Here is a 144179-nt window from a genome sequence, read left to right on the forward strand (position 1 = left end):
AATGGTTCTATAGTCTTCAAATCTAGGATCTCTTTTCCAAGAAGACACAGAAGATCAAACTCTAATATACATCAAGCAAACTATTTAACAAAATGGTTATAAATTTGTTACCTTTAATTTCTATATCAATTCCTAATAACTCATTCTTCAATTGTTGTAATCTCTAAATATCATTTGTTCTTGAATACGATGCTAACATCTTAAAACTTATTAGTTTGTTTTGCAATGAATTTTTTTTAACTCATTTTGTGGTTTTATATAGTTTTTTAGCTTCCTCGACACATTAATAGAATTATATTGGTCTCAAATAAGAAGAAGAATGCCAAATTTGAGAACAAAAGTAAGAAGCAATGCACTTTTATTTTCTTGCTTGTAGTCATCAAGGATGGGTCTAGTTTTGGAATAATTTCAATGCTATTTATCAAAGACCTTCATATGACAAAATTTGTTTGGTTCTCTATTTCTAAGCTAGGTAAGTTTTTCGATTTAGTTTTTGGGATTCCAACATCATGAAGTAGTCTATATCTCAAAAGTAGTCTTATAACTCCAAAAAAACCTATATTATTCCGATGTAAAACAAAAAATGATATTACTCCTTTAAAATAAATTAAACTTATCAATCTTAGAAAAAGATTTAACTATACAAGGGTTGTCTAATTTATAAGTTGCAAAGAATTTGAAAGTAGAAGTTACAATTTGAAAGATTTTCAAACGTGGATATTATTTCATGTCACTCTAAAAACACAAGATTCAAATTACTAATATTTCTTAATTCTCCAAAATTTTGTGCTTTATATTGCAAAAATTATGACATACCTTTACCTTCAATTTCCAACATTGCTAGGTGAAATTGATCTTTAAAATCACTACACCTAAAATCACCACAACCTTCACCTTTTTAACTATCAACTAATTCAACCTCCATAAAATGACTTTAAGGTTGGGTCCTGTTCCTCCTACAACAAGAAAACTTAGATTGGTAGCCACTAATATGTATCACCAATCACAACCACCTAATTTGTAGAGAAATTTGATCATGTAATTGCCAATTTTTTTAATAACAAAAAAATATGAATTTGGTAGAAGGCTTGAATGGTTTATACAATCAATTAATAAATGTTTCACTCCTTTGATTCCATTAAAAAATTCAATCCACCTCGTTTCAATCCTAAACAAAGTAAGTTTGTATTTTCTTTGCATAGGTCTTTTCCCATTATGTCGAACTTTGACTGGGGACAATTACCGATAAATGCCCATCACAATCAAGGTGGTTCTAATGCCATGTTAAATTAAAAGGAAAAGTAGCATTAAAAATATAATCTTACCTATTAGAACAATCGCACGTAAGTTCACTATCTTGATTGGTTGCCACCAATGTTTAATTCTCGACCATGTTTGCAATTCATTTTTCCCTTCTCCATACTCAAGTTAGTGTACCATTATCTTTCAAGTCAACCCTCAATAAATGACTTAAGGATGGGCCTTGCTTCTCGTACAAGAGGAAAACTTTGGTTGATAACCGCTGATATATAACACCATTTATTGACTTAAGGATGGGCCTTGCTTCTCGTACAAGAGGAAAACTTTGGTTGATAACCGCTGATATATAACACCAGGGACAACAATCTAATTCAATCTAATTCCATGAGTGATTCATTGCAATTTTTTTAATAACAAAATATACGAGTTTGATAGAATGTTTCAATGGCGTGTACAATCAAATTAATAAATGTTCAACTCCAATTCCATTAAAAAAAATTAATCCACCTCTTACTTTTCTGTGTGAAACAAAACAAATTTGCAATTTCTCTTTGTACCTGGCTTTCTCCGAATTGGCCAAACTTTCACTTGCTACACTTCTTTATAAATTCTAAACATCACATCAACATGGTTTTGGTACCATATTAAGTTAAAATCAGGGATTGCACTAAAATCAAATCTTATCTATTAGAGCGATTGTATGTCACCACAATCACCACCTTTCTACCTATCAACTAGTTCAAACATCTTGATTGGTTAGCCACTTGTATTTAATTCTTGACCATGTTTACCAAGTCACCTTTTTCCTTTTTATATTCAAGTTAGGGTACCATTATCTTTCATTTCAACCCCCCAAGAAATGATACAACAGAAAAACATTGATTGGTAGCTCACTAATATATATCACCAATCCCGACGATCTAATTCCAAAGTGTGATTCAATGAAGTCTTTACCCTTTTTTAATAACAAAATATATGAATTTAATAGAATGCTTGAATGGCTTGTACAATCAATTAGTAAATGTTTTGACTACCTTAATTCCATTACAAAAAAATTCAATCCACCTCTTACTTTTCTATGTTAAACAAATTAATTTTGCATTTTTGTATGGGTCTATCTCTACAAATGCCCAACATCGCAATCAAAGTGTCTATAATGTCATGTTAAATTAAAATACGGAGAACATGTAGAGAGAGAAATAAGACAATGAAAAAATAATATGTATTATTATTAAGATATTTCGACACATAGGAAATAGTTAAGTATAATTTGGTCTAGTGTAGAGTTAGGTAAAGTGTGTTTCTTTATCATGTACTTTTGTAACTTACAATCTGACGGTTACGATATGTAGTGATCCAATGGTTCATTCTCTCCTCGGTATTACCGACACTTGGTCTGTGGCTTAACACCTTATTGGTCCATGATCTTTGTTTAAAGAGCATGGAGGGTCATTTGTAGGGTAACCGTTCATAAGAGAAGCTTATGTAAATTTTCATTCTTTTATTAATAAATTGCCTGAAGTGACCGCATTGGCTCAGGCCGTGGACTGTTTCCCTCTTTGAGGGTTTTAACCACGTCAACAATACTGGTGTATTGATATGTGATCTGTTTGTGAGCAGTGTCCTTTGGTGTTCTATCTGAGGAACTGTTGTACCCTACAACAACCCCCCATTTCATATCATTCTTATTTTTCAAAAAATTAACATATGGAATGGGTCCCTTTTAAAATTTTGGCATCAATGCTTGCATGATTCAAAAAGGCTGCATAATCAAATGAGTTTTCATATTTTTAAGCCTTTTTGGGACATTAATGTTTCAAATAATAAACAATCTTTTATTATTGCGATAAAGCGATCGCAAGATCGCATATCGCAACAACATGAGAGATGCATTCAAATGGCATTTTGGTTTCCGCCGATGCGATATCGCTATCGGCGATCGGCAATGTTACATACACACCAAGTAAAGGCACATAACTCATGCCCCGACGCGACGCTATATCGGCGATAAGCTATCGGCGATACCTCATGTGAAACCGCTTTGTGATTTAAATCCCGACCCGATGCGATATCGCTATCGGCCGTCGCGCACTTCGGTAAGGCACTCGGTTCCTACCCCCGATGCGATGCGATATCGCAATCGGTAACCCCAAACCATTGTATATGCGCCTACTTCTGTTTCCATGCGCTAGCCCGATGCGATATCGCTTATCGGCTGTCGGCACGATCTTTTGGTAATAATTGTGCAGCACCTAATCCCCGAAGCGATGCGATATCGCTCATCGGTGGTCGGCAGTCTTAAAAGCCATCACTTAAAAGCTTTAATTTTATATTCATATCCGGTTGACAAAGCGCGAATCCCAAAATGCCGTTAATACAAGGGATAAGGTAATGAGTGTGTATTTAAAAGATTTTGCCCCTTCGATTAATGAACACCTGCGTTTAACCGCCAGAATATCAGTTGCACGCTTAAGTGAGTCATTCACCCGGATAACGGTATAATTATCACATTTAATGGGTAGTAGGCCTCAAATCACCATTAATGCATCTGCAATATACTCTTAGCGATTGGATCAGCAGCCACTTTTGAAAATTAATCTTGGCACGCTTCAAATGATATATCTATCTCACTGTGTAGCGTCATTGTTATTATGTTGTTACGATTTCTCTTGCAATTGTGTAGAATTCGTCTTTTGAGAGAAGCTTAACCATGATGGGGAAAAGATCCAAGAGGGCTACGGGCTCTGCTGTTACACCTGTAGCAGGTCAAGCTGCTGTAAATAGCAAGAAAGACCTCGTTTCAGACACTACATGCACTGGTCTTAACAAGACTACATGGCAGGGCACATATAATTTACTAGAGGCCGAACAACCGCAAGTTTCAGTGACAGTGGCTACTGCGGACCCACTCAAAAAGTCCGACGCAACTCTTAAGGAGTTGGCCGATTCCTTTTTTCACAGAATAGCTGCTAGAGAGCAAGTCCTTCCCTACACTGATGTAGTGCGATGGGCAATTGAGGAAATTCCAATCACTGACAGAACGTTCCACACAAGAGACGGACGGATTTTCGGGTCGTTCAAGCAAGAGCACCTGAGGGAAATGTATCATTTGCCTGAGCCAGAGAAAATCTACAACAAAGACTTCGTGGAGAAGTTTGCAGCTGAAAATGATGTACCATCTAACCCCATTCGGGATTGGAGGCAGAACCCGGCCAAACACAAGCACGAAAGCTCGGGTAAGTACTCTGTCGATTCCTTGGCTTCTCCCTATTGCTATGCGGGAATTATGATGTGTAGGCTATGGGGATTACATGATTCTTCCAATTTCGATATAGAAATGGTTCCCCTAATGGAAGCAGCTGTTAATAGTTTTATCATGGATTGGGCCACCATCCTTTCTGATAAATTGACTATAGCTGTTCGGGATTTTAGAGCTAAATCTGTAGTCACCGAAAGGAAAATCCCTCCATTTTATTATAGCGCCTACATTATGGACACATTGTGTTTTAACTCTGAGTTTCCCATCCTCGGTTGGAGATGGACCACCCAAGATCCTTCGCCCATTCATTTGTATCATCGGAAATTATGGAAGTCCTCTTACAAGGACCATTTGTATCAAATTTGCAATGGTTTTATGGTTCCTATTCATTATTCCATTTTTGATCAGCCTATTCCCAAAATCTCCTATCTCGCTTTCTTCGACTTACCAGCTATAGCAGGATGGTTTGGAGAAGAGCACTTTACCTATATTAGGGTTTATGGAAGCCAAGCCAAACCGCATGTTCTCCCTCTATATGTTCCAGACAAACTGTTAGCCCGAGAGATATCCTACCAAATTATGGCCGAGAGTGTAACCCAAACACTCAAGAAAGAGAAGAAGAGGGGTTGGCCCTCTTTTCCCTTAAGGATGGGTGTTTTTACTCTGCATAATCTTCAGCATGCAGAAAAGGAGGCTATAAAGATGCAAGCTTTATCCCTGCCCACTATGCCAGCCAGACTCTATGATCCACATAAAACTGCTTACAATGCCCTAGAACAGGCCAAACTGACTAAGATTGACCATCAAGAGGATGAGTTTGATGACCTGTTCAGAGCTACCGATTCAATAGGCCAAACCAAGCAGCTTGCCAAGATGAGATACAATGATGAGAGTTTAACTGAGTTCAATAAACTTAGAGAGCAGAGGTTGCAAACTCTGCCTCTAGATTTATTGTCATTAACCTCAGCGTCCTCCTCAAGCGAGCCTGGTCAGAAGCAGACAACCCAATCTCCTGTTGTAAATAAAGAACAAAATAAACAACAGGAGGAAAGGCAAGAGAAGCAGCAGGCAGAGAAGCAGAAAAAGGAGCAAATGGCTAAGTAGCAAAAAGAACAGAAGGAACAAGAGCAGAGAAAGCAGAAGCAGATAGAGGAACAGCGGAAGAAGGAAGAAGAAGAAAAACAAAGGAAAGAACTGGCAGATAGACAGAGAAAGGAGTTAGAAGAACAGCAGCAGAAAGAGTTGGAGGAGCAAAAGAGGTTGGAACAAGAAAAGGAGAAGAGTAAATCACAGACCTCCATAGATCCTGAATTGCTGAAACAATGGAATCAATTCGATTCCATTATCAGTGGAAAGGAAGGCTCCAAAGACGCACCAGACACCACTTCTTCTCAGGTTCTAAGCGGAACCAGCGGCCCACCCATTTCAAAGGATCTCGAGGTAATCACCAAAGACCCTTCCGATCAGATTGTGCTCCAGGTGGAAGATATTCCTCCCCTGGACGTTTTCTACAGCCCGAGGCTGAAAGCAGTTGTTAAGCGCTCAAGGAAGAGACGAAGGCTTGATCAACCTTCCATCTTTCCTGAGCAAACAGTCACAGGGAATGTACTCTGGAAGGAAGAATTGGACCCCTCTGATGATCTAACCAAGCTATCGCAGTATGCGGGAGCTTATTCTGCAGCAACTATTGATAAAGCATCAGAGGTAAGTCTTTTGTTAAAGACTAAGGACCAGGAAATTTGTGCATTGCAAGCAGAAGTAGCCGAAGCACGAAACAAGACAGCACAGTTAGAAGAGCAGTTGCTGGCGCAACAGCAAGCAAACAATGTATTAACCCAGCAACTGCAAACTGAAAACCAGAGGATTGATCAGAGTGCAATCCAGAAGCAGAAAGAATTAACGGAGGCATTGGCACAATTGAGAGAGGCAAACGAGCTAATGACGAAGTCAAAGGATAAGCAAATCGCTCAATTATTAGCACAGCTCGAAGATATCAAGGGCACTAAGAAAGTCGAGGATTTCAGAGCAGAGGCAGCTCAAATAAATAATGCATTAATCTCTCAGGTTAGACTCTTGTGCCAACAATTAACTGAGGCTGAGCCATTATGTGAAGTATCTACAGCAGTATGTTAGCAAATTGAAAAAGCCAGAAATGAGCTAGATCAGACCGAAGAAACCATAACTTCATATCTTGATTGGCAAGATACTGATATGGGGAAAGAAGCATAATTGCCTAGGATCTATGATCCATTCAAAGACATACTCTTCACGGAATGGAACACTCAGATGATGAAAGCGGAAAGGGCAGCTTCAAGGTGTAAACTGATTGCCAACAATATGATTGATTTGGTCAACAATACACTCTATTGGGCCAACATGATCTCTCAGTGTACACCTGGAAGCATAACTACGGCGAACATAATTGAACAAACAAATTATCATGGACTGGAGGAAAGGAGAAAGTTAATCGCTGGAGTAAATACTTTAACCTCCGACGCATATTGGCACTTTCTAATCAAGCCGCACACTCAAAGGTCGGCTCTTAAGTGTTTAACAGATGCTCTCAAGTGCCTAATCCCCGACATTCAGGATGCCACATATGATGCCCAGCTCACGTCGCGTCTCAACACTCCACCGGAAGTACAGCCAATGCTTACGATATGTCAGTTGAGGTTTAAAGGCAAAGAGCCCACCGAATGAAGCATTGCTGCCGACTGCCAGATCACCAAGAAAGATGGAAAAACATTTATTGATGCCAATTTCATAGTTGTTCAGTTTTTCTTAGATATTTAGATTAGATTAGTATTTATAGACCCTTTCATTGTTTTGGAAAGGGTCGTAAAATTTTGTAATAGACTTAAAGGCTGAAGTTTGCACTATTGTGCTTCAGCCTATATTCTTTTGTGAAACTCGACCAATAGTCCTTTATTTGACGAGAAGGTTGTTTTATGCATTTGTGCACTATTGTCTCTTGTTTGGAATGCTTTCTGGTTTGAAGGAAGGACTGCGACATAGCGATTTATATAATGGATTGTTGAGCAGCTTACATGGTACTTTTATCTGCATCTGTCCTCTTTCCTTTCATATGAATTGTTGTGTTATTATCTTTTGCTATTATTGAATACATGTATGCGCTGTAACAGCAAATCTTCATTTCATTCCACTATTGGATGTTTTGTGATATGCCTTTCTTTTAATCATGCATGTAGCAATGATATGAATGACAATGTGTAGTAATTCGCTATTATCGCTCTGCGTAACTAATTATGTAGAGCAATCTTAAATGGTTTAAACATCTATGCTTTAGTGTTAGAGTCATCTATATGCCTGCCTTAAAGCACAGATTATCAAACGCTACGCTTTGAAAGATTGATAAGTCCCGGGATTAGATTATAGTTAATATATATTTCGTTGATAGTTTTAGTTGTTTACTCATCACTATCATACCTCATAAGTTACTCGTCCATCCCACTTTCATCTATTATTGGGAAACTGGTCCCATTATCCCCAGTCGGAGCCACTATCCCAAACGGAAAAGGAACTGCTTTCAAGGTCCGGACCGGGTGGTTTCCCCTTTGTTGTGGCAGCGATTTTCGAGGCCTCAACAGGAACTTACCCTGTAAATTCCTACATCATATCAGAGCCAAGTTGAGGGTCGCATCCGTTGGTGATCCAAAACTGAAGCCGCTAGAACTGCATCCGACTGTCGTTTTCTAGATCTACTATTTTTTACTGCTTTCGGGCCAAGAAGACTGCTTTATTGTGTTGAGAGCATATGTTTCATTGAGGAACCCCTTTCGTTTCACGCGAAAAGGTTTCTGATAGCCCTAGCTACGTCATTTTTAAGATATGGAGGTATATAGTGTTTATTTGCAGTTTTTATTTATTTTCTCTCTGTGTATTTCGATTTATTTAACTCCTTGTTTTTTTATTACCAGATCTTACCTTTCATTTTTTAGTATGCTCTTTGCCCCATGACTGTGCGATCTGGGCAAATTAGAAACAGAAAGGAGAGATTTTTCTCATGCGTATGCTCTTTTCCGTCGCGCCTTAGTGTGATTTCGGAAAATCAAAAACATTAAGGAAAATATTTAGTTTTCGGCTAAAGCTAACTTCAAGCTGTAAGTTTTTTTGTTTTTTTTTTTGTATGTCCGTGTTGGGTTTTGTGTTTGTTGTTTTGTAGGCAAAAAGAGCTTTCTCAAGTAAGCACACACGCCAAAGCTTCAGTGACTAAAAAAGAACCTTCCTCTTTTCCAAAAATTACTAACTTTTTAATCTAGCTCACTTGGTCCAAAGCTACTTTATGAGAATAGAGGTTTTGAGTTCAAGTCTTTCTTTTTTTTGAGCTAATTAGATTAAGTTTGGAAACGGGGCAGTTTTTTTTAAATATAACATTATCATTTATTTCCGCACATTCCCGCACTTCGTCGACATCTTCAACAACTTTTCTTCAAAAAGCCATAACTTCTTTATCCGGAAGTTGTTTTTAGAGCCGTTTTTTTTTAATCAGCGTATTTTTTTGAGATATTTCCATTGGAATACTTATTTTCAGCATCTACAGCTTCAGTTTTTGTTAAAACGGAAAGTCAATGCCAAGTTATTCTTGACAGCACCAACTGCTTCCAATGGTGGTCCTACATTGTGGATTTACTTAAAAGTAAAGGTCTTTACAGAATAGCCTTAGGGCAAGAAACCAAACTGAAAGATGAAGATAAAGCAGCCAAATGGGAAAATAGGCAAGATCAAACATGTGGGTTGATAGGGATGTCTATTTCTCCAGACAATGGACCCCAATAAATTTTTTTCCCTTGAAAATTTTCTGTCCAAGTTCAAGACCCTTAAACTTCTCTAGGAAAGTGTTAAGGGTAAGAAAGAAGATGGTAACCTTATCTATTCCATTCTTACAAAGTTGGGACCAGCCTACTCTGTGTTTGTTTCCACCTTTTTTACAAGAGAAGCCTTCATTTTTCAAGGACAGAACTACAAGTCCCCTTCCTTTGATGCCTTTTGTGATTCTTTAATAAGAGAACAAGAAAAACTCTTACACCTTGGTATTCTTAATCTTGGAAACTCTTCAAAGAAAACCTTAGCCGCCCAACAGCAACCAAATTCAAAGAATCTTAAGAAGTTGTACTCTAAAAAGAATGGTCCTAAACCAAACAAGTGTCTTAAGCAATTTCAGCCTCAAAATGAAAAATCATTTCAACAAAATGATAAGGCAAATAAAAACAAAGGGAAGAAGACTGATAGACATTCCCACTTTTGTAATCAAGATGGCCACTTAGAATCCAAATGCTTTAAGAAGATGGAAGCCTTAGAAGCAACAATGAAGAAGCATAACATCCATTTGGAGCACTCTTCAACTTCAACTTCATCTTCAGGAATAACACTTTCTGCATGTGGTTGTCAAACATCTCGGTCTGGATATGCACTAAATGTATCTTCTTCTTCTAATTCTCATGAGTGGCTCATTGATTCTGGAGCTTCTTATCACATGGCCAAAAACAAAGCCATGTTTTCTTTTTTAAATGATTGTAACACCAAAAATATATATGTTGGTGATAATAGATCTCTTAGTGTTGTAGGGACTGAAACTGTTCATATAGACAATGGACAATTTAATCATGTATTATGTGTTCCAACTTTATCCTGCAGCGTTCTATATGTATATCAGATAACTCATTCAGGTGAAGGTAAAATCCTTGAATTTTCACCTCATGATATTGTAATTAAGGACCTAAGAGATCCTAGACAGATTTTAGCTACTGGCATTGCTGATGATTCTACAAGGTTGTATAAGTTTAACAACTATGGGTCATCAAATCTTCCCTCAGTATTTGTCACTCATAATGATGAAGTGACCAAACTTTGGCATGAGCCATTTGGTCACTTACACTATCGCTCCCTTCAGAATCTATGTAAATAAAATATGGTGACATGTCTTCCAATGGTATTCTGCAGAGATGGTGTTTGTTCTGGATGTGTACTCGGAAAACATCATCAGGATATTTTTTAAAAACGTGCCTCTTGGCACGCCTTAGCCCCTTTATAGTTTGTGCATAGTGATTTATGTGGTCCACTTCTAGTTGTTTCATTCTCTGGCTACAAGTATTTTTTAATTTTCATTGATGATTTCTCCAGACGCACGTGGGTATACTTCTTAAAACTCAAGAGTGAAGTATTTAACATGTTCTTGGCCTTTAAGGCCTTTGTTGAAAAACAATCTGGACATCAAATTCTTAAGCTAATGTATGATAATGGCGGAGAATATGTTAACAACAAATTCATCAAATTTTGCACTGTGAATGGAATTCAAATGTAACATATTGTTCCATATACTCCACAACAAAATGGTGTAGCTAAAAGGAAGAATCGCACCTTAAAGGAAATGGCTAATTGTATGCTTCAATCTAAAGGACTTAGTCTTAATTTTTGGGCAGAAGCAATTAACTGTGCAAATTACATAATAAATCGCACTCCAACTACGGTTTTAAAGAATATCACTCCAGAAGAAGCATGGAGCTCAATTAAACCAGATGTAAGTCACTTTCGTGTTTTTGGAAGTGAAGCATGGACCCATATTTTAGATGAAAAACATAAAGCTTTATACCCTAAGAGTGAAAAATGTATTTTTGTTGGATATTCTGAAGATGTCAAAGGATATAGACTTATTCATTCAAGTCCAAAAATGTTATCATTAGAAGAGATGTAAAGTTTTCTGAAAATATATCGATCGGCGAATGTGCCACCTCTCTCTATCTCTTCTACTTTTGAAAATATTTCTTCTTCAAATGATGAAAGCGAGGATGGCAATCCTCCCCCACCTCAAGATCCTCCTTTAGCTCCCGAGCTTCCAAAATGGGTCCATGCTACTTGGGATGCAGTAGGCGCTCTTGTCGGTGATCCTAAAGATCGACGACGTACACGTTCTCAGTTTGGTAGAGCCTCTTCTTTACTGGGTCAAGCTTCAGTGAATTATGATCTTGACACCTTTGCAGAAGCTGCAGGCCATCTAAATTGGGACGCAGCTATGAATGAAGAATATCGTTCACTATTGGCAAATGATACATGGGATCTTGTTCCTCTACCAAAGGGATGGAAACTTGTTAGATGCAAATGGGTTTATAGAACCAAGTATGGACCAGATGGAAAAGTTGATAAACATAAAGCTCGTCTTGTTGCTAAGGGTTTTCCCAAGTTGAAGGCATTGACTATACTGAAACCTTCTCCCCTGTTGCCAAAATGAACTCTATCCACCTTGTTCTTTCCGTTGCTGCCTCTTTCAAATGGGAAATCCATCAAATGGATGTTAAATCTATTTTCTTGCATGGGGACTTGCATGAAGAAATCTATATGGAACAACCTACTGGCTTTATACAAACAAACTCCAGTGTTGTATGTCGGATTAAGAAATCCTTTTATGGTCTCAAGCAAGCTCCTCGGGCTTGGTATGCCAAAATTGATAGCTTTGTTTTAGAAACTGGCTTTTCTAGGTGTCATTCTGACAATACTGTCTACACCAAGAAAGTAGGCAAGTCTCTTATTATTCTTGTTCTTTATGTTGATATCTTATCCTTACTGGTAGTGATCCCAACCTTATAAACCATGTGAAGTCCAGCCTTAAAAAGAAGTTTGAAATGACAAACTTAGAACACTTGCATTATTTTCTTAGTCTTCAAGTCTTGCAATCCAAAGAAGGTATTTCCCTTTCCCAGTCCAAGTATGCATGTGATCTTCTACGCCATTTTCACATGGAAAACTGTAAGCCAGCCCCTTCTCCCTTTCAGTCTGGAGCCAAACTTCCAATCGCTTGTACTTCCCCTGAAGTTGATGCTACCTTATATCGTCAACTTGTAGGAAAAAATTTGTATCTGACCCATACTCGTCCTGACATTTTCTTTGTTGTTGGCCTTATTGCTCGGTTTATGCAAAACCCACATGAAAGTCATTGGAAAGCAGTTAAAAGAATACATCATTATGTTTAAGGTACAGTTCAGTTTGGGATTCATTACAGTGCAGAAGCATCTCCTCTATTGGTTGGTTTCACTGATTCTAATTGCGCTGGTTACCCTGATGATCGGAAGTCTACTATAGGTTATGTGTTCACTCTTGGTTCATGACCTATTACATGGCCTTGCAAGAAACAAAGTTCCATTTCTCTTTCTTTAGCAGAAGCAGAGTATCATGGTGCCGTAGAAGCTAGTAAGGAAGCCCTGTGGCTTCGTCAGATCCTGTCAGAGTTTGGTTTTCAGCAGCAGCATCCGACTACACTTTGGTGTGATAATCAAAGTGCCATTCAACTATGCAAATATTTAGTCCAACATCAGCGCAACAAACACATTGAAATGCACATGCACTTCATCAGAAAGCTCATTCACGACCATGTTCTTGAAGTGCAATATTATTCAAGAGATGATCAAGTTGCAGACATTTTTACAAAGGCTCTCACAGAGGCAAAAATTACTAAACTTCGATTTATGGTTGGAGTTCAGGAAGTTGTCACTTAGGGGGGATAGACTCTAATGCATCCTTCCTTCTATTGTGTCATATTTGTACAGCCTTCAATCCTATCCCAAGTTGTTCTTAAGGGAGGATGTTAGGATATTCCGACACAGGAAATAGTTAAGTATAACTTGGTCTAGTGTGGAGTTAGGTAAAGTGTGTTTCTTTACTATGTACTTTTGTAACTTACAATCTGACGGTTACGATATGTAGTGATCTGACGATTCATTCTCTCCTCGGTATTACCGACACTTGATCCGTGGCTTGACACTCAATTGGTCCATGATCTCTATTTAAAGAGCATGGAGGGTCATTTGTAGGGTAAACATTCATGAGAGAAGCTTATGTAAATTTTCATTCTTTTATTAATAAATTCACTGAAGTGGCCGCGTTGGCTCAAGCTGTGGATTGTTTCCCTCTTTGAGGGTTTTAACCACGTCAACAATATTGGTGTATTGATCTGTGATCTATTTGTGAGCAATGTCCTTTGGTGTTCTGTTTGAGAAACTTACCCTGTAAATTCCTACAATTATAGCATTCTGCTCATAAATAACATGTAAGGATGTTGTATATATATCAAGAACTATTATCTTGATGTCATAGAGAACGTTAACTAAAATATCATTTATTATTTCTTACTTTATTACATTACAATAATCCTCTTATACACATAAAATGAAAATCACAATGATGACCACACTTTTTCCCAGTTGAAATAAAGATTTCACTAGATTTTATGATTTGCCAATCAAACTCTGAGCTTATTAGGTTACAAATTCCAATCTTTAAAATTTCAAGTCCATTTTCTACAAAGTGATCAACTTAATGGACGCAAACCCTTGCCCTTTTAATGTCAAATAAAGATTATTCATCAAAATATCATGTGCAATGCAGAAGATAAGAATGGAAGACTTGAAGTTCCAAGAATGTACATTGAAACATGGAGTTCCTACCTATATTGCACAAAATGAATTAAATCCCTCCCCCTAAGCACTTATCCATATTGCATAGTCTACATGGTAGACGAGCATTGTTTTGAAACATTATAACTGAATGCATACACTCTGGTTAATACTCCAATTCTTAGATTTAAAAGGGGATGGGAACTAAGCAGGGGATTCCAGAATGATAAAGTTTTGTACATCGTTCAAAATCTTCTTACAGCTCCAAAACAAACACACACAGATACCTATTACTCCAATATAGAACAAAGCCACATATTACTATTTAAAGATAATTTAAACTTATCACCCTTGAAAAAATATCTGCTTATGGAAGAATTTTACAATTTATAAGTTGTGAAGAGATCGACAGCAGATTTTGCAGTTTGGATTTTTGTTACTTAATATCACTTCAAAACAAAAACAAAATGCAAACAGCTGATAATTCTTATAACTTCAGAATTTTATCGCAAAAATTATGGTATACCTTTACCTTCAATTTTCAATGCTGCTAGGTCAATTGATATTTGAAATCACTACACCTGAGTCCTATCTTCCATAGCCACAAACCAGACTTACTTCTATACCACTATAAACCACAGCTTCATGGGTCAGGTGTTGCAATAAGATAAAATCTTATCGGTTAGGGCCATTACATGTCACCACAGTCACCACCTTTCTGACTATCAACTGGTTAAATCATCTTGATTGATTAACTGCCAGAGTTTAATTCTTGAGCCAATTTGCCAATTCCTCTTTCCCATTCTGAATACTCAAGCTAGTGTACCATTGTCTTTCAAATCAGCCCTCAAGAAATGACTTAAAGGTCTGGTCAACTTCTCCTAAAATAGGGAAACCTTGATTAGCCATGGATCTACAACACCCGTCACAGCAGCTCTTTCCCATTCTGAATACTCAAGCTAGTGTACCATTGTCTTTCAAATCAGCCCTCAAGAAATGACTTAAAGGTCTGGTCAACTTCTCCTAGAATAAGGAAACTTCGATTAGCCATGGATCTACAACACCCGTCACAGCAGCTAATTCTCCAAAGAGATTCAATGGAGTCTTTTCCCTTTTTGAATACCAAAATATATGAATTTCGTATATACTCTCTTACTTTTCTTTGTATGTCTTTTCTCCACATCCAAGGTATAGCTTTGATACCACGTTAAACTAAAACAAGGAGAATATGTAAAAAGACTAAAGAGGCAGAAAAAGAGATGTATTATATCTTTATGTTTAGAAATGAAATACAAGAATGTTGTAAATATATTAAGCATTTCCATTATTCTCATTAAAAACCACTTCCCGTGTCATTGATAACATTTTTTTTGTAAGCTCCATAAATATATTTATATTACGGAACAACTAATATTACATTGATAGCTTCTGTTTCCCAAAAACTCTCTGGGATCCCATATTCCAGTAGTATGGACAAAGCATATTCCCGGATTCCCAGGTTGAGCAAAAACCAAACAAAACTTACTGAAGTGCAAACTAACTGGACAGTGCATAGCCCATAAGTAATTACGTGCATCGGTGTCTTCAGGGCAATCAAACAAAACCAGTCATTGATAACATTTATTTAAGTGTCATTCTTAAATATAAATTATTTCACATTGTTACACTACTACATTACTGTTAGATACATAAAATAAACATTACGATCTAACACAATGCTGACAGCACTTTTTACCAATTTGAAATAAGATTTTACTTGATTTTATACTTAGCCTGATAAAAACCCTTGAGTATTACGATATAAATTCCACTCTTTAAAAATTCAAGTTTCTCCCCTTCTTAATGGAAGCCAACAAAATAATATATTAAATATTGAAAAGACCCTTGAAAAGACCCTTGCACGATAAGAACTGAAGACTTGTTCCAGGAATGTATATTGAAATATTGAGTTCCCTATCGATTATGCACGGACTAGATGTCTGTCTAGGGGGGGGGTAATTTATTGCATCTTATGCATGCATTATAGATGGGCGCTGCCTTGAAACAACATTATTACTGAATGCATACACACTTTGGTTGATATTCAAATCCCTGGACCCTAAAAGGGGATTGGAACAAGGCTGGGAAGGCACAGACCAGAGCAAGTAACTCTGGCATATCAATTCCTTCTGCTTTTCTTGTAACAGAGGCACTATAATAACATAGATGCAATCAATTTCCATTTGTTACAGAACATAGATCCTCTTTCTAAAATTTTATATGCCATATAACTTACTACTAACTTTTAACAAGTTTTGGAAGCTACAAAAAGGTTCAAGTATGAAATTCCTCATATTCCAGAAAACCATGTTTCCTTGCTTCAAAAGTAATCCATTAAACTGAAGGAGACAACAGACCAAAAGTAATGTCACAAGAACGCATAAACCTTTGGAAACAATCACAATAAAAGGAAAGAAATTCGTTATCAGAGGCAATTACAATAATAAGAGCCCTGATTGTGAAGTTACATTAATGTAAATGACATTATTGTTAAGATAGGAACTTTCTCTGATACATTCATTATTAGTAAGAAGCCACAGAACTATTCAGATTTTAGTTGGCTGCCATGGTTCATAGCGTGTCCAGCCTCTTTGGCTGGGATTTAATGAATGGCCCTTTGAGTGGTAAATAAATTCCTCCCCCTCCCCACTTAAATTTGGCCGGTGCTCTTCTCCATATCTTTTGGGTTTGAGCATTTGCAGCTGCAGAAGGAGAAACAGAATTATAAGGCACAGGAAAAATTTCGCTTGTTAGTGATGACATTCAATCCATCCATTTGGATCTTTAGCTCATAATAAATTCAGAAAATATATAGAAATTAGTATGAAGTTTGATTATCTGCTTAATGCTAGATTTAAATATGCTATCACAAAATTAACAATCCAGTTTAGCACCAATGTTTTCTGTGCACTTCACAACTTCAAACTCCAATGCTTTTAGAAGGGTCGGGATTTTAAATTTGCACATCTACAATATGCATGTATGTTATTTAATTACAAACTCTTAAATATTTGAAACAAATTTAAGTAGCATTTGATCTTTCATAATAGAAATGAAATGCATACAAAAGATTGATCACCACAGAAACCATTTAAACATGTCCAACAAGTACACAAGAAATTCTCAGCCACCCTCTTTAGCCAAATTCCCAGCATCTCTTGATTCAGCCATATACAATCAAATTTAATTCCTTAATTGCTTCAGTCAATATAGTTTGGTTCAAAATGTGCACCTTATTTATCTGGAATGTCATTGAATTCTTGCACAAGAAATGAAATGTTAAAATTGTAGTCAATAACTAGTGCATTGTTATCACTCGCACTCATCCATTGAAAACAATCTCAAATAATATTGTTGATATATTATACATCAAATTAATGCCCTCTAAAATTAACAGAGCAAGGTGAAAAGATCCACTAAATCCACCATTGTTTTAAAACTAGGCCAGTCCGAAACGGATTCGGCCTGGTAGACTGAGCAAGACCCCTGCCCGGGTCAGCTAGGTAGAAAAACCAGTCTGGTGGCCGGTCTGTTACCAAACCGGTCAAGCTGGACACTGATTAGGCCAGTTCAGCCGAGACCGTCTTAAACTGGCGGAGCTTGTCCACGGGAAAAAAAGGCGGCAACTCATACTTCAAACTCTTTTTTTTTTGTTAATGCCTCTACCCCTCTCCCAAGCCTAGAAAAGTGACCCAACCCCCTCACGTTTACTCACAACTATCTCATTGCATTTGTGTGAGCATTTGTGAGGAGTTTGTGAAGAGTACTCGCACATGAAAATCCTCTTGGTGAAAATCCTCTTTGTGAAAAAGCAGCACCATCTAATGAGTTGGTTCCCAGCATGTATTTATCATCCTTATTCTATAATTTCAATTTGTATGGTCCACACTAGGTTCATAATCTCAATGACCCAAGAGATTATATTGTTACCTCTTCTGATGAAGAAGCATGATGGACCCTCCATTGTACATGAAAAACTATGTTGCATGAGTTTCTGGAACGTGGGAACGTTGGAAACTTGGGTATGGGTGTTTGGAACGGCTAGAGGTTTCCCAAAAATTTCTAGGGAACGGCTAATTGGGAGCAGTAATATTATATAATAAAAAAACAAAAAAAGTTTTTTTAATTATATAAGTTATATAATAATCAAAATATTCAAATATTAAAATCAATTTAAAATCTTAATCTATTATATGAATATCAAATTCAAAAATGAAAATTTGAAAATGTAAATGATTCAAGAGACACTCTTGAATTTAAGAAACATAGTGAAAATCAAAGAACTCATCATATTAATATTCATATCGCTAGCATGCCCAATGTAGTACATTGTAAAAAAAATTGACAAAAGCCCAAAGTGGCAAAGTAATGCATGGTCCAAAAACGCTCAAAGGCCAAAACATAACATTAATGACTAAAGTTGAACATGATCGTAAAGTGCAATCTTCAACATCAAGATTATCCATATAACCTTGAGCTTCGCTAGGCACTCCAAATTCATCATCATCATCAATATCAAGATCACTTGCAATGCTACCCAAAGGTATGCCAACTAAACCTGCATCTGGTGAAGAATTATCCTCATCATCACCAATATCAAGATCACTTGCAATGCTACCCAAAGGTATGCCAACTAAACCTGCATCTGGTGAAGGATTATCCTCATCATCATCAATCTGAGAAGCCTCCTCAGCATCAACATCCCATCTTGTTGCAGGGCCCTCTAAATACTCAGGTAGCTTCCTTGAGCGAAGTCGAAGACTACTATGCATATAAACCAATTTCTCTGCTCTCTTAGAGGTAAGCCTATTCCTCTTAACAGAGTGAATGAAACTATAAGTAGACCAATTCCTTTCAGTTGTCGATGAACTAGAAACTTGAGATAGCAAGCGTGAGGCAAGATTTCGAAGATCTTGGGCTTCCCCCCATACATTCTCCACCATCCAATGGGATTCCTTTGTGCATAAATGTTGATGTCCACCCTCACATCTTGAGAGAATTTGGAAGGGTTTAAGGTAGCAAAATCAATAAATTGTTCCCACATTACAGTTGCTTCATTAGGTGTATAGATTTTGCATATGGCATCAAGAAAGCCTTGTTTCACTTCTTCATCATCAATGGGTAGAACTATGATTGGTCTCTACCACTTTGAATTAAGGGCATAAGCAGCCATGTGAAGAGAGGTATTGAGTTTGATCCATCTCTTCCCTATTATTTTATCAATTTCATTGAAGAACTCCAAAGAGGGGTTTCTATCCTGAATAATGTATCTTATCTTGCCTACCATGCTATCAATACATTCATAAAATTCTCCAATGGTGGGGGAATCAGAATTTGCATATCTACTCAACTCCACAATTGGAGTTGTGAAAGAAACAACATATTTACAATCAGACCACCAATCATCATTGAGAAGTTTCTCTCTTATCTTCTTTGCCTGCACTGATTTAGATTCAGACCATGCATTCCACTCTTGGGAAACAACAGTGGCTTGTAAGGATGCATGCACCCCAACCATATGTTGAAGAATGAAGTATGTAGCATATCTTGTTTCTACAGGTTTCAAAAACGTCTTCCTTGAATACATCCTATAGATTGCTAAAGAGGCATGGTGGTTGCAAATGTACATTTGTGCATCTCTTGCATCTAAAATGAGTTTTGCAATCCAAGATATTTTGCCAATGTCTTTGAGGACATTATTCAAGGCATGTACACAACAAGGAGTCCAAAAGATATGCATATATCAACTTTGAACCATCAAACCCGCTGCTTTGCAAACAGGGGATGCATTTGTGATTACATGTACTACATCTGAAAGACCAAGCTCATCAATTGGTTCTTTCAATACTTCAAACATGAAGGTAGCATCCTTTAGTTTCCCAGTACAATCAACTGCTCTTAAAAAATAGGGCCTAGCTGGAGATGTAACAATAATATTCAACAATGGCCTTTGTTGAATGTCTGTCCAACCATCCATAACCTAAGTCACCTGACACAGGGATTCGGGACACGTAGGATTCGAGATTCGTGGTGTCGGATTCGGACACGTTGACCCCCCGGAACAGGACACGTAGGATTCGTTATATATTATTTTATTAAAAAAAAAATATATATATATATATATATATATTAATAATTAGATATTCCTTGCACAAATTTTAATTAATGATACAAATTTATTGATTTCAAATATAGATCTTCATCTATAGCTATTAGCATGCATAGTACATACAAAATTCAAATACATGTCAATCTATTATCTATTTCTTATGCTTGGCCCTCTTGCCACCACGAGAAATGTCTAATTTTTTAGTCTTGTTGGAAAATCAAGATCTTTGTCATTAATATCACCCTCTAAGCATTAATATCCAGAGGTATCTTTGTCATTACCTCTGTATCTGTATAGGGATCTTTGTCATTAATATCACCCTTTAAGCATTAACATAAGATAGAACAAGCATAACATGTCAAGTCAAGATTTTGTTTAAGTGATGCATACATTTTTAGGAGGGTCATGATACAGGAGTTCGACAACCAATGTCACTAACATCAAGGTACATAGAGGGATTGGCGCTCTTGATTAAATACGAGTTCCATACCCTAATACATGACAAAATTCAATGGAAACATTGCAATCCCCCAATCCTAAAATCCTGAAAAAACTGATAAGTCTACTGGATTTTGAATGAAATCTTAAATTCTACTTTCTCCATATGAAATCCAATGAGGTCGGAACCACTCTCAAACATCCTGAGTCATTTCATGGTAATGTTAAAAATTTAAGTAAAAGTGACATTCTCCTTAATCTTCATTTTCATCAATACTAGGGCTTAGACTTGATCATTAAGCTGCCAAAACGCTTGCCAAATGAAAATATGCGTGGCTGTAATGACCAAATGCGGCCTTTTCATACCCGTGCAGGTCACTTTTGCCGCCTAACGAGTCCTGGAAAACAGGACACACTGCCAAAATTGTGACACGACCTCGGATTCGACAAGTCAGGAAAGGACACGACGTGTCATGGTTTTTGGACACGAATCAGGGCAGAATCGTGTCGAACACGCTGGATTCGGGATTCGAGGGCCTATAGGACGAATCCGGTTATCTAGTCCATAACTATTGAACATCCCGAATAAATCCAAGATTGTTTAAGGGGGCCATAAGCCCCTACATTCTTGTCACCCCCTTATCTAACAATGATGTTCTCATTTTGTTGTAATTTGGAGGTGTATATCCTGGCCCAGCAGCTATGATTTTTCGCACAATTTCTTTGTAATGTGGAGAATGGGTAGCATTAAATGAAATTCCATTTGCCATAAAAAAAATCAGCAATAGAATCATCAGCGTCATCCCTATGTACTACATTGTAGATTTTAGAAATTTGTTCCTGAGAAAAACTAGTGGGCCTCTTACTCCTCCCAGAAGTAGACCCCCCCCCCCCCACAGACTCAAATTGGTTTGATGCATTTTGAATAACTGAATCTTCCATATCATGGGAAGAAGATCTAGGTACTTTAAAATTACAATCATTGTCCAAGTTCATTACATTGGATCCTAGGGAAGCCATATGAAGCTTTGTGAACTCCATCCTTTTCTCAATAGTACATGTACAACCCTTTACACCATCACCAGATAGGGATAGAAGATGATGCCACACCCTAGTGTAGCTTCCTTTAAACACATGGTTACATAATGTGCACATCCATTCTTCACAACCACCACTATTCTTTTTCTTGTTTTTAGTAATTTTATTCACAAGCTTTAACAAGGATTTCTTGGGGTTTGTGCTTTGTTGGACTTGACCACTTGGAATTGGAGGAAGAGAAGAATTTTCATATCCACATGGTATTGAACTACCACTTTCCATGATTTCCCTGATTAATACAAGAGACAAAAAACAAATTATAAGCAAAATGTACAATGAAAAATAAACTTGAATACTTTCTTAACATCTATCACTCAAATTATATTTTATAAATAAAATTACAAACTAAATAAAAGTTAAAAAGCATATAAAAAATTATATTTTATAAATAAAATTACAAACTAAATAAAGTTAAAAAGCATATAAAAATATTGAAGTTAATTAAATTAACCATGGTCAATCTAAAGAATATATAGGCTTATACAATTAATAAAGTCAAAATTAAGACACAAGTCAAACCATTTGAAAGATTTCCAAAGTGATTAGAAACCTCCTAAGCTTATATGGCCAAGAAATAAATAAACCTTACTCTATTCCTAAGATAAATGATGTCAGCAAAGCTTTTATAATCAGTCCCAAAGTTTATCACAAACAAAAATAAAACATATTTTATTATTTGACACTATTGAAAGCCCAATGAGCAGCCAAATGACCAAATTCATTACGCTCAACACAATTTCATTAGTAAGAATAAAGAATTTATTGTTACCTGAAGGAAAGAGGAAAGTTTGGTTTCAATGCAGAGTAGAATCATCAATCAAATAAAACTTCTAACATAATAGTAAGCACATAAACAAACCTTACTCTATTCCTAAGATAAATGATGCCAGCAAAGCTTTTATAATCAGTCCCAAAGTGTATCACAAACAAAAATAAAACATATTTTATTATTCGACACTACTGAAGAGCCCAATGAGCAGCCAAACGACCAAATTCATTACGCTCAACACAAATTCGTTAGTAAGAATAAAGATTGTCTTGTTACGTGAAGGAAAGAGGAAAGTTTGGTTTCAATGCAGAGTAGGATCATTAATCAAATAAAACTTCTAACATAATAGTAAGCACATAAATAAACCTTACTCTATTCCTAAGATAAATGATGCCAGCAAAGATTTTAGAATCCGTCCCAAAGTGTATCACAAACAAAAATAAAACATATTTTATTATTTGACATTATTGAAGAGCCCAATGAGCAGCCAAATGACCAATTTCATTTCGCTCAACACAATTTCATTAGTAAGAATAAAGATTGTCTTGTTACGTGAAGGAAAGAGGAAAGTTTGGTTTCAATGCAAAGTAGAATCATTAATCAAATAAAACTTCTAACATAATAGTAAGCACTTTCCCCACCTCTGAGGCGGGTAAACGCGGACCTATAACACGATAGCCAGAATTGCCAGTCAGTGAGAGCAGGCACGAAACAAAGAATGGACACAATAATAAGCACGGTTGTGGTAACGAAGTTCCCCTCTGGAAATGGTATAGGTTTTATTGACAGCAACTCCTCGCAATGAGAAAGAAGGGAAACACCCGACAACAGACACGTTGAGATATAATATTGAGACGCATATATGAGCTTTTCTCTTCGTGAATGAACGTGTCCTTATAATATTAAACTTCACGCATGAATGAACGTGTCTCTATAAAGGAAGGGCCAGCATCTGAACCCCAGCTCATTTATCAGATTGAATTACAGTTTCATCCGCAGGGGCATAAGAAGAGCAGAGCAGATGGACGGATGCCATGATGTGAACAGGGCAGGAAGGGTTGGTTATAGCGAAGGATGGATGTGCTTTGGAAGTGTTGTGTTCTCAGGACAGTCACTGTGTCATTATTTCTGCAGAGCAAATCATTTGCATAACCATGATATATCCATGGAAAATTGCAGAACAATGATTAAACAATACTACAGAACAAGTAAATGGTATAAAAAATGCAGAACAACCATTAAACAATACTACAATAGTCAGAACAGAAATGAGAACAGCGATAGGGCAAAGGTTATACCAGAACAACTACGCTCTCCAACAGCGACAGCAAACTACAGTGAATGACAGTGAACAACAAACTACAGTGATGGAGTGAAAAGGAGGCGAGGAAGAGCATTTATGGAAGACTATGAGATATTTTGGCGGGAAATATAGATCTTTTGGCGGGAATTGGAGTTATTTTGGCACCAAAATAACTCCAATTCTCACCAAAAGAACTCTATTTCCCGCCAAAAAGACAATTACATGGGAACGCGAAAATGCAAAAAAATTTAGGGGCAAAGCTTCTGGAACAATCTGCAGCTCCCGCCTAAAAGGGAAAGATCCCATACTGTTCCTAAGCTCCCGGGAGTGCAAGAATGATCGGAACGGGTTTCCCACCTCCCGGGAACCGTTCTGGTGTAACAAAGATGAAAAATCTTTTCAATATTTTGTTGCACACATAAATCTTGTAAGTATTCTATTACATGGTTTCGTGGGTGACCAATACCATTCCACTATGTATTATTCAGTATCTGTGGGTTGTCTGGTCTAACAACATCCACTGTGTAACTTTTTGGTACAATATTCTCTTATGGATATGATCTGATGTACTACCATATTGTTCCACCAACAAAGAGAATCTTAAATAGTAATTGGAGAGGCTTCCTCAACCGCCTCACCTCTTGTATAAATAAGGAATGAGCCTTAGCATTTGGGCATCACATCCCAATGAATCTTCAAGAGTCTGTGTGTTTCTAGTGTGTCCAAGCTTTGTATACCTCATGTTGTCGCGCAGATTGACACGACAACGCTCAGACCGGGGGCTGTCACTCTCATCCCCGATCCCTCCGTTTAAGCCTGTCTCCCGTGGCTAAGGGGGGTAGTCCCTGTGAGATGATGAGACCAACTGTCGACCAGTTGGTTGGGAGACACGAGATACGATATAAAAAGGACTCCATGGATTTGATTAATTTAGCAGACCAATGCCTTAAGAGATTTTTATTAAAACGATTACTTGTTAGATGATGTAGAAAAATAAACCGTGAACAGCAATCATTTGTCATCAAAGGCATCAGCTAAAACACAATGCTTTAAGAATAACCAAAACAATATCCAGCAACTGAAAGTTTCGAAAAGATAAATGCTTTAAACCACCACGAGAATCATAAACCATTAACTAGATATCATATTCGCATCTCGACTTGAAAAAATTCAGATCTCAGCATGAAAGATATAACATGAAAAACCACTGAAACTGGCAAAACTAATTTTCCACAAAATTTTAATATTTTTTCAAATTTTTTAAATCTTTTTTCAAATTTTTTATTTTTCAATATTATAAAAATGAAAATTTAAAATCTAAAAATTTAAAATTTAAAATCTATTCTAAAACTAAATTATATAAACAAAAAAATAAAACTAAGCCTAAACAATTTTCCATAAATAAATCCTTTTTCATTTTTTATTTGAAATAATAAAATTTAACCAAAATTAAATCTAATTAAAAAACTAATTAAAATTAAAACAAAACAACATTAAAACCAAACCTGACATCTAACCAAAACATAAATATAAAACATAAAATTTAAATCTCTTAAAACAAAAAAGAACTATACGAAATTTAAACCTATCGAAAATAGAAATGAAACTATGATAAACCCCTTTGCAAAACCTACGACTACGCTATGAAATCGGAACAAGACCTTTCACCCGACTGCAAAAGGGAAACCGCAGACTTACGATGACGGCGCTGTGCTAAGGAATAATCAACGAGCCATCAAAAACCGACGCAGAACCTCGAATATGCGTAATGGAAGCTAGATTTACCTGTTACTCCGATTACCTGCTGTGCGTAGAAAGCAATTTTGCTGAAGAATACTTGGCCGCCGAGGATTTAACGCGCTGAGGAGACTGGAATCACGCATACGCTCAGAAATCTTGAAAGATAATATAACCAGAGCCAAATCGTGATCCTGAGTGCTTTGAACTGAGATTCGGGATCTGCCACTTAATAAAATTTTGTGCCACTGTTTGAACGTATGCGGCCTTCAAACGGCGGTGAGGAGAAACGTGTTGGTTGAAGACTGCGAAAGGCGAATTCGGCTGCGGCACAACACCAGCCAGTTTGCAGATGAACCGAGGCTTGAGAACAGTGTACTTAAGTCGATTCTTTTGAAAGCCTAGACGGATGCTCAGTTTTCAATCGCACTTCCTCCTTTTTATAGGTTTTAAACCGATGAGCTACCTGCACAGACTTCTGATTTTTGCTTGTTTGAGATGGCTTTGGTGACTGGATGGGTGGACGTGATGAGGACATAGGTGACAGCCAGGATAAATTTGCAGAATTTGAGCGTGCCTGTCAGAAAGATTACAACCCAATGCAGAATGCTTACAATTGTAATGGTCACTGAAACCTGAAATAAAACCCAAAAATTTGTAAACAACCAAAATCAAAACCCTAAATAAACCTGACCTAAGCAAAACTAAAATTGAAACCCTAGATCAGAAAATTCTGAAACCCTAAGACAGCTGATTAATTTACAAATTTGGCCCCTTAGCAGCCAGATTCATCAATAAGCACAGAAAATATTTAAAGAACAGAAATTTCAGATTGTCACTGTGAAAAACTTCAGAAAATCTCTCATGCAGATCAGAAAAATAAAACTGAATGATAGACCCAGGATCAAATCCAACTGGGCTCAGCAAAAAATGCTTGCGGGAGTTGGCTGGTTCAGCCGAGAACTTCCCCGAACGCCCACAAAATTCCTTCAGAAAATGCTTTCTGCACAGCTCAAAACAACCATCAGTAAAGAGGGCAAAAATGCTGCTAGATCTCAGAGAGTAATGGAGATACCTGCCATTACTTCAGAAACCCTAACAGCACCCAAACCCTAGCAAGTGAACAAGATACCTGTGCTCACAATACTCTTAAAAAATCTATTATCAATGACTGAAAATAAAATATGCAGAAACTAAAACAATCTCACAGCGTTTTAAGAGAGTAACACCAGCAAGATATGGACCCCAAAGTCTTCTTTTATTAACCAAAAACAGATTTACAAGAGAGATTCTTCAGTCTTAGACTCACATATCCCATGATCTCAAAATGACCCCTAGCACCCTATTTAAAGGAAATGATCCCAAAAGCTAGTTCGAGTGATCCATGTAGAAATGATCTCGACCGTTGATGAGGGTCAAGACATCTCTTGATCTCATCCGTCGATTTATTCACTTAAAATATTATTATTTTATTAGTTAGGGTTTTTGCTTTATTTTTTTAAATTTTTTTTTATTATTTTTTATTTATTTCATTTTTTTAATTTTTATTTATTTTATTATTTTATTATTTTTATTTATTTTTTAATTTCTTAATTCATTTTAAAATGGATCATCGAACTAAGCCTTCGAAAACATCACCTAGGACCTAGGACTTAGGACTCATGAGGGGATTTAAAACATTTTTCGACCCTCAGGACACATTACATCATGACTTTTACAATTTACATCTTAAGGGAGAAAACCCCTTTAACATAGACCCTCACAAATCACCCAGTTCTGCGACACAACTATAATCTAGCAGATCATCACACTAGGATTCTCCTAAAATTCCAATGACAAAATCTATCCCGGCTTTGGGGTCAAGTTTGAAGAAAAACTCTGCCGGTCCATGGATCGGTAAGACGAAAAACCTTCCGGGACATAGATTACCACTAGAAAGTTAGGTCCACCTAGGCAATTCACATACACGACTCATATCTGCTAAGATTATTTACAATTAATACATGCAGACTGGGTTTACAATTAGATTGATCAAGCTGCTGATGACTGCTGGATGGCACGGACACGCTGATCAGGTGCTGCCCCTTTCTTGCAAAGAAAAAGGGGGTGTACTGCATGGGTAGTTGACCGGTAGAGGTCAACACCTCATGTCCTAAAGTCTTGTATGTTACGAAGTGTATGCCCTCCTCTTGCCTCATCAAAGTATCCCGAGGAACAAAAGCTTTATGAACTTCTAAAGTTTTGAATCTAAGATTGTTGTACCCATATTTGCTAATTTCTATTGTGTCTAAGTCTTTGCTTTCTTCGACAATTCACAACCTACCCTCCGTAATTGATTCGTTGCTAGAATTAGGGTTTGAGGCCCTCGGCCTTGTGGTCCCCTAACAAAATCGTCAAATAAATCTTGCCACCTAGAACATTGTAGTGACCAAACACTCCACAAAATATCTTCGCTGCCCTTGAAAGAAACTCATTGACCAATTAAATACCACAAAGAGTTGCTTTGTGGCTAGAACAGGTCCGAGATTGCTTCAAGAGAATATGTTGTAATAGGATAGAGAGAAAACATCACCTAGACCTTGTATGGAGAGTCACTGAATCCTATGGAACTCATCTAAGACTCGTCTGGGTATTGACTCGGCGGCTCGTATAAGACTCGAGAACGACCAATATAAGACTCGTATAAGACTCAGGAACGACCCATATAAGACTCGGCAAAAAAAACATTAGAAAAATCGATGAAAAAAAATTTAACAAAAAAAAATGAGGGTCTCCATGGGTCTTATGTAGGTTATATGTGGTTCTTCATGGGTTCAATGTGGGTAGCCGAGTTTTATGCGGGTTTTTGCGGGCTAGGTAGAAGCCGCGTGTTCTATCCGAGTGACCCGTCTTACTATAAGACCCGTCAAGACCTGCGGGTATTCGTAGGGCTTATAAGGGTCGTGCTACACTTGAGTTCACACTAATCAGATGTGCCAAATCACAGTCAAAGTTTCCCCTAGGTGATTGATAACAAATAATTGATGAAGAGAAGATGGTTGACTAGGGTGGAATCTTTCACCACCAAAATCAGTGGAGACTAGCTAGGGTGGGATCACCTTCACCAAGACTAGGCAAAAGAAAGGGGGTCTTAAAACCCACAAAGTCTCATCTCAAGAAAATAGAGATAATTCAATCATTTCATCTCTCCTTTATTTATAGAATCCTTATGGGGCTCTCTCTTCCTTAATCAAATGTGAGGGGTTACTAGTGTAGCCCCCAATTTGGACTTTTTGCCCCAACTACCCCAAATTTACCCAATGTTGCCCCAAAACATTGGATAATGGGTTTTCCTCTTTATAGACTATAGCCTACAAGGTCGGAAGTTCTTAGGCCTTTATATTAGTAAGTTAGTAACAAATCTACCATCTAAAACGCTTTCTTCTTAATTCTCTTTCATCATTAAAGTTAATGTTGAAGGAAATTCCACCACTATATATAAAACATTTTTATAACACCTTTGGCACCTTGGTTGCATGCCAAGGAAACTTTTGTTTGCTTTTTATGTGTCTGTCTTACAGATCTAATGGGAAAAGCAATGCATGCAAGTCTAGGGACACCCCCCGAGGTTGGCAAGCACTAGCTTGGATGGAGAGACGAATTTGCAAGTGTCAGTATTGGGCAAATTCTTCTAAATGTTACACTATTTATGTGCTAACACTTCCTCTACCATCATATTTAATTATTGATCGATTGCACAACTCAGCATCATGTTGCAAACATCTTATATGACATGCTTGATCTAGATATGTTTGTAATGTGGGAAAGGTGGGGGATAAAATTAAATTGGTCTTAATGGTCATCATATATTTATTAGGAAATTAGATAATAAAGTGACTTAAGTTATCGATTGATCACATATCATATTAATAAATTAATGTTAGAACATAGAGGTATTGATTAAGTTATGTCTTAACACAATAGTAGGTAGTTGTCTGGGCAATTATCTCTTTCATTAGACATCATTGTTGGATACTCTCAAATATTGCTTTTGTTCTCTGCAAGTATTATGTTATGTGGATGTCTATGTGCAACTTTAATGCTTAAAAATTAGAGTGGATTTCATAGTTTTAAAACTCTGACTCAGATTTGAAACTGACCAAGGGTCGACTCTGACTTGGTATTGACTCGGCCTAGTTGATTTCAATGACTCGGTCGTTGTAAGAAATACATTAAATATTTATTTTTTATAAAAAAAACATATTTTTAAAGATTTTCATTCATGTTTCCAAACAAAGCATTAGAATATAGATAGAAGACAACATATGATCAAAGTATGCTCATGAATATATCTAGTATATCAAAATGGCACCCAATGCACTGTCCAATACATGTAATATATAGAGATCAGAACAAAAACACATAACCAAGGAGGCTCTAAATGGCCTCTACAACAAAACATCACTAGTCACTATTGCTAAACAAGTTAAGATCATCTGGCTCAGACTCTGAATCAAAGTCAGACAAGGAAACCCCTCCAAAAAAGCCAACTCCAACCTATGAAACCGGATTCGTCCCCCAGGCCCATCATGTCCCGAATTGGGTGAATCAGACACGATTCGGGCAGATTCAAATCCGAAAATCAGGACATGATCGAATCCAAATTGTGTCCCGATTTTCGATTTCGAACCCGGAAATTAGGAACTCGCGCGACGTTATAAAGGCAATTTTATCCATTCTATTTTCACATTGAGTTGTTTAGTTTGTTGTGGAAATTTGTATAGTGTCAAGAAGAGCAGGCTTGAGCAGTCTGGGGCAGAGACAATGGTGTATGTGCACACCAACCTTCGTCTTATTTACAGGCAGAGGGATGATTGGTTGAAGGGAAAGGCAAAGATGTGGGATGTCTTTCCAGATGATATGGGTCGAGACAACAATGTTGAGTTGGCATTGGCCAACTTGGATCTCAATGACCCAATGCTAGAGCCTGTCACATTTGATGATAGTGATACTGTAGAGAGGTCAACCTCCACACCAGCAGATGCAGAGATGACTTTGGATATAGGGGAGGAGGATATAGCAGAGGAGAGCAGTGGTGACCATGATGATGAGTACAATGATGTTGATTTTGATGATGACTATGAGGATTGATGACTCATGAGTCATGAGTTACCCACTGTGGCACTGCCTTGAGCCTTGTATACTTGTAATTGTTTTGTATTTTCTATTTCTGTTTTCCATTGGCATTGCACTACCTATGTAACACATTTTGATTTTGATGAATTAATCAGAAAACTACAATATTTTATCTTACTATCTTATCTTTCTCCTATTGGATCATTGATGAATTGAATATGTATTATGATTTATCATTTATATCACAATTGTATTTGTATGCATAATGTTACTTTGTAAAACTTACATCTAGATGAAGATCTATGTTTGAAAATTGAAATCAATAAATTTGTATCAAGAATGAGAATTTGTATAAGAAATATCTATTTTTTAATATATATATATATAGATATATATAGTTTTTAATAAAATAATATAGAACATATCAGAATGTGTCTTCTTCTGGGGGGTCAACGTGTTCGTAACCGACACTCGAATCCCCGTATCCGTCGAATCTCGCATCCCTGTAACAGGTGACTTAGCTCTCATGGCTTTTACTCTAGCTACAACTCTAACTTTGGCTTGTTGATTTTTTTTGTAGCATCAAGAGGTATTCCCACCCTATTAAAGGAAATCTCCAAGTCAACCTAAGAGAAATTAAATAAAAAAAAAAATTGGAACATCATGTAGGATAAAAAGGAGAAGTTGCCCCCACCATGAAGGGTGTGTCCCTTGAGCAAATTCACACCCATTGAATCAGAATATATACATGATGTGACACTTCATTTTGCTCAATCATTCATCACATCTTCTCTCTCCTAGAGCAACCACACGTGTGACAGAAAGAGGATGAGTTGACTGGAATTTGACCGGGTTGTAGGACGACAATTTGACCAAGCTGCAAGAAGTTTGTTTTGGGCTAAGTTCAACCACAATTGACCAAGTTATAGGAGGTCATGTTTGACCATTGTTGACCGAGCTACAAGAAGTTGAATTTGAGCACAGTTGACAACATAAGCTGGAAGGTTGAATTTAACCACAGTCAACTGTAGTTGACCGCAGGAGCTGTAGGGTTGAATATAACAGCAAAACTAACTGCAAGTATGAGTTTGACTAGGCTAATTTGACAGCAAATTTTGGGCAGTTTGACCAACATTGAAATCTTGCTATTTTGGATAGTTTGACCAGCCTTGACTTGCTAGAGGTTGACCAAATTTGTCTGGAATTTTGACTTGGCTATTGGCACAGATTTCTAGACAATTATTGATTTGTAAACCTTATTGAAGAATAATTCCTCCTAAGGAAAGTTGTTGGGTTTTCTCCCATGGTTGGGTTTCCCAGGCTAAAAATACTTTTTATTATGCATGGCTATCTCTTTATGATCTTTACTATTTCCGTTGCATTTGCTATTCAGATTTCCTATGTATAATTGCTCAATGATATCAGTGGCATGAGATAAATTGTTTGAAGATTATTAGGTGTTAATTATTAGATCAAAAGATTGGTTTCTAATGTGCATCTTGTAGAAAATTCAAGATGGTACCAAAGCTTTGTTGAAAGAGCAGCCATTGAAGTCAGCCTAAGAGAAGTGTTCAACAACTTGACTAGATTTTGATTTCTTGACAAAATTCAAGATGGTATCAAAGCTTTGTTGAAATAGCACCTATTGAAGTCAACCTAAGAGAAGTGTTCAACAACTTTACTAGATTTTGATTTCTTGACAATTGGTGCAAAGTCTCAAAAATGGAAGACCGTGTTACAAATCTTCAGAAGGAAGTTACTCCAGAGCCAGAGGGAGTTAAGGAGTAACCTCCCTTTTCTTCTTTTATATAAAGCGAGATGAAACCCTACCATACCACTTGTAATAAAGTATGTGCTTTTAATATTGATGTATTAGTCATGGTATCTTTATTCTTGTGTGGTACAAGAGTTAGAACGCTTAGGGTTTCTAAACCCTAGAGAAGACTTGGAGGTTACGACTTGTATTGAAGTTTTGGATAAGAAGTCCTAGGGTCTGTGGGATGAAACCCTAGAGCAAGACTTGGATTGTTGGATGCAAGTAGAGTTTGTGTGATGCATATTTGGTTTATCTACTTGATAGCATGTGGTATGACTTGTTGTTGATGCTAGCTTATTGTTGAGCCTTTGGTGTGACGAGATAGCTCAATGAATCCACAAAATGAAGAAACCCCAACCGTTTAACTCATAGAAGAAAAATGAAAGGAAAGCAGCATGCATCAGCAACTAATGTTGAGGACGAGGATGAGCATCATCCTCAGAGGAAGCCAAAGGAATTCTTCCTTTAGGATCTACTACTAGTAATGTTTGTGAGCAATTGTGCCTCTAGGAACATGACAGATTTCTTCCTTAATCAAGAGATAATTTGCAAAAAGGAAAAAAGGGTACATTATTCATGCAACAGATGGCAGCATCGAGAAGTACAAAGCAAAGTTGTGGCAAGAGGGTTCTCTCGGAAGGAAGGAGTGTAGTACGAGGAGATTTTCTTTGCTCCATTTGCCAAATGGTCAAGTTCTTGTAACCTAAAGACTTGAGCATAGACTCAGCAGGAGTGATTGGTGTTCAAGCGGGAGGATGGTAAAGATTGTTAGGACATCCATGATCGTGCCAAATGACCACAAGGGCTTCCAGTTTCGAGGAAGCAAATAGTCAGGCAAAGTGGAAGGGGTAACCTTCCAAGAGGATGTCATGAGTTGAGATTAAAGATGCTTAGAGACAAAAGGTCTCTAGGAGCAGTATGGCTTCTTTTAAGGGACCATATCAGACAACAGAAGAATTTTCTTATGCGACAAAGAGAGCAATGGCAGAAGTACTTGCTTACATGACAAAAGGAGCAATAGTGGCCGAAGGACTTGCTTATGTGACAAAGGGAGCAACAGTGCCAGGAGGATTTGCTTCCATGATAGAGGGAGAAACCAATATTACCACAAGAAGACTTGCATCAGTGTCAGAGGGAGTTGACCTCGGAATTTGAGATGAAGGATCTTGGCTTGATGCAATATTTCTTGGGATTGGAGGTGTGGCAGGGACCTGATGAGATCTTCCCTAGACAGGGAAATGATATCGTCCATATTTTCAGGAGCCTCGGTATGATGGATGGACTGCAAGTCCATGGCTACTAATATGGTTTCTAATATGAAGAAGTTGAGTGATTTCGCATCATATTCAAATTTGGTGGATCCCACGACATACAACCAGTTGATTTGATCCTTGATGTACATGGTTAACAACAGGCCAAACATTTGCTTAGCAGTAATATCCACAAATGAGAAAATTGCAAACATTCTCACAAAGCCTCTGTCTAGAGCGAAATTTGTATACTTCAAAGACATGCTTGGCATGATGTAGAAGGTCTCCCTCATTGAGAGGAAATGTTGATGTCTTTGCAAGATCGAACAAACCATCTGCTGAAATGCCAAGACTTGGTTGGGTCATACTAATTTGACTAGGGGAGATGGATACATTCACCTGAGAAGCCAAAAGGACTTGATTGGGTCATTTGACCAGAGGTGAATGGCCCAAGGCAATTACAGATTGGACAATCCTCTCCTGAGAAGCCATAAAGGACTTTGGTTGGGCCATGCTAATTTGGCCAAGGGTGAATGGTCCAAGGGCTGATATTCTCTTGAGAAGCCAAAAGGACTTAGTTGGGTCATGATGATTTGACCAGATGAAATAGATGATCTTCTCCTGAGAAGCCAAAAGGACATGGTTGGGTCATGTTGACTTGACCAGAGGAGATAGATTATCTTCTCCTCAAAAGCCACAAGGAGTTGGCTGGGTCATGTTGATTTGACCGGAGGAGATAGATGAAATTCACCTCAAAAGCCACATGGACTAGGTTGTGCCATGTTGATTTGGCCAGGGGTGAATGGCCCAGGGTACTTGTGAAATTTCCTTAAATTGCAGCCATTGGAGTTTATTCTCCTAACTAATTAGCAGCTTATTTGTTTCACGGCAAATAACGAATATATCACATTGCAATTCTTCACAATAAAAATACATTGTGGAAGTAAAATCGAAAACTAAGAAATAGAAGCGCACACATAAAAATAGACACCAATATTTTTGGACTAAAAAGTCCCAGAAAAAACCCCGAAGGGAAAACTAGTGCAACAGATAAGGGTTTCATTTATTATAATGCAACAAATTTTTAAAGTACAATAATCTGGATGCTCAACTGGCAATCCTCCAAAAAAATATCTGGCAAAATCATATGGAGAACAAAGACCTCCTCTGCAAATGAATTCAGCCCCTTCTGGCCATGTTCGCACCCCTCACTAGCTGCTCGCACTACTAGTCGAAATATCCATTGTTGGCTCTATGCAAATCGTACAACCCTAGATTTGCCTCCAACTCAACGGTCTAGCCTCCCTCTGCCTCTGCAAGAAATTCGTTTTGCCTTCCAGACAACTAATCAAACCCTCGTCCGACCACTCACATTGCTAGACTGGCTAATTCGCACTGCAGAATTCAACCTCCTCTACAGACTATTTGGCATCCCTTTTCTTGCTGCTTTGGCACTAGAAAATCACTTGTAAATTCTCCTTAATCTTCCTCCCAAATTTTTTGCTACTCCCTCTCTCTGATTGTAATGTTCCAAAAAGGAAGTAACAATGCTAAACAAGCAAAATACACACACGACACAGAAAAATTCAAACAACAATTAAACACCCATAAAATTGCACCAGAATTGCACCAAACTGAGCCATTTTATTATCAAAGGAGAGTACAATGCATGGAATGTGTGCACTTGGCTTGCCAAAGCAAGCTAGACAATCCTAAGTGAGAAAAATGTTGCCCAAATGCAAAGGAAAGACTTCTCCTCAATGTTCTGCGCTGGCCCTAGAAATCTGCCACCGCTGGCAGAAAGAAACACCTATTTGAGCGTCGAAAAGTGCTCAGAAAATTTTGCCAAATTAATCTTGAGCTCTCCACCAAAAACCCAGAAAGGGTTTGGCCAATATCCAAGTCAAAGTCTTAACCACAAAATGGTGCAAATTCCCCAACTAACTAGCAATTCACCCTGTTACAAGAATTAAGATTTCAAGCCGAAATATCGCCCAGAAAATTATGAAATTTCAACTATGAACTCCTCTCACAAAACCCAAAAATGGTTCGGCCAGATTTTACCGTCCAAAATCGACCCCCAAAAGCCCTACACTTTCCAATAGTTGTTGAAGCACACTGTCTGTCAAACCACCAACAAAATCCTTCCCAGACACTCCTGAAACGTAGCAATCAACTCCACCAATACTTCCCTTATTTCTCCCGACAAGCAACAGCCCCAATGATTAAAACTCTATCTCCCAGGTATGCCCATTTTCTCTCTTCTTCACTGGCCAAAAAATCTGAAAATCACTCCTAAATAATGCTACCACTTCCAGCCCTCAAACTCACCCAATTGCCAACAAATCTATTGAGCCTTCTTCTCATAATTTCTCCCGGCAATAGACCTCTGGAAGAATGCTACAATGGTGTAGCGACCAAAAGTCGTATACGCAGCGGAAATACTAAAATACTTCGTAGACAAAGACATCCATCGTAGGATAATAACTGTAAATTGTATATTGTATAAAGAAATGATGTAGGATGATTCAAATGAGAATGAGGGTCCTGTATATATAGCCACATAAGTACCCTTTCACTAACGGTTATGTCCTTAGAGACATACCTTTTCATTAATTGCTAACTAATTAATCATTAATATTATTTGTTGTCTTTTACATTATTTGTGTTTTTTGATATAAATTTAGTTTGTTACACTGCCTTCCCCTTCAAAAATCTTTGCCCTTAAAGCTTACTCATGAATGATCGGTTCTCTTCTATTGATCGACATATTTTCTTATTTATGAGCTTTCATCTTTGATGATACAAGATAATATGATGTTCTGAGTGATAGACAGAATTGTCGTACTAAAAATGAATCAGAGCATCCTAAATTAATCTTCTGGGAAATCTTCTGACCCTTGGAGCTGTGTGGTGAATAGTTATCGTATGACTGGATTGAGCTCACTTCAGTATTCTTCAGAACATAAGTTTGTTGTTTATGTTTTGCGTGACATAGATTTGTAGATTTATTAAGGCATCTACTCTTGTGATTCAGATGTAGATAAAGAATTTTTCTTGTTTGAACTTCCTTAAACGTTTTATGGTAGTTCCCTGATTTCCATCAGGCATTGTTGTTGTTGACTTAACTACTGAATCTTTATTTGGGGTGTCTTCTATTTGAACGGCAACCTCTGAGTACGTTTTTACTTCAATAGGGTTTGGATTTGCCTGAACTGCGAGATTAGTGGTCTTGATGTTTGTTTCTTAAGTTTGGACTGCTACATCTGGGATTTTGATGCTTCCTTTGTGACAAGTTCTTTGAACCTATTTGTCAATGATTTCTTTTCGTCCTTAAGTTTTTTAATCTGTTTAAGCAGATTTTGATTGTGATTTTTGAGACGTAAGCCTTCCTCATTCTCTAAGTTAACTTTATTTTGGCCTTCACACTTCTTGTCTTTTGAACACTTGATTTGCTTTACTATGTTTGGGTAAGGCTCTTTAAACGTAAATTTTCTTCTTTTTGTTCTAATGAATGCTCCTTCTTTGATGCTTTAGCTTTCTTGACTTGTTCGAGTAGTTTTTCTTGGTGATCTTTGAGGCGCGAAATTTCTTTGTCTTTGCTGTAGATGACTTCAAGCTCTTTTTGCTTCTTTGATATAGTTTTTTTGTTATCGTGAAACATCAAGTCTGAGATATCCTTGAGGTCTTCTAATGAAGATTTTATCGATTTTGATTTACTTGTTATGTCTCGAAACGTGACCATCTTCCCTTTATAAGGAAATGACAAAACTTGTTTCTCTATGTTTAACATGAATGTACCCAAATCCTTAAACTAGGTCTAGGGTTGACCGAGTATGATGTTAGTGTTTTTATCCGTCCTTACAACATGAAATTGAGATATGTACTCATAATGACCAATTGTCACTTGTAGATCACTAATTTTATACTCTTTTTGGTCAAAAATATTTTTCCTTACACCAATCCTTAGCCTTGGAATTAAGAGCTGATTTGCCAAGTTGATGTTGATATAATTTTTATCATTGCTTGGGTTGATGGTGCATTAACTTCTCTTCCTTGGATACTTCCTTTTAATGTAATTACTCTGTGATATGTAACTGAAAGACCATTATAGGAAAACCTTTCTTCCTTCGTCATTTTAGAATTGAGCTCCATCATTTTTTCTCAATGATTGATCCCATTTGTTTTATCGAGATAACTTAAGGTTAATAATAATAATAATAATGTTAATATATCTAACTATATTATAATATAATATAGTTCTATATATTTATTAACTATATTGTTTTAACCAATCGAATTTTTGAAACAAATCAACTTAGTCAAACCTTACGACTCTTGGTGAAATCGCATTTCACCATGTGAAAAACAATGAGCACGTAGTGTTCGAAACCGTGTTTTACAGCCGGTTGGGTGTTGACAGAAGTCATGACAGGGGGACTGCTCAATGGCAGCAGCAGTGGACGATGGTGGTAGCTACTAGCAGAGCAAGGCGGAGTTTAAACAGTGGGCTAATTTGACAGTGCTCACAATGGGAGCATGGAACAAAAACTGTATTGGAGGATGGCAACTGAGTTTAAGGCTAGCACAACTGCAATTTTGACTGTTGATCACCATTGTAACCACCAATAATACCAGGGTCTCAAATGTACCATTGAGTCATCCCCAATCTCAGCACTATCCCGACATGAAGGAATCCCTTGATACCAGGATCCCAAGCCATCCTAATCAATGTGAAGCACACCTTGCTCCACTTGCTATCCAACCAGATACAAGTACCAGAAGCCTCTGCATACTAGCAATAAGTAGAACGTCATGATTATGTAAGACTCTGCCCAACTCCCCATAAAATTTCCCTATTGAGTAGTCCATCTCATGCACTACAAGAGTAAACTCTTGAAGATGCAATCCAATCCTGGTGGGATTGAACCCTCGTCTACCTAGGCGTCCCCTGATCTCCTCCTATCAATCACCCTGCCACACCGGTGAAGTTCCCCACGCCATCAAAGAATCACTAAAACCAAATGCAAGATTTGGATGACCCTCCCCTATAGAAACCACTTACCTCTATAGGTAGTTGAACTGCTCAGCCTTGTTATGCCAGAATCCCTTGCTCGTCGCAGAAGGAACCTATCCTTCTAACATCGTGACACTCTGGTCATGACTGACTACCTAGCATGCTCGTACCAAAGCCTCCTCTCCCATAACTCTCGGCCATAATCTATGCGATGATCGAGGCTAGGCCAATCTTGCCAAAGCGACTCAACAGTGCGAACGTCTATCACTTAATGGCTAGCCCCAATTCTAAGCAACAATCTACCTCGTCCTATAGTGAGCGCTTCAGTGATCCCCCATGTGTCCTCCTATGAATGAATCGAGCCCCCTGTTATCCCGACCATATTCACTGAGAAGTGGAGTATCCCACCAATCCACTGGATCCCTAGATCCCATAACCATACTGGAGGTCCACAACCCCCAATCCTCTATGCCTGCCACTGTGATATGTTGCTAGTTGTTGGGCCCCTTTACGCCCCATCTCTGCCTCCTGTAGGTATCCAATAGGTAGGCACCACGCACCAAGAACCTGTGCCATGAATACCCATTTTCTTTGTGACTGCCAAATCACACAACAAGATCTGTTATCCTAGCTCCTGATTATGTGCCCCAGTATTGTCCAAAGCCTAGGCATCATCCTTCTAACAAGGACTACCATCCTCCACACCTCGTGCTCGCCTAACGCCTCGAGCTATCTAGCTAAAAAAGCACCATGTAAATCCCTCTCAGTCACCTCCCCAAGTGTGAACCTACGGTTGGAACATAAGCTACCTCGACAATCAACCACGCCATCCCTAACCCTGTACCCATCAACTCGTGCACCTACCAAGTGTCTCAACTAGAGAGTCTCCTCTCGGCCCATGACATGCGGTGTCTCATCCAACTACCTAGGGTGAGCCTTCCATGCCTTGTTGCCTGAATGGAGTGTCAAAGGGCAACACCCAAACCCTCTGCGACTATAAGCAACACTGGAGGATGATGGGTGTGTATGTCCCAAAGAGTATGATCAAGAGTCTGTCGGAATGCTCAAGAGTAATCCTACAAACAACTTTCTCTCCACCTTGGATCTACTGATAGCCCCCTTGAGGCCCTGCCTCTACTAAACATGGTGTCCCTAGATGCTAAACAATGTCCTCATCAATCCTAGGTGAGTTGCGTCCTATGGTACACCTATTGTCCCTGTCCATAAGTATCCCTAGAGGCAATACTCCAAGAGCACGTTGTGCCGCATCATGTGTCACTGCATACCACCAAGTCCACCGCACTCCTCAACATGCCACTATACATGGCAACCTGTCCATGTACACCATTGGATACCCCCGACTCTAGCTATACAATCCTGTGTCCTACCTGTGTCACTGCACTTGACACTCCCCGCACATCGCAATGCGATGCAAGTCACTCCTACCCTACAATGTAAGTTGGCATGTTGTGGTATACCACCATGCATCTCCATGCTCCTCTGCAAGCCGCTGCTCCTCGCTACATAGCCCTGCACACCATTGGGTGCTATGGCCTAGAATTCGGTCTGTATGCATCAGGCCACATCCCTTTCTATAACACTGGACGTTACGACCTGACTCTGTGCAGTCTTGTGTACCACTGCCTACTATCATAGCACCCTGTAACATATGGTATCTTGCATGTGTCAAAGTGTCTGCCACTCTGCTAGTGAACCTACCATGACACGCGTCATGTCCCCTTGTCCATCATGGTAGACCTGAGCACCCTTACTCCACTCCTACTAGAGGGGATATCTCTATTGTGTCGATCCTCTGTGACCTCTGAGTCCTAAACCTCAATGGGAGAACATCGTCTCCATACAATATCCGGTTCGGTGGCCTACCCATGCCACCTCCTCCAACCAGCTCCTGCCAGAGAATGCTAATCATCATGCGCCCCCATGCGCAACCAACATGCCAAAACAACCAATGGAGTCTGCTCACAAACCACCTAGCCACTAGCACCAACTGGAACTCCCCTAAGGAATGCATGCACTCAGGCACTGGGTCGACTAACTATTCAATGCCATAGCCATCCCGCATGTCTAATATAGGATAAGAAGCACCACTTGGATCCCAATGCCAACCTGGGCCTCCAATACCCTCGATGTCTAAGAGCTCCCACTGAGATTCACACCGAACTATGACCATCTCCGTGAGTCTAGCCCACTCCATCGAGTACCAACTCAAAATCTCTCACCATCCAACCCCAAGAGAGGGATCGAATGCACAAACTCCAACACATAGAACAAGCCCTCCATCCTACGAGTGTTGCACCCTGCGCAGCTCATGTCGTCTCAAATCACCATCCTAGCAAAAACATAAAATATGTTGGTGGCTCTCTACATCTCTCTCTATGGTGCAAAGGTAGTCTAGCAATGTTGCAAGCCCCATCTATATAAGCCCAAAGAGAGCTACTATTTGGAAGTACTGCAACTCAATTGACAACCTGTGCATCTATCTGCTCGAAGTCAAGGGTTTGCCCCAAAGAATAGTGCCCGTCCTCCTCCACCATTGGCTCAACAAGAGTCACCAACTGCCCCTCCATGACTAGCTCACACCCATATATGTGCTCTCCATGTTGTTGTAGGTGATTGTCATCCTGCAACTCTGTCGTAGATCTGGGTGCCTCTGTACCTATCGGCTCCTCATCAAGGGTGGTGATGTCTCTCAACACCTCATCATCATGTCATGCGCTGCTATCACCTGCAAACTCGGTCACAACCCTGGATACCTCATCAATGGATGCCTCAACAACGGATGTCACCTCCTCAACAGTGGACATGTCTATGTCTCCTGGCACCTCGTCAATGGATGGCCCTATGGGCGTGTGCTCTACTCTCTCCCCCAAGGTGTCAACTGGTGCTATCAAAGAGGCCTCCAACAATGGTGACTCTTGTGCCACACTGGGTATACCAATGTGCCCTTCACACTCCCGCATGTCCTGTGCCTCATGCTCAATCTCCTCCTTAGGCCCCTCATATCTAAAGCCAAGTCACCACCAGCAGAAATGCCTCCTAGTCTCACCCTCTAATTGTTCTTGTCCTGAGTTTGTCGATTTACCCACATGGTGTAGATGGTCGCACCCCCACGGTCTATGTACCTCTAGTGTCTTTGATGAAAGGATGAGGATGGGTTTGGTCTATCACCCTCCTCAACTGGGCCAACCTCTCATTGTCCTAATGGATTCCACCCCAGAATTTCTCCAGACTGAATTTCTCTTGAGCCATGGGTTTTTCTATGGTTTCACTGTTATTGTGCCTACATACCTGAATCTTCCATGATATTACTAGTTACCCACCGCTGGGCCAAGATCATGCTATGATACCATTGTAATTTTCTAAAAAGGAAGTAACAATGCTAAACAAGCAAAATACACATACGACACAGAAAAATACGGACAACGATTAAACACCCATAAAATTGCACTAGAATTGTGCCAAACTAAGTCATTTTATTATCAAAGGAGAGTACAATGCATGGAATGTGTGCACCTGGCTTGCCAAAGTAAGCTAGAGAATCCCAAGTGAGAAAAATGTTGCCCAGATGCAAAGGAAAGACTTCTCAATGTTCTACGTTGGCCCTAGATATTCTACAACTGCTGGCTGGAAGAAACCCTTGCTTGAGCCTCCAAAAGTGCTCAGAAAATTCTGCCAAATTTATCTTGAGCTCTCCACCAAAAACCTAGAAAAACCTAGAAAGGGTTTGGCCTATCTCCAAGCCAAAGTCTAACCCACAAAATGGTGCAAATTCCCCAGCGAACTAGCAATTCGCCCTATTATAAGAATTAGGATTTCAGGTTTGAATATCGCCTAGAAAATTATGAAATTTTAACCACGAACTCCTCTCACAAAACCCAAAAATGTTTCGGCCGAATTTTGACCTTCCAAAATAGACTCCCAAAAGCCCTACGCTTTCCAATAGCTATTGAAACACGTTGTCTGTCAAACCACAAGCAAAATCCTTCCCAAACACTCCTAAAATGTAGCAATCAACTCCACCAATACTTCCCTTATTTCTCCCAGCAAGCAATAGCCCCAATGGCTGAAAATCTATCTCCCACGTATGCCCAATTTCTCTCTTCTTCGTTGGCCACAGAGTCTGCGAAATCACTCCTGAATATTGTTGCCACTTCCAGCCCTCAAACTCACCCAATAGCCAGCAAATCTATTGAGCCTTCTTCTCCTAATTTCTCTCGGCAATAGGCCTTCAGAAGGACATTGCAATGGCCACACTAGATCCACCACTGCGTCCTCCAGAAATACACATTGTTGGGGCGAACTGAATACAAATGTTGGAAATGTCTTTACAAATCTCCTCGAGATGATAATGCAAGAACCTCTCTAGGGTTGCACTCAAAGTCCCTCGAAGAAAGAGTGAGTTCTCTGCTTGGAAAACTCTTGCTAAATAGCAAGTGACCTGGCTAAACAGCTTGAGCAACAGAATCAAATTCGATAAGCCAAGAATGCCAAATGAAGTGTGATGCCTTCCTTTTATAACTTTTGTGGAGCCTTTCTTCTCGCCTTTTCTTCCCTCTCATGCATTTCGAATCATTGGCTTAGGGAGTGTGTATTTCTTATGTGGGTGGTCCCCACATATCATTAACAAAACAAAATAAAATAAAATTAACTTGCCTCTAACTCCTAAGTCTTCTATCAAAAATCAAATGGGCCTTGTCTTCACCAAAATTGGCCCCCAAAATGTAGAAGTAAATCTTGTTCCAAAAAAATTTAAGAAGGGGCATTACACTAATGCTCTCCCTGTGGCTCGAACCCTCACTAACTGCAAACTAGGTAGCTCGATCTGCGAAGAACACTGATGCTCGATGTTTTTTTCTCCATCCCTTCTCGTTAATCTTATAATCTCTCGTTGAGACTTTAATAGCCAAGATTAAATCCCCATCAACAGCTAAGATCAATTCGACTTCATCCATATAAGTCTCGAGAGCAATCTCAAACATCCTTAATTAATTAACATTAATTAACCAACTTTCCTAAGTTGAACTTAAAATATAATTTAATTATTGTCTAATTAATTAAATAAGGTGTTTTGGAGCCATATCTTGCGAAACCATTTCTGGGTTATGGAAATCTTCAACATTAATTAACCAACTTTCCTAAGTTAAACTTAATATATAATTTAATTATTGGCTAATTAATTTAATTAAGGTATTTTGGAGGCATATCTCACGAAACCATTTCTAGGTTATGGAGATCTTGTGTTCCTTAGCCTCTTAGCACCCTCTGAGACTAGAACACATGTCTGATGCTACCACAATATCCAAAAACTAACACTCCCTCTTAGCGAAGAAGGTGTTCTCTCCCCATCATCTCTATGAACATGTTGTTGATGTCTGACCTCTGTTTCACCCCCTTTCTTCTCATCTCAAACTGATTTGACTCCTTGTCACTGGAAATCACTGTGAAGAAGTCAACCTGGCGAATATTGTCCACCAACCACTGCACATACTTTGATCTATCTCACATTGTTGCTAACATTGCTATATTGCACTATTGCCGCAACTACTACAATAGTGAGTCTAACATGTTCTCCCTTTGAAATGGCACTGGGAAATCTTTCCTGGATGGAAACCCCTACATGGAGTCTCACTCTGACTAGAATTGCACTTGCAACCTGCAATTGGGCAATTCGCATTGCCTACTCGAATCACACTAATTTCCTACAACTACCACTGGAAACTCGATCTCTGTGTCCTTGCAACTGGCTTTGTAACTGTCCCTTGAGTCTCTGACTGCAACTAGTTTTGCATTGTCCACTGAGTGTCTGACTGTACCCAATTGTCTTTGTGACTCTCTAGTATCTGACTGCAACTAGCTCTGCACTGTCCCTCAAGATCTGACTATGCCTGCTAAACACTGATCCTGCTACCGTATATTGTGGACTCTTGTAGCAAAGGAAGTGATCTACGTGAAGAATAATGTTTTTTGCACAGATCCTGCCTGATCCTTCAACTCTGAAGCATCACGCTCCTCCTCCATCTAGAGGTATAGCTGCTAGAAATGTGAACTCCTCCAATCTAGAGGTCAACTCATCTATCTCTATCGAAGTTGTCGTCTGCTTCTACCCCTTCTTGTCCTTCTTTCTCTTTGAACACTAGGTGACGTAGTGACGAAACTCACCACATGTAAAGCAATTGACCTTCAACAAGTCCTTTTTCTTCTTCTCGCCTCCCTTTGAGTTGTGTCCCTGACTGGGACCCTTATTCGCCTTCCCTTTACCTGCAAGGGGTAATTTCTCCTCTTCCTCCTCCACTTTCGGTCTTTGTTGCTACCATTGATAGTACCTTCTGTGAAGCTAAGTCTCGGCGCCTCTTGAGTGTAATCACTCCAAAGGTGATTCCAACCGAGAATAACTTGGACAAATGTATGCCACTCCCTGGAAAACCCATTTCGAGTTGTGTGTAGCAGCTCATCATCAGACGGTTTCTACCCAATGGCTGCAAGTTCATCTCAAATTTAACGAACAAAGTTCGTACTTTGCAATAATCTTCAGAACACTTGGTACACAAAGACATCCATTGAGAATAAGAAATATATATATTGAATAGTGTATAAAATAGTTGATATGAGATGATGATTACAAATGAGGGCCTGCTTATATACCTAGGGAGGTGCCCCTTCATGAACGGTCATATCCTTAGAGACATGCCTCTTCAATTAACTAATTAATGTTTAATTTAATCATTATTTATGATTATTATTATTTGTATAATTTAGATTTTCACATATATTTGTATTCATAACATTGTCTTCCTCTTCAAAAAGTTGTCCTCAAAGCTTATTGCTAATAAGGTGTGTCATCTATTTCTTCGTCTCATAATCTATTCGTATCTTTCTGAGTTCTTCGAGTTGTAATATTCGATGATACAAGATGATAAGATCCTTTGAGTGATAAATAAAATTGTTGAATTGAGAAGGGATCTGACCATCCTAAATCAATTTTTTGTGGAACCTTGCGATTATTGGATACTTCAGATGAATTGTTACCACAAGACTGGATTATGGTGACCTCAATATTCCTTGGAATATAAGTCATTTGTTTTTATCTGAGTGATATGGATTTGTAGAGTGGTTGAGATGTTTGCTTTTATGATGTGGGTGTTGAGGCTTAATCTCCACGTTACTTCATCAATGACAACCTTTTCTACACATGAAGGAGTCTCCACAACTCTTCATGTTACCCAAACAGAATCTGCAAAGTTACCTCATGATGATTTCAACAATGCATCATGATCTCCAATGATGTCTCAAGGATTTGTTGAAGCTTTTCAACAAGATATCTTCAATAGGTTGCGCTAAGCCTCAATGTCTCCACCAAACAATTCTCTGTTTCTAACCTCTATTCTCAATGCCACAGTAACTACTTCAGAGGTTTGTGATATCTTACTTCCAAGAAACAACTCACAAACACTTCAATGTTGGTGTCGTCTTCTGCTCCTTTCAAACGATGACAGATGCAACCTTACTTCGTTGGTCCGAGGTCATAAAAATCTAAGGACATAACTGTCTGAGAATTAATATTTCCACAAATCCAAGACAGTGGTACAGAATTGAACTGAGCTGCTAAACGAACCTTCACAGAACTGTTCTTCAAGTCACAGGTACGAGCCTTCCAAAGACTAACCCAATCAAAAAAAAAATCATGCTCGGCCTTAGGCTTCCTTTCCTTTGTTCCTTCAAGTTCACAAGTTGTGAAATGTCTTTTTTTCTCTGTAATAGATGATCGATATTTTTATCCTTGATGTGAAATATTTGACATGTATTTATATGACTTTCACCAATAAACGAAAAGACACGTTCCTTGGAGGAGAGGGCGAGTTGTGCATGAGTTGGCACATTAAAAATATATCTGAGGGGACCTTTTGTTAATATTCAACCAAATATAACAGTCTTGTTATTTACGAAAACCACATAGCAACATAGGAGAGGCTATAGCCACATTACACTGAATGTCGAGAGGTCCCACATGCCACATCATCACCTTAATCCCGCAATCGCAACTTCATTAATATCAGAGGTTTTTCAAGTTGTGCACATGCTCTATCCCCTGATATCAACATCGTCGATATTCCTCTAACACATATCGCCTCTACTTTCGACGTAGCAGATATGATTCAAATAAACTTGTTTTGATAGTTCCAGTTGGGTCCGCATTAAGCTCTAACCATTGATGGATGCAATATTATATTAAACCCATTTTGATAAATCAATCAGGTCCACAACTATATCGCAATAGGAGGTTTTAACATGTCATCCCTTCGAGACTTGCAATACGGCGGATGCGATATTATATTAAGTCATGTTATGATGGAGCAATTGGGTCCGCAATACATATCGCAATTGGAGGTTTCAACGTGACAAGACTTCAACACTTGCGATATGAAAGTTCTGATACGGCGGATGCAATATTACATTAGGGCATGTTATAATGGAGTAATCGAATCCGCAACTGATATTGCAATCGAAGGTTTCAGCATGACAAGGCTTTAAAGACTTGCGATATGGTGGATGCGATATTACATTGAAGTTGTTATAATAAAAGATTCGGGTTCGCATATCAGCAATTCGGATATCGGAGGTCTTATTCATCGGAGATTGAGATTTCCAAGTGGTAACACATAATAAAGAGCCGATATGATTTCCCGATATAATTTTTTCGTTGATGTGTTTCTCTTTGCTCCTCCGATATCGTTGTATTTCCCTTTAGCTCTTTCTCTTGGGCATATGTGGCCTTCTCATGGATCTGCTCCTCCTTGGCTTGTCGCACCTATGGCTTTTCGCCCCTATGACTTCCAATAGCTTCTTTTTTCTGGCTTCGATGGCTTCCGTTGTATTGCTTCTCTTGGATCTTGGCTTATCACTCGTGTTCTTGACTTCCGATGGCTTCCCAATGGCTTCCAATGGCTTCCCGATGGCTTCCAATGGCTTCTCGATGGCTTTCAATGTCTTTCTGATGGCTTCCTAATGGCTTCCGATGGCTTCTAATGGCTTTCCTCCTTGGGACTGCTCCTTGGGTCCACTGCTTCTATTATGTCTGTATATATTCAATCCATATGTTGTATTCAATCCTTGGGTCCTCCATCTCACCATATCATCATATATCATCTTCTTGATATGGCATCTTCATAAGAACTTTCATCACTATGAGCATTATGATCAAGGGGCATCTTTATAAGCATTATGGTCAATGGGCAACATCTCGTAACACAAGAATTTGCCATCAGTAACAATGCCATATTGACATCAATGACAACCTTGACTAACAGTTATAATCTACCCTTGAATCTCCCCTCAACAAGATACTTTGACCATCTAGTTGTCACATGCCCTCTCAGCTCCTCTCGATCATACCCTGTACCTGCCCGGTCCTTCGACTCCTGATCTGCAGCTCCTGCCTCTATTAATGCTCCAAGACCATCTGGCCACTGAACCTCGACTTTCAATCTACTCTCTACTTGTGCCTTAGTCCATCAAGGGCACAACACATCAAGACTCTTGTCGAGTTGTTCACGGCTCCACTTGTGAACAACTTTCAATTACCATTGTCGTTCCTTAGCTACTCAGGGACTTCAGCCCACTATGTTCTTCCTGCGTTGCACCATGAAGACCAACTCCCACAATGGACACGAGCTTGGAGTACTAACCCATCATCTGCTATATAAGTCATTCACCACACACAAGTCTCGGGATGCACAAACTGCTCCTGGTTGATCAGACTCTTGATCTCAACAACTGGCTCTCTCGCAACTACCTTTGTCCATCAAGGTGTTGCACATCAGGCTTCACCTTGGACACTATCATGATGTCCTCTAGCAAACCATAAGTGCCCAATCACATTCACACTTGGTCCACTCTCACGCTACCCTCCAACAGCCCACGAGTGACCAAGTCCACGCTATAGCATCTACACCTAGTTAGGGCATCCTCACACCTAGGAGACCCTTACACACGGCTACCAACAGAATTCTCCATATTTTCCCTTTGCTCTGCAATAGAGGAGCTATTGCACAAATCTAGGCACCAACCATCATTGTGGAAACTGCCCACTAGTTAGGGATTCTAACCTCCACGTCAACCCTTCCTCCTTAGCTTCCACAGGCTACTAGAACTCTGTCCACACTAGGACACGATCCCCAACATCAAATCAACCAAACTCTTCATCAATATGTACCTTGATTGAGAATTTTTTTCTACTATAAGGTTTTGTTGCTGATTAGAGCACTTGTCACTAGGTAACAACCCTATCAACTTTACCAAAATAATCTCCTATTAGATGTGGCCTCCCTCCAACACTTGGTTGTCCAACTCGTTGTGGGATAGGGCTTAAACCAGCCCTCAAACAAGCCCAAAACACCTCCTATGCCCTTTGCAGTTGACTGTGGTAACAACTATACCTTTGGCCCTCTTATATAGAACAGTTTAGGCCTGCAACCTACTCAGAATTCATAGCTAGGGCTGCGGCCTAGTAACGAGAGAGCACCCACACTAAACTGCACCTAAAACAGTCTTTAATACCACTCTGAAATGTGGCCTTCTTCCCTGCACTAATTCGGACCTGTGGTGAGATAAACAACAACCTAGAACAATGCTTCTCCTCCACGTTTTGTCCTCAAATCTGTGGTTATATCAAAGATGTATGCATGAGAATTGATATTCTTGGATGCTCTAAATCAATGTTTTAAAACTCCGACTCCGGTTCAGAAACGGCCGAGGGTCGACTTTGACTCCGACTCCGGTTCAGAAACGGCCGAGGGTCGACTTTGACTCCGACTCCGACTCGATATCGACTCGGCTGGTTTGATTTCAATGACTCGGTCGTTGTAAAAAATACATTAAATATTTATTTTTTTTATAAAAAAAAAACATAATTTTAAAGATTTTCATTCATGTTTCCAAACACAAAGCTTTAGAATATGGAAAGAAGACAACATATGGTCAAAGTAGGCTCACGAATATATCCATTATATAAAAATGGCACTCAGTGCATTGTCCAATACATACATGAATGATGATATAGAGATCAAAACAAAAACACATAACCAAGGAGGCTAGAAATGGCCTCTACAACAAAAGTAACCTGTAAAACATCACTAGTCACCAGTACTACTAGCTACTGCTAAAGAGCCAACATCGTTTGGCTCAGACTCTGAATCAGAGTTAGACATGGAAACCCATGGCTCCTCCTCATCACCAATCCAACTGCAACTGTAGAAGAGGATCTGCATTCAACTGATCATTTTGTTCAACTAATGCATCCATCTGTAAATCCAAATAAATACCAATATCCTCGTCAGAATCAGACTTTGTTGGATGACTCTCCATTACCCAATCTGATGTTGGATCAATATCTTCCTACACAATAGGATCTGAATCAGGTCGTTTTTTGAGCAATTTGTTGCGTCTGAGCCAGAGGTTGTATTGGACATAGACTAGATCATTTAACCGTTTTTTATCCAAACGGTTTCTCTTCTTTGTGTGAATCCTTTCAAAGACAAACCAATTGCGCTGACACCCAGTAGCACTGCAAGTTTGACTCAAAATACGAATTGCAAACTTCTGCAATTGAGGACAATGGCTACCAAATGCCTCCCACCATTGTGCTACAAAAAACATAGTTGTGTAATGATTTCGCTCAACAATTATATCCAACTTTGAAATTATAAACAATTTAACAAAATAAGAATTTGAAAATTGAAATTGTTTGTTTCCCTGGCTAAGTTGCTTCCCTTGCAATACTTGCTAGGTTCTTTCCAAACATACCTGTGGCTTTGCTGAAAGAAGTGACTTGTCAGTGTATCTCCAGCTGATCACTCTCCATAGGCACCATGCGATCAATGCAGTCAATCAATCCATCTCTAACCTCCCCAGTCAAAGCTCCTGCCTCTAAAGCTTTATAATGACACCTTGGGTTCACAAAAGACCCAGTTGCATGTATAGGGCAATGTAGTTGATTGTTCCATCTTTTCATCAATGATTGCCCAAATTGACCCATACTTAGCCACTCTCTCCGTGTATGTTGCCTTTATTTGCTCCTATGCTTGATCCATAGCCTCGTAAATGAAGCCCATAGCCAATCTTTCCCCATCCACCAACCGCAACACCTTAACCAATGGCTCAGCAACCTTCACAATCTTTGTTGCCTTTTCCCAAAATATTTCTTCATTAACTTTCTTTTTCAAATCTTTGCCAACCTGTTTGTGAGACCAATGGCTTTCATTCCATTCATCACTAGAAAACAATTTTTGCAAGTTTCTATGTTGGGAAAGCATAGATTGCGATGTCAAAAAATGAGTTGCAAATCTAGTGATGGCAGGCCTAATAATATCCATGCCCCCTATGTTTCCTCATTAGGCTCAAAATCCATAAATGATTCATTTTGTTATGCTTTTGGCATGCTCTACAATGTTCTTGACCCAATCTAATTTTCCAATATCCTCAAGCATGAGGTCTATGCAATGTGCAGCACATGGGGTACAAAAGATGGTTTTGTGTTTTTCCTCTAACTGTTTACCAGCAAGAACATAGTTAGAGGCATTATTTGTGATGATTTGAACAACATTAGCCACCCCACCTCCTCAACAGCCTCATCCAACAGCTGAAATAACAATTGTGCATCTTTCACCCTATCAGATGCATCAACTGATTTTAGAAACATGGTTCCCTGTGGGCAAAAGATAAGAAAGTTTATGATGGTATGGTTCCTTTAATCTGTCCATCCATCTGACATGATGGTACATCTTGTTTTTCAACATAAGCTTTTGAAATTTTTCAAATGCTCATCAATGGAAGAAATTTCTTTTTGCAAAAGAGACCCCCTTAACTCATGCATAGTAGGGCTTTCAAAGCCCTTTCCAATAGCAAATATGGCATCAAACATAGGCTCATAATATGGTGAACGAAAAAAATTGAAGGGGATATCAGCAGCATACCACCATCTAGCTATGTAATCACAAGCAGTCTCCCTCATTTCTTTCTTCCAATGGTCATCTAAAGTGGGTTGCATATGACTTCTACTTGCTTGGGGGCCATGTGCATTTGATGGCGAGGAGGGTGTGACAGTGAAATAACTTTTGATATTCATATCACCCTTCTTTTTCATTTTACCCTTACCCTTTTCTCGCATGGACTCCAAAGAGGGAGGAACATAGCGAAGGGGTTGGATGCATTAGTACAAGGGATAGATGAAGAGACTTCAAAATCAAAATGGGGTTGGTAAGGACATAGGGCTTACGCACTATTTCCTTGGGCAAGAGGTATGGCAGGGTGATGGGGAAATCTTCTTGGGGCAGGGGATGTACACTACAGAGATCCTCAAGAGGTTTCATATGCAAGATTTTAGACCCATGACCACGCCCCTAGTCACAAACGAGAAGAGTGTGGACGCTAGCAAAGCAAAGCCAGTAAATGCTACATTGTATAGGCAGCTCATCGAATCGTTGATGTACTTAGCCAATGCACAGCCTAACATATGTTTTGCAGTGAACCAATTGAGCTAGTTCATGATGGATCCTACTAGAGTTCATTGGGTTGCATCCAAGCACGTTTTGAGTTATTTCAGAGGCACGACAGATTATGGATTATGGTACAAACACATTGATGGAGTGAGGCTTGAGGGTTTCACAGGGAAGGGAGCTCCACATATCAGAAGAGTAATTCAGGTTGCATCTTCAGCATTAGGTCAGTTATTGTTTCCTAGTTCAGCAGGAAGCAGATATCAGTTGCACTCAATTCAGCAAAGGTCAAGTACATGGCTGCCAACCTGGCAGCATGTGAACCTATCTGGATGATGAAGTTGCTTGTAGGTCTCTTCATGTAGGGGATGGAGCCCACAATGATGAACTGTGACAATCGGAGTTGCATTAAACTCTCTGACAATCCAATGCTTCATGATCGCTCCAAGCACATCAAGATCAAGTACAACCATCGCAGGGACTGTGTGTAGAAAGGGATAGTAAAGCTACCACACATTACAACGAATGAGCAGGTTGTGGATATCCTAATAAAGGTCTTAGTCAAAGGTAAGTTCATGTTTTTTAAAGATAAGTTGGGAGTTGTACATAATCCATTCCTTGCTAAGAGGCAGTGTTGAAAATATAGTGGTGGAAGGTCTTTTGGCTTGTGCCTTAGCTAATGAAGACCTCAAACTAGTCTTTCTCTAGCATAAATGCGAGTTCATGGAAGGTCTTTTGGCTTGTGCCTTAGCCAGTGAAGACCTCAAATTAGTCTTTCTCTAGCATAAATGCGAGTTCATGAGATAGACTTCAATTACAATGAGTTTATTTCTAGTTTACTGGAATGGTCATCAAGTTTGCATGTGTAGTGTTGGAGCTTCAGTTAGTTGGAGTCTTCTTCAGTTTGACTACAGGATGAGGTGGCAGTGACAAGTTGAGTTAGGCCGAGTTAAGACTTCAAAGATAAGTGAAGAGAGGACGAGTTCAGTCCTCAGTTAACTCAAATCACAACTAGAAAAAAATCAAGGAGGAACTCAAGCTAGTTAATTGATAGCTAGTCCAAGCGTAACTGGGGCTTGCTCCAGTTAACTAGCAAAGGAAAATTGTGACACTAGTGTGAACTGGCATATATCGATTCTTTATTGTGGAATGTGCATCAATTGAGGATCATTAGTGTGCATAGATTTAGGATCCAAGAATGCGCAAGGATTTATGAGCCAAAAGTGCACAAGGATTTAGAAGCCAAAGTGTGCCAGGATTGTGGAGCAAGGGATCAAGATTCATTGAGCATGTTGAGACTATCTTTAGCAGAGATCAACCGTGCAGGGTTGAGATCAAGGCAAGCCGAGATCAACTGTAGAGTTGAGATTAGTCAAGAGAAGCCTAGCGCTTTCTCAGTGACAAATTGTTTGTTGCAATAGCAATGTGAAAGATCCACTTGCTCGAAGAACAATCAATAAAAGATCACAACAAAGAAAGCAGGTTTTCCCATTTGGGTTTCCTGGGTAAAACAAGCGTGTCAATTTTGTGCGCATGTGCTTTTTATCTTGATTATTTTTTGTTGCATGTTTAATGTTAAGAAACCATACATCTTGGTGAAAGTTAAACTTGGTTTTAGTTTTTAGTGGCCTTGTTTTCAATAATTCATCTAAGTAGTGCGCAAAGTTTCAAGAAAATTAACATGGAAAGCATTTGATACCATGCCTAGTGAGGCATTATTCCAAAGGCTTTAGGACATTGGCATATCTAAGACCCTTCTAGTAGCCATCATGAAACTATACGAGTCGGTTTTGGGTCGCCTCAATATGGCACATGACCTTTCTAACTTTATCCAGAGTGCCATTGGGGTAAAACTGTTGGAAATCGAGAGGCTTTTCATCTTATCATTAAATTTCGATTACACAATACTTACTTGTGAGTCTGTTACCATTTTTATTATTATGCCTTTCTTCATCAAGCAACTACCATAAAACATGAAGATCACAGAATACAATAGAACACAAGGTACAGGCTCCAAGCCAGGGCAAAACCCCTCCAAGGGGAATACCCAGAAAATTCTCTACTTATAGAATCAGATCAAATGAGATATCCAAGACCCATAACCACAAAAAACTTCCACCTCTAGATGCCAAGTTAAGCCTTTCTTCTTTCTAGCAAATCCATTAGCAAGAGACCAACAACAAGAGAAGTACCAAGGCAGATCTTCCACAAACCCTTGCTCAAGAGAAACTTCTTTCTTTCAAACTTCAGCCCTCTCTGCGATATTTCAAACCAAAACCATCCAAGTGTTCTCCAAATGAGTTCCATCTTCCCTCTATTTATATAGTCTAGAGGAGGGTACGAATAGACACGTCCACTGGGAAAGAGTCGACTTGTCATGTAGGTCGACTTGGCACCTAGAGGGGTTTCTGACCCAAAAATACATATTTAAAAATTATTTTTCTTTTTTTTACAATATATCCCAATAGGACTGACTCAAGAACCTAGAAGCACGAAGAACATGCTTGTCTAAAAAATAATAATAATTTTTCTTTTTCTTTTCTTTTGCCTTTACATAAAATACATGATAGTACAAATTATGTACACTGAAACTAGTTACATTCTCCAATACTCCCTCTAAACTAGGGAGGTATTCATAATTGTACACCTGGTACAAGGATATTCTCAAATTGAAATATTCTCATAAGAATAGCCGGATTGATAAGCCATATTTAAGCATCAAGATTATAACCACATTGTCAACATAGTAAGGCCTTTAACTGACAAGCTCTATTTTCATCAGAGCATAACGTTGGGAGGCTTTATGTGAGACACCACACTAGGTATGTCCTTTTACAACTATTCTTATCTTGGATTACCCATCCTCAAAGAATTCAAGTCCTCTTCGACCACTCTTGGATACTTGTCCCATTCTCAAAGAGTGTCAATCCACTTCATTTCTTGAATTCTTTATCTGCAAGGAGTATCAATCTTAGATGCTTATCCAATCCTCTAGACCCCATTCTCCGTCCATGGCCTTCACTAGACGTATGGTTGTTAGGCTTGGACTAGTGCATCACCACATATAAAGAAGAGAGTATAATGTCCATCTCACTCTCAACCAAAGAGGGGATCCTCATTCCCTCTTGATCAAGGAATATATCCTTGCTCCTTTTTAAACATTTAAGGAGATTTTCTTACTTCCTCTTAAGCTTAGATGAGATTCCTTATTTCCTTTTAATTGGGAAGTCATAACCATAAGTTTTTCCAGTGTGTCTTCATCAATATATCAGCTACTAGTCCTTCATGACGATCTTCAAGTAATTGTATGGTTGCATCTCTTCCAATTGAGCTTTCATCATCCTGGAACGAAATTGTGACGGGATTTGAGCCATCAACCTTTCATATCACTTTCCTTTATTCATCATCAACAAAGGCACTATATTGAGCCAACCAAGGTAGAGCGAATCCTAGCTCCCTCTAATCATGAAAGTGATCTCCAATGCCATCAAAACAGCAAGTTATCCTTTTGTACTGCTACCTTTCAATCCCAAGATGATGTAAATATTTTGAACATGTAATCCTTCAAGGATTACCAAAACCATCCACTCAATCCATGTATTCTTTGAATTGGCTCCTTGTTGTTATGAATTTTTGCAACATTCTTCCAAGTAGCAAAACCATATACCGACCAAATAACCAATATCGGGACATAAATATCATGATTATCTCAACATGATGGCCTCTTGTCAAATCTTGCTTGCTTGTTTCCTTTGATATCAACTTCCTTCCACATGGTCAACTTTTTGTATTGTACAACGAAAAACTTTGTCCATCCTTTCACTTTTCAATCAAAATGCCCATGGAATGAACTAATCAACAACCTACAATATCTTCTTCCTTGGGGTTCTCATTGTCAACTCTTTCTTTCTTCAGGAGACTATATCTAATGTTGATCAAATGAACTCTCCTTCCAACCTCTTCACGTGCTTTTGCAATGTGCCTTACTAGGGAGCAAATCATATCCTATGCAAATCATCAATATCAGATTTAACATATTCTAGTCAAAGTGTCATGTTAAAATTGTTACTTGCTCCCTCTGAAGTCATCATTCCTTTGCATGTTGTATCTTCATATTGCAACAAGGTTTTCTTTCATCTTTCAATCATCAATGTGTTCAGGAATAAGCTCATCAGCTCGAAGCTTCAACATCATGTTCATCAGGGTCCTCTTTCCATCATGCTCATCATCATCAAGGAGTCATCATCCAACATGAGCTTCCTTCATTATGTATCTACAATTTTCATCGGCAAGTACAACAAGCAAAAATATACAAAGACAAGAGCATGATGTCAATTTTTTCAATCTAGGGTTTCCATGGTATCTTCTAGGGTTCTAATTACAAACCCTATATTTCTTGATCAAACCCTTATTAGTGTTTTTACTTTCAGCAGAAACATCAGCCCTAGGGTTTTGACTTATGTTTCAATTTTTTACTTCAACTGTTGGGAGGGTTTTACCACATACACTAGATTATCTTTTCAAAAATAGATCTGCAAACCCTATATGTCAAGAGCTAGGGTTTTCTTAGAAGGAACAACCAATTAAGGTTAGAGTTTTCACTGTTCTAGTGTTTTCCAATCCAAGACCCATCTAGGGTTTATGAACTCTAAATACCAAAAACCTTCAAAAATGTAAGATCTACAAACCATGCAAAATATGGTGCAAAATCCTAATTATTTTTCAGACCACTTAAAAAAGATCATTAACATAGTCTAGACACATAAAAAAACACATTGTACATACCTTTGCGATATCATCGTACTTCTAGAGATCCAACCCTTTTATGTGTCAACATGTCTTCAACAGATGTCTCAACTTTTCTTATGTTGAGCTGCCAACTTTGTCTTCTCATGGATCTATATATATCATTCCTTTCTTGTGAAGATTCAGATGTTATTCAAATGCCGAGTCCAATATATATCAGAACACTTTCTTTTAGCAAAGATCTTGTTTTCTCCCATTGCCATAAATGGACTTTTAAAGAAGACTGCTTTTCAAGGACCTCGACTTATATAATACTTTAAAATGACTTCAAAATTTTCTTTTCAGGTTGGCCTCTTGATCACCGTTTCTCAGAGCCAATATCCAAGCCTTATAATCCATCATAGATCTTCGTCATAGATCATAGCATCAAGTCTTCTGCCAGTTACGTTCTCACTTTTATTAAACATTGTAACGTGAACCATCCAAAGGTGCAAGCGATTGTAATTTCGGGGCTAATGAACTACAATAGCCACACTTTGTATATTATTGCGAGCCAACGATCACAATTCCTCTGAAGTAGATACAAGTCATCCATATATGCCACAGAAGCGTGATACTAATGGAACAAGCTACTTCAGGTTTATTGTTACAATTCCACATATACGAGCATATAATATACAGGAGCCAAACAAATGTGGACGATGCTATTGTTATGTTACAAAAGAGTAAGTTACAAGTTATTGTCAATGTGTCGCACTATACCTGAAGGAGCGAGACCATTTTGAGATATATAAGCCTTAAAACTATTATCATAGGTCATGCCATAGAGCAAGATACAAACCATCAAGATTTTTGCGAACAATGATGCCACTGTATACCATATGCGAAGTTACATAGTGCAAGTCTGACCCAACAAATGTATGCTATAGATCGAATTCATGTGTATCGAATCAAACCAATGGTGAGCTATTGTGAAGAATCAATTTGATCCACAACTATCCACTGTATTTACTATTTAATGTTAGACTTTTCAGGTGCTACATTAGAGTTGTGCGATTAGACGTTGTCATGAATTCATGAATCAAGCCACTGAGATAATCATAATAGATATTAAGCCATCATATATATAACAAGTTGGTTGGCTGCCACAGTGGAGGACTACGAACCACTGTACACAAACAATTGTATCTATAACTTGGACGGTGAGCATAAGGTGAGTCACAGAGCCTTATGAACTTCTACCATATTTTAACAAACCCAGGATGATGATCGAATCATCATGCGATGTTATAATATAGATACGAAGCCAAGAATGCAAGATCTGGATGTAAGACCAGGAATGCGAGCCTCTAAATTTTCCATGTACCTTTTCACATAGAATGCTAGGGTTATCACAGAATTTTCCAACCCAGAATTTGGATTGTCCAGAACTTCATCAGAGAAAGAACCTTCAAGGATTTTGATCCAATTAAATGTGATCTTTCAAGCCTTCAATTTTTAAACACCCTAGCTCTAATACCATGTTGGAAATTGGGAGCTTGTCTAGAAAATAATATTTTTTCTTTTTCTTTTCTTTTGCATTTTACATAAAATACATGATGCTACAAATTATGAAGACCAAAACTAGTTACATTCTCCAACAAAAACAACAGTGCCCCCTCTCCAAGACCCTCTTCGGGATTTACATTGATTAGTTGGAATTATTCCTCCAGGCACACATCCAGGAGGGGGATGGTTGCCTTCTACATCAAATGTTGATCTCCCTGCTCCTTTTTCCAGGTGACTTTGTCTTGTCGACATCAACTACCAAGGGCCTGCAGAGTGCCAGAGACAAATCAACGCCCTAGCTAGCTTTTGTGACCTTCGACAATTAACGGTCAATCTAAGTAAAACAAAGATTATGATCTTCAATGCTTCAAAGAAAACTCTTACAGAGATACATTTCTACTCCCGCGGGGAGGAGATCGAGGTCACCACATCATACATCTACCTAGTCGTATAGTTCAGAGAACCTCAAATTGGTATGCAGCAAACCCTCCAACCTCAGCTTAGCAAAGTATATGATTCCTCGGCCCTTAGCAAGAGACAGTGCTTCTAGAGTCGATTTGAAGACATCTTGTCCAAACTCTCCCTCATGGACACAGTTATTAGAACCATGATCCTCTATGGCTCCGAGATTTCTGGGTAGAGCTTGGATACAGACAGACGGGGCCTAGATGGAGAGAATCCAGACCTTGCTTCTCAAGCACATCATTCAATGCAAATGTACAACCTCACATCACATTATTCAAGCGGAGTTTGGTGCCCCCACTTCTGCCTGGAGGTGATCTTTCGCTTGGATTCTTTCCTCTAGAGTCAAATCTTTCAGAGATTGAATTGTCGGGAAAGATCGGTACCCCTATGTTGCACTTTGTTACTCGAAGACCCTTGCTTCAGCTCACCCCTTAGGTCAGACACAAAATTGGTTCTCAAATGTTTTGACTTCTCCAGACACTGAGTCCTAACCATCTCTCCAAAGCGTATTCCTCCCTTTAGATTCTCCCTTGTTGTACCAAGCCATCCCATGTTGCCTATACAAGTACTGAACCAATCCATCAGAAAGAATCACTACAAATTATACATTCAGGTCAACTGGACTTCTCCCTCGACGGAACTGGGACCGAAGATGTCCTACCTTTCAGCATTTCCTAGAGTTACATGAGCATCATCGTCCGCCCCCCATACACGTGCAGACATTGGATCCACTCACTCAGGATCCCTTTGGGGTAACTTCGTGTTGGTTCTCATCAACACCAAACAAAGACTAACCACCTTATACCACGATCTGATAGGCTCTAACAGGTGTGTCACCTTCAGGAGCTAGAGACAAAGCAGCACCTCATTTTTAGGTGCCCCCTATACTAAGACATCAAATGGTGCTACCACTGCCTCTATAGAGATTCATGAGAATCCCTCTCTACCTTCTTTCAGCATCCTGATCAGAGATGCCTAGCCCTCTTCATAAGGGAGATATTCAGGCATACATCTGAGATCCTACATACCTCGCCCCATTTGGGTGCAAATCAGATGATCACATCACACTTTCAAGTTGATCCAGCTGATCGAAGCAACAAGCGACGAGCTAAGTTTCAAAGTATTTCAAATAGTAGAAAAGTGAGATCTCGAGTCTCCCCCCAGGCCCCCCCCCCTTGCCAGGCCAACCGATATCCATAATATCGTTGCAGAGGTGTCAAATAGTACATCATTTCACTCACACCCAAAGCATTAGAGGGATTAGTTCCAAAGGGTTCCCAAGTAGGGTGCCCCCATCGATTCCTCCCTAGTCCTAGCGGAGCAACCAAAGACTTATCTAGAGTTTCTTTTCTTTGGCCTCAGATGCTAGGAGTATCCCTCACTCCTACATCCCCCTAGGATCGTATAGCCAACCTCTTCGTCGAATCCAGAGGACTCTGATAGAGAGCTAGTGCCATTGTCGCCTCCTCGTCGTCGACTATCAGACTTGGGCATTCTTGACATCACCGACCTCCAACCCTAGACATACTCAATTAGTCTTCTAAGTCAATGAGGCCTTTGATCTGGTTATATACACATCAATGAGGTTGTCCTATTGGTGTATCCTTATTTACTTCATTTTATCCCAGATTTAGCTTTGGCATTTTCTAGAAGTTGCGTTTGCACTACCACATTGTACTCGTACTCGATGTATCATCTAGTCCCATTGACCTACTTTTGTGGTTATTTGTTCGACATTTATCTTATCTTATCGACAGACAAGAACATGTGGCTCAAGAATCAAAGGAAAGAGAATTCGACTTGCAAGTCAAGCTCCAAACACCAACCCTGCAAGATGCTACAATCCCTTCTACCCAAAAAATTAGAGTTCGAAGATTAAGATTGTTATGAATAAAATATATATATAAATAATACAAATGATATAAATAATAATAAACATGAATAATGATTAATTAACTAATAATTAGTATTGAAGAGGCATGTCTTTCAGGGCATGGTCGTTCATGAAGGGGTACCTACCTAGCTATACATAAAGGACCCTCAGTTGTAATCAATGTGGAAAAAGTCGAAATTAGGGTTAAATCGGCAAGGATCCAGAAATTGAAAAAGTTGTTAAAGTCGGGAGTTTTTTTGAAAAAGTCGGAAAAATTAAAAAAATACAAAAAAAATACAAAAATATTTATTTTTTTTAAATCCCGACTTTTTCAATAAAATCCCGATTTTTCAAAAAAAAAAAAATCGTTAAAGAAACTACCTCATTCATGATTTTTTGGAAAGAGTCCCGATTTAATCCCGAATTTTTCAATTTAATCCCGACTTTTTCAACTGGGAAAAAAAATCGGCAAAAAATCGACCGATTTAATCGACCAACCAAAAAAATCGCGTTTTGGGGATTTAATCCCGATTTTTTCCCAACTTTTTCCAGACTGAATTGTAATCATATCATCATCTCATGTCTCATATCTTTTGTACATTTGTTACATAAACATTTTTTCCCATCATGGATATTTATATATTTCATATATTCTAAGTATTTTGTTGCGTTTATGAACATTGTTCATAACATTGGTATCAGAATTGTTCGATCCTCTGGCCGCTCAACCACTACACAGAGCCAGTATGATCTAGTCTTTAACCATCAACCCATCACCAACTTTGTTGTTGTCACAATTCAAGCGTTTCGCTATACAAGTCTTGGAGATTCTCCATTCCACCATAAGGCCTTTGGCCATAAAAATAAAAAAATATAAATATAAATTAAAGAAGGTCCAAAAAAAGGTTTATACTAAGAAAACAAAGGGTTAAAAAAAATATATAAATATATAATTTTAAAAGAAGTCAAAACAAAAAATCAACAGCCACCTTCTTCCCCAACAGTGCTCCACTATCGTTGTCCCTGTACCACTCAACTGTCGACCTGCCACCTGACAGACCCCACCTGAAAAGCTCCAACGTTGTTGCTGCACTTGTTTCACGCCACCGACCTCCATCCACAATCCAACAACCCACAACTTTTACAAGCACGACATATTTCCGCGGGCATCTCCTCCGCCTCCATCGTGCCCACCAGTAGTCGTGATCACGCGCAGCCATTGTTGCCATCGATAACCACAACATTGCTACACTACCAAACTCCACAACAAATCCGATCAATTGATTACAAATTCCTGTGTTGTAGGATTGTAAATTGTTGCATCTAGTACAATCACCATTTTTGTGTTGTTCAATTCTAGCTACCATACCAGCTAGTTATTGATTTAGGAATACATATGATAATTGGGTAATGGCGTATCAGTCACACCAATAGTCGTAACCCTATTTACAACAAATCATTAAAGTGAGAATTCATTTAAAAGGACTAAATATTATTACATGGTGGTAAAAAGTTTACAAAAACAATGTCATAAGCCACTTTATATGCTTAACAATATTAAAATATAAAAGTCAAATAATTCAGACTATAAGAGTTCTTTAAGATGAAAAAGAAAATATAATACCTTTATATGTCAAAGGTATATATAAAAAGCGTTATTATAATTAAAAGTATTTGAGGCTCATAGAAGGCTTATGAAAAGAATCTCTCTTAAAGTTTTGAAGGTATTTAAAAGAAAGTACCCAACACATAAAGGTGTTCAAAGTTTGTCAAATACTTTATTATATTTCGGAGAAGTGGTTATCTCATATAAAGAAGATATAAACTCTTTGGTTAAGTACCGTTGGCAGAATTATTGACGAATACAAATGGAGTCAATCATTGAAGAGAAAAAATGGAGATTAGCAATGGAAAAATTTTAGAAACCCCACGCAACACTACTCTAGTCCTATTTAGAATTAAGAGGACTCTTTCAAGAAAAGATGTTAATATTTCTATCTCTCCCGCCAAAGAAAAAAATTATATAAACCTTCACCTTGCTAACCAATTGGTGATTCTCAAGTCAAATGTAATCGAAAAAGTGGACCATTGGGATAAAAAACATGACACAACTCATTTACAATTAAACATTGGGGATTATACTTTTATATTGCATTTCTCTATTCGATCCATGTGGAAGGATCAAGGTGACATTATTCTAGGTTCACCTTGGATGGAAACATTAGGGCCCTGTTACAGATCCATTTGGGCACATCAATCCCATCTTATAGATCAGTGCTTTAAGGCCCATCAAACCCTAATTCAGTTGTTACATGCCCTAAAGAAGTCAACCATCAGAATGTTTAGCTTCCCAAGAAGTTCCATGACTGAAATCATACAAAAACTGCCTCTAAGAAGATCAGCGCAAGCAGGCATTCATTAGGGTGCGTTGCAGTGTAGTCCATACACTGCTAGGGTGCTATGTAGCGCACTTGAGCCCTCTTTGGCCTGCGCTAGGTGAATTTGAGGGAAATTGCATTGGGGTTTGGGAATATTCTTATCCATTGGATGCATCTAGAAGTTTCCCAAGTTTATCTACTCCTTTGTGCTTGAATTTGGATGAGGTAGGGAGTTAAGGAACATCAATCCCTTTATCCCTTCCTCAATGGAACTAAATTCTAAGTTTGGGAGGGCATTCATTATCACCATTTATGGCATAACTTCCTTCATTCACCTATAAAAAGACCACTCATCTAAGTGATCAGGGGTTGGAAATCATTGAATTATATAGGGAGATGTTGTTAGTATGAAACTTGAGTTGATTTCAAGTATTGTAATGATGTCAAAATGTCTTGCTTGTTATGACGAGAGGATGGGATTGAACTGTAGGAGTGATGCTGAATCAAGCAAATTGGGTTGTAACTCTTCCTTATACTAATAAAGTGTTCAAAGTTTTTTCCATATGCTTGCATTATTCATTAATGCTTTCATATGTGTACTATGTACTTGATTCCATACTATGTTTAATCAATAGATCATTATCATATGCTTTGATCGGTTTTTGTCTTCTGTCTGTGTGTAGGTACTTTTCAAGTGGATTAAGTACGGAAAGGAGCGACAAAATTGGTCAAGAGAGATAAGAACTAAGCGAAAGCTACAGGTAGGCTTCTTTACCTCTTATTTAATCTGTTGGTCATAAAAAGTAGAGAATGCTTTGCACTGTTGTTCTAGAATTAGCTACTAGCCTAGGGGTTTAAGCGTTTATCCGTAGACACTAAAACTTCCCAAAACAAATATGCACCTAGTGGTAAAGTTAAGTCTCCCTATAGGTTATGTGAAGGGAATCACCCCATTCACCTTTGTCCCTATCTGGACGAAGCCAAAAAGGTGTTGGATAGTCATCCTGCTTCACTATCGATGATTCCTCTCGCGTCTGTTAAAGGCTTACATCATTGGCTAGTAATTAGACAATGTCTTCCCATGTTCGACCTCGGATCATCTATTCACATGGTTAGACTTGTACTTGAGCGAAAGATTGAACAAGATTGAAGACCCCAGATTTAGTTTCATCCATCCGAGCTGCGATATTTTCAGGAGTACTAAATCAGATGTACAATGGCCTTACATTCATGGCCATCCATTCATGGGTCTATATCTGTAGACAACTATATTTGTACATGTAATGAAAGTTTATAAGCTGAGCATGGTATGCCTTCCCTCAGCGAGTTCATGAGAAAAAATCAAATTATCATGATATATGTATTGTAATTGATGCAGGTCACCTTTCACTTCGAAACCTCCTCTCCACCTGGTAAAACATTTCACTCGACATATATATTTTCGACTTCATGCTTTAGGGGGCAACTGTTACAGATCCATTTGGGCACATCACTCCATTTGGTTACAAGGGACTCTCCCTTTCATCATGCTGGAGGCATGTAAACCAATCTCAAGCATAGTTTTTCGTTTTAAGCTTGCGTAAAAATGAAATTGAATCCAAGCATAGTTTTTGTTTCAAGCTTTTGTAAACATGAAACTGAATCCAAGCATAGTTCCTTATGGTTCAAGCTTGTGTAAAAATGAACCCAATTCCATTTTTAACCCTCGTGATTGCCATTCTATCATCCTCTTTCGTCAGATGAGCCTTGGTTGTTTTCATCCCATTGCCACCATCCCTTTGGCCAATCATACGCTTTCACTTGGTTGTTTTACCATTTTTGAGAAATAGTTGCAATGAGTGGTCTTATTGCCCAGCCTCTTCACATAAATCAATATGTTTTGAGAAGTTCCGACATCAACAGAACCAGTTGCTACACTAAACACCACTCATTCCTCAAAATGGAGTCCTCTTTAAGCTCTTTTCAAACTCTTTAAACATGAAAAGATTGTCGAGCGCTTGTCTTTTCCAGCTCGTTAAAGGATTGGAAATGATATCTCTCTTGTATTATTTTACACTTTTTCGGACTTGAGAGATTAATCTATGAAAAACAACTTTTGGAGTTACCTTTTCGTCCCTTTTCAAACTCTTTAAACATGAAAAGGACCGAGTTATCTCTGTCGTTAAACTCGTTAAAAACATCAAATAGCGACAAACTTGTGCATCTAGACAAGTTCGAGTTTCACCTTCGCTAGACTCGTTAAAACATCAAATAGCAATGGATTCACCCGAAGAGTGAAATTATACAAGAAGCATATGTTATCCTCCTCAAGCTTGATAAAAATAAAGAGGTACTGGTCAGCGATGTCTAGGGAAAATTGGAAAAAGGGGAAAACACTTTATGGTAGCAAGTCGCTCTTGAACATGACACTTTCACCTCATCATCGTGACTATGTGGGTTGGGTCATTCAGCTTGATGGTTATCACACCGTTGGTCTATCATACCATCCATTACTTTGTTTTGGATCAATGCTACCAATTCATCTTAGTGTCGCCGACATGTTCAAGAGAAATCATTCAGTTCAAACTTCATCCTTTGCAATACCATAAACCTTCATTTTAATGACCGCCATTCTTGAACCTTCTGTCGTCAGTCGATTTTTCATCTCCAAAATCATTTACCTTGTTTCATGTTGTTGATGTGGGATACATCAAGGCCCTCCTGCGACGAGTCACTTCTTGTCGACATCAGCACAACATCCAAGAAGTTGACTTAAAAACACCCCTTTAGTACCTTGAGGCTTGCATACATCAATGGCAGGTTTCTCGCTTCCGGCAATAGGTTGACATCACTGACCTTCAACCAAAGAACATTGTATGGTGTTCGACATCAAATCATTTATTCAAACCATGCGAAATGTACTATAGTACCTTGAGGGTCATTATCATTATTGGTGATTCCTCTCGCCTCTGTTAACGGCTTACATCATTGGCTAGTAATCAGACGATGTCTTCCCATGTTCGACCTCAGATCATCTATTCACATGGTTAGACTTGTACTTGAGCGAAAGATTGAACGAGATTGAAGACCCCAGATCTAGTTTCATCAATCCGAGCTACGATATTTTCAGGAGTACTAAATCAGATGTACAATGGCCTTACATTCATGGTCATCCATTCACGGGTCTATATCTGTAGATGACTATATTTGTACATGTAATGAAAGTTTATAAGCTGAGCATGGGTATGCCCTCCCTCAGCGAGTTCATGAGAAAAAATCAAATTATCATGATATATGTATTGTAATTGTGCAGGTCACCTTCCACTTTGAAACCTCCTCTCCACATGGTAAAACATTTCACTCGACATATATATTTTCGACTCCACGCTTTAGAGGGCAACTGTTACAGATCCATTTGGGCACATCACTCCCATCTATAGATCAGTGCTTTAGGGCCCATCAAACCCTAATTCAGTTGTTACATACCCTAAAGAAGTCAACCATCAGAATGCCTAGCTTCCTAAGAAGTTCCATGACTGAAATCATCCAAAAATTGCCTCTAAGAAGATCAGCACAGGCAGGCCTTCATTATGGTGCACTACAATGCAGTCCATACACTGCTAGGGTGCTATGCAGTGCACTTGAACCCTCTTTGGCCTGCGCTTGGCGAACTTGAGCAAAATTGCATTGGGGTTTGGGAATATTCTTATCCATTGGATGCATCTAGAAGTCTCCCAAGTTTATCTACTCCTTTGGGCTCGAATTTGGATGAGGTATGGAGTTAAGGAACATCAATCCCTTTATCCCTTCCTCCATGGAACTAAATTCTAAGTTTGGGAGGGCATTCATTATCACGATTTATGGCATAACTTCCTTCATTCACCTATAAAAAGACCACTCATCTAAGTGATCAAGGGCTGGAAATCATTGAATTATAGGGAGATGCTGTTAGTATGAAACTTGAGTTGATTTCAAGTATTGTAATGATGTCAAAATGTCTTGCTTATTATGAGGAGAGGATGGGATTGAACTGGAGGAGTGATGTTGAATCAAGCAAATTGGGTTGTAACTCTTCCTTTTACTAATAAAGTGTTCAAAGCTTTTTTCATATGCTTGTGTTATTCATTGATGCTTTCATATGTGTACTATGTACTTGATTCCATACTATGTTTAATCAATAGATCATTATCATATGCTTTGATCGGTTTTTGTCTTCTGTCTGTGTAAGTACTTTTCAAGCGGATTAAGTACGAAAAGGAGCGACATAATTGGTCAAGGGAGATAAGGAGTAAGCGAAAGTTACAGGTAGGCTTCTTTACCTCTTATTTAATCTGTTCGTCATAGAAAAAGTAGAGAATGCTTTGCACTGTTGTTCTAGACTTAGCTACTAGTCTAGGGGTTTAAGCATTTATCCGTAGAAACTAAAACTTCCCAAAACAGGCCCTTCAACCTAAATACAGAGAAGAAGTTTTTAACATTTTCCTATAAGAAGAAAACATAACACTATAGGACATTACTTTGAAATCAGATTCAATAACACCAGAAGACATATAAGATATTTCAAAAGTAATTTTTCAATAATGTAAAAAAACAATACAAAATATGCAAAGGGAAGTTCACAAAATCACCGCTGACAAAAATGAAGAAGTTTCTCAACTTAAGGACCATAGTGAAAAATTTCTGATGTGAGTTAAGAAGCTTAAGGACCATAGTGAAGAATTTCTGACGCAAATTAAGAAGCTTAAGAAGGACAAGAAGTCGTTGGAAAACAAGGTACAACAGCTTATTAAAAAGGAAGCATCGAAATCTTCAAATATAGAAATTCAAGTTGAAGAAAAAAGAACGAATATGAATCCAATGGATATCACAACCCAAGAAGATGACAGACTAGTTGAAGTAAAAACATATTTCAATGTTGTAGTTCAAACGATGAAAAATCCAAATGAGGATTCTATAACCAACTCAACAACAACAGTACCTGAAGTAAATCAAGAAGTTGTCACACGCACGATAAGGGAAAATCAAACCACAATAACTCCTTATCGACATCCGAATCACAAGAGAAGACAACTCAATCAATCTACATATTTGTATCACTCAAATCAAAAACAACAAACTTATGTTTCGAAGACTACTAATGTCAGTGCAATTCAATCTTGTGATATAAGTTCACACGAAGTATCCAATAACCACAAGATTCCACAGAAAATTACATTAGGATGGTCAGATGCTTTCTCAGTTTCACAATTTTATTTCACTCCAAGGATCCTATCATCTTGTATCATCAAAGATGACAACTCGAAGACTTTTGAAAGTTGTGAATAGATTACAAGACAAAGAAATAAAAGGTCACGCCTTGTCAGCAATAAGCTTTGCGGACAAAGTTTTCCGAAGAGGAAGGCAATGTTATGAATAAAATATATATAAAAATAATACAAAATTACAAATGATATAAATAATAATAATCATGAAATAATGATTAAAACTAATAATTAGTATTGAAGAGGCATATCTCTAAGGACATGGCCATTCGTGAAGGGGTACCTACCTAGGTATATTTAAAGGGCCCTCACTTGTAATCATATCATATCATGTCTCATATCTTTTGTACATGTCCTATACAAACATATTTGTCCTATCATGAATATTTCATATATTTCAGATCTTCTAAGTATTATGTTGTGTTTATGAACTTTGTTCATAACAAAGACCTTGAAGGTATAAAGACCAAATTTCAACAAAACAGAAAAATATCACAACAGAAATATAAAGACCTTGAAGATATGTTTTACTAGAAATTAGTAGAAAAAGACAAATAAATCTCTCATTTAAGAGACCATAGTTAAAAATTACTTGCACAAATTAAGATAACAAAGTTTACAAAGCAGAGTAATAAAAAACTAAGAGCAAGGAAAGGGAGATCTAGAGAATGAATTTGAGAAGTCTATCCAAAAAAGACTAAGAAATTTTTCACTTAAAGAAAGGTTGCTAGAACAAATGTGGAAGTTTAAAAATCAGAAATTTGCAAATGAAAACATTAAAAATAAAGTCAAAAAATCAGAAAATGGAGAACTTTCATGCCTAAAGAATCATAATCAAAACCTACTTATACAAATTAAGAAGCTTAAGAAATCATAAGAAGTCAATAGAATACAAGATAGAACAATTGATCTAGAAGGAAGCATCAAGGTCATCAAATGTAAAAATCCTAGTTAGGATAAAAGAACAAATACAGATCCAACTTAAGAAGATGCCAATTTAGTTGAAGTAAAAAAAAAATTGAATGTTCTAGTACAAATAATGGAAACTTAAAATATTTTTACTAATAAGAATCCAACAATCAACAAAGCAATCCCATGTTTATTATACCCAGAATTTTTTTTTGCTCAAATAATATTCTGAAAACTGCTGGAAAAATTAAAACATTGGTATTTTTAAATTTCAGAAATAAATTTCAGTGGAAATAAAATAGGATAATCAACCACCAAAACAACAGAAACTTCCACCCAGCAAATCTTCTTTCACTTTTATTAATCTAGAAAATTAAGGCCTTGACCCACAAAGTAATGTTAATTTTCTTGAAACTCTGCACCTACTTAGATGAATCACTGAAAAGAAGGCAACTGAAAACTGAAACCAAATTCACTTTCACCAAAATATAGAGTTCCTTAACAAACTATAAGCAGAAGAAAATAATTGAGAGATAAAAACACATTCACGGAAATTGACACACTTGTTTACCAAGCAAACCCAAAAGGAAAAACACGTTTTCTTTGTTGTGGTATTTTATTGATTGTTCTTGAGCAATTGAATCTATTACAATTCACACTGCTTCCTGCAGCTAGCAATCTGTCTCTGAGAACACACTTGTTCCCATGCTGAATAGCTTTGACTCACCCTTGCAATCCTTGATCCCTGCTCCTATTTCCTTGTGCATTGGAGCCCCTATTTCCTTGTGCACTTCCTCCTATTTCCTAGCACAAATCTGTTCCTATTCTTTAGTGCATCAGCCCCCTATATGTGTCTGCACTTGCTCCTCATGAATACGCACTCTACAAATCAAAGATGACCTCACAAACTTGTGAATTATGTGCCTTCATACTCCTCTTCATAGATAAAATTCAAGCATGCAAGATGACCCAGTTCAATTTAGAAGTTCGAGTTCTGATTGCGAGTTAACTGAGAGTTCTACTCGTCCTTCCTCCAATCAACAGTTGGAGTCTTAACTCATTCTCCCTTCAATCAAGACTGAAGACTAACTCATTCTAACTAAACTTGCAACTGCCATCTCGTTCTGTAGTCAAATTGAAGAAGACTCCATGTAATTGAAGCTCCAACACTATGCATGCAATCTAGATGATCATTCAAGTAAACAGGAAATAAACTCATCGTAACTAAAGTTTATCTCATGAGCTCGCACTCATGCTAGAGAAAGACAAATTGAGGTCTTCACTAGCTAAGGCACAAGCCAAAAGACCTTCACTCACTACATTTTCAACAAGAAATACATAGAAAATTACAGCACAATTGAACCTGGAAAATGACCCACTAGATTTTTGACCGCTACAAAAATTCAGCCTCTAGAAATTTGATCTCGGCCTCCACCTATACGGCTTGTGTACTAGGAAAATTTTGGTCCTTTTACCCATAGAAACCTAGCTAGAAACTCAACCTCCTCTCATAGTCTCGGCCTGCAAAGAAATCGCAGCATCTACCTCCCAAGTCTTATACTCTCTCTCCTAGAATTCAGTCTCCAATTTCTCTTCCGAAAAACCCTTGCTAAACACGTTTCTCTTCTTTTCAGTGTCTTAGCCTCCTGCTCCTTGCAAAAATCACTCTCTAAGTCACAATGTATCTTTCACCTCTCCCTTAGGCTTATTTTATAATTTCATCTTTAGCAAAATCCTAACCCACAATTGTGAGAATTCCTAATCCTCAAGGAACCCCTACTATAGCAAATCCGAATATACTTCACCTACTTGATTTTAATATACATTATCAAGTTATTCTCTGAATACTAAAGCAAATTACTTCTGCAGCCTACACTACTTTAAATTTGATTTACATGAAACAGAAAACTGAGCAAAGAACAAGATACATAGGACACAGTTATTTTTTGGACAAAATAGTCCCCAGAAAAACACAATGCAAGAAAGTCGGTGTAGCAGCTCTGAGGGTTTTATATTATTAAGCAGTAGTTCTGAATACAAATGTTGAATGCCCTCTTGGCAATCCAGTGACAGAGAAAATACAATGGTGGAGAAACTGAGTGAGTTTTACCTCACTTCACCCGACAGATTCTAGCTAATCTAGCATCAAAACTGGCTTAACCCCAGCTACCTCTACGTTGACCCTACGTTAGCCTTACAGGCTCTGCATTAGCTTTGCTAAATCTCTTCTGCCCACTGCGTCAACCTTCCCAGTTGTTCCGGCAATTTCCCGACAGTTCCGACTTTTTGTGCGGAGGGCAGCGTCTGCTTCTGCGCTGGCCCTTCTGGCTCTACGTCAGGCCTGCATGGGCCCATATTGGCTCGGCATCAGTCCTCTTAGCTGTTTCGCTGCCTCCAATAGCTTCTCTCTGCCTCTCTATCAGTACTCCCGAACAATCCCTGCCCCTCTGTTGCAACTGATCACTCAGTTCGAATTTCTCAACTTTCTAGCCCCAAAACTCGAACTGCAAATCAATCTCTCTATGTGTATCTAAATGAACCCCAAGCCTCCTCCATATACTTTTCTCGTTGAGACTTCAACAGCCGAGATTAAGTCTCTAATCAACGGCTAAGATTAAAACTTGACTTGAACCACCTTCTAGATCATTCTCACCCATATTTTGATTAATACCTATTAATAACCCCATTAAAATATTAATTATTTTAATAAAATACAGGTGGAATTTCACCAAACGATTTATGGGTCCTTTAGAACTCATGTGCCTTAGCCTCTCCACCAATTTTCATGGCTAGAGGACATCCGATGCTACCAAAAACTAACACTCCCTCTTAGCGAGGAAAGTGCTCTAGCAACAATGTCCAACTGCATGTTGCTCTATCTCTAAAGCACCTCCTTTCTGCATTGCTGCTGCCACCAACATTGTGTTGTTGTTGCTACTGTACTGCTACCCATGACACTATCACTGTTGCATCTATACTACAGCGCCCTCTCAAATGTTGCATCTGCTATGTTGCTAGCACTGCCACTGCTAACACTGCATTTGTACTGCAACTCAGTTGCTGAGAGAAGCAACTGAAAAACATCCAAAATTAACTGAACTTAACTGTGTTTAGCATAATGCCATGGATGTTGGAATCTGACTGCTCTAGTCTCTGACCCTCTGAATCTTCTGCGCTGCTGCTAACTTTTGCATTGTGCCAACTGCACCGTTGCCAACCTTGCTCTGCACAGATCAGTCTCTGGTCTTCGGCTACTGCATCTGTCTCTCCAAACATTCCACTGTATCATCTGACACTAAGTCCATCTCGCTACTGCTGTATCTAGGGCTCTCGTAGCAAGGAATTGATCCAAGGGGTGGACTCCTCAAGGATCCTGCTCACATGTAGTCCTCTCGACTATAGCTCAATATCGCCCCATTTCCCTCCTAGAGATGCGTTGGCACTCATGGCAAACTCATCTTCGTCAATCTTTGTTGGAGCAGACTTAGGATCATGTTTCTCATCCTTATCCTTTTGCTTCAAAGGACATTGGGATGCAAAGTGGCCCATCTCGCCACACCTTAAACATTTCACCTTCAAAATGTCCTTCTTCTGCTTTTGCTTCTGCTATCCCTTTAATACTAGAGCTGCGTTCTCCTCCTCCTCCTTGGTCTTCATGCCACTCCCACTGCTGCCATCGAGGTTGACCTTCCGAGTCCCTCCTTAATTATTCTTGTTGAAGAGTTGCCCACATCTCCTCCCATGAAGGTAGTCTTTCCCTGCCCAATATACTTTGGACGAATACTTGCCATTCATCTGAGACTCCATTCAGGGTCGTCCTTACCATCACGGTAGACTAAGGAGTAGACCCCACTGCAGCAAGCTGGTCTTTGGTGTCCTGAAGACGTTGAAGATAGGAGTTAACCCCTTCTCCCTTCTGCATCAATGTCCGTTGCAACTAATGTTCTAAGTACATCTTTTGTTGTTCGAAAGAGCCTTCATACAGAGAAGACAAGGCTTCCCACATCTCTCAGGCTGTATCCTTGCCCTCCAAATGTGTGAGACCACATGATCTTGAACTCCATCGAGAATGAGCCTCTTCACCTTCCCCTGCTCAACCTTGTACTTCTTCCTTTGATCATTGTCAGCAAGAACAACTACAACACTTTTGACGTAGGCTTTAAGATTGTACTCCAGTACAACTAAGAATTTGGTCTTCCATATGACAGTTGGAAGCTCCTTCCAACTTGTCATAATCTCTAAGCCCATGCAATGACATCTCACCCAACTGTCGAACTGACTCCTCTAGTCACTGCTCAACGGCCCAGCAAGAGAGAAATTCAAACTTTTTGGCAAAAAGTTCTCTAAGGAAACAATTCCCCTTCTATGTGTCTTCCCTCTTTTCCGACGGATTTCTGCCCGGCACAAACTGCGTCCTTCAAGCACTATGCTGAGGCTCTATGTCACTTCCTCTGCCTTTGCAAACTCACGAACTGGAAATCGTACCTCTGTCGACTCTCTCAGAGAGAGATTTCCTCAGAATCTTTGCTTCCCAGCAAGGACTGCGCAATCCCTTCAAGGGGATTCAAATTGTTGCCAAGTGCAGCGTTTGGCCTCTCTGTTGAGCGCTGGATCTGCCCTTCCTTGTTTCAAAATCAATCCTCTAATACCATGTGAGAATTCCTAATCCTCAAGGAACCCCTACTGCAGCAAATCCGAATCTACTTCACCTACTTGATTTTAATATACATTATCAAGTTATTCTCTAAATACTGAAGCAAATTACTTCTGCAGCCTACACTACTTTAAATTTGATTTACATGAAACAGAAGACTGAGCAAAGAACAAGATACATAGGACACGGTTATTTTTTGGACAAAATAGTCCCCGGAAAAACCCAATGCGAGAAAACCGGTGAAGCAGCTCTGAGGGTTTTATATTATTAAGCAGTAGTTCTGAATACAAATGTTGGATGCCCTCTCGGCAATCCAGTGATAGAGAAAATACAATGGCGTAGAAACTGAGTGAGTTTTACCTCACTATACCCGGCAAGAGACAAATTGTTTGGAGGTTATGCTTGATGACTTTTGAAATCTTCTACATTCAATTAAACATCTCTCTCTGTAGGCATCAAATGCCTGTCACAAACATAAAATATACTTGATAAAAAATAAGCTACCATCTTTATAAATCTTGGACCTTCAATATTCCTATAAAATCTTTGCATTCACTCTCAACCTAAAAACCAACAACACAAACAAGACTTCCAATTTTACCTTCGATAGCAACAGCTTTCCTTGTACTTTTATAATTTATTGTCTCTCAAAAGTAGATCCTCAAGGGCTCTATTCTTTATCCTCAATCAACAAACCAATGACAATGAAAGCACCAAGTCTCATAGAGCAATGGAAGATTGTATCAACTATATGTTTCCTACTCAATGAACATTTAATCATAATTTTCATGTAAGTGGTCCCTTGTATCAGGTTTCAACCATATGATCCTTGTCACTTATACATCTAATCATAGTTTTCTATTAAGAACACTTACTATCAAAGGAATATGTTTCTATTTCAAGGTTGAAGGTATCAATTTAAAGGCAGCGTGGACCAAATTCTGCTACATACAATTTTTATTACCAACTTCCAAATACTCCACCTTGGAATACTTTAAGCAAGTTTCTCTTGCTTTAGGTATGGATTAGTCAAACAACAAAGCTCATTTAGATGTCTTCCAAAGTTCCAAAATATGAGGCAGTGCATTTAGGAAATCAAGTGGTTAGTAACTGACCAAATGAACATATCATTAATAATACAGAATCTGCTGTTATGCATTTAAGATATCATTATTGTGAGAAGATAAATGAAGGGTTAGATGCATTCATATCACTGAAGAAGACCTGTTCTGGAGTACGATCTGTAATATAATGCAGCCAACCATGCCATTCAGGAGGTACTGATGAAGCATTATAGTGTATCTTGTCCCCATACTCGACCCACCTGTGCCTCCCTGTAGTACCATATGAGAACAGACTTAGAAAACTTCATGTCTTCTCCATAAACATAAATCTAGAAAAGCCTTTTAGTAGGATAATCTTCCGGCTTTGGTCACTTCTCCGCAAAATAGTTGAAAATATGTTGAAATTGATCATAGAAATAAGAAGCATAAGGAAGAGGAGCTGACTGCAGTAATCTAAAACAAAAAGACCGGACAAACAACAAAACCATGCAGACTATTTATGTGCTGCATAAAATCTATGCTCTAAAGTGTTGCTAAAAATGAAACTCAGTTTATAGATCAGAAAAAGACATTATCAGGAGAAATGAAGTATTTAGCTGATTGAAATCATACAATACACAATAAGAACTTTGAATTTACACAAACAAGAAAGTATATGACCAAGTACGGAGTGAAAGCACTTGCAACAAGGCATATTGCAATTACAAGTTTGGGAATGGAAACAAAACTCCTGACTACAGAAATTTCAACGAATGCATACTAACAGAATACAGTATTATAGACATGTCAACATTGTAAGGTGGAAGCTTTATTTTAATCTGAACTAATAACTAACATAGAGATGGCTGCCTCCTGACATGGTCATTATGTTTATGTGGCACTTAAGGTGTGGACTTCATTATGTTTTGTAGCCCAAGTAATCATTTTGTAATCCAGCTTACTAAAGTGCTTCCGGGAGCTCAGGCTGCTTTCAGCTGCCTGCTTTTGGGTATAAAATACCCTGTATCTACCTGTTTTATTAAGAGCTAAATGAAATCTTTGTACATGTTAAAAAACTGCAATCACTATCAGGACTTCACTTTCATAGTGGAGGTCACATTTTCCATAATTATAAGACTAGTTTTCCAGTTCCTAACAAGTTTGCAACAAATAAGTCTTTTCACAACTTACCAAATTGGGTGTTTTCCAACTTCTCATAATATTTGTTTCCAAACCCATCAACGCCCACAAGAGTAGCTCCAATACTGTGAATTTTTGTCTCCCTGTCAAGCAACATTTCAATTTGATATCCATGTAATGAGAAAAATGACATCTCAAACTGTCCTCTAACTAGGTTTAAGGAAATAGAACTTGCACGAGCGAAATGGCAGTAAAGAAATATGTCTCCTTGAATGGTTTTTAAAAGTAAAAGGCGAAAATGCACTCATCAATCAAAACAGAATATACGATACAATTTCTCTTGGAAGTACTTACTGAACTGAAGAATCAAGAGCCCACATCACTGCAATTATAACAGAAAAAGAAATATCCTTTCAAAGAGTACAAGCAAAGAATTAACACCAACAACCTTGGTCAGATGAAGAATAAAGGAATGAAGGAAATTTCAGTTAGACAACTATTAGGTTTTTCTGTGAAAAAAATATAACAAAGGATTACCAGTATCCAACAATGACCAAAGTGTTAGGTAAAACTTGACTCGGTGAAAGAGTCAAAGTTAATTGGTCTACAATGGTGTTTTTGGGCACATGGTTTTGGTTGCCCATGGTTTTGTGACTGTGGAATGCAAGTAATTAAGCCATTAAAAGGCTTAGGAAAACTTCATTATAATGGGCCAAGGAGCTGAGCTGTGAAGGCTCACTGGACCAGCTTGGTCGGGTTTTGGCCAAGGACACTAATAGAATTCTGTTGGTGTTGGAAATACTGTGGGGGGGCTGAATCAGTATTTCTTTACAATTGTTAAGATTATCAATAAATCAGAACACAAGATGTAAGAGAGAATACAACAAACAAACAAAAATTATTAATAGGAATAATGAGGACTCCAATCCTCTTACAAGCAACCAGGCTCCAACCTGTACAATAAATTCTTCAAATTCTCCCAGGCTGCAACCTTGGATGAGGACTGAAATATTCACTACAGATCCAAGCTCCGACTTGGTCTACTTGAGAACTCCAATCCTCAAGTCCAGGCTCTAACCTAATCTTCCACAAGACTCCAACCCTGTGTGAGGGCTCTGATCTTCTAGGGCTCTAACCCTCTCAATCTGCTTTAATTCTTCAAGTAGGCTTCAATGCTTCTTCAAGACTTCTAACAACTTCTTCAATAAGTCTTGACAGATGTCATCAACAATACAATGCTTCAAGGACGTCTCATGGGGTCTTCAAGAAGTTCTTCAGATCAGCTTCAAAATGTCTCCAGTAGTCTTCTAAAGATGACTCCAAAATCTGTTTCACCTCTGCATCAGGACTGCTTCAGAAAGATCGGATCCTGGTTCTGCTCCAGTATGCTTCAGGAATGCTCCAAGATACTGCTTCTATGTCTGCTCCAAAAGACTTTAAGAGTTCTCCTTAAAGGGTCTTCAGCATGTATTCAATTCTGTTCCAAAGTCTCCAAATCTGTTTCAGGTTGAACTTAAACAATGTCAATACAGAGACAATTCGGCTCCTCAAAGTTCTGTTCATAAGTTCTTCAGGATGCTCTTCAAGGTCTGCATAGGAAATTACTTCAAATAAATCTGCTTCTGATTTGTTTTTGCTTTTAAGGTTACCAAAAATGACTACCTCCAAATCTTAAGTCTGCTAGAGGAGATTTCAAAGAACAGTTTAATAAGTTTTCAAAGGATTTCCTTTAGATCTTCACAAAACTCCCAGGATTGCTTAACATCTGCCTTAGAACAAGCTTTAGGCCTCAAGAATTTGGGTTTCACCAAGTCAACTTAAAACTGGAGTTTAGACTTCTCTTTTACAAGGAGGCTGGCTAGATTACAGACTTTACTCTCCAAAAAGCTCGGTCCTGTCCACAGGGCTGGACCACAGAAATCTCAGTTCTGTACACAATGGTCAGACAATATACTTCAGGTCTTCAATCTTTCCATCACATATTTACTTCAACCCTTGCTTCTTTGTTACTGATGCATGCCTCAGATTCTATCCCTATCATTTTCTTGGTTGGATTCTTCCTCAGATCTGTAATCAGGCAGAGGTCAGATCACAATGCTACAAGTCTGATCCAAAGGGTGATGAGGTCTGCACAAATTCTGTGGAAAGATTCTGTTGCTCCCAGGTATCACGAAAAAGACCACAGAATTGTTTGCTTTATGAGCAACAAAAAACTCCAGAAATGTCTGCTCCCCAGATCTGTTAAAGGGCCACGAAAGCTGCAGTGGTATAGCCAGAACCAAGCCCAAAAAAAAAACTTCAGAAGATAGCCACCAAAAATGTTCTAATTCTGCTCCTTCATTTACCTCAGATCTGAATCTTCTGTTGCTACTACCCCGAGTTCTTATTATCAAAAGGAGAGGACAAATTGTCAATTATAGTGGTTGATAATTTTTTAATAGACATGTCTGTGGGGTGAAGGGGCCGACATCGGGGCCAACCTGTTCAATTACATTTCCCCTTTTTTAATTCCAACTTGTAATTGACTCCATGAATATCCTCTGTTTTGTCTCAGCAGATACATGCTAGCTCGCCGTAGATATACTTCAATCTGGCACATGAATATGCTCAAGTAAAATAGAACTTTCATAATTGCTGTAGGCTTCACATATAGATCTCATCTATCCATGATAATACACACTTGCTGCAGGCTTTATGCACAAAAGTTCAGTTCTCCATGAAGATTCCCACTTGGCCTCACATTAACATCATGTCACACAGGTCATATTTGAATTCTTTGGGATTGATTGGGTTGTTCCAATAAGCTAGCCATGCTTCTTAGAGGCAGAGATTTCTTTCCTCGTGCTTAGGCCAACAGTGCCAACAACGACATCTGAACAGTTGGTTGGAATTTTGCCAGATTGGAGTCTTTCAACATAAAACAGGATCTGGCACTGGCACAACCACTGTGGAGTTAGCAATGCTCCACAACTTGTTCTCCTTGACAACAGCTGTGATCCGACTCTCCACTGAAGATAATTTGAGGCTAATGTTGCAAACATCGGCATCGGGATAAAATCCTCAAGGGTCCACAAAAACCAAGAAATTGGGAAAATTGGGAAAATATAGGTAAAAATCGGCAAACACTGACAAAATTAAGATACCATCAAAATATGGGCAAAAATTGGAAAACATCAGCTAGGCCAAAAAATCACGGTTTCTTGATAAAATCGGGATGTTATCGAGATGTTCACAACACTGGTTTGAGGCTCCTTCTAAACTGTCTTCATCCTTGACACTGGTTTCCATGGCAAATCAAAACCCTTGAATAATTGTTTGTTGAAAACCCTAGAAAGACCATGAACATCTTTGAACTTGAACCTATGCAACGCTTGAATTGTTTTTAGAAGCTTGGCTCTAATACCATGTTAGTTTCTCTAAGCCTAGCAAAATGAATAATGTGCCAATGAATTTTTTATACTTGTTGACCACTCTATGTCAACTACCCTATAGCAGTACACATTTTCGCAAAGGAATTCCATCATGCTCGAGCATTCAGATCATCCCGGATTCATCAGTCATCAGTCGTCAGTTTGTCAAAGTTGTAAACCCATTCTGCAAGTTTATAATGTAAATGATCTTAGTAAGACCATAATGTATGTAACAACCTAGGTAAGCCTATTATTTTGATGACGATTTTCATCCTAGGAGGTTTTTCGTCTCACTGATTCATCTGTGTTTCTAAACACAAATGATTGGCAGAGTTTTTCCCTCCAGCCTCACCCCAAAGCTACGATGGATTTTGTCGTCAAGATCTTAGGTAAGTCCTAGTGTTCTAGACAAGTGTTCAGTAAAGTGATTTAGGAATAATTTTAGCTAATTGACTAGATTATTTTATTACAAATCACCTGGTCCACTAAATCATATTGAGTCACGGAATTGGATAAAATAATTGAAGGTCTATAACAAATGGGTTCCGCCCCCCCTTTGAGAGTTGAAATGTAATTATCTTATGTAAATAATATTTTAGCCATGGTGCTAAAATATTAGAGGGTTGGAAAAAATTATTAATCCCCTCGTATGCCATTTAATTAAATTTTCTTACAAAAATAAATTAAAAATCTTAAGCCAATAATTTAATTAATTATAGTCAAAATTAAAAGTCTAAAGGAAAAATAAATTCTCCAAAATAAAAAAATTCGTGGGTCCTAGAAAAATTAAGTATTAGAGGTCCCCCACCAAAGGAATATTGAAAATTTCAAGAACTCTTGGACCTTTGGGCCTTGGTAGTTAAGTCAAGGTTAGTTTTTTGAGGAAATTAGTTCAAAATAATTAACTTTCAACTAATTAAAAAGGATTAAAAGAGAAATTCGAAAATTCCTCAAAAAATAAATATTTCAGCGGTGGAGATTAAAAGATAATTAAATCTTTATCAACGGTAGAGATTACTTTGAAGGGGATCAAGCCAACTTGCCATTTGGAGAATTTATCTATAAATTAGAGGTCATTTGTCTTACAAATCATCTGATCTTTGAATCGTGTACTAACTGTTGAAGCTCTCTTGTTATTTTTTTGTATTATAATAACGCAAAGTCTTTGGCGTTTTCCTTGATGGTAGTGTTTCTCTCCTATTTCTTATGGTATTATTGTTCTTAATTCTCTGCTGAAGTATATTTTTAAAAGTTGTTGATTTTTAGCCTTTGAGCTTGGGCATGAGGGGAAGTTCTCGATTGGACTAGACAACTCCCAAAGCATAGGAACTGAAGAGACTTCCTATTAAATCTCGAGACTTATCAAACGAAGTTTCTCTTGCAGGGTTTCTTGGCTAGTGCCTCATTTGAAATTATTTATCTTTTATATATTATGTTTAATTGATGGATCTGGCTAGGAGGAGTTTATTTCTACAGATCTCACAGCGTAGTTAAACTCGCACTTCTCAGAACCAGTAGATCTATATATTATTTGTATAGATCTGATTATATTTGTAAAAAAAATCTTGTAAATTATTTTATTTCTCTAATCTTGGTTTTGCAACAGGGGGGTTTTGAGATTTGAATTTTTTTTTTAATTTTTATATATATTGGGGTTTTGGGTATTCTTATTTTCATTTGTGCAGGTGAGATCAAGTGGAAAGAGTTGGATCAGAGCCAGATCTAGGCCCATGAGGTATGATGTAGTCTCCAAAAATTTTGCAGGGTCAGCCATTGAAGATTTTACAACAAATCTAAAGATCTAAAGCAAAATAATTTTTTCAGAACAATGGTTTCAAGTTTTGGGGCTCCTAAGCCCAAATCTGCCTTCTCCCAACCCAACGCTAACACTATTAAGCCTGATGGTAGCCCTCATTGGCCCTATATTTTCTTTGCTCCATTTCTGATCTGAATATTTAATTTTCTGACACTGATCATTGGTGGGTTTTACAGAAAAATTAGTAAAGAATTGTGTTTAAGCTATTGAAAATATTTTGGCAACTTAGACAAGTGATCTTCAAAGCCTAGGTCCCAAGGATTTGATCTCTAAACCCTCTTTTTCCTCATTGTTTGATACAGCAGTCATATACCTTTCTAATAGTGGTGAAAAGCACATCTAAGTGGCTTGAAATTAACTGAAAAAATTGTTAAATACATTAATAAATCACTTATGTTTGATGGGTATCAAAAATTTGGCCTAGATCTACATTTTTTGGTGACTGTTATTGTTAAAATTGGAAACTAGGGCCAAACTCCATGTGGGTCATCTTATTTCTGGCAGTTGATATTTTTCTTGGACTCCTCTCATTGAGAGGTGTAGGATTGATCTAAAGATCATCTGATTCTGATAAGTATTCATGAAGATATGAATTTATTTGTGTTATAGGACAATTCGTCAAGGTCGGCCAGCAACCAAATAACCCCCACATGTGCTCAACATTTTAGTATAAAAAGAGATGACTTGAGAGTCATTTCACACACACTTCACTCTTGATTTTCTCTCCACTTGTTTTTGGGTTTTAGTGGAAGAGAAGTCTAAGAGGAAGTAGCCCTAGACGCCGCAGGAAAGGAGACTAAGGGAGACTAAGAGATGCCCTAGCCCTAGACACTATCTAAAGAGACCTAGATGCAGGCACTATGGACACAGTCATGAAGGATGATTATCATTGAAGAGAGGCACCTACGCTGCCCTAAAGGAGGCTCTCCTACGCAGCCCTTGAAGAGACATTATCACAGTTCTAGAGTGACCCTAAACGAAGTCTTAAGGATGCCCTAACCAACAGAAAGGGTCAAGGAACAACGTGGAAGAGGGTTGCTACGGGAGGCCCAGTTTGGTGAGTCTTAAGGCTGAAACTAGGGCCGAAAGGATAGGCTGCTAGGCCGAGTAGAAGAGGAGTAAAACATTGGTTGTTTGGGCACATTTGGAGGAGGTTGTATGCTACAGCAAGGCTGTGTGGTAGGCCGCAGGACATACCACCACAGCAAAGAAATAGCGTGGGTTGTTTTGATGTCATATGCCCGAAGGCAATGAGTTCACCTTCAGCGAGCCACAGTCTTCCAAGGTTTGTTTGGCGCAGATTGGAGAATATTAAGGCCACAGGTATGTGCCCTAACCAATGTTTCACTAACAATCAACAGCAAACAAGGTTGGACAAGCATGGATGTTGTTTCCTATGTATGAGGGATGTTAGATCTATCTTGATGGCCTATGATGAAGGTTGTCCCATCTTCCATCCTACATAGCATACAGAGATCCTAAACTATGAACCTATACAGTCAATGATAAGATGTGACAGCAAGGTGACCCATGAAGTTTGAATGCATACTAATAGACATAGTGATAGTGCAGCAAGATGCATGAGCACCATGATAGCAGCAATGGTACTTGGTGTAGCAAGTACATGGTGCTGCAAACACATTGGGACAGCAGCATGGTACAGCAATGCTACAATGGGATAGCAGCAAGTACATGGTGTTGCAAACACATTGGGACATCAGCATGGTACAGCAATGCTACAATGGGACAGCAGCAAGCACGGTGTTGCAAACACAATGTGACAGCATGGCAAGCATGGTGCAGCAAGCACAATGGGACCACAATGGTACATGATGCAATACAGTGATGGGTACAATCATGATTGGTAAAGCATGATGAGATGCAGCAGAGGGATGATGGGTGCAGCATGATGATGAGGAGTAGCACAATGATAAGTGCATCATGGTGATGGAGTCACCTGGGAGAATCAGCTGAAGCAGTATGTCTTCAACTGAGTTCAGCTACCTCATGTATCATCTACTTAGAGATGATCTATGCTCTTATTTAGATAAGTCAAAGTGTTGACTTATGTTGTATATGTACTATCTCTCTCTCTCTCTGCTGAACTATTGAAGAACATATAAGAAGAATTGATCAAGCGTTTCCCCACATTGGGGTTTGTCCCTGGCTAGCGCCACATCCTATGTCCTCTTGTCTTGGCTTGTCTTCTACAATCTATGTTTATGTTTTATCTGCAATTTACTTTAATGCTGATGTGATTTCTAATCTGAAAAAGATATTGAGCTAACTGTGAAAATTGAAATAAATTGCTCTAAGCATAGAACATACCTAAAATTAAAATGGTATCAGAGCTGAGGTGAATACAAAGCCCAAGCAAGAGTGAAAGAGCAATCACCAAAGACGGTTGGGAAAGGACAAAAGGCTCAATGGGTTCCTCATCCCTCTTCCAATTCACCAAGGGTGAAGTCGAAGGAGAGAACATTATCAGAATGGCGTAGCGGAAGCTTCTGATGGCCTACCTAAAGATCACTTCAATGGGAAGTCTGGATCTAAGGGAGGAAGGAAAGGCAGATGCCTTGGTTGTAATAAGTTCGGCCATTATGCAGGGATACATCACTTGATGATGATAACAATCATTCTAGGGACATCTTCAATGATCGGAGGAATGACAGGTAATGCAGGTCTTCAAGGAAACAACCAACTCTTCAAAAAAAAGCAAGGAACCCCAGGTATGAAGAATCAAATGTTGTTTCTGTTATCTTGTATTGGCCCTCTCCTTCAAACTCTTTGGGAATCTGGCTTATTGATTGTAGTGCTTCAAGGCACTTCATCGGATATAAGGTTGCTCTCTCTAATTTGGTAGAGATGGAAACAATCATGGGATTATACTTGGATTCAATGCCACCTATCCCAGAAAGGGTGTAGGGAATGTTACCCCTTAATTAAATGAGGGTAACTCAATTCATTTACAAGAATCTATTTTATGTACCTGATCGCAAGAAGAACCTAGTGTCCATTTCGGCAATGGAAATCAAAGGTTTCAGGGTGGCATTCATCGATGGAAAGGTACGTGTTTGAAAATAGAATTTTCAAAGATGCTTTTACTCATGGGTTCAAGGTTGGCAATTTGTATCAAGTTGCAGGAAGTCCATTAGGGACCGTGTCAGTTGACACATCTCATCTATAGCACTGGAGGTCTACTTATTATGGGGCCCTACTCGATGTGTGTCAGATGGTGACAGGGATGACTGAATTCAAGAAGAGCATGAAGGTACATGTCTGAGATCTACCGAAGGAAAATCTTACAAGGGTACCATTCCCATCGTCCACAGGTTTGGAACAACCCGAGGGGTTTGAGATTCATGATTGGGAATCTCATGTATGCAAGTGGAAGAAAGCCCTCTATGGCTTGAAGCAAAACACCGCGAGCTTGATATGAGAGGATTGATAGCCGTCTGATGAAGCTGAGATTCACTAGGAGTGAACACAATCCAAACCTTTGCTTGAAGGTTGTGGATAATAAACCTCTCATACTGGCACCTTCTGAGCACAACCTCTTCCTAACAGGCGCAGACCCTCTCATTTGCAAAAGTAAGAGGGAGTTGGATTCCGAATTTGGAATGATGAACTGCAAGCTCGTGACTACCTCGATGGATATTAACTTTCAGAAATTATGTGGTAGGGATGCCGGACCTGATTTGGAAAATGTCTCTGAGTTTCACAAACTCATTCTAGCATTGATGTTCTTGGTGAACTCCCATCTAGATATATGTTTTGCAGTTAGCATGTTGAGCTCATATTTGGTTGAGCCTCACTGGATTGGTGCCAAGAATCATTTGAGATATCTTCAGGGCACAATCTCTCATGGATTGAGATACACTGCTGGAAATATGAAGTTGCATGATTATTCGAGTGTTGACTGGGCAGGTAGTGTGGAGGATCTCAAGAGCACTTCTGAGTGTTGGTTCTCTTTGGGTTTTGCTTTGATATCCTGGATGAGCAAGAAGCAAAAGTGGGTTGTTATAAGCACCGCTAAGACCGAATACATAGCTACGAGTATGACCTCGTGTGAAGCTACCTGGTTGCAGAAGCTCTTCAATGAGTTGTTTAACACATGATGGATACCACCATGATCTTTTGTAACAACCAGAGGGGGGTTCGATTGTTGAGGAATCCCATATTCTATGATTGCTCCAGCATATAGACATCAGGTACCACTTTATTTGGGATGTGGTACATCGATGAGCAAGAAGGATCCATCGCATTGGGACTAATGTGCAGGTCATAGACATTTTGTCAAAGCCCCGAGAAAAGGTCAAATTTGTGACTTTCCCGAACGACTTGGAGTCATTGAGAGGCCCTCTTATGAGGGTCCTGTATGATGCATGCATTGAGCTTTGGGAGCTCTAGGGGGGCTTATGGTACTTCTTGGAGCAACAAGCGACCATAGGGCGACTCACCCTCCCCTAGTGGTGCACTGTGTACAGGGTGAATGGTTCAGCCTTCCCCTGTGATAATACCCCGCGGTGACTTATGAACAGGATGAGTGGTTCTCCTGTCGAGACATCCTACCCATGCAGTCTGGGATTCATGGGAAGTACCTCTCATTTGGCCATTGAGTAGGGAAGTGGGGTTATGGACCATAGTAGTACTATCGATGGACGCATCATTGTATCTATCGTACTCCCTATGCCAGGATGGGCTACATTGATCTGGGATCAATGAAACTGATCTGGGATCCGTACGAGTGGTTTGAGACACTCTCTTGTGATATTGATCTGGGATCAATGAAACTGACTTCGGGTCAGTAAGAGTGACATAACTCACTCTCTTTTGGAACTGATCTGGGATCAGTAAGAGTGGTATGACACACTCTCTTCATATGGAACTAACTGCGAGTCAGTAGAGAATGGTATGAGACATTCTCGATCAATTCTTCTTCTTCATGGTTCAACAGAGCAATGCAGGGCACTGATGGCAGAGATAGTACAGTGTGGCAGATGGATCAGCAGATAGAGTTCTCCCTAGTTGAGAGGGAGTGTTAAAACTACCAACTAGGGCCAAACTCCATGTGGGTCATCTTATTTATGGCAGTTGATATTTTTCTTAGACTCCTCTCATCGAGAGGTGTAGGATTGTTCTAAAGATCATTTGATTCCGAAAAGGGTGACAAGACAAGATGTTTTTGGGAAGATAGTTAAGCAGACTTCTATTATCACTAACAAATTGTTTTGGGTAGTAAAGGGTGACAAGACAAGATGTTTTTGGGAAGATAGATGGGATGAAAATTCTCCATTGAAGGATGAGGCTTTGTTCCAAATAATTGTCAAGGAAATTAATAACAAAAGATGGACAGAGGTAGTTGACCATCAAGATCAAATGCAACAACCAAAGATGCCATAAGCAAAGCAAAGTTGATGAAGCACCAACTCGTATATTCTCATGATGGCCACTGGAAGGGTCTTGAAATACCAATGCCACAGAACCTTTAGAACAAGACCTCTCTCAAAACAAAGTTCAGTGCCATCTAAAAGTCCACAAAGCAACAAAAGACTTCAAAAGGTCAATGACAAGCCACCTCAATAATGATATGAAGAGTAAAAATGCAGTCAATGGTCTAATCCTCTAAACAAAATCCTACATGCCCTCTAACCATGAGGTGCCTCCTCTCTATTTCATCCCATAACCACGTATGATTTATTGTGCCAAGAAGCTTGGTGAAAGTGTCTCCAACTATGATGATCTTGCAATTTTTGGGGTATGAAGTGATACTCAACTTAAAAATGAGGTGGATGATATGGTTCAACCAAGACAAAGGGAACCTTAAACAAACAACAAGATTAAATAAATCAACTCTGTGGAAGTTGAGAAAGTGAATACCATTTTTGAGGAACTCGACTTGAAAGCCTTTCTCGTCAATAGCCTTGCTAGTGTTCATGAATCCAATTGCTTTAATAATGTCTACATGGGAGAATGCAAGGCAAGAAGCGGGAGGAGAAGAAAAGTACACTAAGGGTTGTCAAGGGACAACATAGAGAGGCAATATATGGGAACCAGGAATGGTGATTTACGTTGGGTGGGAGAGCAACGTGGCCAGAAAAAAGGCCATGCCATAAGGCTTTTGGTAAATGGTAGAGAGCTTCAAGTGTAGAAATTTCATGAATTGTGGTTTCTTTTGCAAATTTAGAAATTTAACCACTTTTAACATTTCACAAATAGGGTGGCAGTAGGGGGAGGGATTCTCAGTAATCCCAAAGGAATACTTGTCGACCAGTATGCCTGGGGCTTGGGAAAGAAGTCCAACAACCAAGTTGAAGCTTATGGCCTCTATCTTGGGCTCCTTTTAGCCCACCAAAGGGGAATCACGAACGTGACAATTCTGGGAGACTCCTTCCTAGTCATAAAGCACATGCGCTCCAACTCTTATGCCCAGAACAACAAGCTCAATCAACTGCTTCAGTGAGCCCATGGAATTCTCCCTCTCTTTGCTAACTTACAATTTTACCATATTTTAAGAGGCTTAAACTCTGAGGCAGATTCACAAGCTAACAAGGCTTGTCAATTGAATGAAGGGCATACGGTTGTCAATGGAAACTATGGTTTTTTACCCATCCCTTAATTTCATTATGCAACTCTCCCTAATCTTCCCCCCCTCCTAAGACTTATATTATTAAAGAGCAATTAGATCCTAATTGTCCCTCCATATCATTTGCCCCCTCCTTGGCCCCTCTTCCCACCATCCCCCCTCCCTGTCTCCCTTCGGCTCTCCCCTCTTGTAGCTCCACCTGGCATTGTTTGAGGACTCATCCTCCATCTCTCCTGACGCGAGGTGCTTTGAAATCGGCAGATGTGAGGTCTCCAAGTTTGAAGTGTGAGAATTTCTGAATCTACACATCAAAAATCCTACTGCAATCATTGGTTTATCATCTCCTACTTGTTCTTTACATTCAACAAGTTATTTAATTACTTAAACAGCGATGAAAACACTATTGCAGCCTACACATATATACAGATCATGAACTAAAATAAACTGAGACAATCACACAAGGGACAACGTAATCGTCCCTGGAAAAACCCAATTCGGGAAAACCGATGCAGCATATAGAGGGTTTGTATTATTAAGAAGATTTTTGAATACAACTAGGGTGCCAAATCCGGCTCACCCAATAGTGAATAAACCTGGCAGACGTACCTCTATCCGGAGACAGATATTTTGACAATTCTAGCAACTCGATGATCAAACCCCACAGATGACAATTGTTGTTCCTAGTGTTGGGCAGCGATGGCTGCTCCAAGTTCTGTGTTGGAGTTGCATCACCCTCCTAGTGAGCCCCCCTTGCTCAAAAGTTGATTTGTTGAACTGTTGCTCTCTCTACCCCACAGAAAACCCCAGCACTGCCTCTAAAGGACTGCGTCAGCCCCTCTATCTTCTGCATCACCCTCACTGGAGTTGTGATGTCTCTCCTGTTGCTGCTCTGCCTCTCTGCTATGTATCCTCGGCCTTGGACTGAAGTCCCTCACTGCAACTCAGATCACTTAGCCCGAATTTCTCAGCAAACCACGCCCCAGAAAAATCGAACTCTTTGATCTCTTGGTGTATCTCCAACTGACCCTCAAGTCTCCTCTTACACTTTTCCTATTGATGAATCAACAGTCGTGATCTAAACTCTAATCAACGGCTAAGATTAAAACAGGATTGATCCTCGTCACTTAGAAGTTTCTCGCCCATATTCTTATTAATACACATTAATATTTTTAATTTCGTAAGTTTAGACTTAGGAACCCATTAAAAATATTAATTATTTTAATAACTCCTCATCCGAGTGGAATTTCTCCAAACGATTTTTGGGTTCTGGAGATCTCATGTATTCTAGCCCCTCCGCAAAATTTTGGAGCTAGAGCACATCTGATGCTACCCAAAATCAACATGAAGGACCCGATAAGTGTGGGAGCTCTCTTGTCCATCTCTCGAATTATCGTTTCTCACTAGTATCTTCAAGTGTTCTCCATGCGAATTCCCTTTGCGAACAAGTCGCATTTACTCCTCTCAGTTCAGACGGCTCACCCACTCGAAGGCGAGGATGCCTGAAATGAAGGTCACTTTGGTTTGCGAACCAATCATGGAGCTACCATGAGATCCTGGGGGCACGCAACCCAGGATAACATTGGGTGTCTCTACATTCAATGAAGCTTGTTCGATATGTGAAGCATCCGGGGAAGTATTCGGTGAAGCATTTGGTGTCTCTACAAGCGGCTAGAAGTTGGTTCGAAGGTGTTCTCATTAGGCTCTCCACAATGGCATCGGGTTCCTGGGGTTGTCGTTGTCCTCGCTCGGGCGGGGTAGCAAGGCACTGCTCGCATGATTGGGTCAAGGTCAAGATGTGCCCACCCTTAGCCACCTTCTCTCCACCTGCTTATGACATGTGTGCCAGCGAGTATGCGGAATTGCCTGCAGATATTGTTGAGATGCAGGTGCTCCTTCATCAGTAGAGGAAGTCGGCTAGTGAGAATTAGGAAACGATAGTGGCAAAGAGAAACCAAATTGCACGGCTGGAAGACGAAGTCAAGACACTCAAAAGCATGCTCGAAGGTCTCCAAATGCAGTTCGCTAAGCAGAATTCTCCGCTTGTAGAGGAAATCTCAAGCCTTGACCTTAACCGCCCTCTGTTTCTAAGGACTAGTCTGTGTTTTTATGTCTGGTTTCCTATGTATCTTTCTCTTATCGCAGTTATGTCGAGTATATACTAGTAAAATAATAGGAGTGTTGTTCAATTTTAAAGTTTTGCTAGATAATTGGGCCTGCTTTGATAGCCTACATATGTAGCTCATGAAGCCTACTGATGTAATGGAATTGTAAATTTCCTTAGTATCTATCACGCCTAGGCACGAAATCAATATAAACGGTACTCTTTGGTGTTAAAAAAAAAAAACATTTCACAAATCTAATCCCTATGAATTATCAACATTACAGTTGAATTGAAATATAAATTACAACAGATAATATTTCACTTCACCTCAACGCCAATATACTAGGCAATTCAAGGGAGAAGATAACAAATATATGCCAACAAGTTTCAACCCCTTAGAACAATCTTTTTATGCATAAGCCATATTTTAAATCACTACAACTAATGCAAATTTATAGTAGTACATTTGTCCTATTATCTTCAATAAGATTTATGTTAGGTCACTTTACAATTTCAACCCTAACTTATCTCGCAACAATGGGACATACAAGGGTTATAATTACCAAACCATGAAAACAATCATACCTAAAAATCAAATCTATTATAGATCAATTTTGAACATCTGAAAATTCCATAGATATAGATAAGAAAGGAAGCTTACGTACATACTCTTAGCATGTCACACGCTGGTACAACCCTCCAAACTTTCCAAAACCTTAACTGGGAAAACCCAAGAAAAACCCTAGCTCCACCAAAGAAACTCTAACAAGCTAGAATCACCACTAACAAGTCCTCCTTGGCCTCATGCAAGGCGTCTCCTCTTCTTTTTTCCTTAACGAGTACAAACTAGGGTTTATCACCAAACACCAACTCTAATGCCTCCTTAGAGATAAAAATCTAACCCTAGATTTCAAGACTACTCCAAGAAACCCTAGCACTTTAAGACAGAGAGACAAAGTATAAAGAAGATAAAACAAGAGGGAGAGGGAGACTAATGCTCCTCCTCTTTAACGCAAATGTAAAGAAGAATAAGAAAATGTGCATGATTGATGATAGTTCTCTCTTTCCTCTGTTTATATGAGAGATTGGTCCAGATTTGTGAAGGAACAAAATGAAATATAGAGATGAACAAAAACACAGAGATACAACGAAAACATAACTTCAATTCATTAATAGCAAACTATTGAAAATCGTTACATGCAAAATGGAAATAAACTAGCTCAGGCGATGGTAGCTTATCTCTGAAAAGAGATGTGGCGGCTATATGCCTTCCAAACTGCATTACAATGAGGCTCGGAGGCCTTTTTATCATTAATAAACAATGGGAAACCCTAAACATCCACAAACCTAACCCTAGGAGATGAAGCAACAAAAGCTTCTGAGCCCCATTGGGGTTAGTTGGAACATCAAATTTCAAAGGTCGTAACTTTGGCATACGATCTCCATTTGGCTATCATAATACCTCTTTTCGAAGATCTCCAAGAGGGGCCTGAAAAAAATCAATAGATTGGTCTAGCACTTTTCTAGTCTCTTTATTTTCCCAAAAAATGTCATGTAGGCCCTCACAACAGCTCTGGAAGTTTAGGACCCGAAAAATTGCCAAAAATAGTAAGTTGTGCCACAATTAAGGAAACTGAAAGAAGCAACGATCGAGGTCCAAGTGGAATAGGCGGGTGGCCACCAATATCCACCTAGATCACTACTCCCCCCTTAGGAAGCAATGGTCCCCATTACGTTGAGTGCCTCCATGAGACCTTTGGATGTGCTTAAATACTTTGCCCCCTTGAGCTAGCCTAGAAGGTCATCAATCTGTGGCATTGGATACTTTTTCCTTACAGTGATTTTGTTTAGTGACCAATAATCAATGTATTGCCTCCAGGTCCCATCCTTCTTCTATATAAGTACAATCGGTAACCCACGAGGTGAGGAACTAGGTCGGATGTGCCCTTTTTGCAGCAACGCTTGAATCTTCCGCTTGATCTCTTCACTTTTCAAAATGGAGCGGCGGTATATCGGCCCATTGGGTAGAGGTGCTCCGGGAGTTAGATCGATCGAATGCTTGACCTGACAGTGCAAGGGCACCCCTGTGGGTGAGGAGAAGATGTCCCTGTATTCTTCCACAACCTTATCCACCTTGATTCTATTGTGCGGTGGAACCTTTCGCAGGGGCCACAAATGTGGCAACGATCTTCCCCTTAATTTGAGAACGAATCAAAAAAAGCAAATTTCTCGATCTAGGAGATGATGTTACTGCATTGCTTAGCAGAGATCAAAGAGATGGCAGTAGGCGAGGCTACCTCCAATATTTTGTATAACTTACTACCTAAAGTAATAATAACAGTGCGAGGCCTTGACTCATACACAACATGACGCTTACACAAGTATGGTTGGCCTAATAATACATCACAAGCTTCAAGAGAAGCAACACCACATAGTACCTCATTTGTTAAGGGCTTGATGTTGTAGTGAAGGTGGCACTGTTGGCTGATGTGGAAATCTCGTCCTTAGTGAAGCCACCCGATGGTATACGGTTGTGGGTGAGGTGTGGTCAATAGGCCCAACCGCTTCACGACTTCCGCTGAAATGAGGTTCTTTTGGCTTCCGCTGTCGACAATGAACTGTAGCGAAGACCCCTTCACCCACATCTGCGAGTGGAAAAGACGCTCCCCTTCCTGTGGATCTTCGGCTCGATCTTCTAGATCTTTGGTAGTGGCAACGGTGGTGTTGGGCACTGCATCAATAATTTGTTTCCCTTTATCATTCCCCTTGTCGGGTTCTGCCCCAAAGTCAAAACATGCATTTGACTCTGAAGCCTTCAGCTCAGCCACTAGTCACTGCTTGGCTTGACACTCAATTGTGTTGTGAGTGGGGATCTTATGGAACTCACACCACTTCCCAATGTCCTTTGTCTTCGTGGTTTTATTCTTTGCTTGCGGCTTAGTTGGGTTGTCCTAGGTCACCCTGCCTTGGCTTTGTCCTTTGTTCTGCGGTTTGGGGGCACTCTTGCCATGCTTCTAATTCACAGTTCCAAAGTCGTGCTTCTTTTGTTTAAATTTTTGTTCAATCTTGGCATCATATTGATATGTTGCACCAAGCGGGGAGATGTCCAGAAACTGCATTTCTTCCTTAATGTATTTGTGCACACAGTGGTGGTAGTTGAGCACCAAATGTCACTCAGAGTCTTTGATACCCAACTTTGTGCGTAGAGTATGAAAAATATTTGTGAGCTCATGCACATCTTGGTCCCTTTACTGTCGTAGTGTGGTCCATTGTATATACTTGTCCTCATAGCTCCCCACGGGATAATATTGTTCCTTGACAACGTCTCGGAAAGATTTGCAAGAGGGGGCAATTGTAAATAGAGAGGGTTCCTCGACCCTTTTCTCACAATAAGTTTCCCACCAATCCTTGACATGAGTAGCCTTAAGCAATGCAAAAGTAATCTTCTCCCTATCAGGGAAACTATGGACCAAAAAGTAACCTTCCAACAGATTCATCCATTTATCTGTTGAAATTTGGTACCGGAGGACAGGTGGTTCCCTTAGGCTTTGATCTTTGGCCTAGGGAAAAGTGTCCAAAAGAATTTAATTTTTCTCCTAAAGTGACTTTATAATTTTTATAAAGTCAAATCTAATTTAAAAGTGACTTTAAGTGATAAAGTTACTAAAGTTTAATTTTAAAGTGACTTTTATAAAGTCAATGAAAAATTAGAAAGAAAAAGTGACTTTGGAAATAAATGACTAAATTGGTCTTTATTAAAGTGGGGTGAATTAAAAAATAGAAAGTGAGATTTAAATGAGCATTTAATCTCAGCCATAGATCTAAATTTATCTCAGCCATTGGATTTAGGGATCACCCAAAAGTCACTTAGGGTTGGATTAAGGGAGGAAAAGGAGGAAAAAATCATTCATTCTTCCATGAGCAGATTGGGAGAAGGAGAGCAAGAGAGCAAGGGAGATTTCTGGACAGGAAGGAGAAGGAGGCAGCAGCTTGACACATATTCCAAGGCAGCACTTCAACAAATCCGTACAGCTGAAAGAACAAGCAGTAAAAGGCAGATTTTCGCTGTGCAAATTGTAAAAGGCTGATTTTTGGGCACAAATTTCAAGGAGGCGATTTTCTGCACAAAAACCGAGGTCTGTCTGTACAGTCCGTACGGCCATCAGTACAGTCCGTACTATCCATACATCCATACAGTTGTACAGTCCGTACATCGGTACGGCCATCAGTACAGTCCGTACTGTCCATACATCCATACAGCTGTACAGTCCGTACATCGGTACGGCCATACTTCCGTACAGCAGTTTTCAGTTTGACTATGAGGCTGAAAAAGGAGATAAGTTTGCTTGCTGAAAAACTTTGTTTTGCTGAAAATTTTCTCACTTTAAAAAGGCATTTTCCAGAAATAAAGAAGAGCTCTCGAACTGGTTTTCCCCAAGAGTTGTAGGGGGTTTTTCCAGGGTCACATTGACCAAAAATCTCTGTGTTTTAATAGCTGTTTGTTACTGCTGATTTTTATTTCCACAATTTCCAGCATTCTGTAAAACTTCCAGAATTTGTGTTTTCAGCAAAAAATTATTTTTTCAGTTGTTAAATGTATGGTTATGGGAAAAGGCATTTAACTATATGGGAGAAATAAGGAGAAACTAAAAACCGGGGTGGGAAAGCAGAAATTTCTACATGGTATCAGAGCTTGAGTGTTGAAGCGCAGTTTGGGACAGCAAGGAGGAAAAATTACAGCTGCTGATTTTTCACTCAGAAAATTCCAGCAAGCTGATTTTTTCACAAACAACAGTTTTATCTTTACTACAGCAATGCTATTTTTCAATTTTAGGACAGCAGGATGTCATTGGGATTGAGGGTGGAGGATAGGTTGGATGGGCATACAAAATACAGCGTTTCGAAGGAGAATGCAGAGTATCTTTGAGGAGGCAGAAGTCTGGGATATCATGGTGCATACTACACAGAACCCTGTTGTTGTGCCTACTGATACTACTCAGTTGGCTGAGTATAATTAAAAGAACAATAAGGGTAAGAGGCTAATTCTAGACTGAATCAAAGACCATTGCATTCCTCATGTGAGAGGAAAGAGCAATGCCCATGAGATGTGGATAGCATTGTCCAATCTCTACCAGAGTACCAATGAGAACCGGAAAATGGTCCTGAAGGAGAAGTTGAAGAACATCAAGATGGGTAATGATAGTGCAGCTGGATATCTCACAAAGATTACTAATGTGAGAGATGAGTTGGCAGCGATTGGAGAGGCCATTCCACCCACTGAGTTGGTGCGGATTGCAGTGAATGGCCTCCCCCGTTCATGGATGAACTTTGCTGATGGGGTTTGTGCACGTGAGACCCTTCCCACATGGGAGAGGTTTTGGGATGATTGCATTCAGACAGAGATCAGGAAAGGTTAGCTTGGGGCAGCCAAGCCAGTTGAGCAGGATGAGGATGTAGCACTGGTGGCAGGAGGCAAGAAAGGCAAAGGGAAGAAGCAAGCTTCCACAAGCAATGGTGGGGGCAAAGGCAAAGGTAAAGGTAAACAGGGTGACACACAGAAGGACTATTCCAAGGTGAAGTGTTGGAATTGTCAAAAGATGGGACACTATGCAGTTGTGTGTCCGGAGAAGAAGAAGAAGAAGGGGAAGAACCAGAGTATGGCAGCTTCAGCAGAGGTTGAGGACTTTGCAGGTCGTTTTGACCGGGAGTTTGCGTTCACTATGTGTGAGTCCTCTAGTGCAGGATCACCTGCCACACAGGTTCAGAGGGAGCATGCTTTTCCCTCGATTAGCGGAGCATCTTCAGGTATCTGGTATGTGGACAGTGGGGCTTCGCGTCACATGGCAGGAGTCCGTGAGTACTTCTCAGAGCTTTCAGAGAGTGGCACTGATATAGAGGTAGTACTCGGTGGTGACAGAGTTGTTAGAGCAGTCGGTGTGGGGACACTGACATTTCAGAGGGAGTCCAAACCTCCCTTGAAGGTGACAGATGTTCTTTATGTGCCAGGGATGAGGAAGAACCTCATATCCGTCTCAGCTTTGGAGGACAGAGGATATGAGGTATTGTTCAGGGGAGGACAAGTGTTGATGTATCCCACGGGCACTCCAGCTGATTCAGCTAGAGTGATAGGTGTACACCATGCAAAGGTGTACAAGTTTGCATTCTAGTCCCTTTTGGCATTGAGCAGTAGTACCGACAGCAGAGCTAGCAGTTCTGAGCTGTGTGAGATTTGGCATCGCAGGATGGGGCATATGTATCATGGAGCCTTGAGGACATTGCGGGAGATCACTACAAGTGTGTCAGATTTCAGTACTGGTCACTTTGATACTTGCAGATGATGTACGATGGGCAAGTTTGCCAAATCCCCTTTTCCCAGCAGTGACAGCAGAGCGACTGGGATACTTGATTTGATTCATTCTGATGTGAGCGGTCGGATGTCTCATGTTTCCTTGAGTGGATATGAGTACTATGTTTTATTCATTGATGATCACTCTAGGAGGACCTGGATTTATTTCTTGAAGACCAAGAGTAAGGTCTTCAAGCGGTTTCAGGAGTTTAGAGCTCTTGTGGAGACACAGAGAGGTCGGAAGATCAAGTCCCTGAGGTTGGACAATGAGGGAGAGTACACCCTTGGAGAATTTGTTGACTATTGTGCGGAGGCAGGCATTAGGAGGGAGTTCACTGTTCCTTATAACCCCCAGCAGAACGGGGTTGCGGAGACGAAGAACAAATCCATTGTAAGGGCTGCCAAAGCCATGTTACATGATCAGGGGTTGCCATTGTTCTTGTGGACAGAGGCCTGCAACACAGCTATTTATTTGCAGAACAGGAGTCCGCATCGTGCCTTGGGACACATGACTCCGGAGGAGGCTTTTTCTGGGAAGAAGCCTGATATTGGTCATCTTCATATCTTTGGGTGCATTACATACTCCTACATACCCAAGGAGAAGAGGACCAAACTAGAGCCCACGGCAGAGAAGGGTATCTTTGTGGGCTACAGTGAGACCTCAAAGGCCTTTCAGATTTACATTCCTGCACAGAGGAAAGTTGTTGTCAGGCGGGATGTGAAGTTCGAAGAAGACAGGGCCTTTAGGAGGTCACGGGAGTTAGAGTATCTGGATCAGCTAGACCCTCAGCAGCAGTTGAGTCAGTCGCAGGGATCTAGTGGGTAGGGATCAAGAGGATCCGGAGGTACATCTATGAGGATGTCAGGTTCGTCAGTGAGTAGTGGCTCGCCGAGCCAGAGGAGTTGTGCTCCGGGCAGCATGCGGAGCAGTTCACTAGGGAGTCCACTGATGGACAGTTCACACGGTACCTCAGCTTCTACAGGCTCAGGTGCAGTCAGGAGGACAGCAGACAGACAGTCAGGAGTTCAGGCTACTGATGGTGATGAGGAGGAGGAGTTTCATTCTCCTATGGGAGAAGCATGCTCAGGGAAGAGGAAGCCCAAGTGGCTTTAGGACACCTTGAGAGATGCCTCATCTGTTGCTGAGCCGAAGAGGCTGGTCAGAGAGAGTAGACCACTTGAGAGGTTTTGTAGCTATATGGCGATGGTTACCAGCATCCTTGACTCTGAGCCTTCTAGCTATGAGGAGGCAGCTAGCCAGCAAGTCTGGAGAGAGGCCATGCGGGAGGAGTATTCTTCTATCATGAAGAATGATGTTTGGGAGGTGGTGCCGAGGCCTGAGGGCAAACCCGTGGTTACTTCCAGATGGCTTTACAAGGTAAATCATGCTGCAGATGGCAGCATTGAGAAATTCAAAGCGAGGTTTGTGGCTAGAGGGTTCTCCCAGGTAGAGAGAGTTGATTATGAGGAGACCTTCGCTCCCATGGCTCGATATACTTCGATCCGCTCCATTATATCGATAGCAGCAGAGATAGGTTAGAAGATCCACCAAATGGATGTGAAGACTGCATTTCTCAATGGCTTCATACGGGAGGAGGTGTACATTGAGCAGCCACAGGGCTTTGAGGTGCATGGGAAGGAGTCCCATGTGTGCAGACTGAAGAAGGCCCTTTATGGCCTGAAGCAAGCTCCCAGAGCTTGGTACTCCATGATAGATACATATTTGTAGGGGATGGGTTTCACAAAGAGTGAGGCAGATCCGAACCTTTACTTTATTGTGATTGGTGAGGAGCCTCTCATTCTGGTGCTGTATGTGGATGACTTGGTCATTACAGGTGCAGAGAGACTCATAGAGCACTGCAAGAGAGATCATGCGACGGAGTTTGAGATGAAGGACATCGGCTTGATGCATTACTTTTTGGGTTTGGAGGTGTGGCAGGAGGAGGGGCATTTCTTCCTGGGGCGGGGGAAGTATAGTGTGGACATCCTTAGCAGATTCCACATGGAGGATTGTAGACCCATGTCGACATCGATGATTACCAACTGGAAGAAGCTTCATGCTTCGGATTCTGAGTTGGTGGATCCCACATTGTACAGGCAGCTGAGTGGTTCCTTGATGTATTTGGTCAACATTAGACCAGATATCTGTTTTGCAGTCAACACGATGAGTCAATTTATGTGTGAGCCTAGGAAGGTTCACTGGGTGGCTGCAAAACACATTTTGTGGTACTTGCAGGGGACAGTGGATTATGGTCTGGACTACAGGCAGGGGAATGGAGTGAGATTGGCAGGATATATTGATTCTGATTGGGCAGGTTGTGCTTCTAATAGGAAGAGCACTTCAGGGTGTTGTTTTGGGTTGGGTTCGACAATAGTGTCATGGTTCAGCCAGAAGCAGCAGTCAGTAGCATTGAGTTCAGCGAAAGCAGAGTATATGGCAGCCAGTCTAGCTAGTTGTGAGGCCATCTGGCTTCGCAAGATGTTGTTTGGCTTATTTGGTCAGTCGTTGAGACCTTCAATGATTTACTGTGATAATCAGAGTTGCATTAAACTCACGGAGAATCCAGTATTTCATGACAGGTGAAAGCATATCGAGATCAAATATGATTTCATCAGAGACTGTGTTCAGAAGGGCGCTGTGAAGATTGAGTATATTTCCACTGATGAGCAGGTTGCAGATATTCTTACCAAAGCCTTACCACGGGGCAAGCATGTCTACTTCATAGACAAGATGGGTGTGGTGAGGAACACCTTCCTCGGTAAGAGGGAGTGTTGAAATTTGGTACCGGAGGACAGGTGGTTCCCTAAGGCTTTGATCTTTGGCCTAGGGAAAAGTGTCCAAAAGAATTTAATTTTTCTCCTAAAGTGACTTTATAATTTTTATAAAGTCAAATCTAATTTAAAAGTGACTTTAAATGATAAAGTTACTAAAGTCTAATTTTAAAGTGACTTTTATAAAGTCAATGAAAAATTAGAAAGGAAAAGTGACTTTGGAAATAAATGACTAAGTGGGTCTTTATTAAAGTGGGGTGAATTAAAAAAATAGAAAGTGAGATTTAAATGAGCATTTAATCTCAGCCATAGATCTAAATCTATCTCAGCTATTGGATTTAGGGATCACCCAAAAGTCACCTAGGGTTGGATTAAGGGAGGAAAAGGAGGAAAAGATCATTCATTCTTTCATGAGAAGATTGGGAGAAGGAGAGCAAGAGAGCAAGGGAGATTTCTGGACAAGAAGGAGAAGGAGGCAGCAGCTTGGCACATATTCCAAGGCAGCACTTCAGCAAATCCGTACAACTGAAAGAACAAGTAGTAAAAGGCAGATTTTTGCTGAGCAAACAGTAAAACGCTGATTTTTGGGCACAAATTTCAAGGAGGCGATTTTTTGCACAGAAACCGAGGTCTATCCGTACAGTCCGTACGGCCATCCGTACAGTCTGTACGGTCCATACAGCCTTACAGTCTGTACATCTGTATGGTCGTACTTCCGTACAGCAGTTTTCAGTTTGACTGTGAGGCTGAAAAAGGAGATAAGTTTGCTTGCTGAAAAAACTTTGTTTTGCTGAAATTTTTGCTGAAAATTTTCTCACTGTAAAAAGGCATTTTCCAGAAATAAAGAAGAGCTCTCAAACTGGTTTTCCCCAAGAGTTGTAGGGGGTTTTTTCAGAGTCACATTGACCAAAAATCTCTGTGTTTAAATATGTTTTAATAGCTGTTTGTTACTGCTGATTTTTATTTCTGCAATTTCCAGCGTTCTGTAAAATTTCCAGAATTTGTGTTTTCAGCAAAAAATTATTTTTTCAGTTGTTAAATGTATGGTTATGGGAAAGGGCATTTAACTATATGGGAGAAATAAGGAGAAACTGAAAACCGGGGTGGAAAAACAGAAATTTCTACATTATCTATACCATTTGCATCTATTTGATATCGAAGTTTACTTGTACCTTGAAGGGAGCAGCACGTCCTAAGTGACTACTGGATGAAGAGGCGTCGTCGATGGCATCCACCAAAGGATCTGCGCAAAGTTGTCCATCATTGCGTTCCTTTGTCGCTCGAGGGCTTCTCCGAGCAATATTTTGAAAGGACCTCCTGCTCACTCGTCTTTCTTTTTCTCCGCCATGGGAGGTTGTCGGGGTCGGCAAGGCTAGTCATGCAAAGGTTCAACCAATTCGAAGCCTAACTCCTTATACCCCGACCTCATTGGGGACATGCACAGAAAAACAGAGAAAAAGAAAACCGCTCTGATACCAGTGATTCAAATTTATGAAGGAACGAAATGAAATACAGATATGAACATAAACACAGAGATACAGCGAAAACATAACTTCAATTCATTAATAGCAAAGTACTAAAAATTGTTACATGTAGAAAGGAAATAAACTAGCTCAGGCAATGGTAGCTTATCTCTAAGAAGAGATGTGGCGCCTCTATGCCTTTTGAACTATGTAACAATGTGGCTCGGAGGCCTTTTTATCATTAAAAAACAACAGGAAACCCTAAACATCAAAAAACATAACCCTAGGAGATGAAGCACCAAAAGCTTGTGGGCCCTGCTAGGGTTAGTTGGAACATCAACTTCCTGGGGTTGTAACTTTGGCATATGAATGTCGTTTAGCTATCATAATACCTCGTTTCGAAGATCTACAAACATCATATAGGCCCTCAAAACGGCTCTAGAATTTTAGAACCCAAAAACTGCCAAAAATAGTAACTTGTGCTACAATTAAGGAAACTGAAAGAAACAACTGTAGGGGTCCGAGTGGAATAGGCGGGTGGCCACCAATATCGACCTAGATCAGAGGTAAAGGAGGTCCACAATGAGTCATGACAAGCACACCTAGTCCATTACAAGTAAAAACTACAAGACACAAGTAGATCCACACATGTGGAGCACTCTACTCCAAATGACACGTGTCAAGCCCCAAGGTGACTAGAACCAACAAGCAAGGCTCTAAGGCAAGAGCGCTAGTCCCCAAGGTCCAATGCTCCTCCAAGGCTTCAATGCATCTCCAAGGTAATCTGCCTCCTTAAGGACAACCATACCTACATGGCCACTCCCTAAGTCAAGTGTAAACCTTAATGCAAGTAACCAAGCAACCCCATGTTGTCTAGGGCTCAACACCCTCCTCCTGAATGCCAAACACTCCTCCTCCATTGCAAGGCGTCCTCCAAGCAAGCAACCTTCCTTCATGTGCCTATTACAGGAAGAGGTCACCAAGCTCCATATGTCTCCAACACTCCGAGAAACGTATCATTCAAGCATCCATATAAGGTCTAGCAACTCAAGTGTAAGACACTCTAATGTACGAGTCCATCATGGAACACACTTAAACATGGTGTAAACATGTACGAAATAACCTCAAAAGCTAACATCAAGAAGCTTGCACCTCCTTGTGTTAAGGATATTACATTTCTTGCAATGGAGGAGATGCTTGTGATTTCTTTGGTTGTGGGAAATGGAGGGACAGTTGTGTGAAAGAGCAAAATGATGTTGACTATGAAGGAGATTGCACTCTTCCTCATTCTAGTAGTGCATGGGGCTGAGTTCAAGTGAACACATGAGTGCAGTGTTAGATGATATGGGGTTAAGAGTCAAGGGTAGCCTCCTCCAAAATGCCCTTGGAGAGAAGCTTGTATTTAGTCACCATCATCTCAAGGAATGAGAAGTGGGCAAATGCGGGATCAGCTAGTGGAGACAGGAATTATAAGAGCCAACCTACTCCCTGTCAAGGTGGAATAGGAATAAGGATTTGCCATTATACCATGTGTTGTGAATCATATGGTATAACCTTGCATGTCATTAGAAAATATGACGTATTGCAAATTCTTCAAAGGACTGCTCTTGAAGCAGATTAACATTTATTTCTCTTTTTAAGCATATTAAAAATGGTCTGATGTTTGAACAAAATCTAGTAATCGTTGCAGAACATCATTCCAAACAACAGAGAAATCAATAGTTCATCACCAATCTATTGTCTTACTTATTACAAGGCACCACACAAACCAAAATTGAAGAAAAAAAGCACATCTTCATTAGTGCAAATAACAGACTCATGGGACCTATAAGTAGCCTCAAGTACTAATAGTATTTGATATTGAAACAAATGTACATTTAACAGTACATCAATCTTGTTAAGAAGTACATCCAAACAAAGGATATTGGGAAATAACATTATTATCTTGAAGATTGTACAGGTTTTTACAAGCAGATAACAGTTTAATACTGACATATAGAGTTAGTCACACATACACAGTACTCTAAATTCATGAAAGTGACAGAAAAGTTAAAAAAGCAAAATCCCCCCACATGATTCCTATTGGGTCTAAGACTTTAATGGAACCTAAGCACTCGGAATTAAATAATTAATGCATGGAATTGCTAGAGGACATAGCTAGGTAATTATCCCTGGTCATGACCAAGAGATAAGAACTACCATGGTTAAGAAAAGGTGCAAGGCCCGAGAAAAAAAATTAAACAAAGCAAATTGTCATCTGAAAATGAAGGCTTGCTAAAAGTGAATGATCACAGAAGGTAAAGAGTTGTGGAAAGTCAAAAAGCCAAAAGGTTAAACAGAAAATAAATTGTGTAGAGAAGAAAAAACAGAGTTATGATAATATCCATGTCTGATGCTGCCAACCAAACATATCTAGCCTGTCATTGTACTTCAACCTACCTTGTGAAACAAGTATAAGAATTATCACCTAAAAAATATCATTAGAGAAAAATACTTCTTAATTCGCCTGTAATATTTATTCATTGCCTGTTAAAGGTGAAAATATTTCTGACGCATAACATTATCCTCAGTTAACCAAATATAAGAAACTAAAAACATTTTTTTCCTGACAGTGATGTCATGCAATATGAACTTGTACTCACATAAGATTGCCATCGACAATACAATTCCTGCACAATCATCAAAAGCAACAGAAATACATAAGTATTTTTTGTTAAACCAAAACTTTATTTAAAAGCCAACTTTAAGTCATAATGCTAAACTACAAACTTGCATTGAATGTGGTAAATACAAAAACCAAAATCTCTCAGGGAGTGATCTGCAGCTAATTTCAAGTTTGGGGACTTCATGAAATGAATTAGGCTTGCAGTAAGATTTAGTGTTTCTCTAGAAAGTTTAATTAGCAGGAAGAAAACTAAAATTGTTCTTAGTTGGAGAGGTGTAATGTACTAATATCTTTTTTTAACGAGAACGAGAACATTTGTATTGCTAAAAGTCTGCACTGTGAACACAGCAAGTACATCCAAAATAGGACAATTTCCATATCTGGTTCACATCATTGACTACCCTTAGATTGTCCAGTGCACTGATTGTGCTCAAAATTTTCAATTATTTTCTATCAGCCCTGCTACATCTAGATGCATATAAATGCCAACAAACCAACAAAACATGACAACATTTGCACACTAAGGAAAAGTGTTTTTGCTCTGCGCTGAACTCTCATTTGGAGGCATGAATGTTGCATTGAGATCAGGGATTAGTTGGGCAACCGAAGGATGGGTCCTGATGTCACATGTTCATAATTAACTGAATACCTTCAATTTATTGTCAAAGGCTGAATAGCTCATCCTTATTACTTTGTATTTGAGTTCTCTGCTCGACTAACAGCTCCATAACAGTGGTTAAGCTAGAAACTGGCTGATTATGTCTTATTTTCGTATTGAAATTGTGTGATAGTTTCTAACAACTGCTTCATTTCCATGATTGAAGTGTTGGGTGTCTTATATTCTTTGCGTGATTAGCCGTGTTTGGACTCCAATTCCTAACAGGGTTGCTTGCCCCCCACCGTACAACTGCCAGCAGCCCCCTTGGCGAGGTCTTTTGGGAGCAACGCCCCTGAAGTGAAACTTTTGGAAAACTCGCCTTGTAAAATATTGTAATTTCATAGTCAATCATCATTAAGTCGCAAATCTAACGACAGAAGTTATGTTAGGGGTTTTTTCCCCAAAAGGAAACCCTCTTTGAAGAGGGAATTGTTTAGCAGCTGTGTAATCATTTAGAGATATAGAAAATCAATCTGGTTTTCCCAGTTTTGGCTTTCCAAGGTAAAATCTGTGCAAATTGTTTGTGTGTGCTATTGAATCCTTTTTGTTTTATATTGAGAATCTGTTTGCAGGAATTACCCGTGCAAGGTTAAAACCTGCATGAAGGTTGTTGAAATTCCTTACACCCTAGGTCTGGTCTATGGCTAGACTTAACACACAAACACACTAGCAGTGCTCAATCAAAAACAACTTTGCACAGCAGAAATGTAACAGCAGTGAAACAATAAAGTACACATATATATGGCCCAAAACTCATTTCTCATTAGTCCATCAATAGGAAAACATTAGGGCTCCCATACCAAGGATCATGGCCCTTATGAAACCAAATACAAACTAATATATATATTATACAAAATCTAGGGCTTAAGGTCTGATCCTTTAGACCTTCAATCTGCCCAACAATACAAAGACAAAACTCACAACTTCCTTTCTGGTTGAGCTCCCTTTTCAATTAGCCCTTTCAACCCTGTTGTCCACAGAAGATCAGCTCCATTAGTCCTTTGTCCTAGTAGTCCTTTGCCACCTTAACTCACAGGGAAATGACTCCTTTGATTACCCTGCACACCCAGCTGCTCACAGTGGACAATTACCTTCAGTTCACTGTATTTACCAGCACCAAATCATGTTTTTCAGACCTCCATAACCAAACAGACTTCACTAAATATCAACTCAACAATTTTCCTTTCAACGAACAGCAGCCCTATCCAACTTCGTTGGCCTTCTTAGGCACCTCAGACCTCCTGATCACACTAGCTGAGGTTCTCGGCCTCCTCCTAGGACTGTAATAACCACAGAAAGGACTGCGGCCCCTCCTAAGCCGTCTCTTTATTCAGAAAACTGAGGCCTAACAACCCTTCTATTCACTGTCTGAGGCCTTTCTGCCTTTCTGTGACAGATCTGAGGCTCCTTGCCTTCTTCTAGGGCTTCAGCCCCCCCTTCTTGACTACAAGAATAACTTGGCTAGCATCCTTCTTTAGCAAACAACCTTGTCCAGCCTCCTTTCCAATAGATGGGATACTCGGCTTGCCTCTTTCACACGTCCAACAGACTTCGACCTCTCTTGGGATGCAACTCATCCTCCTTAGACAAATCTGCTCTCCAGAACCTTACTCGACCTCCACTTGACATCAGCAGCTTCTTTCTAGACTTGTTCTTCACAAGGATGATTGCTATGGTATGTTGACCTCTCCATTGGTCCCCTCTATAAATATTTTTGTCTTAGGTCATTTAGGGAACCCTAGGTCCTTTAAGGTTTTGCCCACTCAACCAATTTAACAAATAGTTAGAATATAAAATTGATTACTTAGGTCCCTATTAAATTTCCATGAAACTCAACAACTACTTAGATGAATAACTGAAAACAAGGCAACAATTTCTGAACTAAATTTACTTTCACCAAGATACAGAGGTTCTTAACAACTTGTAAGCAGCAAAATAAAAACGAGAGAGAAAAACATAATCACAAAAATTGACATGCTTATTAACCCCAGGAAACCCAAAAGGGAAAAGCTGCTATCTTTGTTGTGGTATTTTATTGATTGTTCCTTGAGAAAGCATTCTGCTGCTTCTCACTAATCTCAGCTGATACAATTGATCTCGGCCTTCCTTGATCACTGCTTGATCTTGGCCCTCTAGCACGCAATTGTTCCCCTGCTGAATACCTTGACTTGCCCTTGCAATTCCTTATCCTTTCTCCTTGATCTTTGTGCACTAGAAGCCTCCTAAATCCTTGCACAAATCCTCCTATTTCCTAGCGCAAGTCTGGTTCCTATTTTGTAGCACAAATCCTCCTAGTCTCTTGCACACTTGTGGTCTCCTATTTCTTAGGACACAAGTTTCCTCAAATCTGTCCACACACAATCTCCTAAATCCTTGTGAACTTGTGATCTCCTATTTCTTAGGACACAAGCTCTCAATTCTGCGCACTCCACAATCAAAGAATGATCTCACAAACTCATGTACAAACTTGTGAACTGTCTTGTCTCACAAACCTTATGTACAAAACTTATGATTTCAAGTGCCTTCGTCCTCCTCTTTATAGACCCAATTCGAGCATGCAAGGGGCCTAGTTCAATCTAGAAACTCAAATTCTGGTTCCTTTTCCAATCAACACTTGGAGTATTAACTTGTTCTCCCTTCAATCAAGACTAAGGACTAACTCACTCTAACTAAACTTGTAACTGCCACCTCATTCTGTAGTCAAACTGATGAAGACTCCACTTAATTGAAGCTCCAACTCTAAGCATTCCATCTTGATGATTGTTCCAATAAATTGGAAATAAACTCATCCTAACTGAAGTCTAACTCATAAGCTAGCACTCGTGCTAAAAGAAAGACAAATTGAGGTCTTCACTAGCTAAGGCACAAGCCATAAGACCTTTACTCACTACATTTTCAACAATCCCAAACCCACGTCTTTGGGTCCAAAACCCCAACTTTTGGTAAAGTGCCCAACAAACTCACTTTTAATGGGTTTCTCCACTCGCAAAGACCTTCTGAGCTACTCAAATTTCAAAACTCCCTCTTAGTGAGGAAGGTATTTCCATCGCTCCTTGAAATCTCCAGATTCGTGACTTTCCTTGCATGCCCATCACTGTCCTCGCATGAGCCATGACTTTCCTTGCATGGCCATAACCATCCTCGCGTGTGCCACGTCTTCTTTTGTACTTGGCCAAGATTTATCTTGCATGGTGCATGATTTTCCTTACATGCAACATGCCTTTTCCTTGTGTGCTCCATAACTATCCTTGTATGAGCTACAACTTTCCTTGCACCACCATGAGTATTTCACGTCGTTCATGACTGTCCTTGCATGGGCTAAACACTCCACTCTCTCATGAACCTAAAGATTCAAACTTCCATTGGGCAGGTGACGTTCCTTTGCAGTCTTCCTCTGAAGCTAAACTCCCTATGATTCAACACAACCTCCACTCGCTCATTTTGTTTCCCTCGCGGAAAGTGTTGCTACTGAACTTGTGTCCTTCCAAAGACAATCCCGAGCTATGACTAAAGACTGGGCATAATCCACTCTATACCACTGCAACTCAACTCTACAAATGTGCTCATCCTTTTGGGTCAAATACCTCATGTGCAAATGGTACAACTGCCAAATGTGCAACTCCACAACCCAACAAAGATACTATCCCGCAATCAACCTATCATCCACACGAAGCTACCCCGTCCATGCCAAAGCACCTTATTTATTGAACCTTTTGCTCCATGTCTAGGCAATATTGTTGCTTCCTGCAACAATTTCACAACTCCCTCTTTAGTTGACACTTGTGCACACTCTAATCCACCTGCCCTTCAAACTTGGCTCTGATACCACGCAACAATTTCACAACTCCCTCCTGAGCTGACACTTGTGAACACTCTAATCCACCTACCCTTCAAATCTGGCTCTGATACGATGTTGAAATTCCTTACACTCTAGGTCTAGTCTATAGCTAGACTTAGCACACAAACACACTAGCAGTGCTCCATCAAAAACAACTTTGCACAGTGGAAATATAACAACAATGAAACAATAAAGTATATAGATATATATGGCCCAAAACTTGTTTCTCATTAGTCCATAAATAAGAAACCATTAGGGCTCCCGTACTAGGGATCATGGCCCCTTGTGAAACCTGATACAAATTTGTACACATAGTATACAAAATCTAGGGCTTGAGGTCTAATCCTTTAGACCTTCAATCTACCCAACAATACAAAGCCAAAACTCACAACTTACTTGCTAGTTGAGCTCCCTTTTCAATCAGCCCTTTCAATCTTGTTGTCCATAGAAGATCAGCTCCATTAGCCCGTTGTCCTAGCAATCCTTTGCCACCTTGACTTAAAGGAAAATGACTCTTTTCATTGCCCTGCACACCCAGCTGCTCACAGTGGACAATTCCCTTCCATTCACTATATTTAGCAATGTCAAATCATGATGTTCAGATATCCATAACCAAACAAACTTCATTAAATATCAACTCAACAATTCTCCTTTCAACAAACAACAGCCCTCTCCACCTTCGTTGGCCTTTTTAAGCACCTCAAACCTCCTAATCACACCAGTTGAGGTTCTTGGCCTCCTCTTAGGACTATCCTAACCACAAAATGGACTGCGGTCCCTTCCCAACCCTCTCTCTGTTTAGAAAACTAAGGCCTAACAGCCCTTCTATTCAGTATATGAGGCCTTTCATCCTTCTGATTACAGAGCTAGGGCTTCTTGCCTCCTTTTAGGGCTTTCGCACCTCCTTCTTGAACTAAACAGACTACAAGAATAACCCAGCCAGCATCCTTCTTTAGCATAGAACCTCATCCAAACTCCTTTCCAAATTCCAGTAGATGGGATACTCGGCTTGCCTCTTTCACACGTCCCATAGTCTTTAGCCTCTCTTGGGATGCAACTCGTCCTCCTTAGACAAATCTCCTCACCTTACTTGGCCTCCATTAGACATCTACGGCTTCTTTCTAGACTTGTTATTCTTCACAAGGATGATTGCTATGGTATGTTGACCTCTTCATTGGTCTCCTCTATAAATACTTTTGTCTTAGGTCATTTAGGGAACCCTTGGTACTCCAGGGTTTTGCCCACTCAACCAATTTAACAAATAATTACAATATAAAATTTATTACTTAGGTCTAAAACCCATAACGTAATATCCCCAATTTTGTGAGCATGGAAATTTTGCCCAATTTTTGGTAATATTAATTAAAAGGGGCAAATATTATTTTGGAGAAAGGTGGCAAGTAATATTTTATCGGAGATTGGCGGCAAATTATTATTTTATTAAAATAGTGGCAAAAGTCACTTAGTGGAAAATGGCCCCCATGAATAAAATAATAATTGAGTCAAGAAGCATGGGGAGAAATTACAAAAGGAGGATGGACTCATTTGTTGATCATCTTTTGACTGTTACATTTCATCTTCCATCTTCTCTTAGGGTTGTTTAGCACAAGAAGAAAAGTGTTGTTTAGCACAAGAATTCCACACTCATTTCGGAGATCTTCAAGTGTCTCCCTAGTGAGGAAGTTTGGGAATCAAATTGGGCTACCCTTGAGCTTATTGCAGGAGATGAGATCAGCTCTGCGCATTTCCTAGGCACAAGAGGAGTTCGCAGTACATATTTTGGAGCAATAGTTGTGGGTTAGTGATTCCAGGCTTTTGGAGAGAGTTTTCCTTGGTTGTAGCAAGAGTTTGTTGGCATTTTGCAGGGCAGAGATTGAGGAAATATCCAGGGCCGAATTTCTCTCATTATGCAGTGCGCAGAGCTCATTGGCTGAAGCTTGTGCAAGAGAGAGGAGCAATTGATTCCGAGAGAGACACGGGTTGGAGAAAAAGCCTATTTTCAGAGGAGAATTTGTGTGGAGTTTGGATGGCTATTCAACAACTGTTTGGAGCAGATTTGAGCAGAGCATCTTCAGCAGTGTGCAGAGTCTACCTGGCAGAGCCATTCACACTTTTTGGGGTCATTTGGGTCAACCAGAATTGGACCAAACCCTTTTTGGGTTTTGTTGGGATTGATGTGTAGAGGTCGGGGTCAATTTTTCAGAATTTTTTGAGTGATATATAAGGCAGAAATCCATAGGGTGTATAGCCAACCAGAGAGCCATTTGCACCATTTTGGAGGGCTTCTTCATCTTTTGGATTTAGCCCAAACCATTTCTGGGTTTTTTTGGGTTTTGGGATAGGAGTTCAGAGTTGAAATTTCAAAGCATTTTGGGCATTATTTTGAGCAGAACGTCCAGTTCCATCTAGTAGCCTGTAGCAGATTTCCTAGGCAGTGCGTATTATCAGTTTGGAGCCATTTCAACAATTGGGTCAGCAAGATCTCACCTGGGGTTTGCCTAGCTTGCATAGCAAGCCCAAGTTACATTATTCTTACTCATTATGTACCCAGATTTCCATTGATTAATAAAATGGCTCAGTTATTCTACTCATTTTCTTTCGTGTTCTGATTTGGATGTTTGCTCTTTAATTTTAATTATTGTTTTTAGTTCATGTTTTTGGAAACTATTGTTATTTTCTAATTAGGAATATGACACACAAATTTGGGTCCAAAACCCGAACTTTGGGTAAATTGCCCAACAAACTCACTTTTGATGGGTTTTCTCCACTCGGAAATACCTTTTGAGCTACCCAAATTTCAATAAAGGCCGCATCATTCCATCTACAACACTAGAGAAATTTTGTCCCACTAAAATTTAAACCTTCTGGCTAATATCCCAAACTACGTCCAACAGAAAACCTTTTCACTTTCCTACTCTGGCCCAACAAAATGCAGTACTCCCACTCTATGGATTGATAACAAAATTACAAACAACAAGCAAATTTACAGTTCCAATCACTTCCTAAAACATATAAGTCATAATCAAACAGGGGAACTTAGGAGTTTGAACTTCGATTGTGGAGTAGTGGCCTTCAACAATACCCCACGGAACTTAGGAGTTTGAACTTCGATTGTGGAGTAGTGGCCTTCAACAATACCCCATCCCCTAAATTTCCTAAATATTAGAATGTTTCAATTCATTCCACTGAAGATCTGAGATGAAAGAAAATAAGTGCTCTATAGAAGAAGGAAATAGGCATTTTATCTTACCACCGTTGGGTTTCCCCCAAGTCTTGTGCTAGCCTGGGTCTAAATTTCCCTCTATCGATGGCAAAGAGACTTAATCTACCCAAAACCAAGGCCTTGCCAACTACACTAGGTCGAACATTAATAGTCATAGAGTTGTTAATGATTTTCCTCAAGTTCAAAACAGAGATGCTCAAAATCTGCACACCGGGGGAGCACTTGGCCTCCACAAAACAAAAAACTTTAAATTTGTTTAAGAGGATCCCAGCCACCCCCACTAGATGACTGAGATATAAAGGAAGGGGTAATCTACCATCCAAGCCAGTCATCGATGGCCATCAAATATATCCTCGAATGTCTCCACCAAATTTAATCTGCCACTCCTCTTCCTGTAATTATGCCAATTTCCCTAAGACGAAATCAATAGCAAATGACAAAACCAACTTGATACCAAATTTAAAAGGGAGAAAACATTGTCAATTAAAGGAAGCATAGCCATGAACTTACCAAATTTTCTCTCGTTCTTACTTGGCCTCTTGATGCTTTGTCCATCCAACCCGAAGTCCCAATCATAACTCCCATCAATGCAAAATTCCCTACTGCCATTTCCAATCACATGAGTAATAGACTTGCCTGTCACAAGCCTTACATCTCTCTTCACAAAGTTCAAGGATGCAAATCTCTCCATTCCTTTCAAATTGTTGTAAATCCACCATATATTGTACCATAGATGAGCTTCATACCTATCAGTACTGTGTGATAACTAAATCCATCCTTGCATGTGGATGTCGATATTACCACTGACCCAAAGTTCACTTCTCATTGATAACTCTCGCCACCGCCCTTCCTCGAACTTGAACTTCCATTGCATATTCTCTTGGTTCCTCGCTTGCCACTTGTCCCAACACAACCATTTTTAATTTCTTCTTCATAGACCATGCCATATGGTAATGGTTGAAAGGTTGGTGTTCCATTAAATCTCAAAGTTCCTTTCTCTAGAGATGTACCTTCTTTTGCTAATTCATCTACTAAGGCATTGTTTTAACTTTTGTCTTAAAACATGATAGAGTTCATGAGATGTAAATCTTCCCAATGATCCCCAAATCTTCTTGAGGATTGCCCTTAGCACTAAATCTTTGGGGAGAACCTCCTTGATTAAACTTTGAATAATCAGCTAGATATCTCCAATGATTGCAATGTATGAAATATGCCTTTCCTGGGCTAGCAATGGACCCTATAGAAGGGCATACGCTTCTGCATGGTTATTTGTTTGATGTCCCAATCCCCATGAATAGTTTACTTCTATAGTTTTGTTGGGGCAAAGAATAACCCCTCCCGCTCCTGCCTCCCTTAAGTTGTAACGTACTAATATCACCTATACTGACTGAAGTCATTTTTCTTAAATTGATACTGAACTAAATTTTTTCTTGCAAAGGAACCTATCTTAGATATCACCATGATTGGGCATTCCTGCATCTCAACATGCTAGCATCCTAGATAAAAAAGACTTGCGGACAGAACATCAGAGTATTATTCCCATTGCATGGTTCCTATCAGCTCCACCGAGACACCTTTACTTTTTAAACATAAATCTGAATATTGTCAACTGTTCGTTTCTTTAAATTCACATGACCATAAGCAAAAGCTTCTAAGCTTCAAACTTGCAATTCAAGCCAGCCAGACTTTGGTTTGCTAGTAGGGTTACAGAATATTATGCCATCACTGGGTTCCATTCTCACTCTTCTAAGCTTCAAACTTGCAATTCAAGCCAGCCAGACTTTGATTCGCTAGTAGGGTTAACAGAATATTAAGCCATCCACTGTGGTTCCATTCTCACTGTGACCTGCCACACCTGAAGGTCGTATTCCAAAGGGATAAAGCTGAGTGTAAATCCCCGGTAGTTTTGGCAGAATAATTACCTGTCAAACATGGAATCTAATTTAAAGGAAGTATGCCCTGTACATGCATTGCCTCAGTGCCTGTTTCTTGGAGCACTTCCAACAAAAAAATTGCAATTGGCAATCCATGAAGCTTATTTTCCAGTGACAGAGATCTGCATGAGGGTGCAAAGCTACAAGAACTCATTTTTAATTCATTCTCAAAAAGGAACACAGCTGTTATGAATTAAACCTGACCAAAGGATTATGCAAGGCAATGTTATAGCAAAAAATATCCAATTAAAAGGGTTTCACATGTCAACGAGAGAGAAAGGGTGTCCAGTTATAATGATGGCTACAAGAAAAAGGTGCATCAGGCAGCAACAACATAAGCAGGCGGTGAACCTTGAGATGTCACATAAACAATGGAAGGACTTTAAGATTCAGTTCTGTGCAATTTGAATGAGAATATGCCATAATAACAGGAAACAATTCTCAATGCATAAATGGATGCGGGAGGTGGCCAAGCCACCCTGAGCGAAGGATGATGATGGGAGACAGTCAATGATTCTTGACGATCCGCCATGAGCAAATGAATGGCCCGAGCTCAAAGTTGATGACGTGGAATCTTCAGCATCTGCGGCTTGTGCCTAATTTAATGTTTTTATGCTTGCTGCTGGTGATCCCTTGAGTTAGACATGAATGATATTTATGCTTCTTTGGTGCATGGTCCTGTGCCAATAATTTTGGATGATTTTGCTAGGACACATTGTATGTTTGATGCCCCTGATCTGTTTTTGAAAGTTGATTTTCGAGGGGACAAATATTATTGCTTCTTTATTACCCCGTGGTGGTGGGTATTTATTTTCCCCCTGTATTTTGTTTTTCAATTCGAGCTGGACATAATATTTGGTTTTTTGAAATTGGAAAAAGAAAAAAAGTACATATGCTACAAAAACATAAATGGATGCTTATGTGGCATTGGTTCACTGAGGAGGTCGACGCAGTATTAAGCTCCACCAAGATGCCCTTCTCGCTGCACCACAGCCTGTCCCGTCCAAATGGCATTATTTTCCCAATAAATAAGCAAGTGTAAATCCTTGGTGGCTGACGAAATAGATAACTCTCAGACTTTGGCACCTAAGCCGAAGGAAGGGTGCAGTTTGGGATGTAGACCCTTGAGTGTGATTCGATAAGCATTTCCAAATTTTGAAACTAATAGCAATAATAATAATTGTAAATAATTTGACTGTAAGGAAGCCCAAGTAAACATAGGATATGCCCCATGGAAGATAAATGTGAGATAATTCAGGTAAGGCAATCTTTAGCGGTGTCAATATAAATCTCCATATACTGACTAGAAATGTAACCTCAAGTCTATATTTATATCTGCCGACAGAAATGTAACCTAAGTCTATATTTATAGTTCAAATACATGGAGAAACTGGACCAAATTCGCATACATTTTCAATGGGAGAGAGAATTTAATAAGGCTCGAAATAACAATAATGGAACTTACAGAAATCCTTCTTCCTTGATTTCTTTCCAGAAATTTGCGATACCCTTCTCCTTGACCATCTTCATCGCAGATCGCAACACTGAAGCCATTTTCGACTTCAAAGGTTGGGCAATGGAACTTTTGGCAGAACCAGGGACGCCTTCGATATAAAAATTAAGGAATTTGACCTTTCCAGTTTATATATCGGATGTCGAAGTCATTGGTATAAATTAAGGGATGAAAGATGTAGATCTAATTATGTAGTTAAATAAACGAGAACCTACAAAATTGGGTTAAATCATTTGACGCGTCCATGAGAGATCGTTGAATAGAGATGGAACTACAGAACTCTAGATGGAGGATCAAAGTCCCAAAGCCTCGATGAAGTCTAACATTAAATAATAATGAATAAATGAAGTGGTGGATAAATTTAAAATGCCACTTTCGAAAAGCATGAAAATATCATAATGAATATGAAAATGGTTCAAGTTCTTAGGAAAACCATTTGTCATCCCATACCTTTGGATTTTATTTTTGTAAAGTGATAAGTTGGTTTATTATGATCACACTTAGTAGATGCTTTACCTTTGGATTTATTTTTGTAAAGTGATAAGTGGGTTTATTATGATCACACTTAGTAGATGCTTTAGGTGGGATTTCTTGTTTTGTTGAGTTGTAAATTTGCTGTTACTATGAGTTATAGTTATTATCTTGAAAGTTGGGGTGGTAATAAGATGAACTTAAGTCTTATTTAAATTTTTCAATTTTCAAAACAAACAAACAAAAATCATAAGCATAGTTATGCTATAATGTGAGTATTTTTCATGATAACAATATATTCCAAAGGGGTATTTTACCTAAGTATTTATTTTAATCTTCTAAAAAATTATTTAGATTGGATCATTATATTATTTGTCATCTATATTTATATTCTTAGAGTGGAAAAAAATGAGGAATAAGCATATGAAACCATTTTTATCGACGGGTCTCAATTTGGCAAATTGGGGCCTAAAACCTTCTCGGAGCAGTTTGAGACATCAAATGGTGTTTTTGGGGGGCTAAAACTTTGTTGCTTAAATGTCACATATGTAGCGCTATCCTACACACAAATGCATTTCCAATGGTGCAAAAATCACCTCAAGCAAAGTGAATAGGCAAAACTGATGCCACCTAAAAGTTGACCTTCCTATTTTAACTACCATGATTCGAGAGCATGCCACGTCAGGCCCCATTATTCATGGAAAATAGGCTAGCCACATGATCAAATGAAGAAGACTCTAGAAGAGTCAATATTGTAACTCTAGTTAAGAGTTGAATGACTCAAACTTTGTTGAAAAATGTAACTAGGTTCGGTTTTCATAATTGTATTTGAGTCATAATGAAATGTATTTATCAAAAGAAAGAAAAAGATTATTATTATTATTATTATGACTTATTAAAGCATGGGTTTCATGCTTGGGTCAAAGTCCTCATTGAGGACTTCTAGGTTTTATATTAAGTCATTAGAGTCATTGTACATTTAATAAGACCCTTCTTGGGCTTTTGAATCATGTAAAAAGAATTATTACTGAGTCAAATCAGTAATTTGTCACCTCCACACCACGTCGGCCTTTACTTAATCAAGTCGACCTACATGAGGATAATTCGAACTCTAAAAAAGGGTTTATATACAAATAGTTTGATTCATCTCGAAGACTCGCTCACGCAAGTTCGATATAGAAGGAGGAGTAGAACAAGTGTGAAATTCCAAGAGAAGAAGGAGAATTGCTAGATCGGATTTTTTTGGGTCATCTATCTCACACGTGTGAATTTACTGGCTTGTTGTTGGGATCGAAATTCTGGATTTTGCTACTGGGTCGAAGTTATGTTGCTGGGTTGAAGTTCAATTGCTAGGGAAGTCGAAGTTTTGTTGTTGCTTCTAGTTTGAAGTGTTTCTTCTAAGTTGAAGTGTTGCTCCTAGGTTGACGTGTTGTTTCAAAATTGAAGTTTTGCATCTAGGTCGAAGTTTAGTTGCTACTACCAGTTGTTGCTGCAAGGTCAAAAGTTCTAGGTCAAAGTTTTTACTAGAAGGATATCATCTGCAGAAGAAGGGAAGGGTTCACTTGGTGATTGGAGGAAGTTTGTGTCTAGGTCAGGAGTCTTGGATCATCTTGTGAAACTATTAAAGGAAGAGTTGTTAATTGGGTTTTCCCCTAGATAGGGGTTTTTCCCTAGTTGTCTGCCTACATTTGGGGTCTTTATTCTTTGTTTTATGGTTATCAGTAATTACTCGATGAACTAAGTTAAAAGAAGAAACACAAGAAAATTAATAAGAACATAAGAATATCACAAGTAATTATCAACATAAAGGAAATATTTATGCCTTTATGATTTTCCAACATGGTTTCAGAGTTAAGGTGAAGAAGAAGGAAAAAGGCAGTCGAAAGGTCTACTAAAAGGAGAATAAGGAGTTTTAATAAGTTTGAATAAGGGTCATTAAGGGAAAGAATCATATAAGAAGTCAAGCCTACCATCTTCAAGAACAATGTCTAACTCAATGAAGGAAGAAAATAAATTAGAAGGAGCATCCAATTACAGGGCATGGAAAAAAGAGGATAGATCTCATCCTCGAGAAGAAAAAAAGCCTTGGATCTAGTCAAAGGAAAAGTAAAGAAGCCTACAATTAAGTCAAGTGATGCAGAAAAGGAAAAATTCAGGGAAACAAAAATATTGAACATGACCCTAATGGTGGATGGAATAAAGGATAACCTCATCCCATATATATCCAACATAGATTTCTCTCAAGAGATTTGAAAGGATACCCCTACATTCGAGAATGCATGTAGTCAAGAAGAAGTCAGAATATCTTTAGTAAACAACAAGGAGAGTGAAGAAGAGAAAATATTGAATACCTATTTCAAGAATAAAGGAACCTTCAAGAAGTCCAAAAGGCCAAGGAAGAAGATAGACCTATCCAAGATTGAATGTTACAATTATCACAAGATGGGTCACTGTAAAAGTAATTGTCTTAAGAATCCAAGAAGAGATAGATCAAGCAAACATTGTCAACGAAGGTTCACCAAAGAAGAAAAGGATGGAAGGATCTGAAGTCAAAACCTATCTGCTAGGGACTCTATCCCTTACATATCCTTCTACTCTAAGTTTTGAATTGTTTTCCTTTATGCTTTGATTTCTAGTATTTGTAGGTTTAGCATGCTATGGAAAAACATTGTTGAATTGTTTTGTTAAAGTTATAGGTATCCCTTAGGATTGGATTAAGAGGGATCCCTCACCATTTTTCCAAAGATAAGTATCTTACTCCTTGTATTATCTTTTATATTTGGTTTTCCTTTTCTTATTTAGATGTGTTTATACTAGATGCTAATAACATTCATTTTTATATTTTCCTTGTTTATGAAAAGCTTGTTGATATGCCTAAGGGCTATGGAGAAGAACTCACAAGACAAAGCATGCTAGAATCTCTATTGGAATTGATTTCCTATAAGGTTTGTCTAACTCAAATGTATGTTTTAGATCATAAGTTTTGTTCTCTTCGTGATAAAGGTATATTCATTTAAATTTGCTTGACATTACTAACAAATGTTATGTCTAGAACCTTTAAATCTTAAAGATTCTTATTTTGGGAGATTAATCCTTAGATTGAATCTACCCTCATTAAAATCATCATGTTTGTGGAACCCTAATAGGTTCTTTGTAAAACCCTAACTAAACGGTATGTCAATGCTAATGTGAAATCCCTAGCCTACTTAGGGTTACTGATGAAATCTAGATAATATTATTATTTTTATGTGTGGGGTTTGATGGTATTATCATGTTTGAAGTTTTAGTATTGTTTTCGAAACCCTATCCCTTTAGGGTTGGATGGTAATGTATTCCTAGACCTCAAGGTTTTGGTAAATTAAGGTTTATGAGTAAAACCCTTATGTATCGAGAGTAAGCTCCTAAGAATGAAACCCTAGGTATATGTTTATTCGTTTGATCAAAACCATAGCCTAATCAAGATCATTATATGTCTGAATTTAAATGTATTGATGTTTGAGTCTTGGTCTTACCTATTGAATATGCTTGTGCGTGATATGTATATGTGCTAACCAAATTGTTGATGATTATAGTGTGCAAATTTGAGGGTTTGTAACTAAGCCATAGTAGAAGTTTGATATTCTAGGATATGGTGATATTGTTTCTATTATGATAATAAAATCTAGGGTTTACAACAAACCCTAGTAGAAGTTGGTCATTTAGTTGAAACTTCAGATTGCATTGTGATTGGTTTTTATTATTGATATCTAAGGCTTAGTGTCTCAGAGGTGGAATCTAGGGCTTGCAATAGAAACCTAGTAGAAGTCTAATAGATGAATTCTAAAGTTGTTGGATGCATTGTAGAACTATACTTGTTTGAATTGCTTCTAGGGTTTGCAATATATTATAGTAGAGTATGTCATATCTCTGAAAGAAATGTTGAGGCCCTAGATATAATGAAACTGATACTTGATTGAGTTATTGATGTGATAGAGGGGTTATAACCTAACTCAAGCAAGAAGTTGAAGTATAGAAGTATGTGTCTCTTGTTGATTATGAACCTAAATAAGTATTTGATGTCTAAAGTTTGATGCTTCCATTATTGTATGATTCTTATATGGTTTACTTCATGCTTCTATATATAAGTATTTGGTTGTACTTGTTGTCTAAGTTGTGCAGGTACATAATCTTCAAGATGATGAAGATGTTCGTAAGTAAAGTTGATTTGATTGATAAGCATGATGAAGGAAGTTATATGAATGATGATGATCAAGATGAATCTGCTAAGAAGGATGGAAGTCATGAAAGATTCTTCGATGTCATAGAGATCTCCCTAAGTTAAGAGGGAACCTAGATAAAGGAAAGAAGGATATCTCCCAAGTTGAGAGGGAGGGCATATTATAGTCATGATGGATACCTTGAAGAAGAAATTGGAGAATTTATACTGAAAGAAGGAAAGCAAGATCTGGTTGTAGAATATGTTGTTGCATGAGAAGTAGGAAAGGAAGTTATATGATTGAGGAAATTTCTATCAATATTTGTTTGGAAGCCTCCAAGACCTACTATGATAAATAGCAAAGCAACATCAAGTTGATTGAAAAACCCCGAAGGTTTGTGTTTACTTGTGTATATTTGAAATTTTGTTACTAATTGGGGTTGTGATTGTTCAGGCAAATCTCTCGCAGTTTTGGAAGCATGCTTGATGTTACTAATATGTTTGATCAATAGAGATTTGATGTGTTGAGTCATTGTGTATGCCTAGGAGGACATCTCATCGACCTATGTGTTGATGTCTAGTTCTTGAAGTAGGGAGGGTTGCATTGGTCATATAGCTCTCACATTGCATTACACACCTAGTTCCCTGGGTTGATGGTTAGTAAGTAAGCCTAATGGTACCTAGAGAGGATTAAAGCTTTAGTCCATCTTAGTCCCACCCGAATAGATTGCCTTGGTCAAGAATATAGTATGTGGCACTGTAAGTGCCTAAACTCTTCATGGTTCATGTGTTATGACATTTTCCATGTACTTGTATATGTATGTATGAATGCCTCCCTAGTTAAGAGGGAGTGTTGAAGAATGTAACTAGGTCAAGTCTTCATAATTGTATTTGAGTCATAATGAAATGTATTTATGAAAAGAAAGAAAAAGAGATTATTATTATTATTGTTATTATTATGACTTATTAAAGCATGGGTTTCATGCTTGGGTCATCATGTTTTAGGTCAAAGTCCCCATTGAGGACTTATAGGTTTAATATTAAATCATTAGAGTCATTTTCCATTTAATGAGACCCTTATTGGGATTTTGAATCATGTAAAAATAATTATTACTGAGTCCAATAAGTCATTTTTCACCTCCACACCAAGTCAGCCCTTACCTAATGAAGTCAACCTACATAAGGATAAATTGAACTCCAGAAAAGGGTATATATATAAGCAGTTCGATTAATTTGGAAGACTCACTCACACAAGTTGGATATAGAACAAGGAGGAGCAAAAAAAGTGTGAAATTCCAAGAGAAGAAGGAGAATGGGCAGATCGAAGTTTTCTAGGTCATCTATCTCACACGTGTGAATTTACTGGGTTGTTGTTAGGATCGAAATTCTAAATTTTATTGTTGGGTCGAAGTTTAGTTGTTGGGGAAGTTTGTTGTTGCTTCTAGGTCTAAGTGTTACTTCTAAGTCAAAGTGTTGTTTATAGGTCGAATTTTTGTTTCAAGATAGAAGTGTTGCATCTAGGTTGAAGTTCAGTTGTTGTTACAAGGTCGAAATTTCTAGGTCGAAGTTGTTACTAGAAGGGTATCATCTACAAAAGAAGGGAAGGGTTAACTTGGTGATTGGAGGAAATTTGTGTCTAGGTCAAGAGTCTTGGAATATCTCGTGAAACTATTAAAGGAAGAGTTGGTGACTGGGTTTTCCCCTAGATAGGGGCTTTCCCCTAACTTTCCACCTACATCTGGTGTCTTTGATCTTTGTGTTATTGTTATTGATTATTTCTTGATGAATTAAGTTAAAATGAGAAACACAAGAAACTTAATAAGAACATAAGAATATCACAAGTAATTATCAACATAAATAAAATATTTCTACCTTTCTGATTTTCCAACAAACTTAACCATTAATAGGCTACTAGATTCTCTTATAACTAGGGGACTGGGAAGAAAAGGCGTTCCATTCTATTCAAGTACATTTTTTTCCATAGAAGATAAAAGTAGCCTAAATTAGGTAGAGAGAGATGTAACATATAGGTTATGTTCCTTGTAGCAACCCACCTGCCACATGTCTCACTTGTTTGTACTTGCATCTTTCCATTTAGGGAAAGAGAGAGCAAAGCAGTCTCACCTTGCAACTATTTTTTCTCCCGAAAGGGTTTCACAGGTCATATCATGTGATATTAGAATTGTGAGTGATTGTATTTTTGTCAATTCTCTATTTTCTATTTTTTCTATATCACATGAATAAAAATAGTAACTTAATAAATCAAGAAGTCTAAGGAAAATAAACTTCATAGTATAGGTTTTCAATTGTAGATATAAATTTATCAGATATGTTGTGACAAATTATCCAAATGGAATATCCACAGTAGTTTACAAATCAAATTAGTATCAGAGCAGGTTTTTTTCGGTATATTGTGGGGAGTTGCAAGGGGTCCAAATTGTTGAGATTGCAACAAGATGATGGAGCTTAGTGAAAAGAGTCGCCTTCACTAAGTGGGCTCGCAGGCTATTTTTGGCGCAAGTCTATTTTTAGACTATGTCTATTTTTAGACATATGGATCATGTCTATGGATTGCAGGTTGTTGTTTATGGATGATTGATCAAGTTGGGAAAAAATAGATGGACTTCTATTTTTGATGAAAGTGTGAGTGATCACAGTGTGAGTGATCACAGTCTATTTTTAGACTAGCTGTCAAAAATAGAAAAGTCAAATATTATTATCTCACAATAATATTTGGACTATAAAATTAATCTTATTCTCTTGGAGCACTTCAGTTTGAGCTACAGAGGTGGCACATGCAACTGTCAGAAGGAAATACGCTTTTCTTATGAGTCAGTTGAGTTGTTGTATGCATGACTTCAGTTAGAACTCAATCAGTTGAGTTTGGTGGAGTTGATTGTGGAGTTGATGGAGTTGTGTTCAGTTTAGCTTTGTTAAACTAGTTGTATTTAGTCTAACTGGCAAATAGACAAGAGATGAGTTGGGTGAATTAGTGATCAAGTGTTCATGTCCTAAGTGTCGTAAAAATGCTCAAAATTCAAAGTGCTCAGAACTGGTTCAAAGCTGAACGACTAGAAAGTGCTCTTCCTCCTGATTCCGGCGCCGCAAACGGTTCGGAAAACGGTCGCCGTATGAGGAAGATATGGCCAAAAGAATATTTTGCCCAAAACATTAGAAATTTGAATTAAAAAAAATAAAAAATTAAAAAAAAAATTAAAAAGGAATATTCTGCAGAATATTCCTTGGAATATTCCCTTTTTAAGGGCCAGCCCCCATCCATAGAACCTACGCCCATAACCCGGGGCTTAAGCCCATCACCGCCAGCCGTTAATTGCGTGGAGTTCCAAACCACGTGGTCACATGCCGAGAAGTTGGGGACAAACCGTTAGACCAACCGTTAGTCATAAAGCCTTGGCGCGAAATTCAATGCAGCCTAACCGCCAAGTATTTCCGGTCACATGCAGAAGGCTAACAACAGTTAACACGTGGTTAAGATGGCGGCGGAATTGGCGGAGCGCCAAATTTGGCGGTCCCGCCATATTTGGCGGGCTTAACTGGCCGTCATTAAATGCAACTGGGGTTTTGTTAGGCCAAACTGGCAGTCAGGAGTAAATGGCCATAACTTTGGCTAGGAAAGTCGGTTTTGGACGATTTTTTTTTTTTTTATTTTGGATATTTTCGACCTTATGAAGCCATTGGTGCAGGTCTTCCAGCCATCAGAGGTCATTTGCATACATTTTGGAGCCGTGAAAGTTCTAGGAGCCACCAGGGGCCAGTATTGGGAAGACTGTACAGGGTTGCAGGTATCCATTGGAGGTGATCCAATAGTCAATCCTGAAGGATTCAAGTGTTCTGAATCCATTTCTACCATCTATTTCTCCTGTAGATGCTTCTATTCAGCTGTATTTTCAATTTGAGCATTTAATAAAAACAAGGACAAGCCCGGTTGGGAGCTTTGGACCCAGCAGACGTAGCCCTGGAGGGGGTGAACTGCTTTATCAACTTCTTTTGCATATGTGGTTGATTTATTTTGCAGAACAAATTCATTTTAATGTGTTAAACAGTAAAAGGAAATAACTCTGCTATGCTTAAATGGGTCATGAACAGCTGAAAATTTCATGTGTTTTCTTTCTGCAAGACATGGAAATCTTTTAAACATGTTTAATTCTGAATTGAATACCTTGCAAACAAATTTCAAGTAGTTTGAAATTCAGATCAATTAGTTATTAATTAATTCACAAGTTATTAACTCATAATACAACTAATGAATACATCAGTTAACTCAGTTGCATGTCAGTGCATGTTCAGTTCAACAGGGACAGGTGGTAGAGAATCAGATTGCTATCAGTTGTGACTATAGTTGTGCACCAGATCTTGCACAATCAAGGGATTGAGTATGCCAATGAGTTTGCTCACGTATTGCCCACATTATAGCTTGTGCTCACGTCCAACAAAGTGTGAGTGACTATTTTGCAGGTGAAAAACGAGTTTGGTGAGCCATTCTCATCAGTTCTTGTGCAGTTCTTGAGCAGGTATTGAGCAGTGGAGGCAGGCAAGCAGTGGAAGAGATTTGGAGATCAGATTTGAGCTGTATTGTGTGTAACAGAGGTGGAGATACTTGTGAGAAGTATTATGCTGTGTAATGTTACATGACTCAATCATTAATATACAGATAGTTGGGGTTTTTAGCGAGATGCTTTCCCCGGGATACATACTGTGTTAATGTGTGAATGCTCTTGATGTTTTATTGTTATTGATGCTGCTATATTGATGATCAACGTAGAGGAGCTTATGTATTGTGTATGTTTTCCGCAATAGTACATGATCAGGATAATCTCCATTGAATATGTGTTAAATTATTCAAAATTTCTACATGGTATCAGAGCGAGCTAGATAATTGTAGAAAAAGTTTCTACATGGTATCAGAGCTGTTGATCATCAGATCTACTATTCAGGAAGTGTTTACACTCTATTTCTCTAGGCAGAGCCTGTAATCGGGCCAGGTAGCCTCTGGATTCATACTTCCTTTGGAAGGTGAAATATCCGGTAAAAGCCCATACAGTCAATCTCTGTACGAGAAATATTTTGTTCTCACGAATTCTAGATCGGAAGCAGTTGAGTTGGTTGCTGGTGGAATTCGAATTTGCAGAAGTGTTTTCTTGGTGACAACGCGGCAATGTCTTTCAACGGATTGCGATTGGAGTATGCTCTTGAGGGCAGCTCAAACTAGATTGCATGGAAGGACAGGATGGAGGCAGTATTGGATGATAACGGGCTGAAGGAGTTCATAGATACGGATATCCCAAAGCCTACTGATGCTGCTGAGGCGGAAGTTTGGCAAAAGAAGACCGCAAAATGTCGAAGGATTCTATTGGAGGGCGTGAAGGATCACATTGTGTCCAGCCTCCATGGAAAGGCTACTCCATATTTGATGTGGAAATCATTAACAGAATTATTCCAAAGCAAGAGTGATCAGAGGAAGCTGGCGATCAAAGATAAACTCAGAAACATCAAATGCGAGAAGGGTGACAGTATTCCCAAGTATCTCACGAAGTTCACTCAGTGTCGAGATGAGCTGGGAAGTGTGGGGGTTACTATCGATGATGAGGACTTGGTGAGCTTGGCTCTCCTTGGTCTTCCGAAGAGTTGGCATTCCTATCAGGACTCTGTCAATGGTCGGGAGAAGTTGCCAGGATGGGAAAGACTATGGTCAGATCTTGTGCAGGAGGAGATCAGGCGGAGTACCAGGGACGGATCTTCGTCAAAGGGAGCTGATGAAGAGAATTGTGCTTTGGCTGCCAAAGCAAAGAAAGGGAAGAACAAGAAAGCTTCTCAGTCTGGTGCGAAAGGCAAGAAGCAGGATATGTCCAAGGTGAAGTGTTTTCACTGTCACCAGCACGGACACTATGCCACAAATTGTCCGCAGAAGAAGAAGAACAAGCAAGCTGCTGGATCTCCAGGGGGAGAGGCCTTAGCTTCTCAGTTTGAGCTTGATTTTTCATTGATCGCATGCTTGGTTTCAAGTGTGATGGGATCAGTGTGGTTCTTGGACAGTGGTGCGTCTTTTCACATGACGGGAGATAGAGATTTGTTCTCTGATCTGGAGGACAAAGATCTTGGAGTGCACATCGAGATGGGCGATGATGGTAGATACAGTGCGACCGGTATCGGTACCATTTCCTTTGAGAGGGAGTCTGGTAAACCCTTCATATTGAAGGAAGTCATGCATGTTCCAGGATTGAAGAAGAATCTTATCTCAGTGGCGATGTTAGAAGACAAGGGGTATGATGTTGTTTTCAGCGAGGGAAAGGCCTTCCTGCGCAGCAAGACAACCGGTGAGACCCGGAAGATAGGGGTTTGAGTGAGGAACCTTTATCAGTTGCATGTAGATGGATGCGCAACAATGGCAGGCAAGGCAGAAGGATTGGTGAGACGGGATGATGGCGAGTTATGGCACAGGAGATTGTGTCACCTTCACCATGGAGCCTTGAAGATACTGCAGCAGATCACTACAGGGCTTCCTAAAGGCACACTTGCGCAGTCAGATCAGTGCAACGGGTGTACTTTGGGGAAGTTTGTGAAAGCCACCTTTCACGAGAAGGATAGTCGCGCCACGACGATCCTTGAGAGAATTCACACAGACGTGTGTGGACCTTTCTCAGTTGCTTCGACAGCAAAACACAGGTATTATGTGATTTTTGTTGATGATTTCTCTCGTAAGTGCTGGATCTTCTTCATGCAGAAGAAGAGCGAGACATATTCAAAGTTCTGTGAATTCAAAGCACTGGTCGAGAAGGAGTCGGGGAAGAAGGTGAAGGCTCTTAGGAGCGATAATGGTGGTGAATACATCTCGGACGAGTTCAAGGATTTCTGCAAGATAGAAGGGATTCGTAGAGAGCTCATAGCTCCCCATAACCCACAGCAGAACGGGGTAGCTGAGCGGAAGAACAAAACGATTGTGGGTGTTGCACGGGCAATGTTGCATGATCAGGGCCTACCCCTTCACTTGTGGGCGGAAGCATGCAATACAGCAGTTTATGTGCAGAACCGTTGTCCTCATAGGATACTTGGCATGAGTACACCTGAGGAGACTTATTCTGGTAAGAAGCCTGATCTTTCTCATTTGAGGATTTTTGGTGCTAACGTTTACATGCATGTGACGAAGGATGCTAGGAAGAAGTTGGAGCCGACCGCAGAGGTTGGGATATTTGTGGGGTACACTGATACGCCCCACAACTATCGTGTGTATTTGCCAGACAGTGGTAAAACTGTTGTGCGACGGGATATAAAATTTCAGGAGGAGAAAGCCATGAAGTGTTCGCTTGAGAGGGAGCTACACTTGCATGCAGATGAGGAGCTATTAGTTCCTAAGGATGAGCTTCAGGACGTGGATCAGCCACAGGACGAGGTTCATGGAGTGGAAGAGACCACTCATGCAGCGCCAACCATCAGAGGGCAAAAGCGCTTGACAGAAGCTGAGCGACTGGCTCAAGATGCAGAGAAAGTTGTAGGACCACCTACAGCCCAACACAGGCAGAGACAGTCACCTGATCGGTACACTGGATACATGGCTCTTATGAGCAAGTGTGTTGTGACTGAGCCATCCTCTTTCGAGGAAGCTGTGGAGGATCCCGCATGGGTAGACGCCATGGTGGAAGAGTATGATTCTATTGTCAGAAACAGTGCATGGGAGATTGTTCCTAGACCGGAAGGGAAATCAGTGGTGGGTTCGAGATGGATCTACAAAGTTAAGCAGGCAGCTGACGGGAGTGTGGAGAAGTAGAAGGCAATATTTGTTGCCCGAGGCTTTTCACAGATTGAGGGGATCGATTATGAGGAGACCTTTGCACCTGTCGCAAGGTATTCTTCCATACGGACGATTCTTGCTCTCTCAGCGCAGATGGGATGGCACATTCATCAGATGGATGTGAAGACTGGGTTCCTCAACGGAGTCATTGAGGAGGAGGTGTACATTGAGCAACCCGAAGGCTTTGAAGTCTTCAGCAGCGAGTCGCATGTGTGCAGGCTCAAGAGAGCGTTGTATGGGTTGAAGCAAGCACCACGTGCTTGGTACACACGGATAGACAGCTATTTCACAGGACTCGGATTCTCCAAGAGCGAGGCGGATCCGAACCTATACCAGATTGTGGTGGAGGGTAAGTTGCTTATCATTGTACTGTATGTTGATGATTTGATTCTAACGGGTGATGAGCTGTTGATACTGTCATGCAAGAAGGATCTTGCTACAGAGTTTGAGATGAAGGATTTGGGCCTCCTTCACTATTTCCTGGGATTGGAAATATGGCAGCGCAGTGGTGGACTGTTTGTTTCTCAGGGCAAGTATGCTCGGGAGATACTGGAGAAGTTCAACATGCATGGCTGCAAGCCTGTTGATACTCCTCTTCCTGGAGGTTGGAGGAAGGAGGATGCCACTTCGGGAGAAGAAGTGGATGCCACTGTTTATCGACAGTTGGTGGGGTCGCTAATGTATTTGGTCAATACACGACCTGATATATGCTATGCAGTTAACCAACTTTCACAAGCTATGGTTAAGCCTACCAAGCTCTTCTGGAAGGCGGGCAAGCATGTATTACGCTACTTGAGAGGCACATCGGGATATGGCTTGTGGTACAGACAGGAGGATGAGGTGAAGCTATGTGGCTTCACGGATGCAGATTGGGCAAGGAGCCCAACAGACAGAAAGAGCACATCAAGAGGGGTCTTCAGTATTGGATCGACAACAGTTTCTTGGTACAGCAGGAAACAAAGATCCGTGGCACTCAGTTCAGCGGAGGCCGAGTATATGGCAGCAAGTTTGGCTGCATGCGAGGCTATATGGATGAGGAAGATCCTAGTTGGTTTGTTCGGTTCTCATTTGGATCCTACTATGATTTACTGTGATAACCAGAGTTGCATTAAACTCTCGGCTAATCCTGTATTTCATGATAGATCTAAACATATTGACATCAGGTACCATCATATCAGAGATTGTGTGCAGTGGAGGATCATGTTACTTTCATACATTCCAACGGAGGATTAGGATGCTGATATTTTGACGAAGGCTCTCACCAGGAGCAAATTCGAGTACCACCGAGGCAGGATAGGGGTTGCTGATAATCCATATCTTGTCGAGAGGGAGTGTTGAGATTGCAACAAGATGGTGGAGCTTAGTGAAAAGAGTCGCCTTCACTAAGTGGGCTCGCAGGCTATTTTTGGCGCAAGTCTATTTTTAGACTATGTCTATTTTTAGACATATGGATCATGTATATGGATTGCAGGTTGCTGTTTATGGATGATTGATCAAGTTGGGAAAAAATAGATGGACTTCTATTTTTGATGAAAATGTGAGTGATCACAGTGTGAGTGATCAAAGTCTATTTTTAGACTGGCTGTCAAAAATAGAAAAGTCAAATATTATTATCTCACAATAATATTTGGACTATAAACTTAATCTTATTCTCTTGGAGCACTTCAGTTTGAGCTACAGAGGTGGCACATGCAGCTGTCAGAAGGAAATACGCTTTTCTTATGAGTCAGTTGAGTTGTTGTATGCATGACTTCAGTTAGAACTCAATCAATTGAGTTTGGTGGAGTTGATTGTGGAGTTGATGGAGTTGTGTTCAGTTTAGCTTTGTTAAACTGGTTGTATTTAGTCTAACTGGAAAATAGACTAGAGATGAGTTGGGTGAATTAGTTATTAATTAATTCACAAGTTATTAACTCATAATACAACTAATGAATACATCAGTTAACTCAGTTGCATGTTAGTGCATGTTCAGTTCAACAGGGACAGGTGGTAGAGAATCAGATCGCTATCAGTTGTGACTATAGTTGTGCACCAGATCTTGCACAATCAAGGGATTGAGTATGCCAATGAGTTTGCTCACGTATTGGCCCACATTATAGCTTGTGCTCACGTCCAACAAAGTGTGAGTGACTATTTTGCAGGTGAAAAACGAGTTTGGTTAGCCATTCTCATCAGTTCTTGTGCAGTTCTTGAGCAGGTATTGAGCAGTGGAGGCAGGCAAGCAGTGGAAGAGATTTGGAGATCAGATCTGAGCTGTATTGTGTGTAACAGAGGTGGAGATACTTGTGAGAAGTATTATGTTGTGTAATGTTACATGACTCAATCATTACTATACAGATAGTTGGGGTTTTTATCGAGATGCTTTCCCCGAGATATATACTGTGTTAATGTGTGAATGCTCTTGATGTTTTATTGTTATCGATGCTGCTATATTGATGATCAACGTAGAGGAGCTTATGTATTGTGTATGTTTTCCGCAATAGTACATGATCAGGATAATCTCCATTGAATATGTGTTAAATTATTCAAAATTTCTACACAAATTAACTAAGCCGAAAGTCATTAAACTCGAGTCATGGGCAATGAATCTATTAATAACCCTCAAGATCCCGCAGAGGAGAGGTTTGCACAATTGGAAACACAAGTTGCAAATATAAACTGTAACGTGAGCCTCCTCATGGTGGCCCTAACCAATAAGCTCGCACTATTTGAAGAAGATGGAGGTTCTAATGTGGAGATTGGATTGAAGGGGAAATTGGCTAATCGAGAACAACTAGAGATGGAATCTAAGAACAAAAAGCGAAAATGAACAACTCAGTTTGAGTATTATGAAACATCCACAGTCCCTATTCACAATGGAAGAGAAGGTCGACGTCAAGCCATATCAAGGTGAGTTTGACGCTTTGAAGTTAAATCATTGGTTGTAGCAATTACAATTTTATTTTATTACTCATAGTATAGAGGAAGAACATAAGATTTTCTTTTCTCAATTAAAATTAGAGGGTCATGCCCTGATATGGTGGGAAAGCCACACAAAGACCCTAAGGTTGGGAGGAGATCCTCCAGTCACTAAGTGGGAGGATTCCAAAACTCTCATAAAGTCATAGTTTTACCCTATCGAGTGCGTAGTAGGCCAGTGGATCCAGTGGCACTACTTCAGGTAAAGATGGGGCCAAATTGTGTAGGAGTACACCACCAAATTTAGAAAGATGGTCATAATGTTGGGTATCTCCCCAAATAACCCATACATACTCCTAAAGTATTTAATGGGTCTACATAGTCATTTATGGAAGCAAGTGATGTTTTTCAAGCGCAAAATGATGGACAAGGCTTGTGTATATGCATAATACCTGAAGAAAATAGGCTAGAAGAAAGGAAATTAGGTGTGTCAAAGTGGAAAGAGCACCAAGATGCTTTCAAGGAGGGGAAGAGGAAGTGAAAATGGGAGAAATATAATAAGACAGTAGCAATAGCACATTGTGCAAAGAACCCACAACTATTGTAACAATGTTTGTCATACAAAGGAGAAGTGTTGGAAGTTTCATCCATAGCTCAACCAAAAGAACAAAAATAAAGATGCCAAGAAGAAAAATATAATGGCCATTGATTCGACGCACCAAGTGGAAAGCATCTTGGACGTGAATGAGAAATTGTTTGTACATTGTATAGAAAGGGGTGAATCTGAGTATCCTTCAGCAACAGGAAGAGAAGGAAATGACAAGACTCTTCCATATAAAGATACAGGTCAAGAAGATGAAATTTAATGTTCTATTAAACTTAGGATCACAAACAAATCTCATAGAAACAAATCTGGTCAAGATACTAGGACCAGAGACTCGCGATCATCCTAGCATATATCTATTGGGGTGGAGAAACAAAGAGGCAAAGATAAAAGTAACCAAACAATGCGTAATCAAAATTTTTATAAGTATTGACTTTATTAATGAAGTAGAATTAGATATATCTCCATTACATGTATGCGATGTTGTGTTTGGGAGTCCCTATATGTACACACAGGATCCAATTTTCATGTAGATATGGCAAGTTGAAGATCTCATCGGTAACTACCAACCAAGCCTAAAAGTTGATATGTTTTAACAAGAAATATGTTTTATTGTTTTTAAGAGAAATTTTGTTTGTAGAATAATCCATGAGAGCTAAGTCATCCCTATTAGGGTGTAGTAAAGAATAGAAACAATATTTGGGAGATTTGTTACAATCATACAAGGGTGTTTTTCAGGAGCCCAAGGAGCTACCACCCAAGAGGTAAGTGGAGCATGGGATCCAATTGTTGTCGGACTATCTATTGCCAAAATGGACTATATAGGCAGTCCATTATAAAGGAAAATGAGGTGAAGAAGCATGTGTAGCAACTACTTGAACATAATTTCATTCAACCAAGTACTTCGCCATGTAGGTCACGTTATCTTTGTGCCAAAGAAGGATTGGACTTAGTAGATGCGTATTGATTATATGGTGTTAAACAAAATTACGCTCGAGAACAGGTACCCCTTTCCCAAGCTAGATGATCTGTTGGATTAGTTGTAGCTAGTCAAATACTCCAGTACGCTAAACTTAAAGTGTTAACATCACTAGGTTTGATTCACAGAAAAACATACCTGAAATATCACCTTCAAAACCAGCCAAGGTCTATGAGTCATTAGTCATTATGATTGGCCTATGGAATGCACCAACTATGTTTATAAGGTTAGCGAATGATATATTGCGCCCATTTATAGATTCATTTATTATTTTTCACTTGGATAATATATTGGTATATGGTGCTACCTAAGAGGAGTACATATCACATTTGATGCAGTTGTTAGAGACATTAAAGAAGCACCAACTGCTAGAAAATATCAAGAAGTGTGAATATTTGGTGTATCTAGGATATGTGATTGGTGGGGGGGAGTTAAATATAGATCCTGACACAATGGATGCCATCATGAGGTGGTTGATGCCTACTAATGTTTTTGAGGTGAGGTGTTATATTGTGGCAACACAGTACCTGAGGAAATTCATAACCTCATTTTTCAGCAGTAGCACCACCACTCCACACCATAAAAGCAAGTGGCAAGAGTTTCCAGCAGGGAGAGTGTTAATAAAGGCCTCTCAGGAGTTAAAGAAGAACATTAGTCAAGCACCAATTTTGACATTACTCAACTTGCAATAGTGCTTTGAAGTATATATAGATGTGAGTGGGTATGCTACAAGAGCATGCTTGATGGGGGAGGAAGGCCCATATGCATTCTCAAGTATTTCATGGGGAAGTTCTCAACTATCCTACCTGTTGTAACTTTTTTTTCTGACACCTTTAAAAGTTACAAAAAAATATGAAATTTGCCAAAATTTGCCACTTTCCTTCAATCTTATCCTTGCCTTGGCAAATGTATTCCTTTAAATATCATCCTATCTAACCCTTTTCATTGCTAAAGGATGATTTGTATTTGAGGTTTTTATAGATGTTTATGGGTTAATTTTAATAGTTTTGAGTTTAAATAAAAATTAATTTTATAAAATAGGGCCTTAGATAGACAGTGATTGGGGGCTCTGTTAAGGCACTCCTTGACGTGAAGTCATCGATTCAATTCCCTACTCTAATTGGGGTGATTTATTGGACATGATGAAGATGTAGTCCTGCCAACTTGCAAAAAAAAATATAATATATATATAATTATATTTTTTATAAAATTATTTATTTAACATATTAAACTTACATTAAAAATACCGAGTCATCCCAATCTCTAAGTATGAGAACCACATTTGTTACCATGTATTACAAGTGATCAAAAATCCAAAATCAATGAGTCAAATCAAACTTATGTCCCCACCTCGCATTTCACACACTAAAACGCCATTATATACATTACCTCGAGATGTTTGAAGTAATAAATCTATGGTTTGTGGGGGGTTGTCTATCCAACCTTTAACCTACCCCCTATAATTATGGTTTTACTTTACCACTTTTTACAATTGTCTTCATCTTATGCATTGCGGGACGCCCCTACCTAAACTATTTACCATCTACTACCCCCCATAATAACGTTGTAAAATCACATTTTAACATTGATTTGAATTATAAATGGCAGGCGAGAATGTCTACAAGGTATGCAAGCAAATTTAAAAATTATAAAGTGTGTATCAAGGGCAATAATGGAGGGAGAATTTTTATAGTTATTTTTACTGGAATGAGATTATGGGCTAAAGCTTGAGGTAAGAGGACGCTCAGTAAAATGAGGTAAAAATGAGGATACATGTTCTAGAAATACACTTCAATACAAAACATAGACTTTCTAATGATAGAAATAGATGTTTCCTTCTTGTGGAATAATTTTAATGAAATTTTATAGAGCAAAGAAATAATGCTTTATGTTATGAATTTAAGGAGGAAAGAAATTATAAAGAATAAAATGAACGTGAACATAAAATTTGGATAAACTTCTATCCAAAGATTTTAAGTAAAAAGGGAAAGTAAAAGATATTTTACCAATCATGGAAAAACACGACATGGTTTTCAAAACCATGGGAAAGAAATCAATCGATGGTTTTATGAAATATGTTTATAAATTATATTTATTCATAAATATATAAATTTAGAAAAAAACAAGATATGGATTTCAAAACTAGACATGGATTTCAAACAATGGATGGTTTTACGAGATAAAATCATCTCAGGAAATATTTTGAGATTTCATTTCTGAAATTCATGAAAATAGAGAAATATGAATTTACAGGTATATATATATATATATATATATATGGGAAATATTTTATCAAAATATTTTCCAACCAAATTTTTACAACAATGGTTAAGCACTTAAAAGATAATGAAGGCAAATACTATGGGCAAAAAGGCCAATATATAGTTTGGTTTAACTCCAAAATGCAAAGAGTTCCTCGATAAACTAAGTGGGAAAACATAAGAAGGCATGAGATTATTTTCAGATTTTGGATTTAGAAATAACAGTCAAAGGGACAACTAGTTCATATAGGTGGCAAAGTTAACCAAATTTGAAGGGCAAATAAAAGATTTTTTGAACAACTTCAACCACTCCAGATTCCAAGGCAGAGGACCAACATTAATAAAAAAAATTCAAATTTAAAGACAACATTAGGGCATCTAAATCAGCATCAATGAACCAATTCCCAGATTTGAAGGCAGAGGATTTTCTAGCAGTTCCAAATCTCCTGCATATTTGTGTAGATCATCTTTTGGATTCATCGCATTAGGTTTCTTGTTTTGATCGACGTTTCGAACCAGCAACGGTGGTTCATCTTCAAGATGTGAAAGATTAGTGGAAAACTAGTCTTATTATTCAGTTTAATAAATAGATGTATGAGATGCATTGCCGACAGAGATTAGGATTTATTAAATTTTTATTGAATTATTATTTTATTAGGGTCATAGATTTATATTTTATTATAATTGTTTAACTTTATATTCTGTTATTTTAATTTATATCTTATTATTTTAATTATATTTTATTATTTTGATTATATTTTGTTGTTTTAATTTATATCTTATTATTTTAATAATATTTTATTTTAATTGTTTTATTTTATATCTTATTATGCCCATGGGGCTTTGGATTGATGGTGAATGGATGCGTTGTTAAGGCACTCCTTGTGATAGGTCACCAGTTCAAATCCCCTGTGGTTGCTTAGATAGTAAAAATAAATAAATTATATCTTATTACTTTAATTATATTTTATTAATTTATTAATTTATTAGGGTTATAGTTGTTTTAGCCGTTGTCTATAATGCGACTTTTTGGAAGTTTTTCTGGTGGGTTTTTCCGGTCAAAATCCGGCAGCAATTTATTGGAATCGCAAGTTTGATAGCTAGTTTCTGCACAATCAAAGCGTCCCAGGGGTTTTTCAGAGTGCTGAATCCAAATATGCAGTTAAAAACCCATTTTAAATAATACAAATCAAGATTTAACCTCAATTTTTTCCGCTGGATTCCGTCACCGGAATCTCCAAAAAGTCGCATTATAGACAACTTCGTTGTTTTAATTTGTATCTTATTATTTTAATTATGTTTTATTATAATTGTTTTACTTTGTATTTAGTCATTTTAATTATATTTATTTTAATTATGTGTTGCAATTATTTATTAAGATTAATACATATTATCATAGTTATGAAATTTATATGATTAAGATATTTTAATATGTTAAATTGAAGTTAGTTTAAATATTTTTATTGTTAATTTTAAGTTATTGGTGCCATCATATGCAAATTTATGGGGGATCTGGCCCTCAGAGAAAGTGTTGTACCCCTGGATAAAATACAACTGGAAACCAAAGGGGGAGCTAAATATACATCTTGGATCCAAAGGCTTTTTTAATGTGGTGTTTACGAACATGGAAGACAAAGACAGGATTTTTGAAGGAGGGCCATATTTCTTTGCATCTGTTGGGCTCTATATGCGGCCACAGATAATGAACTTCGTGCCAGAACGAGAAACCTTCACTTCGGCACCGGTATGGATTAGACTATACTCCTTACCTTTAGATTATTGGATGCGAGAGTCTTTAAAAGCTATAGGCAATAAATTAGGTCATTTCTTAAAAATCTCAGAGGCAACTCTAAGGGGAAAATATACATCCTATGCCCGCATATGTGTGGAGATGGACCTATCAGGAGCCCTTCCGAATGAGGTCATCCTAGAAGTCTATGACGAGGAATGGGTTCAAACAGTAGACTATGAACATATCCTGTTCAATTGTCACAAATGTCATAAGCATGGGCACCTATCCAGAGATTGTCCTCTTAATAGAAGGGAGGAAAACCTAAATACTAGCAAAGGGAAAGACCAGACAGGTTTTGCTAAAGTAGAAGGAAGAGGAAAATGAGGGGGAAGGAAAGCACATAAGACCCCTATTGGGAATGATAAAACAAAAAGTTACAACAGGTTTGAGATCTTAGGAGAAAAAGAGGCAGATGGAGGGGATCAAGAGAGTACAGAGAAGAAGACAGCAAAAGGGAAAGGAAGAGGGACCAACATGGGGCTCACGCAGGAACAAAATGAACACACAATGGATCCTTTGAGTACCATGGAAATAGAAAAAGACTAGGAAATGTCTCAAAGTGAAAGTGGCATAGAGGATCAAGATTTACAGGAGATCCTAGAAAGGGAAAACCTAGAGCTGGATAAGTTTCTAGAACAGGGAGGGAACCTGGGTATAAAATCCATCCCTCAAGAGGATGTGGACAAGGTCCAACAAATATTCCTTAACAAGTCACACCAAACAACTGCAGGACTCAAAAGAGGACATGACAACCAAGAAAACAAAGGGTCTTCCTCAATAGGATTAATAACAGGAAAACTAACAAAGAATCCAGGCAAGAGGAGGGGAAGAAAAAGACAGAAAGAACTACTATTGGAGTGCGGAAAACTCATGATTGACTCAGGAAGGATAAAAGACCTTTCCAGTTACTCCTTTAAACCCCGCCTCAATGAAAATCACAACCTGGAACATTAGAGGACTAGTGAGCAGAAGAAAACAGAGGAATCTAGGTAAAAGGATCAAACAGGAAAAATCTGACATAGTATTCATAAAGGAAACAAAATGCTCTGTGGAGAGGATCCATGAAAAACATAGCAAATGGTTAAATAGATATGAATACCTTGAAGTTAAAGCAAATAAATCTGCTAGTGGCATTCTCACTCTATGGGATCCACAGAAATTTGGTGTGATTGATGCAGAAGCATCCAGACAGATCACCTTTCACTGATTTTCCAACCAGTGGGAGATAGACAATGTTACATGATCACCAATGTCTATGGACCGCAACCAATGAAGGACAAACTACGACTCCTCACAACACTGGAGGATGTGAAGAAGAGATACCCAGCTCTACCCTGGATACTCGGAGGGACTTTAACATAACAAAACCACTCATGGAGAAGAAAGGAGGAACTAGAACACTTGGTAGAGACTCAGTTGCCTTCCAGAATTTCATCACCAATATGAAATTGGTTGACATGGAAACAAGCAATGGAATCTTCACTTGGAATAACAAAAGAGGGGGATCTACCCAAGTAACCTCAAAACTAGACAGATTTATTGTTTTAGAGGAGCTCCTTCTCAAGGGAGGCAACTTTACTGCACTCATTCTACCTTTTGGAGGTTCAGATCACTAGCCTATCCAATTAGAAGCTTCCCTATTTGGCAAACCAAGGAACACCCCATTCAGATTTGAGAATGTGTGGCTCACACATTCATATTTCCTAAAAACATTGAAGAATGGTGGAAGAAAGAGCTTCACCTGCAAGGTACAAAAATGTTCCTTCTACATAGCAGGCTCAAACACATTAAAGGCAGACTCAAAGAATGGAATAAAATAGAATTTGGTAACATCTTCAAAGCTAAGGAAGATGTGGAAAAGAAACTAAAGGAAATCAACCAGATTCTTATAACTGAAGGCTATACAGAAGAAAGGAAAGAGATGGCAGAGTCACTTCAATAGGAGTGGGACAATAGATGTCTTCAAGAGGAAATATTCTAGAGACACAAATCTAGAGTACAATGGATTAAAGAAGGGGAGAGAAACACCAAATTCTTCCATAGATCCACCATAGCTCATAGAAACAACAATAGAATTGTGAAATTTACAGACCAGCATGGAATAGAGAGAAACACTCATGAAGAGATGGAGAAGGTTCTACTCCAGCATTTTCACAAAATTGTCGAGGAAACCTCAGAAGACAGATACGAATCCACGAAAAGATTTACTCAGTACATCCCTAAATTGGTTACTAGAGAAGATAATTTCAACCTAAACAGACCAGTAACAGAGGAAGAAATAGAGGAAGTCGTGAAAGAGATGCAAAATGGGAAAGCACCAGGCCTAGATGGCTTTAATGTAGATTTTTTCAAATCTTGTTGGAGGATAGTGAAACAGGACATCTTGGAGGTAGTGGAAGACTCTCGAAGATTTAAGACAGTCTTAAAGGCACTCAACAAATCTTTCATAGCCTTAATCCCCAAACAGGAAAAGGCCACCTCTCCAGATAGATTTAGACCTATAGCTTTATGCAATGTGATATACAAAATTATATCCAAAGTCATTACCAACCACCTCAAACCTCTCCTCCCAACCCTTGTGTCAGAGGAGCAAACAGGCTATGTGGAAGGAAGACAAATTTTAGATAATATAATTCCTGCTCATGAAATGGTTCATTCACTCATTACCAACAAGCATGCAGGAATAATTATGCAGCTGGACATAGCAAAGGTCTATGACAAGCTTAGCTGGTCGTACATAAGAGCAATATTAAAAGCGTATGGCTTTGATCACAATTGGATTAAATGGGTTATGGCGCTAGTTACCACCACCAGCTATTCAATCCTTCTCAATGGTTGTCCTTCAAGAACTTTCAAGCCTTCTAGGGGTCTTAGGCAAGGAGATCCTCTTTCTCTTTTCCTTTTCATTCTAATGATGGAAGGGTTAGGGAGAGCTATCAGAGCTGCTAAGGAGGAAGGGAGAATTCACGGTCTGAGACTTGCTCAAGGTGGGGACACTGTGACACATCAGCAATTTGTGGATGATACCATGCTTCAGGGCACACCCACTATCAAGGAAGCCAAAGCATTCAAACAGATTCTGAGTGAGTTTGCCAGGGCACCAGGCTTAGAGGTAATTCTTACTAAATCTAAGATTTTCTTTTTCAATACGGATATTTCAATTCAAAGGAATCTTTCCAAAATTTTGGGCTTTCAAAGGGAGTCACTGCCTATGAAGTACCTGGGAGTTCCTCTCACTGACAAACCGCTTCACAAAGATATCTGGGAACCTGTACTTAATAAGCTAAAAGACAAGATCAACAAATGGATAAATAGAGCACTAATTCTAGCAGGGAAACTAATTCTCACTAAGACTGTCCTCCAAAGTATCCCTATCTATATGCTATCTGCCATCCCAACACCAACTGGTGTAGTTAATAATATAAGAAACATTCAGAGAGACTTTCTCTGGGGTAAAGGTGAAGAAAAGAAGAAATGGGCCCTGGTGGCATGGGACAGAGTGTGCAAACCTAAGTCCCATGGTGGCCTGGGTCTTCATGACCCAGGAATTCTTAATAGAGTTCTTGGTGCCAAAATCTGGTGGAGATGGCTAAAAGAAATACAAGCCCCCTGGGCAAAACTTTGGAAGCAAAAATATGCTAGCGAATGGCAGGAGAAGAATCTAATCAGAATGACAGGACAAGTAAGAGCTTCTGCAATTTGGAATAGGGCCCTAGTCCAAAATCACAGTTTCTGGGAGATAAGAAATGGAAACCTGGCTTGGTTCTAGGAGGATAATTGGCAGCAGGAGGACAATCTCCGAAGTGAAGAATTAGAAGACATTCACACTGATACCATCAACAAAGGATTGAGATGGGTAAGTAACTACTGGGACCAATCAAGGAACAATGGGAAATGGAGAACATGGAAACTTCCAGATTACAAAGGAATGGGAATGTTGCATACTCAAGCTATAGGCCTTAAAGGTCTTTTAGAAAAGAGATAAATCTTAAATTAAAACTTGAATGATCAACTGAGATGGGGAAAGAACAAAGCAGGACTCTTCAATATCAAGGAGGCCAAAAGGATAGATGTAGGGTTGAACCTGTCAAACATAGATAAAACGTAGAAAGAAATCTGGGAAAATCCTCACTGGATGAAAGTCAAATTGTTCAAATGGCTGGTTCACCAGGGCAAGATTCTGACATGGGATAATCTCAGAAAAAGAGGCTTTGTTGGCCCCTCAATATGTCACTTATGTAGCCAACAGGAAGAAACTACAAATCATCTCCTGAATAGATGCACTTTCACCACAACACTTTGGAATTGGGTTAGAGAAGTCTTTGAGCAGACAGATAGAGATGTTAATGACATCATCACTACTTTGAAGAATTGGAGAAAAAATTTCTCGGATAATGAGATCCTAAACTCTGCCTGGATGTTGACCCCAGGATTCCTAATTTGGAATGTCTGGAAGGAGGCAACAACAGGATTTTCAAGGAGAAAGCAAGTCTGGTGAGCAACATCCTCAAGCTAGTCCTTAAACAAATCAAAGGAACTATTCATATCCTGGAAGGTGCAGCTGCAAGTAAACCCATTGGACAAAGAGAGGCCAGAATTTTGGAGAATTTGGAGCTCATGGTTATTAACCCTCAAGGTCCTATGCAGATTAGCAAGATAAATTTAGCTGGAAAAGTCTTCTTGGCAACCCCCTTCTCAGGGCTTCTTAAAATTCAACATAGACCGGGCTTCAAAAGGGAATCCAGGAGAAGCTGGTTATGGAGGGGTCTTGAGGAATGAGGAAGGAAACATACAAGTCATCTTCCACAGCTATCTAGGCAAAGCTACCAACAATATGGTTGAGCTCATGGCGATGGAATTATGCCTAGAAATATTGCTCAAGTACAACATTCAAAACGTCATCATTGAGGCAGATTCAGAATTAGTCATTAACTCAGTGAAAAGGATAAATGTTGGCGCTACTCCTGAGAAAATTTCAGAACACTGGAGACTTCTGCAAGTCTATCAAAGAATCCAAGCGCACCTAAGATTGCTGAGAACCCTCGGGTTGGTGCATGTTTGAAGGGAAGCCAACAAAGTTGCGGACTGGCTGGCCAGTGAGGGGGTCCGAAACAAGCATATCGATTTATGCTGCTGGTGGGAGGACTTAACGGATGACAGGTTGAAGGAGGGTTGCGCATCCAGGGCCCTCAGCGACCGACAATAGTATCAGGAAAATTCGAGAGACAGTACATGATGACGAAGAGCCACAGAGACGGGGTCCAGCTGATCTGGTTTCTTCATGAAGTGTTTTGATATAAGTGAGATCCTTTTGAGGATGCAGGTCTATCTCGGCCTCATTACCTCAGGTATCGGCAATCCAGATGTCTCAGGGGGTCGGATGGATGGAGGGATCTTCATCTCCCTTTGGCCCTTGCGCCAGAGCCCAGATTTCCGCGGTGAACGCAAAACCCCAACTTTTATCCCTGTAAACAGCTTTATGACCCTTGAAGTGGTTTCCGGTATATCACGTGCTCATCAAGCTAGACATTTTTTCTGAATTAGGAGCGATTCCACTCACCATGCAACACGTGGCTAAGTGTGGGGAGGAATTATCGCCTTCATTGTGCGCTAACTATCGGTGCTTTTAGACCACACCATATGATCCTGAACCATTGGATCTAGCGAGGCTAATCTACATCCAAGATTTGGCGTGCATGTTGGTGGGTTTGCATCAATGGTTGTGTTTCATGCTATTCGCTTGACTTCTCTGGGATCGCGCACAAACAATGGATTTCGGGTGGTTAAAGTGATCGGAAGATAAGTCAATATCGGACCTGATTGGATTATAGATTATGGTACATTGGGTTCTTCGGGTCCGATTTATTTGTTAACAGGTGTGCTTGTTGGCCACCCGATGTGTTTTTCATCCGCTGGATCTGCAACACAAGATCCAACGGTCAAGTTTGGACTGCTTGTTTGATTTGACGGGCCCGAGTCCTTGGGTTGCTTTGTCATCTTGAGACCATGTTTTGGGGTAGGCCTGTCATATTGGTGGGCCTTACCACTAAGGTTGCCTATTGTACACTTTTCCTTTTTTAATTGAATAGAAGGATTTGCTCTTGCCTTATCAAAAAAAGAAATTAAGTTATTGTTAATTTTAAATTCTTGTTAAATTTATTAAGGTCATAATTTATTTTCAATTATAATGGATTAAACCATTTTTATTTGTTCTAGGTTAATTAGAGGAGAATTATAGTTAGGGAGGGGTAAATTTGGATGATAGGATTGGAATCCAGTTTTCACTTATGGTCCATCCGTCGTCTCTATTGAGGTTATTAGGGTGCTTGCTAATTTATATGGCTTCTCTGAATTTCCTTATGAAGTAGTGATCACTTCTAGCTAAGATACGGGTATCTTCTATACAAATTTGGTGCTTAGTTTTGTTAGAATGTTCTGCTAAAGCTGATGATTTGGATTGATTATGTTTAATGTCAGCTGAGTGTTCCTGGATTCTTGTGTTAAAGGATCTCCCAGTCTCACCTACATAGGGCTTGCCGCATGAGCAGGGAATTAAGTAGACACCCTTATGACATTTTGGATCAATTTTGTCTTTAATTGGATTAAGGCAGCTATGGATGGTGTTTAAAGGTTTGAAGGTGGTTAGAATCCTATTCTTTTTTAGGATGCGGGAGATTTTATCAGTAGTCCCTAGTATGTAAGGGAGGTTAACTTTACCTATTATATTATCAAAAATTTTATTCTTATTTGGTCGAGTGTTTGCTTTATTTATGGCTTTGATAGCTTGACGTTTGTTGTATCCGTTTTTTAGGAAAACTTTAATAAGGTGTTATTTTTCTTTTTCTAGGTGTTCCTTGTCAGAGATTCTGAGGGCTCTCGTTGCTAATGTGTTGAGGACTCCTAGTTTGTGGGTTGGGTGATGATGTGAGGAGGCATGTAAATATTGTTCGGTGTGAGTCTTTTTTCTATATACCTGGTGAGATATAGAGCCATCATCATTCCTAGTGATGAGGATATCAAGAAAGGGGAGGCTCTTGTTGACCTCGACTTCCATAGTGAATTTTATGGAAGGGGATAAACTATTTAGGTGTTGTTTGAAGGTTTCTAAGGTTTCTCTTCCATGAGGCCATATTATAAATGTGTCATCCACATATCTTTTCCACAATTTAGGTTTCAGGGGTGAGGTCATGAGGGCTTTGTTTTCAAAGTCTTCCATGAATAAATTGGCAATAATAGGAGACAAAGGTGACCCCATGGCAACTCTGCATGTTTGTTCATAAACATCTTCCATGAAGCTGAAAAAGGTGGATCTTAGGCAAATTTCTATGAGCCTTGCTGTGTCAGGATCTGTTAGTTTGCAGATGACTTCCATGGCATCATTAATGGGGATATTGGTATATAGCGAGGTGACATCAAAACTAACCAAAATGTCATTTTGATCAAGTTTGATGTTCTTAATTTCCTCAATGAATTGGGTCGAGTCTTTGACAAAAGAGTCTGTGTTTCCCACTAGAGGTTTTAGTTTTTGGCCAGGTGTTTTGCTAGGTGGTATGTGGGCCCATTAATGGTGTTTACTATTGGTCTGAGAGGGATGCCTTCCTTGTGAATCTTTGGAGCTCCATAGATTCTAGGTGTGTATGGATTGTTAACTATGAGATTTTTGTTGTCTTGTATCTTACTTGTTTTGATTAAGTTGCATACTTTTTTGGAGATCTTGTTTAATGGGTTTTTATTGAGTTTTCTGTAGCAGCCACTGTTGTTTAGATGGTCTAGCATTTTTGCTTTGTAGTCACTTTTGTTCATGATAACAGTGGCTCCTCCTTTGTCTGCTTTCAACACTACAACATTAGGGTTGGAGTTCAAAGTTTTGAGAGCTAGATACTCATGTTTGCTGATGTTGCTTTTGGGGGGTTTTGATTTCCTAAGAGTGATGGAACAGTCTTGTCTGATTTGTTCTTTTATGGTGTCAGGAAGGTTTTTAATGCCATATTCAATGTTGCACAGAATGTCTTCAACAGGGATCTTGCGAGGGGTGATAGAGAAATTTAAACCTTTTCTTAATAAGTTGAGGATGTGTTCATTTAGTTGGAGGTTAGATAGATTTATGACTAGATTGTCGTTGTTATTCTTGGGGTTATTATTATTATTGGTGTGTGAAGTAGGTTCAATATTAATAGGTTGTTCCATGTTATTGGCTGGTTGCTGGAGTGTGAGAGTGGCTGCTTTCAATGGGTGGTACATTGTTGGATGCGTGGGGGATGGGCTGCTTATTATGAGGGTTGATCCGGGTTGTGAGGGTTTGGGTGACGGTGTGGATGAGTGAGAAGTTAGTTGTGTGGGAGATAGTGTAGGCCGGAGTGGATGTGTAGGCTGGAGTAGGGACGTATTATGCGTAGTTAATTGCTGGAACCATTGTGACTGCGTGGGTGGTATACTGTGGGTTGTGTGTTGAGTGAATTGTGAGGGGGATGGGTTGACTGTTGTTAATTTCATGGGAGATAGCGTGCGCTGGGATGGGTTGCGTGTTGTTAATTGCGTGGGAGACGACGTGGGTTGGGGTGGACGCGTAGGCTTGAGCAGGGACGTAGTTGGTTGTTGGAGCCATGGTATGGATGAGTGAGCAGTTATATGTGTGGGAGATGGCGTGGATGCGCAGGATGGAGTAGGGACGTATTATGCGTATTTTTGTGACTGCGTGGGTGGTATACTGTGGGATGGGTTGAGTG

At 39.2% G+C, this 144179-nt stretch overlaps 1 protein-coding gene across 1 annotated transcript; it reads right to left on the reverse strand.

Moving 5' to 3' along the window:
• Nucleotides 1-16229: 16229 nt before the first annotated feature.
• On the reverse strand, nt 16230-114728 carry LOC149234366 (NADH:ubiquinone oxidoreductase, 17.2kDa subunit). The gene is made up of 5 exons (XM_089371818.1): nt 114399-114728; nt 103258-103284; nt 76173-76264; nt 75163-75272; nt 16230-16664 (listed from the first exon to the last, which is right to left on the reverse strand). Exons 1-5 carry the CDS (start codon nt 114485-114487, stop codon nt 16509-16511), a joined length of 474 nt encoding a protein of 157 aa, XP_089227944.1. The 5' UTR covers nt 114488-114728; the 3' UTR covers nt 16230-16508.
• Nucleotides 114729-144179: the final 29451 nt, after the last annotated feature.

This window comes from Pinus tabuliformis, chromosome 8, assembly GCF_031772625.1.
Source record: "Pinus tabuliformis cultivar Carrire ecotype Pingquan chromosome 8, CPIR1, whole genome shotgun sequence".
NCBI lineage: Eukaryota > Viridiplantae > Streptophyta > Pinopsida > Pinales > Pinaceae > Pinus > Pinus tabuliformis.

Excerpts from the sequence above, each read along its gene's own strand:
- LOC149234366 (XM_089371818.1), bottom strand. The coding sequence starts at position 114,487 with ATGGCTTCAGTGTTGCGATCTGCGATGAAGATGGTCAAGGAGAAGGGT. Across the intron at positions 103,285-114,398 it reads ATCAAGGAAGAAGGATTTCT|GAATTGTATTGTCGATGGCA; the intron begins GTAAGTTCCATT and ends ATGATTGTGCAG. Across the intron at positions 76,265-103,257 it reads ATTGTCGATGGCAATCTTAT|GGAGACAAAAATTCACAGTA; the intron begins GTGAGTACAAGT and ends GTTGCTTGACAG.